Below are 144,179 nucleotides of genomic sequence, written 5' to 3'. Positions count from 1 at the left end.
CGAAGTTAGGGCTCGAGGCCCTCTCTTACACTTAACCACAACATTTAATATAAATAACATACACATATTTTTTAAATACAACAAATACTTTTTAAATGATATAGTACTAATAGAAAATATGGAGATGGTAATAAAATAAATACTTATAGAATGTACAACATGACAATATTAATGAACATGATAATAATTTTAAAACTAACACTAGTAATAATAAAATAAGGAAACATAGTAAAAAACCTATAACTAGCAAATACATTTCTAATTTTTATGAAAATAACATCATTCACGCACTCATTCAATTTACGCACATCGAACAAGTCGGCTAGAGGTATTCAGCAAGTGATTTCGGCAATCGACCTTACATCTCCTATGAGAACATAAATCCCTTATGATAGCAGGGAGGGTATTCCACAGCCTAGCGGCGGTGACTACAAATGAGTGGTTGTAAGTCCTGGAGTGACTGGGAGATATTGTTAAACAGGAGCCAGATCGTGTATCGTGGTTATGATAGGAGGAGTAGTAATTAAAGTTTAATGAAAGATAATTCGCACACCTGAGTTTAGAACTCCATGCAGGAGGGACAACATGTGGAGACTGCAACGCTCATGAACACGAAGCCATGACAACCCCCTATAATAAGGTGAAAAGGGAGAATCATATCGCAGCTTAAATATAAATCGAATAAAGGTGTTTAAACTCCGTTCGAGCATCTTGTTACTGTCTTGAGATATGTCCGTAAGTACAGTGTCGCAGTAGTCTAGAATTGGTAAGATTAGTGATTTTGCAATTTGTACTTTAAGATGTTTTGGAAATATGGAAGAGTAGCGTTTGAGAGGAAAAAGGGATTTCTGCATTTTACGGCATGTATTGGTCACTTGTTCAGTCCAATAGGGTGTCTCAGTCATTACAATGCCTAAGTTTCTTACTGACGTACAATAGGGCACGACAATATTATTTAAAATAATTGGGGGTACATGTCTACTTTTTAACAAGTTAAGCTTTCTTTTGGTACCAAATATAATAGTCTGAGTTTTGTTAGGATCTATTAACAAGCTGTTATTCTTCGCTTAGTCATTCAGTCGTCGTAAGTCAAAATTAACTCTGTCAATGGCTACATCTATGTCTTGTGGATATGAGTGATAATAAATCTGAAGATCATCTGCATAGATATGGTACTTGCTATATTTCAATGCGTCCCCTATGTCGTTCACAATAACAACAAATAAAAGTGGGCCCAAAACCGACCCCTGCGGGAAGCCTATTGGCTTGTTGTGCCATCCTGAGTACATTGTTCCCACTGATACTCGTTGCCGACGGTCAGTGAGGTAGGAGCTAAAAAATTTAAGAGATGTCTCATTAAAGTTGAGACTACGGAGTTTTAGCAGTAGTAAACCAGAGCTAACTGTGTCAAAGGCGCTGCTTAGGTCTAGTAGTTTTGCTACAGTCACATATCGTTGGTCTATCGCTTGTCTGATGTCGTCCGTAACTCGCAGTAATGCTGTCGTGGTACTATGCCCTTTTTTAAAGCCGGATTGAAAAGGGTCAAGGAGGGAAGTCTGTGTCATGTACAGAGTGATTTGTGAACCAATCTGACGTTCGAGTGCTTTTGCGACAGGTGGTAGGTTGGACACAGGGGGGTAATCTGCTGGAGAATCTAAGGTAGCGTTTTTCGGGATAGGCCTTATTAGTGCGTCTTTCCTAACATTAGGGAATACTCCATTTGTCAGGCAGTAGTTGAATATGTGAGTCAGTATTGGCAGTACAGACGCGATGATGTTTTTAATTAATTTTATCGAGATACCGTCATTACCTGTCGCATCAGAAGTGATGGAGTACAGCACACGTTTAACATCATTTACGCTAACGGTGTGGAAAGAGAACCGGTCGCGCTCGGAACGGCATGCTGAGTTTGTCGGATTAGCCGGTAATGGAACTGGTCCGACTTTAGGCTGAGAAAAGTAATCCTTTAACGTATCTAGAGATATGGTGGGAATGTGCTCTTCTACGGCTTTGCCTATGCCCAAAGATCGTAGCTTCTTCCATGCTTGGTTTAAATTATTATTTCCCGCTAACTGTTGAAAGTAGTGGCATTTGCTGTTTCTAATTGGTTGTTTTACTTTGTTTCTCAGTTTCCTGTATTGTTCAAAAGTCATCTCTGTCACGTGTTCGTTTGAATTGTTTTTACCAACGGTCACGGCTGGCCATAGCAGATCTTATCTCGGTCGTCAGCCAAGGAGAAGGGGGGCGGATAATCTTACCTGCCTCTCCGGAGCATGTTTGTCATACAAGTTCAGCACTAAAGAGTTGAATCTGTTAACTTTCGAGTCAATGTCATGTAGATTACGTATGTCATCCCACGGTAAGTTAAATGCGTCACTGCGCAGGTCATCTAATTCAATATGTTTTATGTCTCTTAAAATAACGTAGCGTGTTTTATACTTCGGTCCACGGATAGAGTAACATAAGTACAATAAGTTGTGAGTTGAAATCCCAGGAGCTGGGGTCTGTCTGTGCTTAATGACTTTCTGGGGTTGATTTGCAATTATAAGGTCAATTAATGTGTGAGCCAAGTGATCAGGGTGGTAGACGTGGTTCTAGCGTTAAGTGGTAGGTTTTTCATGTTCAGAGCATGGAATATATGACGCAACTTATCCGATTCACTGGTTTGTTTTAACAAGACAGTATTATAGTCGCCCATGACTATGACATCTTCGTAGACAATAATTACAGCGCGTATGTAGCGAGGATTCGTGTCTTCGGACGGTAATTTATTCTAGCAGTGATGAAATACTACCGCGGACAGCTGATAAGAAGGAAGGAAGGAAGGAAGGAAGGAAGGAAGAGTGCGTGTTCTGTATTTTGCGAGCGTAAATATTCATATACATGCACGGAGGTGGAGCAGCAGGCCTTTTTATAGAATTTTAGGTTCGGCAACGACCGGGGCCCCTTGACGTGCAGGGCGGGGGACTGCAGCCCCTTTAGCCCCCCCCCCCACATAATCCGGCCCTGCTACAGCTAAATACGGATGATAAACTATGAAAATATCCGTTAACGGCGTCTCTCAGCCACTCCACTGAACATGCCCTCCATTCTAATATTGATAACATAGCTTATCTGGCCTTCGGAGTCCAACTTGGTAGGTTCGATACTGGTTTGGTCCGGTGGTATTTGAGGTCATAATAATGGCGTATGGCCCCCGGACAGGCCTGGTGCAGGTCTTTTTCTAGTAGACGGGCTATTAGGCGACCTGCATGTCTGTGAAGCTGAGGGCCCTACCTAGGATGATTTCTAATGTGAATGCGCCACACACACCCAGCCCCCGAGCCATTGAAATCAACCAATTAAGGTTAAAATCCACGACTCGGCCGGGAATCGAACCCGGGACCCTCTAAACCGAAGGCCAGTACGCTGACCATTCAGCCAACGAGTCGGACGATATTTGAGGTGCTCAGATACGTCAGCCTCGTGTCGGTAGAATTACTGGCACGTAAAAGAACTGAGGGACTACTGTAAATTCCGGCACCTCAGCATCTCCGAAATCCACAAAAATGTACGTAGTTGGACGTAAAACTCATAACATTATTATTATTATTATTATTATTATTATTATTATTATTATTATTATTATTATTATTATTATTATTATTGTTGTTATTTAAAATCACTGTTACGGTACGTACCGGTATGTTATATTTAGTGTATTGCAAACACGTGTTACATATATACACGGTCTTTCTGCACACATTGTGTTGCTTCGCTACTGGAAAGTTAAATCTCAGGTAGCCACTATGCCATAGATATGCTAACATGATCTGTAGAATGACAGACTTACTGTAACCTTAGCCTATTAGTCTTGTTCTAGCTAAACAGCGGAAGGAATGCAATGAACAAAATACACCCTCCATTTTGACGTTTATCATTGCAACACATGACTGTGCAAAGGAACAAAACCGAGTGTATTGCAGTCTTTAGAAGTTGAGCGAAGGTCAAAGAATAAATGTGAGATTTAAGCTGTACTCTAAACATCAACAATGCCAAGTAGGAAGAGATCGGCTGTAAGCGACTTCTTTGATGTCTCTGAAAACGTTCCCAATAAAGCTGCATGCAACATAATGTAATAATACTTTAAGTTGCAACAGAAGTACAAACACCTTGCTAAAACATCTGAATCTTCTTTTTCTACCGCTTTTCCCACACCTGCTGGGTCGCGGGTGCAAACTATGTTGCACAGGTGTATATGGCCGTGTTTTACGGCCGGTTGTCCTTCCTGTCGCCAACCCTATAGGGAGGGATATAATCACTCTTTTTTTGCTAGCTGCTTTACGTCGCACCGACACAGATAGGTCTTATGGCGACGATGGGACAGGAAAGGGCTAGGAGTGGGAAGGAAGCGGCCGTGGCCTTAATTAAGGTACAGCCCCAGCATTTGCCTGGTGTGAAAATGGGAAACCACGGAAAACCATCTTCAGGGCTGCCGACAGGGGGGTTCGAACCTACTATCTCCCGAATACTGGATACTGGCCGCGCTTATATAATCACTCTTGCGTTTTTCTCTGGTGGTTGGTATTGTAGTGATTTATATTAATATCAAGAGGAAAGTGTTGGGACAAACTCAAACACCCAGTCCTCGGGCCAGAATAATTAATCAGAGGCGATTAAAATCCCGACCAGACCGGGAATCGAACCCGGAACCCTCTGAACCGAAGGCCTCAACGCCGACCATTCAGCCAATGAGTCGGACATTAAAACACCTGAATGCAGTACACGAAATCAGTGTGAGAATGCCTGAAGAGCAATTACGTTACCATCGTAGGATTGACAAGGATCATAGTAAATACTGTAAACATTGTAGGCTTTTGCACACCCTCTAGTTATTAGCACCGCCCCGAAGATGTAATATACGACAGTAGGGAGAGGAAACCCGATGCCAACACATAGGCTACTCCTGTCCAATAGCGCCAAAGGGCCTGCTCAATGCTTAACGTCCCCATCCGACAGATAAATCACCATCAACATCGTGTACCAGCAATCATTCTCGCTACTTCTATCATGTCTGTTACTTCTAACTTATAAATAACATATAGAGATAGCGGGTTTGAACCCCTACTGTCGGCAGCCCTGAAGATAGCAAATGCTAGGGGGTGGCTGGCCGCTCTTGCGCGATCGTCAGTCTTCCTGATAACGTGTAATTACAAGAAACATAAGGATCTAGCTGGATGCCCTTCTTGACGCTAGGACCGGGAATCGAATCGTAGTATCTATCATTTTATTTCTGTAAGTGTCTGACTTGCGTGTATGCAGGAACAAGGTCATGTGTATTTTTTGCTGAGATAACATGTCACTTCCGTTCACGTTTCCGCAAGCCGTAGCAGAAACTCACAGTACTGCTCCCATTTGGACTTACAACTTGGAGACAACATGCACACAAAAACTTATGATTTATTATTTTTCCTCCTCCCATTTTTTAACATGTAAGTATCTTAGGTATAGTTTCTCGCAACATTCTTTTCCGTGTGTTTCGAAAAATAGTGACGTGTATGCGTACATCAGTGTTCTGGTCATGTTCCAATGTATTTGTAATTACTAAGCGTGTTAGCTGTGTGACCGAGCGAGTTGGCTACGCGGTAAGGTTTTTATTTTCACATAATGTGTATGCGTATATTAGTGCTCTGGTCGATTACCCGTGTATTTGCAATTACTGAGCGTGTTAGCAGTGCGGTATGTGTAACCGAGCGAGTTGGCTACACGGTAAGGTTTTCTAGGAGTTTTTGATTTTCGTACTAGGCAAATCATTGAAGTTGTACTTTTGCTATATCGTTTAGTGGGCGACTTAGCTACGCAGTATGTGCACAGTGTGTTTCCGTAGTTTTTTATTTTCGCACTAGGCAAATCATTGAAGTTATACTTTTGCTATATCGTTTACTGAGCGAGTTGGCTACGCAGCATATGCACAGTGTGTTTCTATACTTTTGATTTTCGCACTAAGCAAATCATTGAAGTTGTACTTTTGCTATATCGTTTACTGAGCGAGTTGGCTACGCAGTATGTGCACAGTGTGTTTCCGTAGTTTTTGATTTTCGCACTAGGGAAATCATTGAAGTTATACTTTTTCTATATCGTTTACTGAGCGAGTTAGGTATGTGATATGTGCACAGTGTGTTTCTATAGTTTTTTGATTTTCGTACTAGGCAAATCATTGAATTTGTACTTTTGCTATATCGTTTACTGAGCGAATTGGCTACGTGATATGCGTACTGCCGTATGCATAAGATCGCGTTGTATGTTCGATAAAGCTATGCCTTGACAGAGCAGGAAGAGGAAAAGGAGGTTATAACAGTCGCTATCTTGCGCAAGCTGGACAGAATTCTAGTCTTATTATTTTTTTCTCTTAGAACAAAGGTATCCCCAGACATGTTGTATCTGTATCGTGTTCTGAACACATCAATCAATGTTGTTGTATCGAGTACAGTGTTCGATTCTAGTCTTGATATGTTCCAATCACTTATTTTGTAACCTGATCTTAGAAAAACGTATTCCCTGACATGTTCTGAACGCATGTTGTATCGTGTTCAATTCTAGTCTTAATCACTTATTAGTGTTCTGAACACATCAATCAATGTTCTGATCACATGTTAAAGTTAACGACATCGAGTACAGTGCTCGATTCTAGTCTTGTTATGTTTTGATCACTTATTTAATAATCTGATCTTCTTAGAACAAAGGTAACCCCTGACATGTTCTCAACACATGTTGTGTCGTGTTCAATTCTAGTCTTAATCACTTATTAGTGTTCTGAACACATCAATCAATGTTCTGATCACATGTTAAAGTTAACGGCATCGAGTACAGTGCTCGATTCTAGTCTTGTTATGTTTCAATCACTTATTTAATAATCTGATCTTCTTAGAACAAAGGTAACCCCTGACATGTTCTCAACACATGTTGTGTCGTGTTCAATTCTAGTCTTAATCACATATTAGTGTTCTGAACACATCAATCAATGTTCTGATCACATGTTAAAGTTAACGACATCGAGTACAGTGCTCGATTCTAGTCTTGTTATGTTTCAATCACTTCTTTTGTAATCTGATCTTCTTAGAACAAAGGTACCCCCTGACATGTTCTAAACACATGTTGTATCGAGTACAGTGTTCGATTCTAGTCTTGATCACTTATTTAGTAATCTGAACACACCAATCAATGTTCCAATCACATGTTGAAGATAACGACATCGAATACGATTCTAGTCTTGTTATGTTTCAATCACTTCTTTTGCGATCTGATCTTCTTAAAACAACGGTATCCCCTGGTATGTTGTAAACACATGTTGTATCGAGTACAGTGTTCGATTCTAGTCTTGATCACTTATTTAGTGTTCTCAACATGCCAATCAAAGTTCTAATCACATGTGAAAGTTAACAACATCGAGTACAATGTTAGATTTTAGTCTTGTTATGTTTCTTTTGTAATCCGCAAGTCTAAACATGCACAATGGTGTTATCGTTGCACACACATGCCTTGGCGATGCATGCTCGATAAAGCTATGCCTTGACAGAGGAGAAGTAGGTAGAGGAAGTAGAGGAGGGGGAGGAGGAGAGGGAGGCTGTAACAGTCGCCACCATCTTGTGTAGTAATCTCTAAGAGCTAATTAGCGTCGGGAAGGGCATCTTGTCGTAAACTAAGGATAATCTCCTTCAAGATGGTAGATAGGAGGTTAGGTTCGCGTATGCACTTAAGTTTTACTGTTTAATGATGATAGCTAACGGAATTTTTCAAATTACCCGTCACCACATTTCAAAGGTATGTAGCTAAAGATAGCAGCACGGTGCTCTGTTGATTAAAGATGGCAGCTTGTCAAAAAATCACATAGAATTTCAAATTGCCGCCACCACATACTAAAGGTATGTAGCTGAAGATAGCAGCACGATCCTTTGTTGATTAAAATGGTCGCAGCTGCACGTGGAATTTCTTTAACTTGCCCACTACTACGATAATGATAGCAGCACGGTGCTCTGTTGATTAAAGATGGCTGCTGTCAGCTGTCAAGAAGCACGTGGAAATTACCCACCACCACGATAAGGTTTAGTGTCGTAAAGAGGGCAGCGCTGATGTTTGCGATGCAAGATGGCGGATGGTAGCTGTCAAAAAAGTACGTGGATTTTAAATTACCCACCACCACGATAAGGTTTAGTGCCGTAAAGAGGGCAGCACTAAGGTTAGCGATGGAAGATGGCGGATGCCTGATGTCGAGAAAGCACGTGATTTAAATTACACACCACCACCACCACCACCACCACGGTAAGGTTTAGAACCGTCAAGATAGCAGCACTGAGGTTAACAATGCAAGATAGCTGCTTGACAGCTGTCAAAAGGCACGTGGCTATCAAAAAGCACGTGGCTTTGTTTACAAATTCAAATCTCGCGCTAGGATTGTCCGTGAGGCTTAGTGCCGTAAGGATGGCAGCACTGAGGTTTAGGCCCGTCAAGATGGCAGCACTGAGGTTAGCGATGCGTCGTTGTTTAAAGATTGGCGGATGACAGCTGTCAAAATGCACGTGGCTTTGTTTACAAATTCAAATCTCGCGCCAACATTTAAATCTCCCGCCAAAATTCAAATTTCCCGCGGGAGGAGGAGGCCTCTGCGGAGGGCCTGAAGCGGAAGCGGCCGCCGAACTGTCCACTTATACTACTGACAGCAACACAACACGTTTTTATCCAAGATAATCGGATCTTTAACATTGAAACACTGACGAGTAAGAACCACTACTTATGACGGTAAGGCTAACGTATGAAGTGTTGTTACCTGAGCAATGAACAGTTTACAATGTATTTACTCAAAATACATTTCTTTCACTGACTTTTTATTTAAAATTTGTCTTCTTCTATTTTCGCTATTTTTTACATCGCATCAACACAAATAGGTCTTATGACGCCGGTGGAATAGGAAAGGGCTAGGAGTGGGAAGGAACTGGCCGTTGCCTTAATTAAGGTACAGCATGATGTGAAAATGAGAAACCACGGAAAACCATCTTCATGGCTGCCGATTGTGGGGTTCGAACCCACTATCTCCCGGATGCAAGCTCACAGCTCACACTACACGCCTCTAGCCGCGCGGCCAACTTATTCTGCCCTACTGCATTTCAAGTAAAATTTATTGTCTGAATTTAGCACGGCCAACTTGCCCGGTGGGCCTATTTAATATTCTAGTGAAAGGTATGAATGAAATGTAATCTGAAACTATATATAATGAAATTAAAATTTGAACATGTTTGAGTCAAAATATTTATGTTATGCATACACCGAATATCGAAAAAAGTACGACTTTTATGTTTGGTCCACCCCCTTCCTGAAAGCAGCGCTTGAATAATTTTAAAACTCTAATTGAACAATGACTCTTAATCTCAAGATTAACATCAGAAGACAAAAGGATTTTGGTAAGTTCTGCTATGTATCTAAAGGGCATGGTATTAAAAACGGTCACTAGATTACTATTGTTCCTTACAACTAAGAAACGTCAGCTGGACTACTCCATCTCTCCGCAGTTTCATTTCACGACATCATTTTGGCAAATATCAACGAAATTAACCTTTAGGATTAATCATTTTAACAGTATTAACCTATGTAACATTCTCCATAACTCTAAATTACGATAAATCGCCTATCAAAGTCAGTATCTTTTCCACAAAGAAGAATGCATTTCTACTGCAAATAGGTAGGTCGCTAGTGCCACGTGTCGAGCTGTGTAACTACTCCGATTACAGTGCGGGACCCGACTGTCAAGCTAGAGCGACGCATCAAGTGGGCCGTGGTGAAAGGTTAGCGCACTCGAGGAGCACTGTGATCGCTGGTGATGGGTTGCCACTGCAGTCGCGAAGAATAGATTGGAATAGGGTACCTGATTACGGAATCGATTCCAAGGCGCTAGTAGCACCATCTATAATGCAGATGCGGAAACACGTGCAGCACGAATGTGTTCTGTAATGTGAGGTCGTTTTGTTTTATAACCAGGTTACTCTCCAAGCCATGCCTGATCTCATTACAGAGTTTTGGAGTTATATACTTTAATACGACTGTAATTTGATCACAATATATGATTCTCTGTTTGAAACTAATCACATTGTATGGATTATTGACATAAAGCAAAGAACCTTGTATGGGGATGACGATATAATATAATAGTACGACTATTTCAAGAAAATACACTTGTACTAACGATACAACCTTACCTACTGTTATGCAGTGATGAAGACAAAACTAATTCAAACACTTTCTCATAGTAATATTTTGAACTAGTATGAAATGGTTATGCCGGCCCCGCGGTGTAGGGGTAGCGTGCCTGCCTCTTACCCGGAGGCCCCGGGTTCGATATCCGGCCAGGTCATTGATTTTTATCTGGACCTGAGGGCTGGTTCAAGGTCCACTCAGCCTACGTGATTCGAATTGAGGAGCTATCTGACGGTGTGATGGCGACCCCGGTTTAGAAAGCCAAGAATAACGGCCGAGAGGATTCGTCGTGCTGACCACACGGCACCTCATAATCTGCAGGTTTTCGGGCTGAGCAGAGTCCGCTTGGTAGGCCAAGGAACTTCAAGGGCTGTAGTGCCATGGGTTTTGGTTTTTATGAAATGGTTATTGCACAGTAAATGTATCAGAAGACAGGTGCACTGCAAAGCAAAGTGTGCTCTGCACGCGGTCAATGTGATTCAGATTAGTGGGTGAAGAGGTAGACCAAATGGGAGCCGCGAATTCAATAATCGGTAGGATGCAAGATACATAGTAGGCTCGGAGGGCGTGGATATCTGTGATGTCAGAAAATGTATACAACAAACCGAGAAGTAACATTGCTCGTGAGGTTATCTTTTGTATATGGGGACAAATAACAATTTACTGTCAAACAACACAGAATAGGGGATTTACGAAGCGTGATCTTGGTAGGATTAGGCTTAAGACGTCTAACACGTTTATGCTATTGATATTGGAAAGGAATGAAATATTAGGGCTAAAATTAGTTTGTGATAATATGGAGGTGGGAATTATAGGAACATATAGGACTGGAAGAGAGGAAATAGACATGGAAATATTTGACAAAATAACAGATTATACTCATAAAAACAATAATAATGATATGGTTATAATTGGGGAGATCTAAACTTGCCTGAAGTTGAATGGAATGGAGCTGCGAGTGAAGGCTGTGAACAGAAACTGGCAAATAATTTAATTTGGGAGGGAGGATTTACACAAGTAGTACAAGAACCGTCTTGTCTCAATACCTTGCTAGATGTATTCTTGGTTAAACCATGGGAAATTGTTGATAAAACTGAGGTAATTGAAGGAATAGGAGACCATAAGGCTGTAATAATGGATGTAGGACGCATACCAAAAATGCTTAATAAGAGAGTTACACAAGACAAGAAATTATACAGAAAAACTAAAGTTGATGAATTTGGGACTTACCTTAAATCACAACTCAGTTGTTGGATAAGTGAAGGGAGTAAAGTGGATACACTTTGGGCTAAATTTAAAGGAATCATTAGGGAAGGAGAGAAGAGATTTGTACCTGTTAAGAAGTGTAAAATGAACTCATACCCTGTTTATTATACAAGGGAAATGAGAAAATTAAAAAGAAAATGTAGAAATAGTAAACAGGAAAATCAAAGAGGGTAGGGAGAATAGAGAAAGTAGAAAACAGCTAATGAGGGAACTGAATAGAGTGAAAAAGGAAGCAAAAGGGAATTATATGAATGGCATACTTCAAGAGGGTAATGACCACAAAGGGTAATTGAAAAGGCTGTATGCATATATCAGGAATCAAAAAGGAAAAGGAATCCAGATCCCTACAATGGTGGGAGAAGGGGGTGAACACTATTTAACAGATACTGAGGAAGCAAACCTCTTTAGTAGGGAATTCAGAGATTCAGTAGATGACTGCCAGGAGTTGGAAACTGTAATAGAAGATAGAGAGGGTGAGACACATAAGGAAACAAGAAGCTTTTCATTCACAAAGTAAGATATTTTCAGAGAAATCCAACTGCTTCAGCAAGGAAAAGCAGCATGAAGTGATCAAATTACTCGGGAGGTATTAAAGACAATGGGGTGGTGCATAGTGCCTTATTTAAATTTATCTTTACTATGTCATAAATAACAGTCTAATACCAAAGGAATGGAAGGAATCTATAATAATACTAATTTTTAAAGGAAGGGGTGATAAAAGTAAACCAGAGAACTACAGACCAATCAGCCTGACCAGTATAGTTTGTAAAATACTGGAGAGTTTAATAGTAAAGTACATCAGAGGGATATGTGATGATAAAAATTGGTTCATGAGGAGCCAGTATGGATTTAGAAAGAAATTTTCTTGTGAGGCACAACTGGTGGGAATTCAGCAGGACATATCAGATCAGTTGGATTCAGGAGGCCAGTTAGATTACACAGCCATAGATCTTTCCAAAGCCTTTTATAGAGTGAAACATGGAATATTATTAAAGATATTGGAGGGAATAGGATTGGACGTAAGTGTTATACATTGGATAAGAACACTTCTATATTCAAGGGTTCAGAAAGTTAAAGTAGGAAATAATATATCACAGGAAGAGAAAGTTTGGAAGGGAATTGCACAGGGTAGTATAATCGGTCTGTTACTTTTCCTAATATACGCAAATGTTTTAGGGAACAATATAACATCAAAAATAAGATTGTATGCAGATGACATAATTGTTTATAGGGAAATAAATAACATTGAGTGTTGCTCAGAATAACAAAGGGAAATTGAAAGTATCCAACAGTGGGTTGAAGAAAATAATATGAAGTTTAATGGAGGAAAATCAACTGTTACAACATTTACAAACAGAGCTTTAAAAAATAATTTGAATATACTTTGGATGAGGTAGTTATCCCAAAAGATGGCAAATGCAAATGCTTAGGTGTGAGATTTGAAAGTAATTTGCACTGGAAGGGTCATGAGGATGACATTGATGGGAAAGCATACAGATCATTACATGTCATAATGAGGCTACTTAAAGGATGCAATAAAGAATTAAAAGAAAAAAGTTACATAAGTATGGTTCATCCATAATTGGAATATGCAAACAGTGTTTGGGATCCTCACCAAGAATAGCTAATAAAAGAAATAGATAGTGTGCAGGGGAAAGCAGCAAGATTTGTAACAGGGGATTTCAGGAGAAAGAGTAGTGTATCAGAAATGTTAAAGGAACTAGGGTGGGAAAGTTTAAGTAAGAGAAGGGAGAAAACTAGACTTGTAGTATTATATAGAGCCTATACAGGAGAAGCAGCATGGGGAGATGTCCGTGAGAGGCTTCAGATGGAAAATAATTATATTGGCAGGACTGACCACAAATATAAAATTAGAAGGAATTTTAGCAGAAGCGATTGGGGTAAATTTTCATTCATTGGGAAGGGTGTGAAGGAGTGGAACAGTTTACGAGGGGTAGTGTTTGATCCTTTTCCAAAATCTGTAGAGATATTCAAGAAGAGAACAAACAGCAACAGAGGAAAATAAATGAAATGTTAGAGGGCAGGTTAGTGTAAATAAAAAATGTGTGTGAATAAATTAATTCCATCCCCTGGCGTATGGAGTTTTGACTGCCAAAGTAGGGGACTGCCTGTAGGGGTGAAGTACAGTGGGGACTTCTAGGGCCCTGGGACCACTACGGTAGTAGCGGCTGGTGGAATCTGAAGCTGGGTGTTGCACCAAAATTTTCAGTGTCATATTTGTATATCATACAAAAGTATTAAGAAACTGTATTATCGTTAACTAATGAACTACATTCCTATTAAAACTGAAATATATCTGGCAATTACAACCCAGGAAATAAGAGGCTAATTAGGCACTATAACTACACTTACTCATAATAATAATGTTACTGGCTTTACAACCCACTGTTCTGTCAGTCGACCGAACCACCGCCAGCACGGAGCCAGAGCTGTTGAAACCAGCAGAAATCTATGTAAATAACATATTTGTACAGGACGCATGGAACAACATGTTTGCTACAGCCAGGCAGCGATTGCTCATTAGAAGTAAATAGTGAAAGGGAAACCGAGTCAAACAAGGACCGGAAGCTATAGATAGATAACTTTGGGGCAATCTTGAGAAAGGCACCGCTATCGGGAATAACATATTAGTCAGCCGCACACAGAGTATAAAGAGGGTAGCTAGAGGAGATAAGAGGACTTCTCCAGTCTTCTCCATTAGGTCACGCACGGAGATTCTTCTCTACCGGCAAGTAGTGTCCGGAAGGTCATCTCCAGCAGAACTTCTCAGGCAAGTCATGTAAGTCTTGAGCAGAGAGACGGTCAGCTAAGAAGTAGTTAGCATACCGCCATGTAGTAAGAGAGATATTAAGATGTCAGGGTTTGAGTCGAGCTTGTACTCCACGGAACTTTAGAAACAGTAACCAGTTATTCAAGAGATAGAATACAGTCTCAGGGAGACTAGAAATATTGGCAGTATAGGGCCTGATAGAGAGAATTGAATCAGAATAAGCAACGTGTTTTCCATGCTACCTAAGAGATTATCATAACGTGTAAATATTGTAAATAATAAGAAGCCAATATACAGAGATATTAATTTTGGAGAAGGGATTCAGAAGCTGTCTTTCACTTAGTATTCTCCGAGACCACCCATCCAGCTCCCACACCAATTTGACAAGCGACACACCGCTTGGCCGCACGACATAAATGGTGTCAGCAGCGGGGTTCCCGGGTTCGAATACCTCAGAGAGCAGCACTGCAATCAACTGAGAGAAGACAAAGGCGCAGAGAAGTCCAGGGGTCCAGAACGAGCAGCACGGCAGGTAGCTGAAAGAAGACGAGGACGCAGAGAAGACCGAACAAGTAGTCCAGGACAAGCGGAGACAACAGCCGACAACCCATCGAAGAAGACGTCACTAAGGGGTAAGTCATACTCAGAGCCACAGTTTAAGTAATTGAGAGTAAGGTTAAATTTTAAAGATGTCACACCATTCTGAAAACGTTATGTCAAATGCTAGTGGAATTGAGGAAACTGAGGAACCTACTCAAAGTGGACCTAATATTTATATGCCAGTGAATTCCGCATGCAGATTAGTAGAATCAAATTTTGACGGAAGAAATAAAAGTCAATTAAGGGAATTTTGCGCAGACGTAGACGCAGCTTTTAGGCTAATTAAACCAGAAGAACATACATTCTTCTATCAATATGTATTGTCAAGAATTAAGGGAGAAGCTAGGCGCAAACTTATGGTTAGGCGCGACGTAAAGAATTGGCCGACTGCGAAAGCAGCATTAAATGAATACTACGCGGAGAAACAGACACTCGAACATTATGTTAGCGAAATGTCAGAAACTCGCCAAGGAAAAAGCGAGAATGTACAGGAGTGGGCAACGCGAATAGAGTCGCTATTCACAGCCTTTCGCGATGAAGCTCTAGAGATAGCTAGTCCAGGAGAAACCGACGGGATTAGAATGATAGCAGAGCACTTAGGACGTGCATATTTTATTAAAGGTCTAAGTAATCCCGGTGTTAAGTCGAATGTGCGTGGTCAGCACGCAAAAGACTTTCAGAGCGCAGTAACATATGCGATAGAAGAGGAAGCTTCTATCACAGCCGAATCTAAGCGACCAAGTATAATAAATACCAGAACATGTAATAACTGTGGTAAGATGGGACACAGTAGTCCGGATTGCTACTTAAAGAAAAAGATAAACACGAGAGGGCGTGTAGAAAATAATCAGCGCAAAATTCGCACCACTAACAAAGTCACTAACACACTGGAATGTTTTAAATGTCATAAAACAGGACACATGGCAAGGGATTGTAGGGTTGCGAAGTGTCAAAAATGTAAGAAAACAGGACACGATAGTAGAGATTGTAGGATTACCACAAGTAACTGTGAGGAACAGCGGCGAAACACGGGAAGTGCTCGAATTAGTATATTAAAGGGAGATATTAAATGCTTTCAATGTGGGAAAAGAGGACATAAGATAACCGAGTGTTGGAATCGAACAGCAGGACACCAGGCAAGGATGAAACGGTGTTATAATTGCGATAGGGCATCACATTTAATAAAAGATTGTTGGTTCTTGACACAAGGAAGAGAAAGGAAACCTGAAAGAAAAAGTAGAGATGAGCAAGGCAGAGTTAGGCCACAAATAAGAGGAAACACTAATGTAGTTTCGACAAACTAGAACGGCATTGTACAGCAGGGGTGAGTGCGAGCCATGAAAGTAGAAAGGCCCGTAATGCGGAAGAAAACGGAAGAAAACCAAGAGAGAACAACCGACCATTTACAGTCATAATTAAGATAGCAGAAGATGAGCCCTATATGAGATTTTTGATTGACACAGGCGCAGATGTAAGCATCATAAAGGAAACTAGTCTTCCCGAGAACTGCCGAATAAATAGAAGGAATACTATGGGAATTAAAGGAATTATGGAGGGAGCATCGAAAACAAAAGGGTCAACCAGTCTAAAGATAGGAGACAAGTTTTATAGATTTCATGTAGTAGGACATGAGTTCGACATCCCACAGGATGGAATTCTAGGACAGAATGTACTATGGAATTCCGTAATAAACTGTGAGCAAAAGATTTTGAATATAGGAGACTACGTATATCCGTTTGGAGCAGCAGCTACAGTAGGAATGAAATTGAAACCCAGATCAGAAACAGTGGTATGTGTAGAGGTAGATAAAGAATATGGGGATGGTATAATTTCTAAACAGGAACTAGGTCCAGGGATAAGAATATCCAGCTGTATTACCACAGCAAAGAAATATCAGGCGATAATTAGTGTATTAAACACTACTGAGGATGAGGTCTATGTAAACAGTCCAATATTCCACTTAGAGGAAACAGTAGGGGAGAATGGTCCACCCTTTGAAGAACAAGGTGAAGAGAATACGGGTAGCATAAAACAGTGTTGTACAGTGAGCCCAGAAAATCAAGAATTAATAGAGTTATTGAACAGATTAGGACAAGTCATATGGTAGCAAAAGACAGGGAAGAAATCCTTAAAATTTGTGCAAGGTATAATGATATATTCTACCTAGAGGGAGATAAGTTAACATGTACATACACACTTAAGCATTCTATTACACTTCAGCAGGATATGGCACCAATAAATGTCCGCCCCTATAGACTGCCAGAAGCACAACGGGAAGAAGTGCAAAAACAGATAGAGAAATTATTGGCAGATGATATTATTGAAAGTTCAACCTCACCATGGAACGCACCAATATTATTGATAGAGAAAAAGATGGACGCATCAGGCAAGCGAAAATTTCGCCTCGTAGTGGATTTTAGACGTGTAAATGACGTCACAATAGGTGATGCTCATCCCTTACCTAACATCACCGATATACTTGACCAGTTAGGAAAAGCTAAGTACTCTACTACTATTGACTTAGCAAGTGGATACTATCAAGTCCCTTTAGACGAAAAAGACCGAGAAAAGACGGCCTTTAGTGCGTTAGATCGACATTATCAGTTCAAGAGGATGCCAATGGGGATGAAAAATTCGCCAGCGACTTTCATGAGATTATTATTAGTATTAAGCGGATTAAATGGATTAAAATGTTGGGTTTATTTAGACGATATCGTAATTCATGGAGACTCATTCGAGACACATAATCAAAGATTAGTTGAAGTATTTGAAAGATTAAGGGAACATAACTTGAAAATTCACCCAGATAAGTGTGAATTCCTAAGAGCAGAAACTCAGTTTTTGGGACATGTAATCTCAAATAAAGGAATTGAACCTGATCCGAAGAAGGTGGAAGCGGTCAAGAATTTCCCGCAACCACAAACGACTAAGCAACTGAAAAGCTTTTTGGGACTTTCAGGATACTATAGAAGGTTTATAGAGAACTATAGTAAAATTGGCAAGCCTTTGTATGCATTATTAAAGAAAGGAGTAAAGTATGAATGGGGTTATGAACAAGAAAAGGCATTCAATGTATTAAAAGAGAAATTAACGACAGCTCCGATACTACAGTATCCAGATTTCTCAAAACCATTCAATATTACGACAGATGCAAGTGACTATGCGATAGGATGTGTTTTATCTCAGGGACCCGTGGGTAGAGATCTACCAATCGCATATGCGTCACGCACTCTAAACAAAGCCGAAAAGAACTATAGTGTAATTGAAAAGGAATTATGTGCAATCATTTTTGCAGTCAAGTATTTCAGACCTTATGTGTACGGTCGAAAATTTGTGATAGTAACAGATCACAAACCCTTGAAATGGATCTTTTCTGTACGAGATCCAAGTTCGCGACTCTTGAGATGGCGATTAAAATTAGAGGAATACGATTACGAGATTCAATACAAGAAGGGAAAGCTTAACAGTAATGCAGATGCCTTAAGTAGAATAGAAAGGAATGCCGAGGTATTCCCTGTTATGTGTGAAACAGAAATTAATAATGAAGATACAGAACAAAACACAGAGGTGAACACGCACGAAAGCGAAGCTAGGGAACAAGAAAAGGTAGAATACATACTATAAGTAGTAGCTCTACGCGAATACAAGAGCTAAAAGAAGATTAATCATTTCAGAGTTCGAAGATGAAGCTGACAACCTTAGTGGTGGAGATCGTCTTCATCCACGTGACGGCTTATATAGGAGGAATTGCAACAATTGATTACCAGATAAGGCAGTACCAGGAGACACCAGGAATTTATTACGATCATGTAGGAGCAGCACAATTTTATAGTACGACGTGGAAGCTCATACCGTACGTAAACATTAGTAAATTAAACGATGTACTTCGAGTAATTCAGAACTCAGCTCAGAAAACGGAGCAAATGTGTAAGGAATTAGAGGAAAGTGAAAACCATATCTGTATAAGAGATATTAGAATGATTAAAAATAGGTTAGAAACTATACAGGAAACTAAGTCACTTTTAAATCAGATAGTAAAATGAAATGTCGTATGGCTTTTAGTGCCGGGATATCCCAGACGGGTTCGGCTCGCCAGGTGCAGGTCTTTCTATTTGACACCCGTAGGTGACCTGCGCGTCGTGATGAGGATGAAATGATGATGAAGACAGCACACACACCCAGCCCCCGTGCCATTGGAATTAACCAATTAAGGTTAAAATCCCCGACCCGGCCGGGAATCGAACCCGGGACCCTCTGAACCGAAGGCTAGTACGCCGACCGTTAGTTAGAACCGATAACGAAGAGAGACCGCGAAGCAAGCGAGGCATATTTAATTTTATTGGAGTTATCTCTAAAACGTTATTTGGTACCCTTGATGAAGCCGACGCTGAGTTTTATCGAAGTAAGATAAATAAATTAGAGGAAGAGCAGTTAAGAATGTTGAAAGTAGCGAAAAATCAAATGACGGTAGTAAGATCTACCTTGCAGACAATTAATTCAACATTATATCAGGTAACGCTAAATGAACAGAGACTCAAGGCAAATCTTAAAGAAATCCAAGAGCACATGAATAATGAGACAACTCAAATACAGAGTCTGTTTAAGCAAAATTCACTGAGGATAATAATTAAAAGGCACTTTATTGAGTTAGAAGATTGTATAAGTCAAGTAAAAGACCAATATGAAATATTGCTAAGAGCAGTTATAAACGCACAAAATGGTGTGATTGAACCCAGAATTATTAGCCCATCAGGCTTGGTGAGATCTTTTCAGAGATCACAGAGCAGTTTTTCTAAGGATGTTTTTCTACCAGTGGCTCTTAGCATGGCTAACACAGATAAAATCTTAAAAGTGTCAGAAATAAGTATTTTTATTTCCAGGAATGTGTTAAGTTACGTAATTCAGACACCTTTGGTGAATAATGTAATGTTTAATGTATATAGGTTAATACCATTTCCTACAGTAATTGATAAGAGTAAGACAGAGTATATCTTTATTGAGACACGTAAAGAATATCTAATAATAGATAGTGTTAAGCAAATGTATCAGTTAATGAATGAGAATGAAATAAGAGAATGTAAGGTACTATCAGAGGAACTAAGAATATGTAAGCAAGTTCTTCCATTAATGTTCACACACGCTAGTCAGGAATGCATAGTTAGAATAATGGATGCTAACGTTATTCCAAGTGATTGTGTAAAGAGAATTGTACATATAGAGGAATTTATGTGGATTCCACTAGAGGATCAAACCCAGTGGATATATGTAGCACCTCGACAGGAAAAGATAACGATAATATGTAGCAGTACAGATCCTAGTGACAAAATTGTACAAGGAGTAGGAATAATATCATTCTTTGAACCTTGTAGATGCTTTAGTGCAAATGCTAAGATTGTAAGTCACGCAGTGATACAGAGTAACACAAGTAAGGATGTCTTACCCGACATCGCGATTCAATATGATTGTTGTGAATATTTGGGATCAAGCATTTCATTAGACAAACTTCATCTTGAAAATAAGTTACCTTTAGTAAATGTACTAACTCATGTATCAGACCTTAAATACGCAAATCATAGATTGGACGAGTTAGAGAAGTTAATTGAGGAAGAAGAAGAAGAAGAAATAAGGAAAAATACCAAAGAGTATCGCATAAACTTTTTACAGTATCTAGGTGTAGGTATATTAATACCATTAATGTGTTGTGTTTGTGTTAAATGTTGCAAAGTATATAAATTTTACAGGAAATGTCAAGGAATTGATGAGTGTTGTGCAAAAATATGCTTTAAACAAACAATTGTAAACAAGAGTTCTCACGCTGGATTACTTCATAAACGTAGTATGCCAAGTAAGGGACATGAGAGTGAAGTGACATACACAGCAGGACGTGTAAATATAACGAAAGAAGAAAGTGAGAGTGACATTGTAGTGCCATTGACTCAGCCTACGGGTGAGCAAGATGACATTGTAGATATCGTATGGACAAGTCCATCACCTACAAGTAGACGGAGTATTAAGACACAGAGAACAAAACCATATTAAAGAGACATTATATGTACTATAATTGTAATTAGATGTAATTGTATGTATTATGAAAATAAAGAAGTTAAAAAACTGTGTATTTTATTAGGTAAGTATCATGACGTAAATGAAATGTAACATGTATGAATCATGTAAAATGTGTCATAATGGGTAACATGCAAAATGTATAAGAAATATGAAAATGTGTCATAATATGATGGAAACGTTAAAACAGGTAACATGCAAAATGAGTAACGATATAAGAAATGTAAAAGATATATGTCATAATGTGATAGGTGAAAAGTATGTCAAGATTTAAAAAGAGTAAGAGGTATATAAGCATAGAAAAGGAAATGTATCACATGTATAAAATAACTGTTTAAATCTAGGTGGCAAAACGTTTGCATTGCCATGCCAACGTTTTCCCCAAGGGGGGAGGTGTTCTGTCAGTCGACCGAACCACCGCCAGCACGGAGCCAGAGATGTTGAAACCAGCAGAAATCTATGTAAATAACATATTTGTACAGGACGCATGGAACAACATGTTTGCTACAGCCAGGCAGCGATTGCTCATTAGAAGTAAATAGTGAAAGGGAAACCGAGTCAAACAAGGACCGGAAGCTATAGATAGATAACTTTGCGGCAATCTTGAGAAAGGCACCGCTATCGGGAATAACAAATTAGTCAGCCGCACACAGAGTATAAAGAGGGTAGCTAGAGGAGATAAGAGGTCTTCTCCAGTCTTCTCCACTAGGTCACGCACGGAGATTCTTCTCTACCGGCAAGTAGTGTCCGGAAGGTCATCTCCAGCAGAACTTCTCAGGCAAGTCATGTAAGTCTTGAGCAGAGAGACGGTCAGCTAAGAAGTAGTTAGCATACCGCCATGTAGTAAGAGAGATATTAAGACGTCAGGGTTTGAGTCGAGCTTGTACTCCACGGAACTTTAGAAACAGTAACCAGTTATTCAAGAGATAGAATACAGTCTCAGGGAGACTAGAAATATTGGCAGTATAGAGCCTGATAGAGAGAATTGAATCAGAATAAGCAACGTGTTTTCCATGCTACCTAAGAGATTATCATAACGGGTAAATATTGTAAATAAGAAGAAGCCAATATACAGAGATATTAATTTTGGAGAAGGGATTCAGAAGCTGTCTTTCACTTAGTATTCTCCGAGACCACCCATCCAGCTCCCACACCAATTTGACAAGCGACACACCGCTTGGCCGCACGACACCACTAACGATTTTTTACGGTTTTCGGAGACGCCAAGTTGCCGGAATTTATTCACGCAGGAGTTCTTTTACATGCCAGTAAATCTACTGACATGAGGCTGACGTATTTGAGAACCTTCAAATACCACCGGACTGAGCCAGGATCGAACCTGTCACGTTGGGGTTAGAAGGCCAGCGCTTCAATGGTGTGAGCTACTCAGCCTGGCACAGTTACTTTTGCTGCACTTGAATTGAAAATTTGCCCTCCTGTTTTTCATTGAAGCAAGATGTTGGTGATATTGTGGGTGGTCTGGTATTGCATGGGGAAGAAATTACCCAGCAAGTTGGCCGCACGGTTAGAGTCGCGTAGCTGTGAGCTCCAATCGGGGGATAGTGGGTTTTATAAAATAAGTTAATTCATATTTCATTGTTCATAATACGAATAGAATTCAGAATAAGGATATGAAATTAAAGCAACGTACAAAAAGAAAGCCCTCTTAAATTTACAATTATATAAGGTTCATTTATTTTTGGTCCAAATGTTGTCTGCGTTGAAATGGAATTCATTCCAACTACATGTGGCCTATAAATAGAATATTAACGATTTTAACCAAGATTCCGTTTTTTTTTTATTCTTACGACTCAGGCGACCATAACAGCTGATGAAACCCCAACTCACGCAGTGATAAATTCTAGTCAATACAATTTGAGAAACCCCAATTCACGCTGTGATCAATCCAATCCACAATTGGAAGTCTAGTCATTATAAAATAAGTTAATACATTGTTCATAAATTCTGGCAAAGTTAATGCACATATTATACATACTGTACATATTGTAAACTATGTAAATAGCATAAGACAATTGTATTTAGTATTAAGTTAGTTTACTATAAGTTCCAATGTTTATAGTTTTAATTCTTGACCTTAAGATTAATATAGGCTGAGGATGCCCATAACTAGGGCGAAACATGTCCCTAACTGGTGTGTTTCATTCATGTAGAATTTAACCACTAAAAATATATATTTGTATTGAAAAGGTGGATACAATAATTTTAATCTTGATAGAGTTTACTTATTGTATCTTCAATACGGAACAAAATGAGATTAGTTATTTGTAACTTGAACACCACTGTCGGAAGCTCTGAAGATGGTTTTCTGCTGATCCCCATTTTCATACTAGGCAAATGCTTTGGCTGTGCCCTTTCCTATCTCATCGCCACCGTAAATCTATCTGCGTCGGTGCAACGTAAATAACAAATTGTAAATTTAAAAAAGTGGAAATGAAATTACCTTTGTGAGAGGAGAGAAAGTAGGAATGAAGAAATCTCCGCAGACTGGCGCGATCTGACGGGGACATTTGGAACTGTTTCTCGGTAGGGGATTTGCTAGTCTCGTGCAACTCCCTGAGAGTGATACTGGCGAGCATGCTCCCTCATGCTATACAGGCTTAGGCTCGTCCCTGCTGAGGTACATTGCGCCGCGCTGTCTGCTAGGGAGTTGCCGTAGGAAAACAAACCCCCTGAGTTTGATTCGAAGCCAGCAGCGTTTATTCGTCCGTTACGAAGCATTAGTGCAGCGAACGACCGAAGATGGTTGATTTGAACATGTTTTCGAACATATGTTAGCTTTATAAAACTAAAACATTAGAAGAAAAGAAGACAAATGAAGTGCAAAATTATTGGGAGTTGTGCACAACTGCAAAAATACCACGCACCGCCCTTGTGCTATGGTAGCTGCGAAGGCTCTTCACGAACTCTGAAAAGTGGTGGCAAAAGGGGCTCTGGTTAAGACGCAGCAGGTCGTTATGCTACTTAGATTCCAAAATGGGTAAAAAATAATTAAATAATGCAATGTAAATTTTAATCTTATACCATTTGTATAGTATTATTTGAAGTAATTTCACATACTGTATATGAGTTGACTATGTTTGTAAGTACGGGAGATATATAAGTAGAATTTTGTAAACAATATACATTTATAGCATAAATTTTATAATATTGTATTCTAGGAAAATTTTCTTTTTTTTCTTGTTAATTTAAAATTTAGTGTTTGACAATAATGTATTTTAGTGTACCATTTGCCACCGAGGTAGACACCTCATTTGCAAATAAGGAGATTTTGATTTGATTTGAACTCACATTAGAAGGAGAATATAGTGTAAGCATATATAACAATGTCGATTTGTAATGCTATTTCCAGACAACAATGTTACATCGTTATTTCATTATTTCGTGGCATAATTCATTCATAACAACTAATAAGACATGTAATAATGATGGGTATTATATCATAACATACGGACAATACTACCAGTTTAACGAAATACATTATACTGCTAACTGTCGTAGACTAGTTTTTTCCCCACAGATTTGGACACACCTACTAATCAATGATTACAGAGGAAATAGTAAATATAACAGTAACATAATAATATTAACTTATTACTAATATGAACTGTTCATTGCAAATTAAATCTTACGACAAATAGGTACAGAACAAAATGTGTGTTTGTAACAAATATGCTTTATGTCGTCAGACATATTATGGTGGCACTAGTGAGTATGAAAACCACTTTAGGACACAGAGTATATGTTTAACATAATTATATTTTCAGACTATCGGGTTCAATTATTGTTTTATTGTTATATGGAATAATTCATCCATAAATAAACAATAACACATTTAATGTTTATGTGAGTCAGTCGTCCCTAATGTACAATATAGCATTGTCCTCGTACCTGAATGCCTCCGTTCCAGTACCTAACTGTTACTCCAATTTTTATTTAAAAATATTATCATATTGACGATTTCACCATTCAAACGACTTCTTTTCTTTGATATCAGACTTCCAGATTTTGAAAAAAGTCGTTCACACGGAACAGATGTGGCCGGTGAACAAAGGTATTTTCTGGCAAGTATCGGAAACGTGGGAAACCTTGTCACATTTTGTCTCCAGTAATCCAATGGATTTTACGAGCGCGTTCTTTCAATAGCGTTGCACTTCTACCTTGGCGTCTGCTCGGACGTTGTGCGTTTGCTTTTCTGCTGCGACCTGTGCATCAAAAGAAGCCCAAAGCGAATCACTACAGGTGGTAGAGCTTGATGATTCATTGGTGTCTGACGTTGGAATGGACGGACTCTTAGATAGTAACTTGGACGCACAGTTAATGAGCATATTTACAGCTTCATCGCGTTTTACACTGCTAGTGAAGGGTAAGATTTTGAAGCGAGGATCCATAATCGTTGCCAATGCCAACGGAAGTACACTTTCCACGTTTGAGAATTTCCTTTCTAATGCATCTGGCAGGTCAGTCAATACTTGCTTTGCCATACCATCTTGTTCTTCATCAATGTTTTGCTTTATCAACAAGTGTAGTTGCCTGCTGAACCCAATTAATTTTGAGACAGAAACGTGACTGTCAGATGATATTTCTGTAGTTACCTCATAAAAAGGCTGTAGTTTGGGAAGCAAGTGATGTATTGAAACCCATTCTGATGGCGTTAAGTTTTCGGGTGCAGATTCTATAAGAGTAAGTGTAGCACCTATACACTCCTCTTGCTCACTCAGCCGTGATAACATGGCGAAGGAACTGTTCCACCTGGTATCAACTTCTTGCATTAACTTTTGTTCAGGCTTTTCCCAGTGAGATCTGCATTGATCTTAGCCTTTCTTTCGCTGTACACGATGATTTAAAATACCCAACTATTTTGCGACATTTGCCTCTTAAAATAGATGCTCTGTCGAAACCTCGCTTAACAATTAAGTTAAGGGTGTGCGCTAAACAGGGAATATATGTAATTTTTGGGCATATGGCAGCTTTCATGTTAGCAGCACTGTCGGCTGCAAGGCATACAACTTTACCCTTTTAGCCCCATTCAAGTATGATGTGCTGAAATTCTGATGCAACGTTGACAGCTGTATGCGTTTCATAAAACCTAGCTGTCTGCAATGCAAATGACTGGAGCTGAACATCTTGCGTAACAAAGTGACATGTAACTGCCATGTACGATTCTGTCGAAATGGATGTCCACAAGTCGGTTGTTAGGCCTACATGCTCTGCTTCCGATAGTTTCTGCTTTACGACATCAACTACCATATTGAATTTGTTTTCAATAATTTGCCGTACTCGCTTTCGTGCTGGAATAACATATCTGGGATCTAACTTCTCCACGAAACTCCGAAAACCTCCGTCTTCAACTATAGATAATGGCAGAAAGTCCTTGATTATCATTTCGACTAATGCCTCATCTAGGACTTTCTTTCGAGGGCTCCAATCTGCAACATTAATATGTTAACAGGTGTTAGTATTGTGAAACTGAGCGGAGCTTGTATGTGTATCAAGGGCTAAGAACTTCATGTTGTTGGTCCGTGTTGAACCGAGATAACATATAAATTATGCACAGTATAGTTTCCCATGTAATGTAATTATTGTAAATACAACTTTGTAGTGAATAGGTGGAAAACTATACTGTGCATAATTTATATGCTTGCATGTGTATGTATGAAAAACTGAAAAACTATTAGCACCTGGATACGAGTCCCGACTGCTTTCACCTTCACCATCATCGTCATTTTCACGACGAGATGGTTAAATATTGTCAGGAGGACTTATGTGATGTCATGTTTTCAAATATTCAACATCATGGACGTACTTTTGTTATATGTTAATTCGGACTTACACACGTTGCATACTACTTTATTAGTAACATTTCTACTATTTCAAAGTGATCCCACACTTTTGACCTCTTCCGTGATGAAATCCTGCTTGGAACAGCACACTTGCACGTTCGAATTTGCCTCGCTTACGGAAGACTCTAGTCAAGTTCTGTCTAGGGAGGTCTGGTCACGCTACCACAATCCTTTGCGGTCGCGGCCATATTGGGTCTTAAATATCGTTGTTATGTGGGCGTGCCCGATGTAATGATGTGAGTTATTACTTGTATTTTGAAGATAAATGGGATACTGTACCGCACCTTATTTTCAAAATAAGACAACTGACGGAATTAGAGTGTTTCGCTTCCCGAGAGATAAGCAAAGCAGAGCTCAGTGGGTACAAAACTGTAGGCATGACAAATGGCAACCTACAGATAATTCCGACTTGTGCGAGGTTAGTGAAGTTATACATTCGTATTATTCCTGAATGATAATATGTTTATATGAACGATGTTTTATATTTATAGGCCTTATTACGTATTTTCTTCTGGCATAATTTTGAAGAATCGCAATTTGAACTAAAGAGGGCAGATGGACGGAAACTACTCAAGTAGAATTCCATCCCAACAATTTTCAACGTCTCTAATGCACCCAAGTCTTTGACATATAATAGGAAACCTCCCAAAGAAAGAGAATTGTCTTTCAAAACAAGCAAGAAAAGAAACAGAAAATGTGTAATAGTAGTATTGATGTTTATGAAAATATCCTTTTAATGTGTCTGGCTCCATGGCTAAATGGTTAGCGTGCTGGCCTTTGGTGACAGGGGTCCCGGGTTCGATTCCCGGCAGGGTCAGGAATTTTAACCATAATTGGTTAATTTCGCTGGCACGGGGCTGGGTGTATGTGTCGTGTTCATCATCATTTCAGGTCGCCTATGAGCATCAAGACCTGCACCTGGTGAGCCGAACTAAAAGCCATTTTATTCCATTCCTTTTCATGTAAACTAACCTTTCAAATGCTTGTTCCTGTTCCTTACAATCACTTCAAACCAACAATGTGTGTCCAACAATTGTTAATAGCAACCTTATACGGCACTGTAGTTATTATTTACAGCTAAATTTAATTCATCTCTAGAGTACATTATGTGTATGTTGGGTATTCAGCCCGAAGGTTGGTTTGATCCTCTACAGCTCCATCAACAGCTGTCATAGAAGCCTAGGTGTCACTGAAGATGCATACTAGGGAAATGAGGAGTGAGGCAGCCAGAAGTTGCTATTACATATCAGTCTGCCAAGCCCACAGAAATGCATGCACAAACCGACCCTATGAGCGATATTTTCACACCATTCATAACAGGGACTGGCTGAATAAGGAATGACATTACTAGCATCGCTCATACCTAGGTCACTTTCATATTGTCAAAGCCAAGGATGAGACTGAGACAGGTCAATGAAAGTAAAACATTTATTCTAGCCCATACCAGAGGACACTACATCCTGTCAGCAAAGGCATAGAGTACATTATATGGCTGGACAAATACTTGAAGATCACAACACTCGCTTCAGTCGCACTAACTGTAATTTAAGGTACCGTAGTCTAACATAATATCCTAATGTAATCCCTAAAATAGCATAACCTAGTGACTGAATTTCTGTTCGTTTATGGAATCTTGTCTACCAATGGCTTTAATTTTCTTAACCAGTGTTATTATTATTATTATTATTATTATTATTATTATTATTATTATTATTGTTATTATTATTGTTGTTGTTGTTGTTCCGTAAATTATCTCTGGTTAACCATAAGAAGGTGCGGCCCTCATAGGATCTGGACTATGTAAGGATGGAACCTACCCAGAGGACAAACAGTGATACCGGCAGGATAACAGTATAACAAATTTATTAAGCAAGAAAAACAACCATCGAAAAGTAAAGGAAAAATGTTAAATGTTTCAAAAACTGACATCCCTGAGGTTTACATTGACACGTGTTTCATACAATTCACAGGGGACCAGCCCTGTTCACCATTTAACATACAGTGGATTCGAAAACAATAAATAACTTTGTTTATATACTGTATATCATCAATAAAACGCCACTTCAAATGAATCAAGAAGGGGGAGCGCAAGGTAGCCTTAGCGACCATTCAATGGTTTCAAATGTTTCTTAAAAGTGCAAATGCTCTGCCCCACATCATTTCTTACACTTACCAAGGAGGTACAATCTTTCGAAAACATGCTCTAAGCTGCAGGAATCAGAACGCATGGTTCACCGAGAACTTGCTAATATACACTTGCTAGGTTTTAAACAACTTGGCGTTTAAAAAGCCTTAAACCAATCTTTAGCGCCCATCAAGGGGCTTAGAAGAAAAGAAATGTCCTCCCATCATCCACAATTCAATAATGAGTCAAATGCTTACCTCCCATACCCCAAGCGGTCCTGGGTTCGACGGAGCCGTGCGGTGCTCGAGATAGAAAGAGAGCCAGGCACGAAGTGAACAGCTGCTCACAGCGAGTCCGCCCGACCTCGCCAAGCGAGGCGACTCGCGCAGGCGGCGAGAAGAGAGCACGGCGCATCCGCAGGGGTAAGGGAGGGAAGCAAGGGGAGAAAGCATAGGGCAGATCGCTCCTAGGGCGGAAAGCTCCTTTACCCTAGGGCCATAGTTTAGGAACATAATTTCATTTTGCCCGAGGGCATTACACAAGGGAACAAAATACCATAGTTATGCATAAAATAATCAGTAAACATTAAAGTAGACATAATAAATAGAATAAATTGAGATGCGAAATCAAATCCATGGCACAATTATTATTATTTTCATGAATGTTACGACTCAGCTAAGAGCCCCGTGGTCGCCAACCAACGCTCCCTAGTTAATAGCTCCTGCCGCCCCTTTCAGGCGCCTCTTATGACAGGCAAGGGATACCGTGTGTGTTATTCTATTGGCCCCAACCACCATGGAAATCTATTTTGGGTTGTGACTACGAGGCCCTTAGCTGAGTCTTGACATTGCTTTCACTTACTTGTGTCAGGCTCTCGCCTATTGTAGCCCATCCGACCTCCTCTGGTCAGCACTTGTTTTCTTCCGACCGCGACGGCATTAAAGCATTCGAGGCCTGCGAAGTTTTTCATTCCCACGCACTTTGTGGCCTTCATCTTTCTTTGGCCGATACCTTCATTTTTCGAAGTCTTGGACCCCTTCCATTAGTTTTCTTCTGATTAGTGTTTATAGAGGATGGTTGCCCAGTTGTACTTCCTCTCAAAACAAAAATCACCACCACCACTTTGTACTATATAGTTGCATGGGTTATCAATAAACTAGTTAAGAGTAGCTAAGAACATCACTCTTGTTGTATACGTGCAGACTATTTTTGCCTCAGAACACAAAGAAATACCACATGAATGGATAACAACAGTTACCATACATAATTTAATGCACTCAATAAGCATTCAGTGTTTGTCAACATACTGGGGTAACCTCTTAGAAACGCAGTGTCGGTAATTACTTTCTTAATAAAGAAAACGCTGGAGGTAATTTATTACAACTGTCTTTTAGTACTTTAATTACAGTACTTCAAGTTCAGTGTTTCATGTACCGGTACCGGTAATCATAATATGACAGAGTTGCTATACAGATTTCCATGTTTCAGTCAATAAGATTACGTATTTGACAGATGATATTAATAAAAAAAAACCAGTAAGACCAAGTTGTAAGGAAGTAAAAGAGTAGGACATGAGCTTTTCAGTTGATTCTTGTATCTCAAAAAAAAAAAAAAAAACATCAGGCTCTGTTAATTATCTTCATATTCAAATAGCTGTGAATGTCTTCATATCATTTCTGTGTTATACAGTATATATACATGAACAGTAGATGCCCAGTTAAATTCTTAATGAAAAATAGTTGGTATTTTGTTCTTATTTCGATGTACGATACCGAAATCCTCTAAATTCGAATACACTTGACTTTGGTTACGCACGCTTAAAGACCCAATATGGCGGCTCAATAAGTAGCATTCGTGACTTGACCTCCCTAGATAGTCCTTGACTCTAGTGCATTCGCCCAGCACACTCTGGTGACGTTATCGCGGAATCGATTCCTCGCATGCGACATTGAGTACGATCGCAGAGTCGTCGGAACCGATTCTCGCGATTCCAAGAGACATTCGCGCACATCACTTTGTAGTAATCGCATTCCATCTAGCGCTCTTAACGGAGCGGTTGTTTACGGAGCGAAGGCTCCGGGCGCTTTCAATCGGTGCCTCCGGAGAACCTCCGATTGAATTACAAGCGCGTAGTTTAAACTTGGTACGGGAGAAATGAAAGAGCATTTGTACAGGAATTTATAACTTGTCCTTATTAATGTGAGAAACTGCGCTCCTCCGTTAATACTACAGTTATTTGGCGATATTACAGATAACATTCTTACGTACATACATAATTATGTAACAGAACCTCCGATTGAATTACAAGTGCGTAGTGTGAACTTCATACGGGAGGAATGAACGAGCATTTTCACAGGAATTTATAACTTGTAGCTATTATTGCGTGAAACTACACTCCTTTAACTTTTTTCATGTTATTTGTTCGGGGCGTCGGCATATGAAGATATTTTGCCCCTACTTGCACCATATGTGAGGAAACCTGCGTGTATTATGAAAATGACAGTAGTGTAAAGTGTTGAATGTGAGGAAAGGAACGTTAAGGATGACACAGTCCGCCTCTGTGGTGTAGTGGTAAGCGTGATTAGCTGCCACCCCCGGGTTCGATCCCCGGCTCTGCCACGAAATTTGAAAAGTGGTACGAGGGCTGGAACGGGGTCCACTCAGCCTCGGGAGGTCAACTGAGTAGAGATGGGTTCGATTCCCACCTCAGCCATCCTGGAAGTGGTTTTCCGTGGTTTCTCACTTCTCCTCCAGGCAAATGCCGGGATGGTACCTAACTTAAGGCCACGGCCGCTTCCTTCCCTCTTCCTTGCCTGTCCCATCCAATCTTCCCATCCCTCCACAAGGCCCCTGTTCAGCATAGCAGGTGAGGCCGCCTGGGCGAGTAACTGGTTATTCTCCCCAATTGTATCCCCCGACCCAAAGTCTGAAGCTCCAGGACACTGCCCTTGTGGCGGTAGAGGTGGGATCCCTCGCTGAGTCTGAGGGAAAAACCGAACCTGGAGGGTAAACAGATTAAGAAGGATGACACAAACACCCAGTCTCCAGGCCAGGGATATTAATAATTTACAATTAAAAGAACCCTGACCCGATCGGGAATCGAACCCGGGACCGCCAGGTGACAGGCGGAGCCGTAGTTCAGGAGTCATTTGTGCCATATTTTACAGCGCAGCACTTACAGACTTTAAGCTCTTGAACTCCTCCGTCCGCTCGTAAATTATCCCATACTTCTGCACGTCTTTTGCGTTTTTTACATATGTCCAGAAATTAAAAGCAAATTCAAATTTTACTTGAAACTACTGTATTCTAGCGCCAATATAATGGGAATATTTCCATAATAATGATGATAATAATAATGAAACAACTGAACCTATTTAGATATATTGTTCGTTGTATCTACAGAGGATTTATACCTACAGGTATATGGGATATGTATTATATGTCGATATTATTATATTTTGTTGATAACACATGAGAGGAGGATGCATTAATTACTCTGAATGACTATACGTTCTTTTTTAAGGGGCATTGTATGGAATATCGGTGATATAGATGAATTTTTGTGTATGTACGTAACGATTTTTATAGGGCGCCTACATTCATGGACGTACGTTTGAAATTATAGCCCACTACGTCCTTACACTCGGAGCTACTGTTGCGAATAGGAGGCGGCCCTCCGGTTAACCTCCGGAGCTCCGTAACTGCTTTGCCTCCGTCGGTAGTACCGGAGATCACCGGAGGAGCGCTGTAATCGTATTATCCGATTCAATCAACAGTAGGTCCGCGTCCTCTTCACAGCGTTAATTCCATCAAGAGGAGGGCCGCTACTACATAGTGACCGTGTTCTTGGCAGCAAAACGTATCGGTACTGCCTCCTCATAGTGTTTGGACGTTTTGAACAAGGTTGGCCGTGTCATGATTATAAGAGGCGTTGTTACTATTAAAAAATCAGCGTGTTTCTCGCCAAACTAACGGCATAGTTCCTCATATATGAAGTGATATTGCATGCATTAATTTCAGGCCGTTTATCAACAATCAACAATCTGGGTATCACTGTGTATAACATTTCAAGACATAACGAAAGTAAAATCTTTTCTACCTGGAATATAAATTTAAACACTATTTTTAGTAAAAGTAAGCTTAATTTTTTAAATTAATTTGCGAATACATTCCTTTTCGGGAAGCCGGGTTGACAGTATATTTTATGTTAAAATATCAGCAGTTCTCTTAAGGAAATAGGTATATAATTTTAGATTTGTTAATGCCACTTGTAGACCATTGATTAAAACAATACTACAGATCTCTTTTGAAATGTGCGATTTGTGAGAACAGACGACGTTTCTTGTTGTTGTGACTCTCCGTAGCTAGGGATGAGCTTAGCAGTTATTGTTGGTTAAAGATTACAACGGTAACGTTTATACTAAAATACTCATTAACATTAACGATTAAAAGTATCACTAGTACACTGGGGGTTCCTTGTAAATGGCATCAAATATTCTATGTACTAGGGAAATGTGGTGTAGGGGAAGCGTGCTGCCTCCTACGTGCAGGCGCCGGGTTCGATTCCGGGCCAGGTCAGGAATTTTCACGTGGATCTGAAGCCTAGTTCGAGGGTCCACATGATATCAATCATGTTACCCGCCCTGCTAACTTTCACGGTTTTCGGAGAGGTTAAGGTGCCGGAGTTTTGTCGTGCAGGAGTTCTTTAATGTACAAGTAAATCTACTGACACGACGCTGACGTATAAGAGCACCGGACTGATCCCGCTAACTTAGCTCAGAAGGCAGTGCTCTACAACCTGAGCTACTGAGCCTGGGCCACGTGATATCTGATGATGACATGTCGGCCTTGGTCAAGAAAGCCAAGAGTACTTCAAGCTCGCCCACTGCGCCTTCCCATACCCTCACTCAAGGTCTTTCACCACACAGTAGACAGCAGGCAATATGACTCTAATGTAGTGTTAAGATAATCTGCACGAACCAGAGCAAGTAAGTACATTAATTAAGACACCATGCATAGTCCAGTTTCTTTTATAAGTTGTCTCTTTTTACAGACATCCAGTACATCTAAGCTGGACATACACAACTGACCTCCAGTCTTGAATTTCAACAACACTACGTGCTGCATTTAACCAATTCGGTATACCTTTACATTACACATTATAATTCTCATATTTTAGTCCTATTGAATTGTACATTAAAGTCAAAGAGATATTAATGTTTATTTAATTCCACGTATTCAATACATAGAGAGTGATTTTAATTAAGAATTAAATCTTATAAAGTAAATTATTAAATAAACATTAATATTTCTTTGGCTTTAATAACTTTGCACCCTGCAGCCCAATGTTTATAACATTATAAGGAAGTGAAAATAATGCATACCCTACTTGGAATTCCTTTTAGAGGAGAGATGTGTTCATTGCGATGTCTAGGAACCCACCACGCCGCCCCCAAAAGTATGTTTACTTTTATAACCTAATAAAGAGCAGCAGCTGCTAAAGTGGCTTCTTGCATTTTCATTGGTCAATGTGAATGGAATGTGACGTCATTGCCATCAATACTGATAAATACATTGCGTTACCAACCCGGGCTGAATAAAAGCACAAACAAGAAACACCATCTAAAATAACAATGCCACTTGTAACCGTCCAGACCAGTGGTCTTGTCCAGATCCTATCCTAACCTTCCGCATGGCAAGAACCAGTCCAGACCAGTGGTCTTGTCCAGGTCTTATCCTAACCGTTCGCACAGCAAGAACCAGTCCAGACCTATTGTGTTTTCACACGAAACTAGGGGCCTAGGGTCGCTTCACGGCTTCTAAAAGTCCAGACTAATGGTCTTGCCCACGGCAAGAATCCTAACCGTCCAGATCAATCGTCTTGTCCATGGCAAGAATCCTAATCGTCCAGACCAATCGTCTTGTCCACGGCAAGAATCCTAACCGTCCAGACCAATTGTGTTTCCACATTAAACTGGGGGCTTAGGGCAGCTTCGTGGCTTGTAACCATCCAGACCAATGGTCTTGTCCACGACAAGAATCCTAACCGTCCAGACCAATCGTCTTGTCCACGGCAAGAATCCTAATCGTCCTGACCAATCGTCTTGTCCACGCCAAGAATCCTAACCGTCCAGACCAGTCGTGTTTCCTCACGAAACGAGGGGCCTGGGGCCGCTTCAGGGCTTCTAACCGTCCAGACCAATGGTCTTGTCCAGATCCTATCCTAACCATCCGCACGGCAAGAACCAGTCCAGACCAATTGTGTAACGATAATCACCACCACCAGCTGTCAAAGCACCTCACTCATTAGTTCCTCTTTACCGAGCTCGATAGCTGCAGTCGCTTAAGTGTGGCCAGTATCCAGTAATCGGGAGATAGTGGGTTCGAGCCCCACTGTCGGCAGCCCTGAAGATGGTTTTCTGTGGTTTCCCATTTTCACAGCAGGCAAATGCCAGGGCTGTACCTTAATTAAGGCCACGGCTGCTTCCTTCCACTTCATAGGCCTCTCCTATCCCATTGTCGCCATAAGACCTATCTGTGTCAGTGTGACGTAAAGCAAATAGCATTAGTTCCTCAGTACAGAGATTGGCAGCTCTGAGCACGGCTTCACAACGTCCTTCCTGAGAAGGCCGCGAGTGAGTAAACAAACAACAGTCGTTACCTAAATAAGTAGGCTACTTCTACCACATCATGAATTTGTATCTTTTTAACATGGGCATAACACGGACTACAAGTTGCCAACATCAGGCAAGCTCAATACCACAAGTAACATACTCTGCAAGAGATAAATGTGTACAAAACTATTTTAAACATCATCAGCATAAGCACAGACCAATTTCATCAGGCTCTGATTCAACAAACTGACAAGATTTTTTAAGGACTTACATTGAGAAACATTTTTTGCTTACGCTGATTAATTTTCTAAGATATTCAAGGATATATGACTGAGGATGGCCCCACGCAGGGCCAAAACTGGTACCATTATACTGTATAACAAAATAACTTGTATTGATTAGGAGGAGCATCCACCAAACTTTGATTTATTTATATACACCATCAATACGGAACATGAAGCTTACAAATTACGGAGAAATTTGTATTCACAATGGAATGCCACTCCTGTACTGTACTGTACTGGATATATCTCTTGTTTGACTGATGTACGCTTGGTATGTAAGCTGCCCACATTTCAACAAGCGAGCCCACCTGATTTGGGCTAGCCTCATTGGGTACCAAAGGTACAATAATACTGTCCTGTGGGGACCCCCCCCCCACTTAATCATTACAGGATCAGATAATGCTTCACTTACTCTAATTCTCTGGGTTCTAATCTCTCTCAGTAATCTCTCATGATTTACCCTATCAAAAGTGTTGGATTGGGCAATACTGATACTATCCATTAACTTCCTGAATATAATATATCTACTAATACCTTGCTGGACCCTTCAAGTTGCGCTTCCCTGGAATAACCTTTCCTAAACCCAAACTGTTTTCTATCAAACCAGTAGGTAATTTTGCAAAGGGGTCTATTATAATCAGAAAGAATACTTTCCTAGAGCTTACAAACAACACCTGTCACTGGCCTGTAAGTATCGACTTTATGTTTGTCACTCTTTCCCATGTACACTGGAGCTAATATTGCAACTCTCCAGTCATTTGGTATCGCTCCTTCATGCAAACTGTAATCAAATAAGTATTGCAGATATGGCACTATATCCCAACCCATAGCCATTAATATATCCCCAGAAATATTATCAAATCTTATCAAATTTTGTATAAATTTATAAATGTCTTTATTATCATAGGTAAATTTCTTTTTTTTGCAAGTATTATTCACCTCCTCTCTCTGGATATATTTCTTATATTCTGCTACATGGATACTACTGCTTTCTGTAAGTCCTCACATATTCACTCCCCTTGTTCATTAATTGTCACCAAGCTTAATGCCTGTAGTCGCTTAAGTGCAGCCAGTGTCCAGTATTCAGGAGATAGGGGCTTCCAATCTCACTGTTGGCAGCTCTGAAAATGGTTTTCTGTGATTTCCCATTTTCACACCAGGCAAATGCTGGACCTGTACCTTAATTAAGTCCATGGCTGCTTCCTTCCCACTCCTAGCCCCTTCCTTTCCCATCGTCACCACAAGACCTAACTGTGTCGGTGTGACGTAAAGCATCTTGTAAAAAAAATCATTGATGATACCTGGAATGTCCTGTCTGGAACCTCTTTATGCCCTAAATTTTCTACACATATACTTCCATTGCTTCCTAAATTTCATATAGCTGCCAGTGATATTTGCCATCATGTTTATCCTTAGCTGAATTTTTTACTGTATTCAGTTTCTTGGTGAGCTCCTTCCATCTCTCCTTACTCCTGCAACATTTCCTAACTCTATTTCTTTCTAATCTGGACGTCCTTCTTAACCTCTTTATTTTCCTGTTATGATATAATGGGTTCTCACTCTTCCACACCATTTTTAAAGGTTCATACCTGTTTTGACACTCCTGAACAATTGCTTTAAACACATCCCAAGGGCTGTTTACATTTATATTCACCATTTTCCATTGATCATAATGGATTTTTAAAAATGTCCCCATTCCCCTCTTATGAACCTCATGGTTCTACTTTTACGATTTTTCCTTTCTAACACATTAATTTTTAACTATGACAAAGACAGCTTCATGATCACTTACCTCATCTATCACTTCAGATCCCTACAGAGCTCATCTGGTTTTATTAGCACCACTTCTAGAATATTTTTCTCTCCATCATTTTCTGATTCAGCTGTCCTTCCCATAATAACTTATTCAGCCTTTGTTGGCCATGCTTGTCTCATTTCAGATTCCCTTCCCAGTTAACATTTTGCAAGTTCAGATCACCCACTACAATAACGTACTTTTCTCTGTTCCCCACATAACAGATTATTGTATTAACTGTTGTGCCTAGGTTCTGTTTCAACAAATAGTACACCTCTTTGCCATCCACCAGTGGAGCTGCTAACTAGTGTATACATAAGTTCCAATGTCTCTATTCCTGTTTCATTGCTATACATGCCCTCGTAGCCACTTTCTCCATGTTGAGATCCTTAAAGTGATCCTCCTTGCATTCAAATAAACTGGTTTGCCTTCACAACAATGCTTGCACACTGTTCAAATACAACTTACCTTTCATGGAGCTGACTAATAATAGTTGAATAATAATAAGAGTTGACTAATAATAACAAAAGTAGAAAAACAGTAATGCCACAAGTTTAGATGCTTTCCATATGAAATTAAGATATTGGAGTTTTTTTTTTTTTGTGAAAGCCTTAGTGTAGTGCATGGATTGTGTGTAACTGAGACATGGATAACTGACTCTTGGCCATGCGGTTAGGGGCATGCAGCTGTGAGCTTGCATCCGGGACATAGTGGGTTCGAACCTGCACTGTCGGCAACCCACAAGGTGTTTTTCTGTAGTGTCCCATTTTCACATCAAGCAAATGTTGGGGCTGTAAGTTATCTTGATTCTTAATTAAGGCCACAGCTGCTTCCTTCTCAGTCCTAGGCCTTGCCTATCCCATCGTTGCCATAAGATCTATGTGTGATAGTGCGGCGTAAAGCAAAATTTAAAAAAAAAATTATGTGACACTTAAAGCAAGAGAATAAAAATTATTGAAATGTGTTGGTTCAAATAGATGTTAAAGTTGGGTTAAAAATAAAAGGATTGATGTTTGATTATAGGGGAGCAATTCAGCTGATTTTGCGAGAGTGTAAATGGGGTATGAATTCTATAGGGAGATGATAGAAATTGGAATAAATGTAGGATGAAATAGTTAATATTTGTAAAGCTCAGGATAGAGTAAAGTGGATATCTGCATCAAACCAGCCTGTGGATACGGAGGTTAGCACATGATAAGGTGACATGGAGAACTGCATCAAGTAAGTGTGTTATGATAGACTCATCCAACAATTTCTACTACTGCGGAAGCTATATTATGTTCATCTCAATGTGTTCTTTATTACTATCTGCATTCTATGCTATACCATCCTGCAACTATGCTGTATGGCATGATTAATTTCTCATTTCACCTATTGAACATTCTGGATTTATCTCCCACCTGTTCTAAGTTCCTGGTCACCTGATACCTTCTCTGTATGTTTGTGATGTCACTGCCAGAACTGATTGGTTTCCCATTTGTCACGCCTTCTCCTTGCGTGCTGACATGGTAATGTCATTGTTTTTCCTTCCCCTCCTCTCTACGTTTTGGATGTGGCCTAAAGACGGCCTAGAGATTGTGTCAAACTTACCATATCTTGGTGGTACCTTCGTCTATTCTGTTCCTTTGTACTTTAAAGTTTTATTTTTCACTGCTTCTCTAAGTCTGCGCTCTAATCTAGGGGCTGAAAGTAGGCTCCTTGTATGCACTGCCATCTGCGCAACGTGTTCGAACTTCATAGCTCAGCCTCTTGACCAATAGGAGCTTGCTCCGAGAAAGTAAGCTAATCGCCGATTATTACGCTGGGCGAGAGCGGCAGTACCGAGTGGCAAGTAGACTGAGATGGACCCACGCTTGTCGTTCCTCTGCTGCGAGTGCATCTTACTAGGCAACATGGACATAACTTGAAGAAAAGTGTAAGGCGGCTTTCTCCCTCGCCCCCGTAATAATTTTAAAGCTATAATCAACGTGGGAACTGCTTTAGGTTGTATGTTTACTATAATTGATGACTTGGCTTCTTCAACCAGCATGTGAGTACTGAATTTAATATGGCGTTTTTAGCGTCACGTCAAGCCAGCGAAGATTTCGGCATTTCTTTTAAGAAACTTATCCTCTTCTGGTTCGACTTGGTTGAGTATCCGTTATGTGTTTGAGAACTCTAAATTTCTGACAAAACTACATCTCGGCTTTTTAAAAGGTTTATTAAAAACATTATTATTATTATTATAGACATTTTATATTGTAACTTTCATGTTGTTAAAAGAAACTGATAATATTTAATAATGTATTGGGGTGAAGTTTGAATGTTTTATGCTTTGTGGAAATTTTGTTAGTGCCCCTTGTAATGTTAAATTGTTCTAGCTTATCTGAACACCCCATGTGAGTCAATTTTAAGCAGCCCTGAAAATGGTTTTCCGTGGTTTCCCATTTTCACACCAGGCAAATGCTGGGGCTGTACCTTAATTAAGGCCACGGCCGCTTCCTTCCAACTCCTAGGCCTTTCCTATCCCATCGTCGCCATAAGACCTATCTGTGTCGGTGCGACGTAAAGCCCCTAGCAAAAAAAAAAAAAAAAAAAAAAAAGTCAATTTTAAATCACTTGAGTTCGAACCAAGGGGATAGTTACTTTTTTATCTTTCGCTGTATTGTTTTAATTTTCCTTCCTTTGTTTTTTGTCCTCGGGTTATATTTTCGTTTCCCTTTTTGGACGGGGCTTGCTTCCGTGGTTTCATGCTGCCATGCTTGATACATGGCGTCTGTGTGTCACCATGACAACGTTTTGTTTTGGTGATTGTTAATGTGTTGATTTTCGTCTCCCGACCGTGAATATTGTTTGTTGATTTGTGGACTGCTTCCGTCCCTTGGGATGAATTTAATTTCTAATTGATTTTTCTTAATTTTTGGAAAACCTTGCTCTCCTGTTTGGAGATATTAAATTTTTTAAATTTTCCTGTTATTTTTCCCCTTGTGCCTGGGCATGTCGTTCGTTGTGCTTCTTGTATCTCGACTGCCCATCATCTAATCCCTTGGTGAGAACTCGGTGATTCGGAATAATAATAATACTTGAGACAAGGCTCTTAGATGCGTTCATGGCGAACTGAAATTAGTTTTAATCTTCATTTTCATTGGTGTGTTGAAGCCTAAGTTGGTTATGAAATTTAATTTTAATTTTTCCTCTGGTCGACCAGTATAAATTTTAATTTTCGTTTTACTTAATATGTTTATCCAAGTTAATTTTATCTTGTTAAGTTTCCCTACGTTGTTGATTTCTTCCCTAATATTTTAAAGATTTTCATTATTATTAGTTACTGAATAAACCTAATTAATTTAAATTTCCCTCTGAATTTGTTGTTCTTTCTTAAATTAATTGATACCAGGTAAATTTATTCTTGTTGGGATTTCCTGACACTCTTCCACATTTCTGGTAAGTCTTTTCCTTATCCTTATTTGATGTTTGGTGAATGTATGTTACGCTTCCTATTTGTGTTGCTTTATCTGGCTCATTTGAGTATCTGCTAATTTTACCTTTTCCTTGCCTAATTACTGCCGTAAACGTAGAGAATTGTGTATGATCTACATCGCGGGACAGTGCTATATAATTTGAAGCTCACATCATGCACATGGTTCATCTGAGAGTGTGCCATAGATGGAGATATCAACTAATTTTGAAGTAGGGCTTTGTCCTGAACTTTAAAAATTACTTTTATTGGTGACTTAATCACTGCAAGTCACTATGGACTCTAATTTAAAGTTCTCTCTATTCTTCAATTTTAACATACTCTATTTATTTATTTCCTGGTAGTGCTTTCTACCTGAATTCAACTTTCTCAATGGTGAATTTCTTTTCGCAGCCAATGGGATAGCACAATATTGCTGGGAGTGCTATTATCAGCAAATCACATCAATAGAAATGGCACTGTACTCAAAGGAACTTCAGCATATCTTGTTTAAAACTGCATTCTCAGGTCACTGAGTTGTTGGACAGATGTTTCTGCACTTTTCCTCTGTGTATTCAGCAGGTGTGTTTATCTGTTTTTTATGTATTTTACTCATTAGCTGGATCCTTATGATCAGTAAAAAAGTGTAATCACTATCATTGTTTAGGTTAATGACCAGTTCATATAAAATCTTGGTCTTAAGCACACTTCCATATTCACTTTAAATACTGTCTTGTATTGCCAACTGTGGAATGGCTTTCTCTCTTTTCCACGACATATAATTTTAAATTATTTTGTGATCATTACTCACATTTAGTGTTAACTGTATTTGTGTTTGAGCAGAATCCAAGCTGGACCTTCGGTCTGCTATATTTCAAACAATTGATATATGGGCCTTCAGTGCACCCCCTTCATTTTCTAGTGAGAATTATCTATGACTGAAAGACTGTCGTTTCAGAATTGCTGAATGATTTTTCCTTTTGCGTGAAGCTTGAGTATGTCAGCTCATTTGGGAATTTCTTGTAATTATAGTACATTTGTGGTTTTTCATAGCCTACCTTGCAAAGTTGCACTAATTGATCTTTGTTCTTCAACATTCTGTTTATTCATTCTTGTAAGATTTTGTGATGCCTTTGCTGGCAAGATGTGTTTTCAGTGCACTATGTTTTCTGGTATGGGCTAGAATAAATTTGTTACTTTCATTGACCTGTCTCATTCTCATCCTTGGCTTTGACAATATGAAAGTGTATCTATTGGATTGACCATAATGGCCACCAGTGGTCTGTATTGACTCAATTACTACAGTTAATTATGTCTAGGTCCACTTTGTCAATACAATTCAAAAATGGTATTGTATATCTAAACCATCAAATACATATGTAGATGCAAGTACATGTTTTGAGAAAATAAAAATTCTCTTCTTCAGCTTATGGATAAAATCACATGCATTTGAAGACCTTATTTAACATTATTTTATGTCCTAACAGACTGGATAAAACGACAATACCACAACATTTATTAAAAGTTCAAACATGAAAAACTTTAATGTTATGTCCAAATTCTATAAGACATATGTATGTGGTATGTTAAAATTGAACTGGTTGACTGTTGATCTAATGTATTTGGGTGTGGCATTATTTATGGTCTTTCGTAGTCCCACAGCCCTTCTTGTGTCTCAAGTTTTTATTGTTAGTGTTGACACCATCTGCTTATCCAACACAAGATCTTAACAGATAAATAATTCTATTGTTTGTTGATCAAGCCAGCCAGATTAAAGTGGACTTTTTCACTTGTCTCTAAGGAAAAGAAAAATTTAATGTAATGGTTCTAAAGGCAACTTGACAAAATGAGAAGCCAGTGTTGAAATTAAAAGTGACTTACTTTAGATGCAAAGGCCTTGCAAGTATGTGGGCACTATCAGCTCAATCAGCAGACTGTTTAGCTGGTGGGTTGAGGAGTGGAGTGGGAGGAGTCTGCGGTATAGGAGGGGAGTTGACCTTTACTGCACACTTGTGCTTTTCCTAACTGTCCCCCTTCTTGTTGCCCTTTCCCTTTCTTCCTCTTTCTAGAATATTGGATTGCTAGTTTAAATAACTGATTGTCATCTGCCATGTGTTCATTATATTATTTTCCCTGTCAAGCGTTGCAGTTTATAACTTTCCAACTTCTCGAGAACATTTTTTTTTTTTGCTAGGGGTTTTATGTCGCACCGACACAGATAGGTCTTATGGCGACGATGGGATAGGAAAGGCCTAGGAGTTGGAAGGAAGCGGCCGTGGCCTTAATTAAGGTGCCTGGTGTGAAAATGGGAAACCATGGAAAACCATTTTCAGGGCTGCCAATAGTGGGATTCGAACCTATTATCTCCCGGATGCAAGTTCACAGCCGTGCGCCTCTACGCGCACGGCCAACTCGCCCGGTCTCGAGAACATTAATCCGTTTACCTTTATTTAAAGGTTGTAGCAGAACAGGTGATTGTTATCATGCATATGTTCACACATGGCAGAGTATCTAGCATATTTCTATACACTCCCAATTTACTATAAGTACTGCTTGTGTTCACGCTGTTAGAATTGAACAGGATTTTATTATTATTGTTATTAGTCCTAAAAGACACATTAATATGTTTCACAAACAGTTTGGCCAGACTATATGACTGCCTGTTGATATAGGTGAAAGTCATGAATATCTTCTTTTCTCTCTTGTTTACGAGGAAGGATGTAGGTTTATTTATGATCTATTACTATTAAGCAGAACATGGCTACTGTTGTTTGATTCTTATAAATTTGTGTGAATATTATTTAAAGACCTTTTTTTCAGGAGCTTGCCTGATTGTAAATTTGCCTTTTGGGATTAGGATGTCTCCATACTCCTTGTTTTGACCAAGTCACTACCTTTCATCCCTAGCCACGTTTTTGCATCCTGGACCTTGCTTCTCCCTGCCTGTCTTTTGATGCACTCTCCTTCAAAAAGAAAGACAATTATGAACCAAAATTGATGTCTACTAGGGTGGAACTACATATACGACTGTACAGTCTCTATACTAAATAAGAGCCATCAGTACCATCTTCCTAGCTGAATGAGTTAAAACCTAGTACAGCATGGTAACTGAGCTCTAGTATTTAATTATTGTGTGATAGCACCCTCCTTATAATGTGTACCTCGAGAAAGGCTGATAGTCAAGCAGCATTGTTGCTGACATCTCATCAAGTTGACTACAGCTCAATCCCAGCCAATGAATGTGGATCTTTGAAATAACAGTCATGTCCCTGTGTTCTGCTTTCCCTTTAAAACATCAGTTTCAGAGTCTATAATCACAAAATTAACAGTTGGATTAAATTACACCGAGGCTGTAAACTTGTGGCCCTAACAAGAACAACAATATATTTTTTGTTTCATATTTCAGTGACAAGTCATTGGATGTAAGTCACAGTCTAAATACATCATATAAAATGGACCTGGAAATAGATATCAAAGAGGAACCAGGGTGGCTTGAAGAAACTGTAAGTATATCACTTTTGTCTTTCCAGATAACTGTATAGTGATTAGAGTATAACTTGTATTCAACAACTTCTGGCTTGCTTTTCTTATGGAGTTATTTTTGCATCCTACCATGAATATTAAATTGATTCAGGGTTGTGGTAGTGTCAAGATTGTTTTTCTTGGGTTGGTCAGAATTCCTGATAATGACTGGTTATGTCCTGTTCGCTTTAAGCGGTCATGAAACACGCTGGTTATGACTACTATGAGAATATTAGTTGATTAGTCTTATATTCTTTGTCACGAACAGAATTACTGCTGCGGCTGTAAATCTTACAGAAGTCATAATTTTGTATATTGCTGTCATTTACTTCATAAACCATGAGGATCTGTGCTGCGTAACAGCCCTTGGCAAAGTCCATTTATCAGTTTTCCTAGAAAACATTTGGTCTACAAAGGAAAAAAATTTACTTTAGAACAACTAGTCTAGACAGTAGTGCATATATCAGAAAATTGCGTACGAGGATTAGGAACTTGGTGAGTTAAGGAAAACTCTTCTTCAAGTCATTTGATTTATTTCTGAAAGTGAGTGACTCGGCTAAAAATTATTATGTATTGGTTTGAAATTTGTAAGGATAGTCTTACAGGTTTATGTGTGGGAAATGAGGAGCCTCTTGTGTTCAAGAATGCAATGAGCGGAAATGTTTTAAGAACCTGAAAATTAATGATCTTCCCGCGTTGTGGCAAGGCAATCACAATGCTTGGATATCTGCCAGTTTAATGTATTGGTGGTTAATTTTGTTCAATGCAGAAACAAGAAGTAAAATCAGAATGTTTTTTTCCTTGACAATGCCATTTGCCTCCCAGAGATTGAGTTCTGAAATATGAAACTGGCCTAGTTCCCACCTTGTGAATGGAACCAATTATTTTGGAACATGAATTCTAAGGGAAGAAAACCAATCATTCTGTTAACAATTTAATTTTAACAATAGTAAAATTCATTAAGAAATGCATAAATATTTAGTATAGTTAACAAATTGAAAACAGATAAAAGACAAGGTGGGAGATAAATAAATAATGCAAAGGACAATTTAATTGACAGAGTAAATCTTCAAAACTAAATTAATTCACAAATTTAACTCGCCCAAGGGGTTGAAAAACAAAAGAAGTTGAAATGGCAAAATGTGCAATGTACTCACCAAACCTTGAGTTTGCATGAAGTTTATCTTAAATATGATCTTTGCAGACAACACAATTAGGCAAATAAAATTTGATGCTGGTAGTTCAGCCACACTGACTTACAAGAGTCTTGAAGATGTTTAAAAAATTTAGTTCATCCGAAGTTGCAAGCTTGTTAGAAACTTAGTTCTGGTTAAACCAATAGTACTTACGTTCTTGATGTTCAACACCTTCATGATGAATCAACAATTCTTGAGTATGGGTGGGACGTGAAAGTCCATGACCTTGAAGATTAATTGTGAGCTGGAATGAGAAAGGCTCTGTCCTCTGGCAGAGATTTGAGAAGGTTCTATAAAATGGAATAGCCACTGCAAGTGGACTAATAGGATTGTACTGTAGGTAGATCCAGCAGCCATCCTGAAATACTGAATTGTGGTTTCGTGTCTCCACAAGTCATGGCATTAAGGCCACTTGACATAGCGTGCAGTCAGCTGACCAACTGGTGGAGTTTAAGATGTTGTGTTGATGTGCAGACCACAAGTGAAGTGATGAAGGAGCCTTGGAATTTGTGTTTAAATATCGGAACCGATAGGCATGGCTGGGATTGGGATGGAAGCTAACATGGCCTTGATTAACATACAGCCCCAGCATTTGCCTGGTGTGAAAATGGGGAATCACAGAAAACAAACTGCAGGGCTGCCAACAGTCGGGTTTGAACCCTTTATTACACGTAATAAATGTTTGCAAATGTGAAAATTATTAGTGTTGCATTATGAAATTGAATAATATAAAATCCTGGTAAGAATAAAAGGATATTGAAGTACAGTATTGATAGTTATAATTACTGAAATACTCATTTATAAATTCATTTATGAAATCAAAGTATTACTTACATAGGAGTGACTCCAAGCACAGCCGATTAACTTACGTAGACTAATTTTGCATTATACAGCAATTTGTCTAATATGGAAAAATATCTGTCACTTACACTTCCACATTGAACAAATTTTTACTCTCCTTAAGTCACTGGAGGGAATGGTTACTTGTAATTTATATCTGTACAGGTGAGTTTGCTTATTTATTGATATTTCTTCTGGTCATATTATCTAATAGGTCTTGTGCTCTGAACAGCTAATTTTGACAGTGAGTTTTTTTAATGGTTATTAACATGTGTGCTGTTTTTTATAAATCTCATGTACTGCTTTCAGTTCACCTAAATTTATTCCTTCATTTCTCTCTTTTTTTTTTTTTTGAGAATTTATTTCCTTATTTGATTTACTTCTTGGTACACAAATTATATCCTTGTTGGGGAGAGGTATATTCACCAGAGTATATGCTATTGTGGTGTGTTTGTACAACCTAATATTTCTCAAATACATACCGGTCTCCAGAACATTGAAGAGTTTTGTGAATTATTGAAAACTGTATAATGTGGGACCAATTGGAGAGGAACCTATGGCTCACACAGGGAGCTGGCCATCTGTTGGCAGTCCTAGTGGTGTTTCTGGATGACGGAATTGGGGCAGCATGTGACAAAGTTCTCACTGCAGAATTACTCAGTAGTGGTAGGTAAACAGTGGGTTTTGTATTTCCCTACGTGGAACATTATACTTTGTAGGTCGACTTAGAAGGAAACCTCAACAACACCCTGTTTGATCCTGTGTTCTGCGAGATCCATATGCCGGTTAGTAATACACTTACGTATATTAGTAAATTAGAGTACCATGTTGTTGGAATATGAAATTGGCAGAAACCTCCTTCAGTTTTGGAAATAGCTACAGCTGAAGCATATCAAGGTATAACACGCCTGTCACAGCGCTCCTTTGTTTTGAGAAAGCAAAAAGCACATTAAGCCTGGGAAGTCCCATTCTGCATTAGCATGAGGATTTTCCATGTCCTGTGTCTGGACAGTGTGATAGTTAAGTACTCTTATTTAAATGAAATGCCACCTTACCTCTGAAAAACAAGCAGGTGGCAAAATACTGGCCTCCATTGTTTCCACAATGATATTACAACACCAGATTGCCTGACTTGATTGCGTAGCTGTAAAATACTGCAGCAGGTTTATTGGTGTTCCTTAACATCTTCAACAATAGAAGAAATGTTAAAGGAACAACACTGTTGACATGTCATGAGACATGCAAAGTTCTTTGATTGATTTTGGGAAGAACTCTATGGGTAAGAGTGATAAGGTTAACATATTAACACATTCGCTGCTATTGTTACACTGTTGACATTAACCGTGAGTGCATTACGAGTCACCGATGTCTCGTAATGAAGTGAGCTGTTCGTGGATGGGAAAATTATATTACTTCGAAGTAATTAGATTGACAGCTGCAAGTCATGTCAAGTTCTCACATTCCTCAGCAGGATGATCCACTGGCGCTCGGTTTAGCTGCAGTAATTATTAAGGTCCACGAGTCACCCGTGCCTTGCGTAGTACAGGACAGTGTGATAACATCCCTTTCTACATGCTGGTAAAAGTTTATTTACATGAGTGTAAATGCATTTTTACACAAACAATAAATGTTCAGGCATTCCTCACAGTACGTTGTCACCTGCTTTGTTTTCTTATCAGTGTCTTTTGATGTGCCACATTCTCGCTGAACTTTATAGCAAACCACGCATCGTCTTCGAACTTTTCTGGCTGGTCCTTCCATCTTTGAGATAGTGTGTGCACGTCTCCTCCCAGGACTGATGACAGGTTCTGTCTGTGGTCCAACCAGACTTCTTGCGATCTTCCACAGACGTCATGGCGTGAAGTATCAAAGCATTAACCAATGATAACTTCTAGGGCTACTTTCCTGTATCATTGTAAACCTTTCTGTAGACCTGAATAATAGGAAGACATCTGATTGGTGAAATCGACCCCGCCTTTTTAGCTCCATTGTAATCAAGAACAGAGAGAGGCTTCCTGACAGGTTCACTGTCTCTGTTTTTCTTTCTGGAGTCTACCAGACAGTCACTATGGTTCGGCAGTGTTGAAAGCATTAGAACAGGTTGCTTGTCAACCCACTTGATAACTCGAGTACCGTGCTGACACATCCTACCCACCACATCACCTTTCATTTCCTGTTTCACTATCATCGGTAGTGCACATCTATTGCTATAAAGGGTCGCACACACAAATGTTTCGTTCCTCAGAAGTTCTTCTGCCAGAGGCACACTGGTGTATAAATTATCTGCATAGAGGATCGTCCTTCATTTAGGAATCCACGTAGAAGCTCCATTACAACAGAATGAGCATGACCAACTCTGCTTTCACTCTCACTGGATTTTCCTGCATAGATCTTTGTTCTAACAGTGTAGCCTTCCCTCATACAGAGTTTATACACCTCAATTCCATATTTGTGAGTTTTGTTAGGAATATACATTCTGAAAACCAAATGGCCTCTCCAAGGAACCATAGTTTCATCTATAACCATTTCCTTTCCCATTGTCAAGACATTCTCAAAATTTTGGTGTAATTTATCAAGGAGGGGTTGAATTCGATAAAGTCGATCACCTGGTTGTTGTTTAGCTTCCTTGTCTGCAAAGTGCCAGAATCTCAAGAGAAGAAGGAAACGATCCCGTGACATTGCCCATCTAATAAGTCGAACATCATATAAGTTATTCTTAGACCAGTATGTGTTAATAGTTGGGTGAGGAACGAGACACATAGACATGATACTTCCTAGAAACTGTTTCGTTTCCTCAGCATGTTTCCTTCCGTTTCAAACATCTGGACTTGCTTTTCTTAGTATGACTTTGTTTAAATTGATTGGCATACCTGTTGGTTTCCTGAACCATCATTTCTAATAGCCTGTCATCCACGAAGTGAGAGTATATATCAATGGGCTGTCCCTCTTCTAAATGCAACTGAACCTTTGCTTCCCCAGGAAAAACTGTGAAGCCTAAATCATTCCTGGTTATATCACACCAACTGCAGTCTGATTTAACTGATTGTGTTTTAAGTTGTTCACTGTCATTTTCACTGTGGCTATCATGTACATCTGTGTCGGTTCCAGAGGACACTGGTAAAGATGATGAAATTGACAATGAAAAATTGGGATCCTCCATTTCAGTACATTGGATATCTTCATCTCCTAAAAGATCCTCAATATCCGACTCCTCTAATAGTTTCTCTAATCAAGATCTCCTGGCTCATTGCAAAGAGTCCGAACTGAAACACTCTTTGGGCAGCTGGAAGTCTGCTAATCTACGTTTCATCTGAAACAATTCACGCACATTCCTTAGCTTTCTATGCTTATAGTTGAGAATAAGATAATGAAATCTGTATATAAGTACCGTGGTGCTGCATAGAAAAGATGCCCAAATGTATATCCTGTAGTTACTTCACACAATGACAAGGGTATTCACACGCTGTCACAACAGATGATGGCTACAGCATGTTAATACTCGATCAACAGTCTGTAGCTCCTGATGTCCACCGCAGTTGAGTGGGATGTCTAGTAAAAATGTGAGGCACTTGTGACTGTATAGCAAATATTAAAAGCTGTATTACATCCGTGTGTCATGAGTCACCCATGCCTCATAGTGTACAATGTGCGTTCCGTAAGTAATGCGAACAAATTTTTTTCTGACGCAACTGTATACCGCAGCGTGTTCTGACCTGCTGGGCTAGGTGGAGGGGGGTGTTAGCTTCAAACACTCTTTGTCTCATTCAGCAGCGAGCTACCGGAGAGTCAGGACATGCATTTCCATCAAACCCGTTTTGAGTTCATGTAACACGGCACAATGGATTGTTCTGTAGAGCAACGGTACGCTATCAAATTTTGCGTTAAACTTGGGAAGTTCGCCACCGAAACGTTTCCATTACTTCAGCAGGCCTTTGGGACCGATTGCTTGTCCGAATCACAAGTTTTTCGATGGCACAAGTCGTTCATGCAGGGCCGAGAAGAGATCACCGTCGAACCTTGCAATGGACGGCCATCAACCTCACGAGTCGACGAAAATGTGACGCGTGTACGCAATTGTTTGAACTCTGACAGATGGCTGAGCCTTCAATTGATAGCACAAACTCTAAACATGGCAGAAACAACTGTTTTACGCATTGTGACCGGAGATTTGAACATGAGAAAGGTGTGTGCCAAACTGGTCCCGAAAGTGGTGACCGACGAACAAAAGGACATGCGAGTGCTTCGGTGCCGAGAAATGTTGGAAATGTGTGAAAATGATCCTAATTTTTTTAACTCGGTTATCACTGGTGATGAGACATGGGTTTTTGAGTACGACCCTGAGACAAGAAGGCAGAGTTCAGAGTGGCACACCCCATCGTCGCCCCGTCCCAAGAAGGCACGCATGAGCAAGTCCAGGATCAAAACCATGCTCATTGTCTTTGACATCAGAGGCATTGTCGACCATGAATTCGTACCTACTGGGACTACAGTGAACTCAGCTTTCTACTTGGAAGAGCTAAAAAGACTGAAAAGGAGGGTCTCGCGCTGCCGAAGCGACATCAAGAACATGTGGAAAGTTCATCACGACAATGCGTCGAGTCACAGTGCCTTCATTGTCAACGACTTCCTGGCCAGGACCAACACCACAGTGGTTCCCAAGCCTCCCTACAGTCCTGACCTGGCTCCCGCTGACTTTTTTTTTTTGGTTTCCTTGGTTAAAAGGAGTCATGAAAGGAAAACATTGGCACACGATTGAAAGAATCCAGGCGCATGTTACATCGGCTCTAAAGGACATTCCGGAAAAGGCCTTCCAGGATACCTTCCAGGCATGGAAACACCGCCTCCAGAAGTGTATCGATGCAAGAGGGTGCTATTTTGAAGATTTTTAATTATTTATAGGAATATCTTCAATAAATTATGTTTTATGAATTTAGTCGCATTATTTTTGGAACACACCTTGTAAGTTAGTTGTTAAACATAAACCTGTGCCACGGAACAACATAGATACCATTTGTGACTCGCTGCCATACTGTTATGCAAAGTTATCACCGTAGCAGCATAGGAATAAAATTTGTATTTTGTCCAGCACCACGGTTTAGTGCTGTATGAGTCACATGTGACTCGCAAAGGAGGGAATATGTTAAATGACATGTAATGTATAGTAGTTAGCAAGAAAAGAACAGGGTATATGGATAGCAGCATTGTACCAGTTTATGGATTGGTAACACTACTACAGTATGGTAGTGAGGATGGTAATGATAGACATTAGAATCATTACCTTTGTAGCATAGTTGCAGCAGAAGGCTATGCCAGTGCCTGGAAGCTGCTGCTTCAGATTGTGAAATGTGACAACCAGATTCATGGCTCACAACTACAATATGTAGCTCCTTGATCATTAATGGAATTGGTTATGTCTTTTTGGGAAACTAAAAAGAAATGTTTTATTCCACCGATAATTGTTTTCAACATCTTAAATAATGGACATGTTAAAATGGACATTTGTCAAACATAATAGTTGAACATTTGGAAGATATAGGTCATCTTTGAATAAAGAAAAGAAAGTAATATTTGCACATGTTTTTCCGCATAAAACAACATTTTCAGAAACTGAAGTACACTTTAAAATTTTTTATACTCATGAATATGATAAATAGGCACAAATATATCACTCACTACTAGTCTGTTAGAGTAACATGAAAATCAGAAGAGTTCTGTAACAATATTCTGGTCTACTTCGTCTTCCACATCTGAGGTAATGGCACGAACCAGTTCTTTGTCAGTTGGCCAATTGAAAATCTGACTATAAAACCATTGATAGCCACGAGTACACTTCCAGCTTCTTCAAGTCCTCCATCTTGTTTTTATTAATGTAGACTTTTCCTTCAGGGTATGCTTTCCTGTGGAAGAAAAGGAGCACTAGCTGTTTTGGAAAACCTGAAGGTATTTTGACACAGTCCATTAATGAATGTGTTGGTAACTACCTTCCCTTTCTTCTGGCAACTGTAAGAAAAATCCTTTAATGGAGATATCTTGAAAGGTAATCTATTTTCCTTGGGCTCTCCTCATCTAGACTACTCATCTAAGGTTGAATACTTGTTATAGAAAGCCTGCCACCAGTCTTTGAATGACAGAATATCATTGGTCACTACTTCACAAATACTTAACCTCTTACTAACACTTGCTCATTGAATGAGTTCACCATACTGTTCGGGAGTGTAGATCCTATCTACCCTTCGAATAACTCGTTTGATGCTGCCAAAGTCACGATCGCAGGGTAGAAAGGAGTGTCCCCGTACAGGGAAAAAGTGCTTGATGGATTCAAACATACCATTGTCACATAAACATGGTAAAAATCGTACAACTGTGTTGTTTTTTGTTTGGCCTGCAGCCCCATCACTAAAAAGACAGAGTTTCTTCACTGTAGGTGGTAGTTCATTTTCTAGGTAGTCCAGTAAGAATGTCCACACTTCATCAGAAGATGTATGAGCCTGTCCCTGATAGTATGCATAAAATTTTGCTGTATTATTTTTCAAGTTGTGGATACAGAATATGTTGATCCACAGTTGGCAGAGGTAAATCACTTCTTGTACAGGGATTAGTGGAAGAGTTTGAGATTTTGCATATAATCGAAGGCTGGGGCCACAGTATCATCCTCATCATTTTGAGGGGCTGCTTTCAATGTAGTGTAGAACTTCTTGGCACGACTACGATGAATAATCATTTCTGGAGTCACATTCCTTTTGGCATTGTCACTTAGAGTAGGATCTAACATCTTTACTTTAAAAATTTATTATTTGCTGCAGACTTGTGGTTTGCCAAACATTTACAGTTAAAACTGGTTAGGCTGTTTTTGCGGGAACTGGAAAAATGTCATAAAGAGAGAACATGCTAAAAAATGAAAAGCAGTTTCGCTGTTTAATTTAAGGTTAGGTTTGAACATAAAAATAATTATGATGAAAACAAAGAATCAAGTGTTTAAAATTGTAATTAATAAAATTAATAAAGAAATAGTACATTTTAAGAACACCAACACAGTAAAACATCAATGAAAAATGTTCTTAGAAACACGAACTATACACGTCGCTTATGTTTGTAAATTTTGTTTTCTATTTGCTTTACTTCGCACCAACACAGATAGGTCTTGTAGCGACTTCGGAAAAGAAAAGGTCTAGGAGTTGGAAGGAAGCGGTTATGGCCTTAATTAAGGCACAGCCCCAGCATTTGCCTGGCGTGAAAATGGGAAACCAGAGAAAACCATCTTCAGGGCTGCCGACAATGGGATTAGAACTTACTATCTCCCGGATGCAAGCTTACAGCTGCACGACTCTAACTGCATGGCCAACTCGCCCGGTAAAACGTAAAATTAAGCACCAGCATGTCAGCTGTATAAGTACAGTCGGCCTAATTTACGTGCAATATTAGACAAGTCACTCGGGCCTCTTTCAGATGGCGTGGAAGTAAAACTCGCCCATCTGCATGTGCGGGTGCGCTCGCTTCCGCTGACTCTTACACACACGGCGGGTTGAGTGGTGCAAAATTCCCTGCGCTTTCCAACTGATCCTTTTCAACACTCTTTTCAGTGTAGGTAATAAGTATGGTCCATCATCGTCGTCGTTTGCCTTCTACACTTACGAAAATACAAAAATAGTTCAAGCATGCTGTGTCTTTCACATTTCGTTAGAGAAGAAGATGGGTACAATTTTGAGGATACTCTCTCCATAACGGCTCTAAATGATACCAAATTTTTTCAAACACAGTGAGACCACTGGTATTTCCGACATTAAAGTTACTAAGTTCTCAATGTCTATTTTGGATTTCATAACGACTTCTGTAAATCACACAGGAAAAGGAAAAGGCACACGAATAACTTTTAAATTGAAAATGAGAAATAAATATGTCAAATGGGTTAGAGTGGGCCTACATATTTTATCGTCTAAATCTATTTCTACTCTCTTATAGTACACTACTGGGTTGTGATATAGGTGACAGTGCAGTACTGATGATGCGAGCACGGTTGATCCGCTGTGTATGCATGCATACAAACAAATGTCCAGTAGCAAGTAACTGTGGGTGCGGGACCGCGACTCACTAAGGACTGTCCGCTCAAACATTTCTCCCACGCGCAGTTACTCTCTGCCTCGGCATCTTCTGAAGGATTATATTTGAAAAATCAGTTCTTAGTTAAGGCCAGGGCGGTTAAGTGCGGAAGCAGGTCAAGCCCATGCTGTCTGAAAGAGATCTCATGAACGTAAAATTAAGCACCAAACATGTCAGACAATAAGACTGGTTTGGAACTGACGTTTCCTGCGGCTGTAGGCTGATATGCAACCACATTCCTGGGCCGTGAAATTAAGTTCTGTACCTAATCCTTAACCAGGCCTGTTCTCGTTGGTCCGTCCTGCATGCAATGTGGCTGGTAACACTAATTTAAATATCTTATGGTGGGAGTCGCTAACATACTAAAGAGTGATGTGAATGTGCTATCCAGATTTCATTAGCATTTATTTAATAGAACACATCCTGGAACATTGGAATAATGATGTAATAACCAGAGAAACTCGCTAGAGAGGGATGTCTTAACCAGTTTTGACTGTAATCAAAGTTTTTTAAGAAGTCTTTTCTGTAGAAACTCTCAACGGCCATAGCCGTGTTGATACACCGGATCCCCTGAGATCGAAATAATAACAATAAGTTAATTTATTAATTTGACCACCTGATCAATACAATAAGTCTTGTCTTTGTTGATTTACTTTGACATGTTAATTAAAATGGTACACGTTTCGCCTTGTATATAGGCATCATCAACCATTGCCTTAACCTTCAAATAAAATCAGGCACCTGATTTACATATAAATAAAATAAAAGTAATTTATAAAAAGCCTTGAAGAGACTTGATCGAAAATTAACATATAGTAAAAGGCTAGTACAATGTTGGTTTTAAAGATATTGCAATGAGTGAGGAGTTTAGAATTGGTGAAAGTATTTGCAGTATTGACACTGGAAGGCTACTATTGTAAGTAAAATGAACAAAGCAACAGTCTGTTATAAACAAGTGGTAAGATTGCTGTAAAATGATGTTGCCCAACCAGCGGTTACAATTAGACAATGAGGAGAATGACGATCAAAATCGTATTTATTAAAAACCATAATGTTGAATAAAATAATGTCGAAGGATGGTCAAGTGACCTGTAATTATTTGTTTACATGAGATAAAAGTCGAAAGTCAATAGCATATGGTGAAGTTGTGGTTCACTTTGATGAAAAATACAAAGTTGTAGTTGAAGGTTGATGAATGATGTTTAAATTAGACCTCTATGGACCATCTCAATTTGATATGATGCTAAAATGTTAAGAATATGGGTTTATTGACATGCTGTAAAAGGAAACCAGAAGCGTATTAAAAAAATTAAAAAATTGTATTAAAAATCATAATAAAATGTTTAGGTGGGAATCTTGTACACTTACCATTTGACGATGCTGAGAGTAACTTGTTATGTTATGAACTAAAAGTTATTGACGACTGTCAAGTTCTTACTACGATTGTTATAGCTGTAGGTTTGTGTTGGAGGGGGATCTGTTTGCGAAGGCATGACTATTGGCTTGTTTGTGGTATATGGAGGGGAGCTACTATTGGTGGGAGAGAAAGAAGAAAGTGTATTGCTGCACGTATTGTAACGGTGAGATGCCGTTGGAGAGAGCGTTATTAGAGTAGTGTGGCTATGGGTCTGTTGGATGCATTTGAATTAGAGGTACTGTCAGTGAGGGGAAGGGAATGGAGTGTATTAGTTATAGAGGAGGTGGGAGTGCTTATTAATTTGAGGTTGAACATTTTTAAGAATATATTGGTGAGGGGAATTGATTCTTGTAATAGAAATAAAATCTGTTCGTACAAGGGGCTTTTTTTATCAATAAGGTCGTTTAAGTTCTTATCTTTGTTAAAATGCTGGTCGAGGAAAATGAATACATTTTCGTATTCTGTCATGAGTTTACTTTTTTCGACTTTTGAGGATATGAAGGTCTTGTTCTATTATAGTGAATTTATGCTCTGTGTCCCTCATGTGGTTGGCCATTGCGGAGAATTTATTGTGTCTTTGTGCATTGTAATGCTCGGCGTATCTGGTAGAGAAGCTGTGGCCAGTTTGGCCAAGATAAGAACAATTACATGTAGAGCATTTTAATCTGTATATCCCTGATCCAGAGTAACTATTGTCTGTGATGTTAATAGAGTTATGATTAAAGAATAAATTACGATTAGTGTTTTTAGTTGTATAGGCTAGTTTTACATCGTGCTTCATTAATGAATTGGTTATTGGATGAATACTATGGTTGGTGAACGTGAATTTAGCGTATTTTTGGTTTGGCAGGTTTCAGTGGAGTTAAATTTGTAGCTAGTTTTAATTTGGTTTTGTTGATGATTTTATCAATTGCGAGGATGGTTTGAAAAGTTCTCAGAATCACCGCTAGATGTCAGTGCTAGAGCAACGAGGTTCTCGCGCAATAATCACTCATCCTTTGTGAGTGAACACATGGCACGTCAGTGCTCTAGCTGCAGGAGTGTGGTAGTTACGACTCTTTGTTGTTGTTCCTGCGTAGTGATTTGTGACAATGGAAAGAAAACAGATTCGAGCAGTGATTAAATACTTTCTAAAGAAAGGTATGAAAGCAAAGGAAATTCATGCCGACTTTCAGAACACACTGGGGGACTCTGCTCCTTCATTTTCATTTTCAAGTGGACCAGCGAGTTTAAATTTGGTCGGGAAAGCTTGGATGTTGATCTGCGTAGTGGACGGCCAAAAAGTGTTACAACCCCAGAATTTATCGCAAAAGTGCATAAAATGGTCGTGGAGGATCGTCGACTGAAAGTGCGGGAGATTGCTGAAGCTGTAGGGATGTCTTCTGAGTGGGTATATTATATTTTAACTGAAGAATTTGGTATGTAAAAATTATCCGCAAGATGGGTGCCGCGGCTCTTGACGTTGGACAATAAACGTACCAGATTGGAAATGTCAGAACAAATTCTGGCCCGTTTTCAGTGCAACCAACAAGATTTTTTGTGCCGGCTTGTGACTACAGAAGAAACTTGGGTCCACTACTATACCCCAGAGACAAAACAGCAGTCAAAGCAGTGGAAACATGCTGATTCACCACCACCAAAGAAAGCAAAGGCAGTGCGTTCGGCCAGAAAGGTCATGGCCTCAGTCTTCTGGGATGCAAAAGGCATTCTGCTGATAGATTATCTTCCTACTGGCCAAACAATTACGGGGCAATACTATGCAAACCTCCTAGACCAACTACAGGAAGAGATACACGAAACAAGGCCTGGTTTGGCAAGGAAAACGGTCATCTTTCATCAGGACAACACTCCGCCGCACACAGGTGTTATTGCCATGGCAAAACTTCATGAACTGGGGTACGAATTGTTGCCACATCCATCTTATTCACCTGATTTGGCACCATCAGACTTTCATCTATTCCCCAAGCTGAAAAGTTTACTCGGTGGACGGGGATTTTCTACAAGGGAAGAACTGACAGCCGAATTGGAGAGGTATTTTGCAGGCCTGGAGGAATCTCATTTTCGAGATGGGATCAAGGCATTGGAGCATCGCGGGACCAAATGCATTACCTGACAGGGAGACTATGTTGAAAAATAAAAGCAGTTCCACCGAGGTAAGATACTTAATTCTAGTACATTCCGAGAACTTTTCAAACCAGCTACGTATATCTGTATTAAATCCGTTGAGTTTGGCTATTTCTTTAATGAATTGTAATTCTTTCTTTAAATTACTAGAGGACATAGGGATTTTTAATGCCCTATATATTAGACTGTGATAAGGGGCTTTTTTATGTGAGTTGGGATGTAATGAATCTTTTTTTATGGTTGTTGGAGAAAAGGTGGGTTATCTGTATATTTGGAAGTTGAACTTGTTTGATACTCATGTGATTTTGATGACTAGGAAATTTAAAGAGCTATTGATCTCATCTTCTTTAGTGAATTTAATGTTATTATCCAAACTTTAATTTGAGAATATGTTATCACTGTTGTTGATATGGTTATCTATGATTGCTATGGTATCATCAACATAGCGATCCCAAAGGCAGAGTCCGTTGATGTTATTAATCATCTTGCTGTGTTCGAGATTATCTAAGTGTATATATCAGCTAATATTCCAGATAACGGGTCTCCCATCACCAGACCTTCCTGTTTGTAAATTTTCTTATTGAAGGTGAAGTAATTGTTGTTTAAAACGAAACTAAGTAGTTTTAACCATTCATCAATTTTGATTTTACTTAATGTGCTATGTTTTGACAGATTGTTCTTTATGATGTTAATAGTATTATTGATAGGGATATTTTTATACTTGTTGGTGATGTCAAAAGAACATAAAATGTGGTTTGGTTGCAGAGGAATTTATTTAGGGAATTGCAAAGTTTGATCAAGTTTTTTATGGGGTTGGAGTTGTGGAATTTGAAATGTTTTTTAAGAATTTGTGTAGGAATTGAGAAGTTTTATAGGTAGGACTATTTATACTATTAATTATAGGTCAAATGGGGACCTCTTTTTTTATGAATTTTGGGTAATGATCTTACTGTAGGTAATTTTGGGTTCATTATACTTAATTTCTGATAATCTTGATCATTTAAAATGAAAGTAGTTTTTTTACGAAGCTTCTTTAAGTTGGCTGTATTTTGTTTGTTAGATCTTTATTAATTATGGTATAGGTTTTGTTTGAAAAAGTTTCTGTTTTATCTATGTTGTCTTGTTTGTTCATTATTACTATGGTATTGCCCTTATCTGCTTTTGTTATTACTATGTTGCTATTATGGATTTTGGATTTCAGGTTTAGAATTTGTTTTGAGACGTTGTAGTTGTTGTTAGATGTTATCTCATTAATCAATGTTGGAAGTTTCTTTCTTACATCATAACGTATGTCATTTTGTTTGTCAATTGGAATTTGTTTATCGATATTAGTTTCGGTTTCAGCGATGGTAGTGATGATGTCTTCTGCCTTTTTGTGATTAGGCCAATTATGTTTAATACCTTTATCTAATTGATTCATCTCTTGATTAGAGAAGGTTGTACTGGATAGGTAGTGGTAGTGGAAATGTTAGTCATATGGGAAGGGGACACTTTGTTGGTTGTATTTTGGTCAGATGTTTTGCGTTTGTTTTCTTGTAAACAAATTAATTTATGTTTTAGGGTTTTCTGTTTCCTATCTAATATTTATGACAGTTTAGGTCAGTGTACCTTAGAAATGAACTCCATTCAAGTGGAGATAATTTTTGAGAGATGGTCAAATGTGTCCTATATAATTGTAAATTTAGTAGAGATTTCTTCTTGTATAATAGCTTGAATTTATTTTTTAACCATATGCCATTTACTTTATTTTGAGTGACAGTAGATTTTGAATGGGGAAGGCCTTTTCTTTGTAAAGATTTGAGAAACTTAGGTACCAACTCTAATTTCAAGCAATCTTTAAGAAAATATCTCTAGAAATCTTGCCTAATTCTCAGATCTCCGAAGTTAAGCAACATTGGGCATGGTCAAGATTTGGATGGGTTGCCACAAGCTATTAGTGGGGGTAAGGGAATGGAGGAGCGGAAAGGAACTGGCTACCCTACCATGCACAAACACCGGCTCGGGCACACCTCAGACCTGCCTTCGGGCAGAATACACTCTTAGGCATACTGTCTGTAGAAACTGTATTTAACCTTATTTACATATTCAGGGTGATCAGTCAGGAACATCTCATGCATAATCTTCACATCTAAATAATATTTCGGTCTCCCATCATCGTGACTCTCTTTAACTTCAAATTTGGAAACATTATTATGAATCATTACAGAAATCTCACCAGAAATAGCATTACCACTTTGGTTCATCCCTCTTGTATCTTTAGAACTGTTCCCAGCAACAGTAGATTACAAAGTCTGCAAACTCTATTTGCAGTAATGCCATGTAATTTTATAAAGGTAGTTACACGTACCTCTTGGATTTTCCCATCTATCTTCATATGGTAAGTAGAGAAGTGGTTCTTCACCTTATGTTCAGAATCTGGAATAGCTTTGCTAGGACCTGCTTCACCTTCCTCATCTGTTTATCGAGGTTTTGTCATCTTACACCTCCATTTACATTCTCTCTTCTCAATCAACCTTTGTAAATATGTATCTTGTATACTTTTACTTTCCATTGAATAAAAGTAAGGCCATAAATCACTCTTAGTTTCCTCCGTGACTCTGAAATAACATTTGCTGGCACATTTGCACACATATGAATCTTGAACCCTTCCAGGAATATCTTTGCCTTTATACAACTTGTAAGCAATACCTTTCACCCTTGCATTTCAAATGATATTTATCCTCATTTACTACACCCTTTCATATTTTCACTACCGCTTCTGAATCAGAATCACTAAAGGAAGACAACATCCATTTTAACACTCCCTACAAGTAAACACAAGTAATTTTAATGAACTACTCAACTTAATAATGAAACATACTAATACTGCATGCTGTTAAATTTAACAATGTATTATGAAGTCAGGAAAGCAACTCTTGGTCACAGAGCAGGGTAGCCAATGATGACAAACAATTCCCTTTTACTGCAGAAATAATATATGTGCTACACGTGTGTTGTTGCTCCTATAACCAGAAAATTCAAAACTCATAAAATTATGTTGAGAGATTGAACACATGCATGATTTCTGTACGAAATAATGCATTCTGGTGTACTCTATGTGGATACCAGTTTAACTCAGAACTGCCAAAATGTCACATGTGGTTTCTGAAATAACCAATTCAGCTGGCATCATATGTTTGTGGGACATCTGTAAATCTTCCAGCACATATCCTAATTTTCCACTTTTTGCTCTTTCTGGTGCTGTATGGTAGAAGGATGCAATATGTCCATCAATTTTAATCTTGTTTAGTTGGGTTGCAAAATCACTGCACTACCTCACTGATGAATTGCTCCCTCTGTGCATGCTCCTAGGTCTGAATGTGTGCTCAAACCTTGCTGAGGTTTTTACAGGACAGACAAAAATGTGTATTTGATGCGCAATATCATATGATGCTGGCATGTAAGTTATCCCTGGTGACACATTTGGTGTTTACCTGACCGTATTAATTAAAACTTAGCCATATGTAACCCAACAGATATCTAGTTTACTCCAGCTTTGGGTAAGATAAAACCATACATTGAAATTGACATACACACAACCTATATGACATAAGATCTAAATACCTGTGTGTAACGTATGAGGCCATGTAACATAGAACACCCTCCCTTGATGTAATATCTTTTGAGAAGTACAGATAGCCAAGAGGATGATGTTTCGTCTCAGTTTCTAATGATTTAAACAGAAGATGTATGGAACTAAACAGGTCTGGACAGCTACTTATGAATAGATGGTTGCGTAGGCATTTATTAAAAAACAGGAACTGACAGACTGAATACTTGAAGGCATACCTGTCTATAATGAGGATTTAATACCCCATTTTACCCGAGCTCAGACACAAGTATCCCAGCGTGGACAGTTTGTGCGTGAGACCATTGCAAATGTTTAGGGGCGGGGCATTTGGCAAATGATGCATGCATTAACAATGGGCTTGACAATAACAATGCAAAAATGTAGACATCACAAATACAACTAAAACTCCTTGATGATATCAGCAATCCTCTTTTTGAATCTCAGACACTTGCTTAATTAGATCTCTCTGCCAATAGTGAGCTTAAATCATTGTCAATGTCCTCTTTCTGTGGTACACTAATTTATACACAATATTAATGATAAACTGAAATTAGAGATAAATTAGATTGTAAATTCTTTATCCAGAATAGTGAAACAACTAAATGTAACCTCCCTAGTCTGACATTCCAAGTCACACTCCAAATTGTGTTTAATCAACTTAATGGCTATTCACATGAATCATTCATCTAAATTATCTCTGAACCTGTTTAATAATAAAGATTAAATATTTACAACTTAGATGTCATCGGTTGTTATGACCATACACGAATGACATTTATAATTAAACACGAACACCTTGCTTACACAAACACTGTATTGAAAAGTGTCTTGTGATACACTGACATAAAGCAACCTCTACAAAGAATAACACAGTTTCTATATAAATGCTGTGGTCGACATGCGCACATTCTACTGGGATATAACAGTCTCCCATGCTTAATTTTTGAAGAAGAGAATTTGGTGATCATTTAAGTAACATAGTCCTTAAGGTACCTATCTGGTCGGCAGGTTAGGTTTGGGGGTTGAGGTCCGTTTTCTTCTGCTTCAAGTCTTCGATTCTGCATGTCTTCTTCTGCCTCGAGTCCTTGATTACTCCCAGGGATTGGCTCATTCATCCAGTCAGTGAAGATGAAAGGTTGTTTATATTCAGGATGTTGTTCTTGTTGACTTGGGCCTAATTGCTGATCAGTGATTGTACCCGTCTTCTTTGGAACCTCCGTTCTAAGTATTTGGTCAATATGTCTTTTGAGTCTATAACCATCGTCTAGCTGAATCTGGTAATGTAAATGACCGAACTTTCCAATGACTACTCCATACTTCCATGACATTTTATTCCCTTCATAGAATTTCACTTGGACTCTGTCTCCCACACTTAGATTGCGATGTCCATGAGTCTCCTCTTGATTTCCTTCCTGTTTGATTGGGTGAATAACGTCTCGTTTGATCCATAATGGTCTGTTCAGGTACAGTTCAGCTGGTGATTTTCCACACTCTAGAGGGGTGGCATGATACCTCAGAAGGATCTCTTGCACTTTTCTGGATATAGACAAGGGCTCATTCGACATAGCTTTTAGTCGACGTTTTAGCGTCTGGATGTTTCGTTCAGCCATACCATTAGTTGCAGGATGTCCAGGAGCTGTGAATTTTTGGAATATACCATGTTCCCTACAGAACGATTTGAATAGGTCACTTACAAATATTGTAGCGTTATCAGAGACTATCACTATTGGGAATCCATGAAATGAGAATATTTCTCTTAATAGCTCAATTGTCTTCACAGATGTCGGAGCTTCTATAATTACTTTGATTTCTGCCCACCTGGATTTTGCATCAACAATTAGAAGGAAGTAGAAACCTTGAAATGGACCCGCATAATCCATGTGGACGCAGCTCCAGTTGTCTGTAGGGACGTCCCAATGGTGAATCGGGGCTTTCGCTGGAGAGGATCGAATGTCGGCGCAGGACTGACAAGATTTTACCATTTTATCAATATTCTTCCAGTAGCAATAATGCCTTGCTAATTGTTTCATTTTTGTAATCCCTGTGTGTGTGCTATGTAATTCCTTCAGGACTAATGGCTGGAGTTTTGACGGAATGACGACTCTTTGACCCTTGAATAAGATTCCATCATCTAGCGTGAATTCATTGTCTATGGATTCAGATGACATGAGCTCTGCTTTGATTTTTGATAACACATCATCGTTTTCTGTTGAAATTCGAATACTGTCAGGATTTAATTCCGTGGTTGCTATTTCAGCGATGGTTGAATAACAGAGTTTATAAACTTCGTCACTGAACACTATATCCTTTGAAATGTGTGATTGAATGATCGCTGCTCTTGACAAGCAGTCAACGTTGGTATGTTCTGAACCTTTTTTATATTCAACTTCATAGTCAAATCCCGAAAGAAATGAAGCATATCTTAATAATCTAGCAGAAGTCATAGCTGGTAATCTTGAATTCTGATGGAAGATTCTGGTAAGTGGGCTATTGTCTGTTATCAACTTAAACTTGCGTCCAAATAGATACATATAAAAATAGTTGACAGTGAACATAATTGCTAGAGCCTCACAATCCAGTTGGCTGTAGTTACTTTCAGCTGAAGGCAAGGACCTTGAAGCAAATGCGATAGGCTTTCCAACATCATCAACAATGTGTGACAGGACTCCAGCAATACCTGTTGGACTGGCGTCACAAGCTAGAACCAGTGGTAGATCTGCATTATAAGGTATCAGCACTCGATCACTTGCAATCTCGTCCTCTAGTCTGGCAAATGCTGATTCACAAGAACTAGTCCAATGAAACTTCTTATTCTTGAGGAGAAGCTGCCTCAAGGGGTAGGTCATAGTTGAGGTATTTGGAATGAATCTTGAATAATATGTTATCATTCCAAGAAATCTTCGAACATCGTCTGTATTGACCGGACGAGGCATTTCAAGTATTGCTTTAACTTTGGCTGGTGACTTCATGATTTTATTATATTCAATAACATGGCCCAGATATTCGATGCTGGTTTCAAAGAAAGCACATTTCCTTTGATTTAGATGTAAGTCGAATTCTTTGAGCCTTTGAAGGCAGGCAAATAGATTTTGTTAACATTCTGTATTTGTAAAACTATGAATAATAATGTCATCAAAATATGAATGAGTTTTTGATAGTCCAGATAAAACTTGATCCATGATTCTATTAAATTCAGACGGAGCTGTTTTTATACCAAAGGAAAGACGATGCATGCGATATGTACCTCGATGTGTTGATATGGTTTGGATCTTGCTGCTCTCATCATCAACCTGGAGATGAAGATATCCTTTATATATGTCCAGGCGGCAAAAGTACCTCGAGTTTCTCAAGCTATTTAGGATGTCATCCCACTTTCCGAATTGGGAAGTTTGCTGCTACTAATTTGTCATTGATGCCTATCTTGTAATCAACGCAAAGTCGAACTCTGCCATCGGACTTTGGAATCACTACTAGTGGCGAACCCCAATCACTGTAATTGACTTTTGAGATTATCCCACCTGCTTCTAAATCGTCTAATTCTTTTTCTACTTTCTCCCGTAAGGCATATGGAACATCACGTTCTTTATGAAAGACTGGCTTGGCATCCTTTCGGAGCTGAAGAGACACTTTCAAATTTGGCACACACCCTATCTTTTCTTCGAAAATTTCTGGAAATCTCTTGATTATCTCCCTTATACTACCGACTGACTGTATATCGATATGACTAGTATTTGATTCCGCTTCACGGTCAATTTCTTGAAGATTAATACCAAGGTGATGGATCCAGACACGCCCCACAAGCGTTCGAAGTTGTTCGGTACTACATATAACTCTTCAGATGAAGTTCTATTCTGATAGGAAACAGTAACATTAACCTTGCAATCAGGTAAAACACATTCTTAGTATAAGAACGAAATGCAACATCTGCTTTCTGGAGTTGTACACGTAAGTCAAGCGCTTTGAAACTAGAACGTGATAGCAAGGTAAAACCGGCTCCAGAATCTACTTAAAATCTCGGGGGAATTCCCTCCATAAAAACTGTAGCATAAAATTTCTTCGCATGTGGATATTCGTGATATTGAAAAATGTCTATTATATGGCTAACACTGAATGTCTGAGTAATATCTTCTTCCTGAAGAAAATGAGAGTCGATTTTGGAATTCCTTCTCGTTGCTAACAAAGTACGTATGCACACTTTCTTAATGTGGCCGAGTTTCCCACATGAACTGTATTTCAGATTGTTAAAATCAGTCCTACAGTCCTTCGCTAGATGATTGTCTCTACCGCAACGTAAACACATATTTTGAATTCCCAATTCCTTGTAGTCAATTTTTGATCTGGCCTTGTTTACCGGTGTTGCTTGGCTTTGATCATCATGAGATACGTCCTGCCTTGATTTGTGATTGATTTTTTGAACAGAATCATTATAAGTACCCTTGTAAACAGCTGATGGTGATAGTTCCTTGCTGTCTAACTTACATGTTTCAAGAGCGATAGCTTTTGTTACAATTTTGTTAAATTCTTGAACATTTGCCTGCAGTAATTGTTCACGAATTGAACTGCCATAAATTCCCCGTATGAACTGTGCTCTTAGAAATACATCTGCAATGCTTACCTTACATTCACATGTAGAATTGAAGTCGCAGTCAATTGTAGCATGCCTTAATGTAGCAACATAGTCAGCAATAGGGTGATTTTCAAGCTGGTAAGTGGATAAAAACCTATGTTGGGCTACCAAACATTCTTCTTAGGACAAAGATGCTTTTCTAGGGTTTCAATTAAATTGTCATAATCGTAATCACTCGGTGTTTTTGGTGCCACTAATGCAGATAATGTGTTATAACTCGTAGATCCAATCGAATTAAGTAGCATTTGAGCGGCGTATTTCTTGTTGGTGAACACATTTTTCAATTGTAGAGAGTTTTCAAAACGTTGCCAGTAATTTCGAAAGTTCTCTGCTTGTGGGTTGAAACATTTGAAGGGCGGAATTAGAAATGTGTTGGAATTAATAATAGATTGAGTAGATTGAACTGGTGCTTGAGTTCTCAGTGCCTGTTGATTGACATGCATTGCTGCCAAAAATTGCTTAAACTGGTCTGCATCCATGGAGAAATGTTTGAGTTACGTCTGCCACAAATATAATAGAAGGTTAGGAATATGACATTTACGTAGTTGAGGTTATACACGTAACACGACAGTCGTATTCCCGTTCAGTCACTAATCGCAGAACATATTTGTATTCAGACACAATATTATCATTTTCCTCTGACGTTTTGAAAGTTTTCCTCGTCGCCAATTGTTATGACCATACACGAATGACATTTATAATTAAACACGAACATCTTGCTTACACAAACACTGTATTGAAAAGTGCCTCGTGATACACTGACATAAAGCAACCTCTACAAAGAATAACACAGTTTCTATATAAATGCTGTGGTCGACATGCGTGCATTCTACTGGGATGTAACATCGGTCATTTACTCTTTAGTTTCTTTCAGAATTATCTAAGGATTGAAACTAATTTCTCATATCATTCCTCTGTTAAACTCATTTTTAGGCTATTATACAATTACACTGATGTAATATTTACTTATTACACTTAATTCTGCCTTATCAGCTTCATTTGGTCAATTATCATCACTTCTGAGATTCTACTCATATTCAGCAATTCATCCATCCCCTATCTGGTATTTAATAATTTTATTAAGTATCTTTTTTTAAATTTTCAACCTTGTTAATTATAAGTATTTTGTTAATTATTATCCTTCATTTTATTGGTTTTTACATTTTAATGACTAATCCTTCATTTTGTTGGTTTGACTATCTTCTGAGAACATATGACAATCACTGCATAAATGTTCTACCTTTGACTTATTAAAAATAATTTCTTCTTTTGAATTCATCAGTTCTAAAGATTCCTTTCCACAACATCACAAATTCTAATTTTCAGTGATAAAATAATCCTTCCATCGTGGCAACACAAGAAGAACAGAATAAACATAATCGAAATATCACATCATGCAACAAAACATTGAAATATGCAGCAGCAATAGGCACATATACCACACGTACAAATACAAGGCAAACAATCTTTATAACCTGATTTATGCATTCACTAGCCCCATTTACCTTTAATACTGATATTTGTTTAGTGTGTACCCTATTTGACTGTTGAACCTTAGCAAGACCAATTCCTCTTGAAAATTCACATCCTCAAATTAATAGGCTTATGATCAATTGATATGACAATCACTTCAAAGCACTAACATATAATGTCACCATCATCTAATGTAAATGTTATTGAAGAACATCAGCTCATAACTTCCACACAAAATCTCATTAAAGGGTTAATCCTGGGCTTACACATTGCTTAAGGTTTTCCAAATTCATGTTGATAGTACTCTAGAATGGTGATTATATTTCTCAGAACTGGTTGCATTCACGTGCTCATTGAACATCATTCTATTAATTCATATAATCACATTCACTTCTCTAAAGTCATAAGGCTATCATCCCATACCATCAATGCCACCAGCTACATCATATTAAACTTAGCATTAAATGTCATCTCTTAACAAAATCTTCACATACTTTATGTTATATCAACACTCAGCATTGTTTATTGGCATTGTTTAACCCTGTGCAGTATTAAGGTTAACATAAAAGAATATTATGCTCTTATAATTGGCTCAGTAACATCATGAAACAATAGGATTATGAAGAGGTGTAATGTTACCTCATAAGAATCCAGTGACAAGATTAAGTTCTACTCCACATGTTAATCTGTGAACATTCCAGTATCATTTATGACATAATGTGATAAATTCATTAAATATCAGAGATGTCATTTGTTTTTAGTTACATTATTTTTAATCCACAACATTGCATATGAATTCATGGAAATAGATGATATCAACTATGACACTATTCAATTGAAGACTATCACAGTCATACACAAATCTGCCATCACCTAAGTAAAGTTTGAAGTGGAAAGAAAACCATAAATACCTCTTAATAATAGAAAGTATTACTAGTAGAAGAGAGCCTATAATATATGGAAAGGAAAGGTAAAATTTACAAATGTATATTTAAATTTAGCAGATGTACATCTGAAGGCCGTGTTTTTCTCCTGATGAGAAATTTTCAGCCATCCCTCTCATTTTCACATGCTTAGGCAAAAAGGAAGAAAGCAATTGTCACCATGTGTTGGCCAATGTGCACCTGTCTGCACACTACTCGCATAAAGCTACACTCATAATGTTCCTACCAGCTGATGTATTCCACTGCCAGAATAAAATGTGAGTTTCATACACTGAAGTCTTCTTCCTGTAATTATGTTTTATTGACAGGGACAATTTGTATGTATGTCTTCCTTTAATATGCATTAATTGTTATATGTGAGGTTAAGTTATTATTTGTTATTTTAATTTAGATATTGGTGTAATAATGAACACATATAGCATATATATTTCTAGTTCTGATGAACAATAGATGGCTGATTATATATGAGCTATTAAAGTAATGTAACTAAACAAGTCAAGTTAAATTATTAACAAAATACTTAACGCTGGCCCCATGTACCAAAGGCCAGCATGCTAATGCAAATATTTTTGTGAAAGAAACTGTTGGGAAATAGATGCAGGGTAAGAACATGATGAGAGCAGGGACCACAATGAAATTGAAGAGGAGAGAGTAGAATGTACTTTAACTTTGGTATATGACAGTGCTTGCCTTGAGTCACGTGGGAGTATTAAATCATTTAGGAAAAGGCTGGGAAAACAACAGATAGGGAATCTGCCACATGGGTGACTGCCCTAAATGCAGATCAGTATTGATTGATTGATTGATTGATTGATTGTTTGATTGATTGATTGATTGATTGATATTTTGTAATGTAATTTAGCTGAAATCCTCCATTAACTTTTCTTTTCTTTTCTAGGATTCACATGTAAATAACATGGTTGATAATGACAGCAGAGTCAAGTTTGAGCTTCAGAATTCCATTTTTCCAAAGGTGGAGAATGACTCATTAGACTCTAGAACTGAAGATGACATGAATATGGTAAGCTCAGTTAGAAGAAAGAATATTCTTCAGTTTTTGTTTGATATTCAAATTTTTTTCTGTGTGCAATTTTTCTTTCTTTTGCATAACTATTTTCAACTGGAATTAACATGTGTACATTTCTTTTTAATACAAGTTCAGAATAGTATAAGGAAGTTTTATAGGTTTGTGTTTGTCAGTAATATGTCTACTGTTAGGGGAACTAGAATTTTATTTTAAATTACATGGCTAACAAGGAACTTACACTTCTGGGTAATTGGCATAACACATTACCAGCTGAGTAAAAGTGTGTAAGAGAAATTTCTATAACATTCGCTACCTATTCAAAAAAATGTATGTCAATGAAGGTGTGTTTTTTTTTTTTTTTTTTTTTTTTTTTTTTTTTTTTTTTTTTTGCTAGTTGCTTTACGTCGCACCGACACAGATAGGTCTTCTGGCGATGATGGGACAGGAAAAGCTAGGAGTGGGAAGGAAGCGGCCGTGGCCTTAATTAAGGTACAGCCCCAGCATTTGCCTGGCGTGAAAATGGGAAACCACGGAAAACCATTTTCAGGGCTGCCGACAGTGGGGTTCGAACCTACTATCTCCCGAATACTGGATACTGGCTGCACTTAAGCGACTGCAGCTATCGAGCTCGGTAAATGAAGGTGTAAAACTACACAGTAACAACTTCAGCATATCTTAATGTTTGGAATTCTTGTATTTACCCATTTTTACATGATTACCTCATAGCATTTAATCTTGTTTAGTTCGGTTGTGTTGTCATACCTCACTGATGCTTGGCTCCCTCTGAGGTAGTCTGATTTGTACTGGGCAGAAGAAAACTTTTGTTTGACATGCTGTGTTGTATGGTGCTGGCAACGTAAATGATCTCTGGTGATATTTACTAAAACTCAGCCTTAACAGACATGTAGTTTATTCCACTGTTTGCATTGAAATTGATGTCCGACTCGTTGGCTAAATGGCCAGCATACTGGCCTTCGGTTCAGAGGGTCCCGGGTTCGATTCCCGGTCAGGTCGGGGATTTTAACCTTCATTGGTTAATTCCAGTGGCCCGGGGGCTGGGTGTTTGTGCTCTCCCCAACATCCCTGCAACTCACACACCACACATAACACACAATTACCTACACATGGCAGATGCCGCTCACCCTCACCGGAGGGTCTGCCTTACAAAGGCTGCACTCGGCTAGAAATAGCCCCACAAAATTAAATTGAAGTTGATGCTGAGGCAGCCCTCATGGCACAATGCCTGCTAATGTCATGTGACATGTGGATAACTTCCCTTTAGTAATAATACGTGAGTATGCTTTTAATTTGTTTATTTATAGATTAGTACAATAAGGAACACAGACAGCGTATATTACCAGTTTTGATGAATAGCGTTTGAGCATTATGTTGTACTGATGATTATTTCCAAGGTTCGTAAATGTCTATTCTAATTCTTAGTGGGCTAGTTGGCCGTGCGGTTAGTGGTGTGCAGCTGTGAGTTTGCATCCGGGAGATAGTGGGTTCCAATCCCACTGTCAGCAGCCCTGAAGATGGTTTTCTTTGGTTTCCCATATTCACACCAGGCAAATACTGGGGCTGTACCTGAATTAAAGCCATGGCCAATTCCAACTCCTAGGCCTTTCCTATACCATCATTGCAATAAGACTAACTGTGTTGGTGTGACGTAAAGCCACTGGCAAAAAAAAAAAATATGATTCTTGCTCTGCTGTTAAAATGATGTAACTAAGCAAGTCAAATTTAATAATCAACAGAATATAAATGAACTATTTAAAATAGGAAATTCCTGGGGAGCTGATAGAGAACACCATGTAAACAAACAGCTTTATAAAAATAAATGTCTGGTGGATGAACAGACTCTGACGGTAACTGATACCTGGTTGCCAGCAATTAAAGATCTTGGTCTTCACTGGCTCTTTTCTTTTTGGTATATAAAATATGTACTCTTGTCATTACTAGACTGTTCACTCAGTGTGTTGTTTAATCATTATATTTGTTGTTCCTGCACTTATTCCTTTCACCCAGCCTACACCAAAAATTAGTACCAGGTTAATTCCTGGAGGCAAAGGCAGCTGGGCATAGAACTAACCACTGTACCCCATCACGCGCCGCAGTTAACAATGGTGGAAGCCTTTACCTTCCACTCCTCCAAGGGCCTTCATGGCCTGTACGGAGGTGACCTTGTCTTTTTTGAAGAATATATAAAAATGGATGCCACGCATATCAAAGTAGTGTTTTTGATGTACAGAAAAGTCTTTAAACACTTCAAACTTACCGTGTACTATCATCCTTCTCCTTTCTTTGACAGTTAATATACTCCAGGTATGGGTATTCTTTTGTAACATTTGTTCAGTGATATATAGGTGATTGATATGTGTTGTTCGCTCCGCAGTATGAATGGACTGCAGGTTTTTTCTTGTGGTTATTGAGATTATGATATGTTTGATGGTACGGTCTCATATTACTACTGCGTATGTGCACTGCATTTTTATGTAATTCGCCATCTGATGACTGTTTGCCCTTTGTGTCGGCACGAGCTTCCACTCGTGTTGTACAAAGTGCGAATCTTGATGGGTTTGTGCATGACTGCGGGATTTCTCTGATCCCAGAGCTGAATTAGTTTGACCTGTGCACGCAACTTCTGGAATAAATGAGACCTCGTTTGTGGCCTGGGGGTATGTTATATTAATTTTTGAGTTTGTCATTTAACTGACACTGCTGTTCGTATTGCTTGCCGATCCCTGCTGTGTCTGAATGTGTGCATGAGTGTTAGTATGAGAGGGGAGTGTAACAAAGACATATCAATCAGTTGAATTTGTATTTTGATCTTGTTTCAGTATTTTATTCATGCATTTTCGTATGGTGCTATTTCTTTGCCTTCGCACCTGTCTTGGCCGCTCATTTACCTATAGGGCCGCCATGTTTTATGTTTCGTTCATTTAGGCTATGCACATGCCTGGAATTGTCCCCTTTGTTAAATATCATCTCCTTGTCCAGAGTCATTTCTCTTTTATCCCATACTGAAATCCTACGTATTTTTTTTCTTTTTTTTAACTCTGGTTTTTCCTCCTTGATGTGCGGGAGTTGTAAGATCTGGGGTGATTGTTATTAACGAGAGTGATGTATGAACGTTGTTGAGTGGAAATGATAGGGAATATACTCGTTGGAAAGAACGATCTCTCTTTTGATCTGTTGCGCCATTTCATATATATATATATATACTGGCAGCTTTTGAAAGGTATCTTACTTAACCAAGTGAGCCCAGCAAATGTTTAAATATTTTTTCTGTGACTTGATGCTCACGGAATAATGTCGTGCCAACAACTCGGCCTGGACTGATTATGTATGTACCCATTCTTTATCCGTTTTATTTGATTAATTTCTTTTCCCTCTACCTTCATTTCATGATTTGAATAAACACTTATTTCATGTATTTTGAATTTTATTACTTATAGATTTAGTCTCTTACTATTATTTATCCGGAGGCTCATTTCCAGTTCAAGGCTGTTTGCATTTGGGCCTTTCCTAGTCATGATCTATGCCTCAAACTTCGTTTGTATTTATTGGTACTGGGATTGTTTCCGCGATGCATAGGGGGTGTGGCATGTAATGCATGCCCATATACCACTGGTTTAACCCAATGTGCTCTACAGAGTGCCTTGGCCTGCTCGATTTTCCGATCTGTCCCCAGTCAAGCACGTATGGGATATCATTGCATGACAACTCCAGCATCGTCCACAACTGGCATTAACTGTCCCTGTATTGACCAAGCAAGTGTAACAGGTATAGAACTACATCCCACAAGCTGACATCTGGCACCTGTATGACACAATACATGCCTGCATTCAACTGTCAGGCGATTACACCTGTTATTGATGGACCTGCACGGCATATTTGCAATGGCATTTCTCACATGGATATTAACCTGTAGTCTTGTATCTGTAATCAATTAAACATGTTACCTCAACTAATATATTTCCAAAATTTCCATATTCTACATTCCTTATTTTGGATATTTTTTCCACCAGTGTAACAAAATCTGTAACACATGTACACATTCCAGAGGAGAGATATATTTCATGTTGAGCTACACTTTCAGGTGTTGCATAAATCATATCATTAATAAATGCCAAAGTTCTGAATTCTTCAGAATAGGTTGGTTGAGGATGATTAGAATACTTATTAGAGTTTCTGTAAATTTTCCTGCTGTTGCGGTGTTATTTTACGTTTGTTGTTCAATGTAATTGCTCCACAGTACACAAATATCCCTGAGCATTCAAACAGGACACTTTTCTCCTCCTAAATGACTCAATACTTAAATATTTTAAAATGATCCCAGAAATATTCTTAAGTTTTAATAATATTATTGATTTTATATCCTACTACCTGGTTTGCAGGTTTGTTAGCTGCCTGATGAAATTATAAAACTACCTCTAATTCTGGAATGTTATCAATTGCAATGCTCATTTGTTGGTGACTAGATTGCCGGAAGTGTCAGAAGAGTGCACCTAATATATTACCTTTTCCACAGGAAAATTATGGACTTGTATCAGCAATGACAGATTTGAAAGAATAATTCAAATCAGAGTTGATAGAGATAGGACTAATGCAAGTGAACACTTTTGAGGAAGTTTAATAATTTGATAAGATGTTTTCTGATGATGGAAATTGTAATAATTATAACAGCTGATCAGATTCCAGTGAATGACACAGTGTGAAAGTACTTGGAAAAATGGGATAAATTTTTTGAGATTGCCCCTTTCTTGAAAACTAATTTTCATCTTTTTGAGATAACTTAAAAGGTCTTTTGCTGGGTACTGTATGGCAGCCCCTCCACTATGTAGCATGTGATAGATGGTCTCATCCTTATTTTAACAGCTTGGATTATCTTTTCTGTTGCTATTGTCAATATCCAGGCCTGTCAAATACACATGTTAAATATAAATATCATAATAAGTGCAACATACCTCTAAAAAAACCTTTAAATTATTTAATAGAATTTAATAATGTTAGTACATCTGCAGCTGATCCTGTTTTGTAGTAAGAGGAAACATGATTGCGGAGGAGGTGGTGCTAATTCAAGTAGTGATGAATCTGAAACTATCAGTGTCATGACAAAATTGAGTGGAACTGAAACATAAAAATTCATATAAAATGAATAGTGCAAAACACGTAATATCTAGGTGCCACTCCACCTGAAAATTCAGCGGTAAATCTACATTAATCACACTGTGCCGTTATCCAGGTGGCAGATTCCCCATGAGTTATTTATCTAATCTTCTCATAAATGATTTCAAAAAGGTCAAAATGTTATCGAACATCTCCCTTGGTAAATTATTTCACTACCTAATTCCTCCTCCTGTAATTGCATACTGGTACTTGTCCACATTTATCCTCCTCTCTTCCAGTTTGATCTTCATATTATAATCATTTCTAGTTTTAAGAACACCGTTTGAGCTTGCATGTCTCCTAATATCACAGCTTGGATTGTATGACTTAGTCAAGCAGCTCCAGTTCTTTCTCTCAAATCTTCTGAGCGGAGGGTTAACAACATTTTCGTAATGTTGGAGAGATCTCTTTGGGATGAGGTCCAATGCTTAATAATCAGAATCATCTGTAGGAATGCAATTAATTGAATCCCTGTGGGTGCGGGATGGAAATAAAGAATACACCCATGGTATCCCCTGCACGTTGTAAGAGGTGACTAAAAGGGCCCCAGGGGCTCTAAACTTAGGAGTGTGGGTTGGCAACCATGAGGCCCTTAGCTGAGTCCTGACATTGCTTCCACTTATTTGTGCCATACTCCTCACTTTCATCTATCCTGTCTGACCTGTCTTGGTCAACTCTTGTTCTTTTCTGACCTGATGGTATTAGAGCATTCGTGGTCTAGGAAGTCTTTCATTTTTACGCTCTTCATGGCCCATGCCTTGCTTTGTCCATTACTTCTTTTTTCAAAGTGACGTATCCCTTTTTCTTTTTTCTCTGTCCCTTATGGATGGGACACGCAGACAAAGAATACACCTACGGTCTCCCCTGCCTGTCATAAGAGGTGACTAAAAGGGACAACCAAGGGATGATTGAATTAGAACCTTGTAACTAATTGTTATTAGTACCATCATGCAGGGAAAGCCATGGGTCACCTTTACTTGCGAGTAGTACCACTATGTTAGGTACACAATAGGTTTGTGATTATTAGCACTAGCAGGTGGGTCACTATCGGTTTACAGTACCCTTGATTATTACCAATGTATGTGGAAGACCAAGGGCTTACATTGCCTGTGATTTGCAGCACTATTAGAGTGACACTGTGGGTCTGCGTTGCCTGTGATTAACATCCACTATGTGGGGAACACCATGGGATAGTACGAGTCCCTGTGGTTAGTACACTTATGTGAGGGACACCTTGGGTTTGCATTCCCTACGAGTGGTGCCATTATGCAAGAAATACCATAGGTCTGTGTTACCTGTGTGACGTACTTTTCGTACCCAGGAGTAACAACCCTCTATTACGGTGCCTCCATTCCTGATTAAACATCCGACTAACTCAGGTTTGGGCAGAGAAGTGGTTTGATTGTCGAAGGGTAAGTCTAAATGTCGATGTTTATCACTTAACTATAAGTATATGACAGGTATAATGCAGGTTTAACTCGAATGACAAACACTAATATGGGGTAGGATGAGTTTATTCCATAAAATAACCCTGAATCATACAATCACAAAAGAAATTCAAATAGTAAAATGAATATAAAGTCATCACAAAGATAAAATTGGAAAGAAAATGGACAACAACAAAAATTAATTATTCAAACAATTAAATGCAAGAAAATGGAAGATCCAACACAACATTAGATATTTGCAAACTTTAAATGATTTCACATGATTGTCCAATGTTTATGTTCATATTTGTATCCGTATTCATATGGAGTAGCACGATTTTAAGTATCACCATAATATAGATTGAAATTCTGGGAAGTTGTCGCAAAGATTAACATTAAACGGAAATTAAGATGCAATGGGACATGATATGAACTACAAAAAATACTAGTGGCATTTACCTATGCTATATCTACAATAATTACAATATAATTAAAATATCTCACATATTTACATTGGATTCGGGAAGGAAAAACTTCTGTACAACACTGACTCGATGTGAAATGCGGTTCACCAAAAGGATCTAGTAAGAACTAGTTTGACCACAAACATTCACTCAGCACTCGAGCTGTTCCCCGTTAAACAACAAGACAACATATCAAAACAACATGAAATTGCACAAAACACCATCCTGTAAGAGAAAACAAATAATATACTTTAATAAGCATGTGTAAAGCAATGGGCAACATTGCGTTCCTCTGCTGAATTTGCGCACTGGAAAGTGCCTTTATCTGTCACATACTTCCTGCTTTGTTGTGGGCTGAAAAAAATTGTTAAAAACTCAATACTACTCTGAGGACTGGGTCACTGTTCGACAAGATTGTATTACAGAAACGACATCTCATTTCACACTGTCTGTATATACATGGCTGATGAGTAAACTTGTAAGGTGAGCTCGTATTTCTTCAACAGCTTGGAAATTCACATACAATCGTACTTCTTGCTAGCATGCTATTATAATTCAATACACACATCAGATTCACTGGCCTGACATTAATTTCCCATCAATTCTGATTCTCAATAATCTTTCAGAATACATTCGCAGGACTATTCTCGCTGCACACAATTCTTATCACATCATCAGGCATGCAATCGGCCTGCATAATCAACTTCATAAATCAGCATGCATTAAATTCTCTTGTATATCTTATGATCTCATCAGCCTTTCTCATTATAAAACAGGGTTCGATTCCCACTCAAATCATTGTACGAAACAGTTTCCGACCCACACTGGAAGAATCCTTTTCTAGTCAACATTGCATATACAGCTCTACACATGTCACACCTCCTGATATAACATGCGTCATGCAACCTATCTGTTACTAATCTTTCTAAATGGAAAAATGTAATTTACCCTCAACGCTGCAAGTGTTTAACTTGGAAATTGGATGATCTTGGCAATCTAATCCTCCTATCTCTAACATTCAAGAATATCTGAACAATCCTAAGCAAAGTAACATGCATAATGACACAAAAACAAAATAAATCCTATCATTTCACTCAATATCCCATCTAACTAATCGTAAAGTAAAAGAAAAATAGAGAAATCATGCAATCCTCTCCTATCTCTACTTACAGCATCACAAATGTAAAATAAACACATACAGTCTGGCAAAAATTACATTAAAGAAAATCCCTTCACTAAGCCTCACTGGTATTATTCATAAGTCATATAACATGCCAAACCAAACCAAACCAAACCCCATGGCACTACAGCCCTTGAAGGGCCTTGGCCGACCAAGCGACCGCTGCTCAGCCCGCAGGCCTGCAGATTACGAAGTGTCGTGTGGTCAGCACGACGAATCCTCTCGGCCGTTATTCTTGGCTTTCTAGACCGGGGCCGCCATCTCACCGTCAGATAGCTCCTCAATTCTAATCACGTAGGCTGAGTGGACCTCGAACCAGCCCTCAGGTCCAGGTAAAAATCCCTGACCTGGCCGGGAATCGAACCCGGGGCCTCCGGGTAAGAGGCAGGCACGCTACCCCTACACCACGGGGCCGGCTCATATAACATGCCATTTAATTTAAAAACATGCGTCTTATCTTTGGGAACTCCCTGGACATCGGCAGTGGCTCATATCCCCGCTCTGGTATTGTGTTACTTCATTTTAAGCACATGTTTAACACATGGGAACAATCTTCTTTCTTCTAAGGGCGGTGCCATCTTCGAGATGAAAATTCCTGTATACTGCAACACAGAAGTTTTCAGGTAAATACCTCTTCACCACTCTATTTTCATGTGCTGAATAAACCCTTGTCAGCTATGAATTAAGCCAACATTAATCTGACAGAACAAACACACGTAAAATTCAGAACACAAGTGTTTAGGGTTTTGCAAAGTTAATTAGAGCGGCTCGCGGTTCGGTCCGAAAGTCTTTCGCGATACATGACCGAATACAAAGTATGTTACAAGTGTTATTTTTTCTAATGTCCACCTATTCAATACAAAGAGATATTTTTTAGAATTTAAATATTATTATAAAATGTTAAGGGACACGTATCGACCATAGTAAGGGCATCATCTATTTGAACCGCACCATATCATTTTATGGTACGTTTGCCTTTTCTGATGTCTTCACGTTCCAAGGAAACTCTTGTATCTATGAACTATTACTCTTTCCATCATGTGTTGTTACCACTATGCAATCTTTCCTTATTCCGATAGATGGCATCTCATACATTAGCATAGGTCAAAGCATTTCTTTTCTGCTCCGTCTTGTTGGGTTATCTTTCTGGGTGGGTAGTGTAGAGTTTTTGACTTGAGAAGATGGAAGGATTGGATTTCCAAGTCACCTTTGTGGCATATAAAAGATATTTTAATAGATTCAAGATGTCTTTGTACATATATCGGCCTTTCGAGAATGTGAATTGCTTATATAATTGAGGTATCTATTTTTCTTTAATCTTCTTTTGGTTTTATTACTGCTCCGTTCTGTGCTCACCATGGTTTGGTTAGAAAGGCTTCCCTCATTACATGTGTTTCTAATTTATTTGTGTATTAACTTTACTTTTACACGCTTCTTTCGGTATTTTCATTTACCGATCCACTATGTTTATTTTGAGAAAACGAAGGTGACACGGATTCATGTGTGTGTATGAGATTGTTTGCTGTGTGTGGCCGAGACCTTTTACTCATGTCGCTTCATTAACATTCTGCTTAAGCTCACGTTGTGTTATTTTATCGCGTGTTCTGTATAATTCATGTGCACTTGATAGACCTGGTATGAATTCAAGCTAACTACGCCATTTGCCTGCTTCCGTGTGTTTTGGTGTTGGAGACACTCCGTCTCTTTAAGATGGACCACTTTCTGGTTCATACTGTCTGAGCTCGTGAGCGGTTGTTTATTTTGTTATGTGTTGTGTGTTGACGTGCTTATACTTCCCTCTATTCGGCGACCTAACCTCTCAGAGTATGTGTGAGCGTGGGTGGTTCTGACGTTTGAGTCCGTGAAACCTTTTGTGTCTGCTTTACTTATTTATTGTTCGTTTCACATTGCCGTCATTGGCTTTCTTTACCTGTTTTCTACTTTAATTTGTTTTATTCTTTGCTGGGCGCCTTCTGTGTTATTTTAGTTGTTTTGTGCGAAACCATGGTAACCGCCCCCCCCCCCCCTTCCCCTTTTCTCTTTGCATTTATTTTATGAGTATAAATGAGCTCGGTGCACCCTTCCCTCTTCTCCTGTTTTAAGCTCTTTTACTTAATGATATTGTATTCTCGGAGGACATAATTGTTATTGTTGAGAGTTTTGTGTTATATCTGAGGAACTGAAAGGGAGAATGTTATGATAAGGTGCTGTTACTCTCTAAACTTATCACTGTTTAGACCCGATGTGCTACAAAGAAATGTTTTGTTCCCACCTGAATTCATATTCTTCAGTTAATTAATATAGATGCCAAGTCCTTATTCCAAAACTTTTCGTCACGTCTTTTATGAAGGTAAGCGTGTGTGAAGGTGCTGTAATCAATGAGTCTGCTGTATTTTGATTATTAGCTATTTGATTTTTGGCCCCTTTGTTTTACCTATGCAACCTTTTCTTTCTTTGATTTCCTTTCCATAATAAATTTTTATTTCTTTGCGTCTCTTATATGTTTGTTGTCTGTAAGAGGCCCGGGTCCACTTCCTGGCAGTTTCTTGCTAGTTTTGACCAAATCCACCGCACTGGGTTGTCGTGTTCCTAGTGTCAGTTCAACGGCTCGTGGTTCGGTACGAAAGTCCTTTGCGATACATGACCGAATACAAAGTATGTTACAAGTGTAATTTTTTTAATATCCACCTATTCAATACAAAGAGATCTTTTTTAGAATTTAAATATTATTATAAAATGTTAAGGGACATGTTTCGACCGTATTAAGGGCATCATCAGCCTCAATAACACTTGTAACATACTTTGTATTTACGTACATTTCAGTACGGACCTAACATGAGAATTATAACGTGTAATACATGACCGATCTGAAAATACAATGCAGCTGAGCGTCTCTCCTTCACTCACCAGTCTGCGGCTGATATTACCGTCTATTACTTTAGAGTAAATCTTTGTGACATAATGCAATCGGCAATTTATCACTGCACCAGTTTACTTAACACTTTTCACAATTAAATGCACTGTTTGTTGGTCAAAAAGACCTTACACTGTTAGATGTCTGCCCACGTGGCAACATTCACGCACAGATATCAAATCAGTATAGAACGACGTTCACTTCACGGCGACTCACACAATCAGAATGACGCTCCCAATGATTGGGACGCTTAAGAAGCTTAGCTAACTCCCTTGTAGCTATGGAATTCCCGTATGTTCAAATGATCAACCAATCAGCATGCTTGTTACCCACAATGACTTTTATCTTAAATAAAAGTAATATTAAACACATTCCTGATGACTTAATAATGTCTCAGATAGTAGCTATAACGTATTCCTTATTATTTCTCACTTTCAGACCTGTGGAAATCCATCAACTAACAGAACTGACTTCTCTATATCGGTGTACTCTTCCCACAGATATCCTTGTTGGCCAACCTGGGATTTTAATTCTGCGCGATCCAGAATTCATATTGACCACACCCACGCTTCCTAATTGGCTGAATACTCCTCTTGGCCAACGACTTCTACACGTGCTGAGATGTGCTGACTTCTGGTCGTGCTGAACATTTCCCATGGTCACAAGCAAGCATCGCGCCACATAAGGGACTTCATGTCTTCAAGGACTTCCAGTCTTAACTGTTCGCAGATCTACTACTTTTACAATGCCTGACTGAAATTCATCTCGATATAATTATTTAGTATGGCAAATATATATCTGATTGTCTCTTATGGGCCGTCAGGATACGGCTCAGTACAATACTTGTGATTAGTACCACAACTTGAGAAATACCATTGTTCCACTTTACTAGTGATAAATGCCATTCTGAAGGGCCGTTGACCTGGATTTTGGATAACTTTGGACAACAAGAATCATCAATTCAGAATTGTGCTTTGTAAGCAGTCCCTTGCTTAGTAAAACTAATTTTTCAGTATAATTTCTGGGAAGGTGAGGCATTGCAGGTCGGATCCACTGATTGTTTTAAGTACGTAATTATTGTTCATCATCATCCTTTTGAATTCTAGCCAGTGGATCAATTTTGGAATTACTTTTAACTTTCAGTATTGTGAGTTGGCTCTGCTGATTATTTTTAATTCATATTTATTGGTTCATTCTTCATTATCACGTTTTAAATTCTGGTCAGTGGATGAATTTTTGACTTTTAAATTGTCATTGTATTTCATCTTATTTCGTTCCATTAGGGGCTGATGACCTGGATGTTAGGCCCCTTTCAACTTCAAGCATCATCATCAGCAATTAACGGAAAGTAACACACAAGTGACCAGTTGAGTAATATATACTACAATGGCAGTAAGTTACAGGCAGAGAAGACTGGAGCATTGTGTGTAAATATGGAGGTTTCCTACTGCTCCTCTATTGCTCTCTTTTCTAGTGCTGTGCTCTGATTATGGGTTCCTATTCATGCTCTGGTCATGATACTTGTTAGTACATTTCCATTCTTGACATTGGGACAATAAATTGTGCTTGTTTTATAGTTCATGTATGAGGTCATCTCTCTCTTGTTTATATATTTTTATTCCTGTTACCTGTTTACTTCTTAATTTACTTTCCATATTTGTTCCTTACAGCTTTCTAGCAATGTTAAGGAGGAAATAATTGTAGAAGAACATGCAGTTGGTGAACTGGTCTCATGTGTCAAAGAAGAAAATATGTAAGTACAACTCAGCTTACTTAGAGTTTTATCCCTAAGCCTTGGACATTTTTGTTTACCTCTTCAGTTGCTTTTTCTGTGGACAAGCTTTTTGATCTCAGCAAGTGAATATATCTGATGTTTAGCCAATGAAAATCATCAAAACTCAGCTGTCGATGCACAAGAGAGAGATAGTTTACTCTGCCACCTTCAGGACCAGAGAAAAATGGAACATCTAAATTGAGAAGCAGGGAGCCAGACGCATTAGACACGAAAACCACTTATCATACAAAATATACCAAAAACCCACACATACTTTGAACACTATCAAAATAGATTCCACCGGGCGAGTTGGCCGTGCGTGTAGAGGCGCGCGGCTGTGAGCTTGCATCCGGGAGATAGTAGGTTCGAATCCCACTATCGGCAGCCCTGAAAATGGTTTTCCGTGGTTTTGCATTTTCACACCAGGCAAATGCTGGGGCTGTACCTTAATTAAGGCCACGGCCGCTTTCTTCCAACTCCTAGGCCTTTCCTATCCCATCGTCGCCATAAGACCTATCTGTGTCGGTGCGACGTAAAGCCTCTAGCAGCAGAAAATAGATTCCATCCATCCCAATACACATAAAAAAGCAGCTTAATACAGCATGATCTATAGAGCCTTTAATATACCATTAACACAAGATTACATACAAGAGGAAATACAACTAATCAAAGAAATTGCTAAAACTAATGGATACAAGAAAGAAATGGTCAATACAATTATTCACAAAATCAAATCTCAACCCAAAACCAGATTGACAAAAATAGACAAACCTAAAGAGGATTACGTATTATTTACTTTCAACAACACACACATATGTCCTATAACTAATATCTTCAAAAAACATAACTTAAAAATAGCATTCAAAACCACGCACAATAGCACTAACATCTTACACAATACCAAGAGTATACCGCATCAGATGTAACAATTGTGAGACCAGCTATATAGGACGTACCGGTAGAAACTTCACAATCTGATATAATGAACACTTAAACGCTGTAAAACATAATCATTTTCCAGCAATAGGCCAGCACATCGAAGAATATAAACACAGCTTCACGAATATCACAAATTACTTGAAAATATTAAATATAAATCCTAAGGGCCCCTTGCTCAATATAACAGAAGAGTTTTACATATCGTTACATCAATACGCCAATCCCAATGACAACATAAATGAAATTACAGAAAAAACTAACATCATTTTCAATAAAGCCATCCCCACCTTAAAAAATTACTACCTCAAAATAATAAACAGAACATAACACACGCCATAGTACCGTTGAACGACACACCCAGCTCCACCCCTACCCCCACAACTTCAACACTCCCTACCCCTCTATCCACTCCCCTCGCAGCAGCAGACACAAAACTAAGGAGAATGCGAAACAGTACACGCCAAGCTCTCAGATCAAATGCAACTCAGCCAAGACAGCAATAGTAAGTACACTTTCACATTAACACACACACACACACACACACACACACACACACACACACACACACACACACACACACACACACACACACACAGAGGCATTCCTTCAGCTTATAACTCTCTACTCACACCTTATTTTCGTCTTCCACAGATAATATATCAGCACACAATTATAGATGAGGAAGGAGCCACCACTACAGCTCTGCATCAAGAAATACTTACATATGACCAAGACCACATCTGCCTCGAGTATTTAAAGAATAAGATCACAGCTGCACATACTTACCTCTGTCTAAACAATCAGATTTTGTTAACAATAGAAGCTTTTCACCACACATACAGACTTCTTAAGAGAACTATAGCATTGCCCATGAATGCAAGTACTGAATTATTTACAACATCGGACTCAAAAACACGAATGAAGATATGCACACACTTTCAATTCCATGAAATGTTTTATACTCATTATTTTAATGGATTTTAAGATGTACTGTGTATTTTAATGTGTTTAATGTATTTGTAACATAGATTTAAGCTTAGGTTAGGTTTCATAGACAAATTCTAATCCTGAAGAAGATAGCTTTATACCCAAGTACCTGATTGCCAAAATTATAATATATAATCATTTTACACTTAATACGCCCAGTTTGGACACTCAGACATGATGCTTTCCTACAGCATCTCCCTTTAGAAAGGTCAATACCTATTAATGCTTAAGACATATGTAAAGGTATCCATGTTCAGCTGATGATGACTGTTTCAAGTCGAAACTGGTCCTGTAAGCTAATTCTTACAATAAAAACTGTAGTGATAAGGTGGAACCCTCTCTTATCTGTACATATGTAAACTATCAATACAGAAATGAAACTAGTAAATCAAGCGTTAAAGTAAGGTGCTTGCACGTGATTGCTGAGGCCATATATTATTATTATTATTATTATTATTATTATTATTATTACCTGTGTATTGCCTTGCTTTCTGACAGGTGTTTGATCTCTGTGAACTAGCTATTTTAGACAATTTAATAATTTTTTCTTTTACGAGGTTATACTCCATCTCGGATTTCTTATGAAATTAGTGGGGTAGAGTTGGGTGAAATGTTGAAGAATTCAAAGAATAGGTTGTAACTTTTTCTGGATAAGCTTTTATTGAATATATGTTTGTGAAATTTAACTGTGGTAGATGAATTCAACGAGGCAAGCTGCTGTGTGGTTAGAGGCATGCAACTGTGAGCTTGCATCCAGGAGATGGTGGGTTCGAACCCCACTGTTGGCATCCCTGAAGGTGGTTTTCTGTTGTTTCCCATTTTCACACCAGGCTGTACATTAAATGATGCCACAGCTTTCCTCTCACTCATAGGCCTTTCCTATCCCTTTGTCGCCATCAGACTCATCTGTATCGGTGTGACATAAAACAAATTGTAAATAAAAGTTATTTAGGTTTCAAAAGAGATTAGTTTATTATGCCTATAGGCAGCCATAAATATTTATTCTTCTTACTTTCAGTGCATCATTTGGCATCATACTGGGTGTATCAGAACTGTACAGGCAAAAGAATCTGGGATGCTGATCGTGTTATGTTAAGAATGATGGTGCAGTCCGATTGGGGGAGAACATTTTTCTATTAGAGATTACATTGTTACTTCTGGGCATGCTATTCAAATTGACAAACTAACCGGATTTTCTATGCCAGATCACATACCACTGCCCTGCTACAGGGAAAATAAGGGGAGAAAGGGAAATGCTCTGCACATATGCACAAGTTCAACTAAAACAGGATTGTGCTTGTTTCATGCATAGATTATGCACAGTTTGTTTATTAAACAGCCATAACTGCACATACAGTACAAGAAAACACTGTAATTATGACAATTGTCAGTCAAGGAATGCACCAGATCATTTCTTTGGCATTTGATGGAGATCGTAGAGTAGTGTTTTCAAAGAGAAAAGTAGGACAAATAGTAAAAAATGAAAGAAATATCAAAGGTGGAATTGAAAGTATGGAAATTAAAAGCAAGTTGAAGAGAAATAGTGAATTTAATTGAAACAACACATGCCGAGAACTGAGCTAGAGAACGTGAAAGTTGATGGCATTTGTAAACTGTACAGAATGTCTGGAAGAATAGCTGATACAGAGAAGGATAGAGTGAATGGTGGAATAAGGGGGTAAAGGAAGCAGTAAAGAGTAAGAAGGTATGGCAATTATGGAATAGATATAAAACAGAAGGAAGTACCAGGAAATGAAAAGGTGGTGCCAGAAAGTAGTACCTGAATAATAGAAGAAAATGGGAAGAATTTACTCAGCTATGTGTCTTGTAATAAGGAACAGTCTATACAAAGCAAGTGATAGGGAAAGAAGGAAATGCAACAAGAAGAGATCCAAAAGTTAGAAGAATTATATTGATGAACTCATGAATATTAGAAGTAGTGTGGAGGAGATGATAGAAGCAGATTGAAATGAGACAGAATTCTAGAGTGAAAGTGCAATGGAGGAAGTGGAAACTGCTGTCAAACAAATGAAAGTGGGAAAGGCAGCAGGATTGGATGAATTTCATGTGGAAATGATAATAGCAGTAGAATCGACATCATAGCATCCTATTCCACTGACTAGTGGGTGAATCTTATTACCCCACGATTTCTTGTACATTCAGAGTGTTTGTTTTTGTATGTGTTGCCTTATCGAGCTGACTTTTGCAATTTTGCGTAGGTGGCATATTTGTGTGTCAAACGGGAGTCTGGCCACTTCTCGGATGTATTTATTTTGTATTAATTCCAGCTTATCCAGGTTCATCATAGCAGTGTGGCCCCAAGCGGGGGCTGCGTATGTTATTATTGGCCTAATTAAGGCCTTGTACATGTTAATTCCTCTCTCTCTTGTTAATACTGGATCTTTTATTCAGTATATGATAGAGCTGTGTCGGTCAAGCATGTGTTTTCCGCTGGATGTCTTTAATGTGATGTAGCATGGTTAGTTTCCTATCTAGGACTACTACTAGATATTTGACCTTGTCGTGCCATGCTATATCTTGATTGAATAGTTTGATCGGTTTGGTTTTGGCTGACCTATGTGTGCATCTGTTCTTCCTCGTGAACAACACAGCTTGGCATTTGTCAACATTGACCTTGATGTGCCATTTGGTTAGCCAGAACTCGAGAGTTCGCAGTGCTAATTGTAGTCTCTTTTGGGTGCAGTGTCATCCGTGTAGAGGTGCATGGTAGCGATTTCCGCTGTCGGCATATCATTCGTATATAAGTTGTTATCTCATCAAGAAGCGGAGATAGAAAGCTTCTAGATCAGTCCTTCTGGTGTGCAGGCCACATGTTCTGTGACGTCGCAGATCTTGTAGTCATTAGCTTCTCTGTTACCAAGTTTTAAGTTTTTAAGATGCCTGAAATTGCCTAATTAATTCATGTCTCTTTTCACTATTATAACTTAATTTATTTATATATACAGTATACTGTATATAGATTGCTCCAAACCAACGTCCATTTATTAAAATAGATTATATTTCATGCCCTTCCCTAGGTGTTCTAGTGGTGTCTTGCCCATACAGTATTTCTTCTAGATAGTATAATATTTGTATGCTCCCCACACCAAAGGGGAAAAACTTGTACTTAAAAAATATCCAGAATGTCACTATTCATCTTGGCAATCCTGGAAACTATAGATTCGACGCTACTTTAGATTATTTTTTATCTCGCCCCCTCACCACTGAGATAAAAATCTGGAGTGTTGCTATTCATCTCGGCAACCCTGAAAACTATGGATTCAACACTATTTTTGATTATGTTTATATATTACATGCCCCTTGCCCCCCAAAGGGGCTGAACTTGGACTTTTAAAATATCCAGAGTTTCACTATTCATCTCAGTGACCCAGAAATTATAGATTCGACATTATTTTCAAATATTTTTATGTCTCAACCCCCTGGCCCTCCACATCGCTAAGAGAAAAAAAAAGTCTGGAGTGTCACTATTCATCTCAGCAACCCTGAAAACTATGGATTTGATACTATTTTTGATTATTTTTATACCTTCCCCCCTGGCCCCGCGTCTGTAAGGGTGGTAGGGTTGACTTACCCTATGTGGATTATCTCCTGATACTAATTCAGTTTAGGAGGAGATGTGAAACACACATACATACATGCAATGACATTTAGATATTGAAATAGGAACCATCCAGTTATGCCTACAATTGCCCGTGATCGAGCTGGAGACCACACGGCCTGTTTCATAAATTTAAATTGTGTGAGTTGTAGTCTGTGATGCAACGCATGCTGCTAGTAAGCTCGGCTGCAGCTTGCTAAGGCACAATTCAAGGCCTTCGTGCCACACTTTATTGAATGCCTTCTGGATATCAAGGAATACCGTGCCTGTGTCTCTCCACTTGTTGAGTCCGATGGAATAATATATATGATTTAAATTACGTTACTTCCTTGTTGTTGACCCCGATATGGTGAACAAGACTCACCTCTGCTGAGGTGTGTGTCTGTCTGAATTCAAGCAAATGGTAGGTACATTGTGCGGGGGGGTGTGGAGGGCAAGTGGGAAGGCGTGTTCTGGGCGGAGGAACGACCTGAGTGTCACAGACTGAGAATCGAACGTGGGACCCTCTTCCTGAGAAGATTAACATCTTTTAAGAGGAATTGATTAAAGTGAAAGTTAGAAAGAAATGTCAAACTTTAATGCAGACAGATGTTGGTTTGGCAACCTTCACTTGGTAGTAGCGGGATTTATGAGGGATGTGCTCTCATGGAATCATGCGTTAAAGATTCTATAAATGTACCTGGAACAGTATGAGCACACTTGAGATGCGAAGAGTGTGATTCATTGTGCGTGGGGAGAAACAAATAGCTACTCCTCTCTCTCCCTGTCCTTCATGATAGTCAGCATTCAGTTTCCTTGTTCCTTGGAGTCGTAGAAATTAATTTCAAGCACAAACTATCTATGACCCTCCACAGTATCTGCTAATGAGTAGTTCAGTGCAGTTTCAAGAAGCCTAAAGTAAAGTATTCTGATATTACGAGGTTGTGAAGTTTTGTTTTAAAATTTCAGTGAAAGGTGTTTTAGTACTGGTTGATATATTTTACTTTGTAAACTGTGTGATGTGAAAATAATTGCTGAGAAACATTTTACATTGCAACAATATTGCAGTATTGCTAAATTCAAAAGCTGTGTAAAGAGAGAATTAGCAGTGGAAAACAGGCAGTGAAACCACTCAGCAGTTCATATACATCGGGCAGTGCATCTTCTAAGTTTTCTAAGAATCTTTGTGAAAAGGTTGTTTCATCAAACATGTAAAGTAGAGGTAGCTAGTTTGCAAAACTTCTTACTATCTAAATTCCTTTGTGTCAAAGTTACGACTTCCTGTCATGATGATACAATAAACAAAATAAGAAATAGTGTGAGCAGTAACAAAATATTGGTCTCAAGAAATGAAACCACCAACGCAGAGTGAATATGCGGTAAGTGGTATTGTAGGCACCCTTAAACGTGACCAGCTGTGAGAAACGTGTATGAGGTATTAGATAAGATGAACAACTCCTCCATCGCTGTTGTTTTTGACACTGCAATGAATTTGTTTTGGCTGAGTAAAGTGCAGCAAGAGAATGTGCTCATCTTCCTAACAGACACTGCTCCATACATGGTGAAAGCAGCGAAAGGTCTTCAAATTATGTTTGCGGTTTTCAGAGATGCCACGGTGCTAGAATTTAGTGCCGCAGGAGTTCTTTTACATTCCAGTAATTCTACCAACATGAGGCTGACGTATTTGAGCACCTTCAAATATCGCGGAACTGAGGCAGGATTGAACCTGCCAAGTTGGGGTCGGAAGGCCAGCGCCTCAACCATCTAAGCCACTCGGCCTGGCAGTTCACCGAGCTCAGTAGCTGCAGTCACATATGTGCGGCCAGTGTACAGTATTCGGGATATAGTGGGTTCGAACCCCACTGTCGGCAGCTCCGAACATGGTTTTCCTTGGTTTCCCATTTTCACACCAGGCAAATGCCGGGGCTGTACCTTAATTAAGGCCACGGCCGCTTCCTTCCAAATCCTAGGCCTTTCCTATCCCATCATCGCCATAAGACTTGTCTATGTTGGTGCCACGTAAAGCCACTAGCAAAATAATACACCCTCAGCCCTTTTTAACACATTGGGGACTTGGCTTGATGCTGTCAACTACTATTGCACAAACTACAGTTATATTAAGAAATCTTCAATGACCTTGACAGAAGTGATTCATCTGCAGTTGAAAATGTACAAAAGTTGTTTTCATTCACCATGTCAAGAAACTTAGGCTACATATTTTCAAATTGCTCTGTGATAACAAAATCCATCACTCGCCTTAAACTGTCGGCACACAATTGTGTGATGCACTAAGAACCTGAGAGTGAGTTTACCGAAAGCAAGGGGTGCAGTAGCTCAAAAGGTCAAGGTAAAATTTTGACAAGTGCATGAACGAAATCCTGTATGCACAACATTGAGTAATGTTGCTGACATTCCTCGTGTAAAAGAAGCAAAATTCATCAGAAATGAACCGGAAATTTCTGCTAATGATTTCCCTTTTTCCAACTATGCCCTCGTTACATCGTGCGATGTAGAAAAAAGTCTCTCCATGTACAAAGTTATATTTGCTAACAACCAAAGGTCTCTCAAGTTGCATGTTGTCTACTGAAAATGAAGGCTAAGCGAGATATGCATTATTTCATCTCTAACTGCTAAAAGTAAATATATTTTTAATTTACTGTTTTGATTTTAGGTCATATTTTCAGGTTATTATATCATATTTTGGTACTTTTTAGGCCACAAATTCATGCATATTTCAAGAGTTTTTAGGTCATAGAAATCTGAGCCTTACTAATGACAGTATAGGAAGTATGATGTAAAGTAAGGACAACATGAAATTGTTAGTATTAAACTGCAGAAGTATTGTAAAGAAAGGGATAGTATTAAGTAATTTGATAAATATATACTATAAGTGGCTATAAATCATGGGAAGGGATGTCCCATTTGAAAATGTGGTATGTATGAACCCTGAACGTTGTGCAATGTAGCTGAGCAGACTGTCACAGACACCAGTGTTGAGCAGATGGCAACACGTTATGCGGTAACTGTCTTTGAATGCAGGATGATCATTGGCTCATGGTACATGCAGAGGTGCCAACTTTGAAGTGGATTATCAGTAATTGCCCTCCGCCCCCAAGAAAAATTTCGAGTCAAGTCCAAAGCATACGCCTTCCTTCTTGATAATGACACACCCCTTTTGCCCTTCCCTCTAGCAATCTATCGAAAAGTATATCATATTACACAATAACATTTGCACGCAACCTGTTGGTTCTGTGATAAAACATTCCTTATAGCTTGTTTCTCACGCAGCAGCTGCTTTTCAGTGTAGTTTTTCTTGAAGCATCCTTCCAACTGTGATGACATTTTCGTTTTCTGAACCATAAGCGATACCAGTGCAGTGCAGATCTTTCTGTCAACTGTCAGGTACACTTAACACAGCAGATACATTACTGAAGGATTTGTAGTTGAGAAGAGCAGCGCCTGAGCTCCTTCATTCACAATTCATTTTACAACGCTTATGGGCAGCGAAAGGAAGTCATGATCAAATAAGTATCGTTGCCAACTCACAAGCATTGAAATAAAGTCGATTTAGGAGAAAGCCTCGAAAGGACTCAACAGTTTTCCTTTTCTTTTGTTTCCGTCAAAAAGTATTTTTTTCGTGATAATGTTAGCTTTTCCGTAATTATTTCCCCTTTGACCGTAACTCCATAATCGTGAGGTGAAATCCGTAATAATTACGGACAATCCGTAATAGTTGGCACCTCTGTACATGGGTCATAGCATTGCAGTGATTAGATGCGAATCTGGGTTGCAATGTCAATAGTGTCGAGGGTGGATCTTCAACATCGCAGAGAGAATGTTACCATCCACTTAAACTGCTGCACCGGAAGACCACAGGTATTTAATAAAGGATATTGCATTACCTCCGCGGAACCATACTGCGCACTTGTTGGGCTACTGTGAGTCAGATCACTGCCCAGTTGAATGTTGGGAGTCAGAAACCCATTTCTATCAGGACTGTAAGGAGGCAGCTGCATCGCATAGGCTTCACCAGTCAACGACCAGCTCATGTCCCTTTGCTGACACTTCACCACAGAGCTCAGTGTTGAGCATGGATCCGTGAATATCGGAAATGGACCATGGAACAGTGGCAGCATGTGGTATGGTCTGATGAATCCCAGTTCCAGTTGTCACGTGAGAGTGTGGTGTATGCCGCATGAAGCTATGGATCCTTCATGTCAAAAAGGTTGTGTCCAGGCAGGAGCTGTTTCAGTTCTGGTCTTGGCGGCTTTCTCATGGTCACAATTAGGCCCCATCGTCCGGTTACAGGGAGCAGTGACAGGTGCACGTTATGTGGACATTCTTTCAGACCATCTGCATCCTTTTCTGGTCCTAGAGTACCCTGATGGAGATGCTAAGTTTCAGCAGGACAGTACTCCATGTCACCTCCCTAGTGGCACGCAGATGGTTGGAGGAGCACTCCAGTGAAGTTATGACCAGGGATTGATCCTCCAGATTCCCCGATTTTAATGCAATCGAGCATTTATGGGATGCTGCTGATGCTGGGTGTACGCTCTATGAACCCCGCACCAACTATACAAGATGAATTGTAGGTAGCAGTGCAAGATGCATGGATCCAGATTCCTTCAACCATATTGCTGCCCTTTTCAGGGTTCGCAGAGGAGCAACTTGTTATGAACATCACATTCAATGTCTTCCCATGACTTCTGGCCACTGAATATATATTTAGCTGATGTTCTAATAGGAACTGAATCATGGTTTAGAGGTGACATTATGGTCGCAGCAATTTTCTCATGGAATGCGAATATATATTATAGAGACAGGTTAGGAATGATAGGAGGAGGTGTGTTTATACTGGTGAAAAAGAATTTGTAAGCTACGAAATATTTAATGATCAGGATCATGAAATTCTACATGTAAGACTCATCTCTAAAGACAATGAGTAACTTAATGATTTTTTGGTGTACAGACTTGGCAAGGCTGGCGCTGATGCAGAAGCAGAATTATTTGATGAGATAATCAGCCGTGTGGGGAACAACACAGAAAGGAACGTTATTGTAGCGGGTGATCTGAACTTGCCAAATGTTAACTGGGAAGGGAAAATAATTGACAGAAATCATGACCAACAAATGATGAATAAGTTATTATGGGAAGATCGGCTGAATCAGAGAGTGATGGAACCAATTGAAGGGAAGTAAAAATATATATCTTAAAAAGGAATGTCATAAATGGCCGATAAGAAGGAAGTGGAGAAATTTTTAAAAAAGCAGTTATGGTCAATGGAAAGTGGTAGATTAAAATGTAAACCAGCTTATGGAATGGGCTTAAAGTAATTTTGAGAAGTGTAAAAACAGATATTATCTTTAAAAGTGGCAAAGAATAGTAAGGACCCAATATAACACGGAAATAAAGTGGTTAAGAAAGAAATGTTATTTTAGAAAGAAATAGTTAGAAATGACTGTGGGAGTAAGGAGATATTCAAGCTCACCGGGAAATTGCATTCAGCAAGAATATAAGCCAAGGATAACATGATGGGAAGCATATTTTCTAGCCATGTGCATTTTAAGGCAGATACAAGGGGAGTGTACATGGTCTTCCAAATAAACTGAGACTGAATGCATGGTGTTTGGACTCTGAGCTACGGCAGTTACCTCAGCCAAACTTATGTTGCACGCAGCTGTGTACACTCTTATATGAAATGTTACCTTATAAATGATTCTGGAAGTGTTGGCCTTCCTGGGTTTTGCAGGCATTGTATCTGGTAACCATATTCTGGCTGACTTGAGAGAGTTCTGGCACTGTACTGTTTCTGATTTTGTTCATAATATTTTCTTCAATTTTCTCCAATGTGTGGGTATTTGTTTGATACACATTTTCTTTTAGTTTACCCCACAAGTAAGAATCACATCCTGCTAGATGGTGGTGGTGGTGATTATTGTTTTAAGATGAAGTACAACTAGGCAACCATCCTCTATATAACACTAATCAGAGGGAAAATGTGAAAGGGATCCGACACTTCGAAAAATGAAGATATCAGCCAAAGGAAGAGAAGGGCCATGAAGGGTGTGAAATGAAAGACTCCCTAGCCCTCACAAACCTAATTGTGTCGGGGTCGGAAAAGAACAAGGGTTGACCAAGTGAGGTCGGATAGGATAGATGAAAGTGAGGAGCCTGACGCAAGTAAATGGAAGCAATGCCAGGACTCAGCTGAGGGCCCCATGGTCGCCAACCCACGCTCCAAAGTTCAGAGCCCCTGGGGCCATCCTGCTAGATGTGGAGAACAAGGGGTAAATAGACCAGCACTGATTAGTCTGTCTACAAACATTTCTGAGATTGTATGAAGGGAAACTTGTGCTGTATCAGCAGGGTCTGAATCTTGTTGGAACCACCCGTGCGATTTTTCTTCTTCCTTTAACGGATGGAGAATGTCATCTTGGTGCCACTCTGCATTTATTGTTGTCTTGAAAAAATAGGCCCAATTTTATTTGTCTTGCACTAACAGCACTCCAAAGTCCAACTCGTTGGCTGAATGGTCAGCGTACTGGCCTTCGGTTCAGAGGGTCCCGGGTTCGATTCCCGGCCGAGTCAGAGATTTTAACCTTCATTGGGTTGGCTCGGGGGCTGGATGTTTGTGCAGTCCCCAACATTCCTGCAACTCTCACACCACACATAACACTTTCCTCCACCACAATAACACGCAGTTAGCTACACTTGGCAGATGCCGCCCACCCTCATCGGAGGGTCTGCCTTACAAGGGTTGCACCCGGCTAGAAATAGTCACACGAAATTATTAGCACTCCAAACACCAATTTTCCTATCATAATGAGGGACTTCATGAACAGCATTAGGATTTTCTGCAAACCAGTAGCAAGAGTTATGACTGTTTACACGACCATTAATATAAAACCAGGCCTCATCTGAAAAGAACAAAAGGTGAGATTCAAATAAGCAATTGTTCAATGATGCAAGTTGCCTCTCATAATATCTCGCTCTTATGGCTGCATCATCAGGTGCATGTAAACCTGTTCCTGTATAAGTGAGGACTTACCAAAGGCAGAAGTATTCACTCAGTAATATGTAGAGGTAGTTGGATATATGGATAATGTCTTGATAGAGGATGTGGCTTGTACTGGCAAATTACTGTACTTATGATAATAAAGATATACAGTAGAGTCTTGTTAATCCGAACTAATTGGGACCGGAGTCTGTTCGGATTATCAAATTTTCGGATTAACTGGAAAATATTTTCTGATAATAATGTTAATGTTTTTATGTCTCGCTAACTATTTTTTCGGTTTCCGGAGATGCCGAGGTGCTGGGATTTTCTCCCTCATGAGTTCTTTTACAGAGCTGACGTCGAGCTCCTTCAAATACCACCGGACTAAGCCAGGATCGAACCTGCAAAGTTCAGGTCAGAAGGCCAGCGTGTCAACCGTCTGAGGAAAATAGTTTCTACAGTACAGTACATACTATAATTTGAAATGTCCACTCTTTAGCAGTTACATTAATAAAATACTGTATTAGTTAAGAACCTGTAGAGGAGAAAACTACTAAAACCAGGTTAAAACTTGTCTCCTAAAACTGCGGAAAGACTTTTGCATTGTGAATTGTGCTTGCGATGTTCATTTAATAACACTGCATCTTCGAGTAGGTTCCAAACACTATGGCAAAAGAAACTAACAGAGTCTGTAAAGATAAATGACCAGTGATTGATGGTTTATGATGTGTAATTATGTTTACATTAAGTTATTCTAGTAAAATATGACTAATGAAATCCAAGTAAATCTATACTCTATAAAATTTTCTTTCATTTCAATATGAAGAATTTTTTAAAAATTGAATATTTCAGTTTGGACTAAGCATACTTTTGGATTAACGGCATTCAGATTAACAGGACTCTAGTGTATATTTATATAAAGGTACAAAAGTTGAAAGTTAGAATTTATAAGATTTCTGGGAATATATTCAAGGTTGAGATATAGTGCCATACCTGAAATTCTTATTTGATAACTGTTTGCATGAAAGAACAATGCCAATAGCAACTCCAGTGTACAAGGAAAGGGGTGACACATGAATCAGATATTTACAGGCCAGTTTGTTGTTTGAAAGCTCAGGGAAGGCATTCTTTTTGATTATATTAGATGTGTTTGCAAAATTACTGAACAGTTTGATAGAGTGTAGTTTATAAATGATACGAGTAAAAAACTGGAATCACAGATAAGGCTATACTGTACATAGTAGTAAATGTGTTGCAGGATTGCGAGGTTGTGAGATGGACAGCAGACAATGATATGAATGTAAATTGGATGAAAAGTCAAGTTGTATGTTTCACCTCTTTGTTTGGTGTTTATGGGATGATAGTACCTGATGGGAAACACCGTAAGTACCCAGGTGTTAACATAAGAAATGATCTTCCTCCATTGGAGTAATGGTCTTTGTTAGGACTGCAGTTACTGGTGTATGGGACCCTCACCAGGACTGTTTGATACGAGAACTGGAGAGCAGCACTATTGGTTCTGGGTGATTTCCAACAAAGGAGCACTGTTATGAAAATATTGTGAACTTTGGGCTGACTTGGGAATAATGTATGGTATGTTACAAGTAACTCTCATTATTGTTCCGTATTGAAGATGACGTTAGACATAGATATCAAGGATAATTTAATATAAAACCACCTATTTAGTACTTTTCACGTTTAATTGCAGATAGTATTTTGCAAGAAAAATCAAGAGTGGCTCATAAATGAAACTTTCCTCAGTTGGTAGTCAAAAGTCTGATAATGCACAAAGCTAAAACACCAAGACAAACACAGACCTAGTAAAGAAAAAACAATCCAACTAAAGAAGACAAGATAATTTGGAACAAAGTTAGTTAAAGAAATAATACGCTAGCAAATTTAAAATTACAATTTTTAAAAAATTAAGGAAAAATACTTACATTTGCACCAGTTACGACCAGTACACGCCGTATTTTTTACTATTAATTGTACTTCATCATCACGGAAGACATTCAGAGCGAACTTGGCTTCTTTACGTTAGGAGAAGCGAGCAGGCGAACCGACGCCAGCTGTGTGTGTGACGTAGCTGCAGGGACAAGATAAGACTATCCGCTTGACGCCACGTGTAGTCTGCATTACCTGGTATGTTGTTGATATGAACGTGACCCCTTCGCGAACATTCGATTTGAAAAAAATTAAAATTGTACAATAATAATAGCAGTGACTTGAGCGATATGTCATTTTGAAGAGGATAACATAAATGTATCAAATTGTGAATCTCAAGAAAATCCGTTGAGGGATTCGCGAGATAATCAACTTCAAAGAGATCATGTTATCTGATGACGTAGGAGCCCCAAACTGAATATAAGCTGAACTCACTAGACCCGATCAGACAATCATAGGTGGGTGTCCAGCCTGACTCTCCACGCTGCAGCGTTCGTCGAAGTACTGACAGAGTCTAACTTTGAATGATTCAAAGTCTTCGTGTGGGACTTAAACTCTGACGGTCGTGTTAAACTTATAAATCGTGCGCGTGTGAACTCTAATGTATAACAAAGTCTTTAAAACAGACACTGAGTCTATCAATCAAGTTGAACTTATAATCTGTGCATGTATTGGAACTCTGATTATGACAAGTCAAAAATGTGGAACGCTTCTCGATTTTGCGTGTCATCGTTGCACAGGGGCCATGCCAATCTTCTCTGTATCGTTCCAATTTTAGTATATGTACCGCCGAAGCGAGTACATACTGTATTGGCTCCTTAACATACTTCAGTCAATGTGTTGAGTGCGAGATAAATTTATTTCCCTCTGAATCAACATTTTTCATTTGGAATGGGCCCATTGTCTTCGGGAGGGTTGAGAAATCTGGGAAATATTTTCTTTCCATAACAAACACATGGAACAGATAGTTGCCTTTGTATGACCTCATTAACTTTTACCAGTCATTCAGGTAGTTGATCTTCATCCCAGTTTTCTTCCTTTCCTTCTCAATTATTACATCATCTGCATCACATTTCTTGTGGGTATGTCCACTTACCAGGATTTTGTGTTGTATTTCTTGTATGTGGTCATTAGTCTGCATCACATATGCGAGCATTACGGCTACAACGCAGTTTCTATTTTGCCCACCAGAACAGTTTGAATAAAATACCACAAATTGAATATGGTCAGGCAATTGGAATAAGAATGTGTATATACAGGAGGCAATTTGATTTCCACCCCTTCCAGAAACATATTCATCCCATGTGAAAATGCTGCTATGTTTGTTTTCAAGTCATGTATGATTAAGTTAAATGCCCGTAATTGCCGTTTGTAGTATGATACTGACATATTTAGAAATAGCGTGGGAAGGCATTGCTGACGTTTGGAGGTAAAAATTCGTTTCTTTTCATCCAATAGGGCTGCCCCTTTGTACTGGCGTTTTGCATTATAAGCTGCTTCTGCAGCCCTGTTGTTGGCATCACGTTCTTTGATAAGCTCTTCTTAGGCATCCTCAGACAATGAGCTCATTTTCGTGTTAATTAAATCACACTTGTGACACGTGTCTTGTTTAGGCTTCTTAAAATCAGATCCAACTCATGGAAGCATTTAGTATACATGCTCAAGGACACTAGATTATCTGTACACTGTTAATACAAATCGTACATACGAGGGTTGGGGGAAAAGTAATGGCAACTATTTTTTTTCTTGAAGATACCAGTCTGGTTGGAAAATGGGACATATACAGACAAAAGGACAAGGTGTTAACTATACGTGTGGACAATGAATAGCACTGAAATATCGTAACACACTAATTTATTACTGTAGTATACAGGGCAATATGGCCTTCCCGGTGCAAAAGAATGACAACACAGTACACATAAATTTGACATGACAAGCCTGGGCCTAGAGACACTCAAAGTAGTCCCCTGCTACTGACACCACACGCTGCCAACAATGTGGGAGGCATTGAATACCATCTGCCTCAGCATTTGCCGCACCATGTGTGAATCGGGTCGCCTGTTGGCGCAGAGCATTAGCAATGTCCTTCCATGTTGCAAACCACCTACCACGTAATGCTTCCTTAATCTTTCTAATGAGATCAAATTCACACGGCGAAATTTCGGGAGAGTGCTGTCAGTGCTCCAATTCTTCCCATCCCCAACGTCGCAGTAGCTGCCCTACACGTCATTCGTGTCGCACTAGGAAGTCCCTGTAGGACTGTGTGGTCACTGTTTTGCCATATGGAACAAAGTGGCAAACAATGACACCCCTGATGTCATACGCAACGATCACCATCAATTTGACTGCGTGTAAGGTGGTCGGAGCATATTCCATAGCGCACTCACCTTTGAACTTCCGTCAGTACTTGCGGTACCCACCGCGATGTGATTTTGCGCAGTTGCAGCTCATTACGCAATATCCTGTGGACGGTGCGTTTCTCGATGCCACTTGCCCTCTCTAACTCCAGTAGCAACCACAGTCTGTCTTCATCCAGGAGCTGCTCGATGACGGCACTTGCCACGTCGGTCCGCACACTGACAGGTCATCCCGAACGTTGCTCATCACTGGTTGACACACGTACATGCTGAAACTTTCCCACCCACCGTGCTGCTGTAGGTATGGTAGGGCATTATTCCCAAGTGCTTCCACTAATTCACTGTGACATTCCATCGCATTTCTCCCTTGTAGAACAGCCATTTTGATGTAAGCGCGCTGCTCAACACATGTTACTTCCATCTCACACGACACTCACCAACTGACTGATTTCATAGCCCTCGCTGTGCTACTACCAGCTATCACAGAGCCATCTGTTGTTCTGCATACACACTATGCCTGCAGAACTTTCACACGATACATATACGTTTTTGATCTGTTCACATACCTACAAGAAAAAGTTGCCATGACTTTTGCTCCAATCCGCGTATTACTAATGCTCCAGTACTGGGATAGAAACATTTTGTTGTTCTCTGTCGACAGTAATGACTGTCACAGCTTACAAAAGTCATATATACTTCAAGTTATTTAGTAATTACCTGGAGTAAAGAGTAATCTTGAAACAGTGAAGGTAAAGTCAGTAATAAAATGTTCATATCAGAGTGATCATGACATTAATATTTCTATAGCATTTGGTAAAAAGCGGGTAAGTCCACTTTTGGTCCAGAATGAGTTAAGTGCATGAAGCGATCACTTATGATAAGTGATCTTGTGGAAAATGGCGCCATTATCACCCATGTAATTTTTGAGGTAAGTCACAATTTTCAGTTCATTGTCTGATCTTGTAAAATATTGCATTAATAATAACAATTGTACTTAACTAAAAGCCACCAGGGATTTCAAGAGAGGCCAAAGTTGAAGGCGGGAATGACCTGGACAGAAGAATGAAAAATGCAACACCGGAAACAAATGAAGGACCAATGGGCGAAGATCAAAGCCTGGATTTATAAAGTGCCTGAACAGATTTAACATGAATATTAAACTGTCTATTCCCTCTACTGTTCAGTTACAATATTAGTATATTTTGATTTCCGTTTGTTATTAGTCATTACTTAATGCTGTGTAGCTTAATGGACCATACAAGTAATCTTATCCGGTTCTAACAGCCACTACAATAATGATTTGCAAGGGATAAAACAATGTAACCAGACTTATACCTTTGCCTTGCCAACATCAAGTAAGTTGAATTACCCGTAGAAATGCATAACTGACTTACCTCAAAAATTAAATGGGTGATAATGGCGCCATTCACAAGATCACTTATCATAAGTGATCGCTTGGTGCACTTATCTCATTTTGGACCAAAAGTGGACCTATCCGGTTTTTACCAAATGCTGTAGAAATATTAATGTCATGATCTCTCTGATATGAACATTTTATGACTGATTTTGGCTTCACTGTTTCAAGATTACTCTTTCCTCCAGGTAATTACTAAATAATTTGAAGTATGTATATATCAGCTATCTTCCTAAAATGTTATTTTGCAAGCTGCCACAAGGATGAAGAGTGACAACTAATATGTTACTTCAGTAAGGGATTTTTAAATATAAAACAGGGTTAGTTCATTGTGGTGGTTAATGTCTATTGGTGTGGTTTCTGAAGAGATGGCTATTGACCCCTTTCATCCAGGTGTCACAATTGAGTGGAGAAAATCAGTGCAAAGTGCAAATCTCTTTAAGAAGTCCATGAGCGGCTGATTATGAGGCCAGTGAATCTTATAGACTAAGGCTTGTATTTTTGTAGTAAGGAACTAAGATTTCATAAATTAATCTTTTATTAGATCAACTTCTTCAAACTTGTCTTCATTTGTCTTGAAACAGTTAGTCTGGTTAATTATGTATCCTACTGATAAATGAGAGTCAGTGGCTATGATGTCCATTCATCTGTTGTGCCCATCACTGAGAGATGTATAACCTGTTAGTCTTAAACTGTTGGCAGTCAGGAGCCCCATGTCATGAGTGCGAGGATAGCACAGCAGTTCACCATTTGGGCCGGAATCAAGGATATGTGCAAGCGTTTTTACCTCTCTGTGACTGCACCAACAGAGGCTACTGTCCTGAGATCTGCCCAGTAAGGAACCTACGGTTTACAAATTAGCAGTGGTCTTCATTGCCCTTCTCCACTCACAAAATGTCAAGCCTGTTTGGTCCATAATCCATTTGCTGGCTACTGTGTTACTTAAGGATTACTCCCTTTCCTTTAAGAGACTTGTTACTGCAGTTCTCAAATGCCTTAAATGATGGCTCTTGTCGTATTCTCTCTGGGTCAACCTAATCATGCTGCTTTGCCCAAATTATTTTATAAACTGTAATACCTAATGATGTAAGACTCAGAGTTCTCTTAGGGCAAATTCGTAGTTGTATAGAGAAAGTGATTACCTGTGGGCTGAAGACTCTTCAGTGTATTGGTATGTCACAATAGGAATTCCATTCTGTACCAAACATACCGAGCTATTCAATTTTGTGCAGCATTTATCACTGGGAACGTCAGCAATCAGTTGTAGCTGTTTTCTTTAGTATCCCTAATTCCAATTCAATATGCCTTGAAGCAGGAATTTCTTAATTAATGCTACGGTTTATCTACACATTAAGAGTAAATGCACAAATGTGTTTACACAAAAGGATTAAATTCTCAGTTATTAAGGATTTTGCATTTAAACAATTATATTGTAATATGTAAAGAAACATGTTGGTAACTGTGGTGATTTTTCTTCAGGATTCTAGACTATACTATCTTGAGATTCGCATGAATGGTTTTTTTGTGTTTCAGAGTGGGAAACGAAACAGTATTCATCAAGGGTATACTCCATTCCTGCGATCGGTGTTGCAAGTCCTTCAAAACAAAACTTATGCTGAAACGCCATGTGTTATATCACACTGAAGAAAGACCGTACCAATGTACTGTATGCAATGCTACGTTCACCAGGAAAGACATTCTAAAGCAACATGAAGTAACTCATTCTGTGGAACGTCCGTTTAGTTGTACTATTTGCAATATGTCTTTCTCTCTGAAGAATGCACTTCATAGTCATTTGCGAATTCACTCTGGCGCAAAACCTTTTTCTTGTAATGCATGCAATAGCAGGTTTACCAGGAGATCACATCTTCGTATACATTCTGTGATACACTCTGGGGTTCGGCCTTATCGCTGTAAGATTTGCAAAAGTGCATTCTCGCAAAATTCTTCTCTACAGATGCACATGCTTACTCACTCTAACGTACGTCCATTTACGTGTGATATATGCAACACTGCATTTGCTCGTAAATCTTACCTTCGTTCGCACTTGTTAATTCACTCTGGTGTACGTCCTCATGCCTGTCCTGTTTGCAATAGTACATTTGCTGTGAAATCAACTCTTCGATCACACATGTTTGTTCATTCTGAAAATCGTCGCTATAGTTGCAATTACTGCAACAGAACTTTTAGTAAGAGGTCTGCGCGTGAAAAACACAACTTGAGTCACTCTTGAGAACTTTCGTATTATGAAAACTCTTGATAACATCCCTCCGATTGTTACCTGCGTTAGCAGTCTTATCTTAAATAGAACCTACTGCTTGTCTATTAGATTGGTGCTTCTTTTGTACGGTATGTAACGATACGCGTACCCTTGAACAAAAATTTTCCATTTGTGGAAATATCTTCTAAAGCCATGTCAGACACTTGTAATACTTACGATTAAAATGAGTCAAATTTTTTGCGCGATGGTGGACCGGGATGAAAGTGTATTGAATTTCCACTCCCCAGCCCATACCAGTAACGTCTCCTAGAGGGCGTTTACCACACGTTATCGGTCCTGAGGAATGAAACGTTTATCATACAGGGATGGAAAACCTCTAATATACCTTTTGGGAGAGATCAATTGCATTTTCCCCGCAGGATCTACCTTCCTTCTCATCTATTAATTCACTTTTGAATCCCATGAGGTAAAAACAATATATAGGTCAGTGAAAGAAATCCAGGAGCTACTTAGGTCCCCCAGAGACAAATGCCAACTTCCCTCCACAGCAGGTGTCTACAAGATCCTGTGGAGCTGCGACCAGGTATATATCGTCATTACAAAATGCAGTAATGCCACACGATTGAAAGAGCAAAACAGACATAGCCAGCTGGGACAAGCATATAGATCATCAGTCGCTGAACACTCACTACTAGTGGGCCATTACATACAGTACAGCACCACTCAGTACTATCAACTGCTGTATCTTATCACGCCTGGCTACAGAGGGAAGCCAATCAAATTCTGAAGTTCAGCAACAGCTTCAACCATACGGGCGAATTTGATCGGGTAAACAAAGACTGGTTTTCAGTCCTGAATACCATAACCTCTTGAGTAGTTCGCGAAATATCCCGTACAATAATGCCGGCCGCATCCGAGTACGTATTTGACCGGTAAACAGCCTCTGGGGAGTGAGAAATTAAAAAATACAATAAATTGATTTATTACTACATTAGAAGACTTTGTGACACTTCAAAACACATTTTGAATGAGGAAAACACTGTCATTTAAAAATTTGTTAATATATAGCCTTCACCAAAATCTCTATTTAGTTCATCTATAATATCATCACTTGTGTCCAGAAACTCCATAGCGTCACTTGTAATTTACAAAACAAGAAACATGCACAGTTATATTTACGAAATCCAAAAATATGTATAGCCACGAAGAGCACAAACTACTATCCACATCGGTGCCAGTCGTAACACTGCTGTAGCCTTTAGGCTAACGGCATGCCAAATCCTTACACTACACGGAGTATACACCTTCCTGTCAGAGACCACCACCATACAGAACTAGGATTTGTACAGCGACACTACTCAAATAACTGAAAAAGTTCCAAAAAGCGCATCCAGACTTCATATTACACCAGTAAGAAATAAAGTTCTTAGTGCTAGTCTAAAACATCAAATGCCGTGTTTCCTCGTGTGGGGCCAAATGGCAAATGCTGAGCGCATGCTATTGACTGTCCTTACGTTCAATCGTCAACAGGTTAAATCTTGAAGGACATGATGGCCAAGGCAGAAGAGAAAAAGCAATGGATGAACAGTTGCGTGTTTCTGCTATGGCAGATCAATGTATATCCGGCTCCTTAATGCTTGAACCTTTGGCCGAAGGACAGTCAATCAACAATCGCCCCCTCCCCCCCCCCAGCAAGGCGGACCAATAGACACGCAGCGCACCATAGCTTGCACTACATAATGAGGTGGATTTACAACACCACTTCATTCCATTGATTACTTCGCAGCTATGAAAGTCAGTCAGAACACTTGACAATGACAAATGCAATCTTCAGCGAAACGTTGGAACCATCACACGCTCCTGACAATGGCCTAAGAGCCCGGAAAACACTGACATAATTTGTAGCACCAGCCGTGAAAACCTCAGTTACTATGTAACTCAGTTGAGGCGTAACAATTGTTATCCTCAACGATTTTCAATCATGTAACTTTTACTTGATATTTGTGTCAACTTCCTTCTACAATTACCATGATTATCTTATAAAAAGTGAACCTTATTAATCCCTACCTTCGTCTGATATCTTGAATTGCTAACATACTATCTAAGAGTTCCTATTGTGTATTTGACACCCACCTGGTGGCTTGCTTCTGAAGGCCATGGACTGGCAACGTGCATAGGCTCACGGTGTACTTGGGTCTATTCGTTACCTCGTAGACAGTTGATCATACGAGTCCGTATACATGACACAGTTTCAGCTCTGCTCCGCTACTTGGACTGGATCATCATAGACTACGCCGTGGGTTGGTTAAATACAGTGAGTGGCCAGAAGTCATGGGAAGACACTGAATGTGATATCAATAACGAGTTGCACCTCTGCGAGCCTTCAAAACAGCAGATCTCTCTCTATAGAAGGTATTGGAATCGTTTTGGAGGGATCTGGACCCACACATCTTGCACTGCTACCCACAAGTGGTTTTGTGTAGTTGGTGTGGGGTTCATAGAGTGTACACCATCATCGACAACATCCCATAAATGCTCAGTTGGATTAAGACCTGGGGATGTGGAGGCCAATCCATGGTCATACTTCACTGCAAAAGCTTTTCTAACCACCTATATAGCACCAGAGGTTGGTGATATGGCACATTGTCCTGCTGAAACATGGCGTCTCCATCAGGGTACTGTAGGGCCAGATAAGGATGCAGATGGTCTCAAGGAATGTCCACATAATGCGCACCTGTCAGTACTCTGTGCAGCCCAACATTGGGGCCTAATTGCGACCATGAGAACTGTGCCCATAGCAGAACTGAACCACCTCACGCCTAGACAAAACTTTGTTGACACGGAAGATCTATAGCTTCATGGGTCACACACCAAACTCTCATGCACCCATCAACTCCATGTAACCGGAACCAGTATTCATCAGACCATACCACACCCCACCACTCCTCCATGGTCCATTGCAGATGTTCGCGGGTCCATGCACGTCGTTGAACTCTGTGTTGAGTTATCAGCAAAGGGACACGAGTTGCTCATCTGCTGGTAAAGCTTATGCGGTGCAGTTGCCTCCTTACAGTCCTGGTAGAAAAGGGTTCCCGACTCCCAGTATTCAACTAGGCAGTGAGGTGACTATCAGTAGCCTGTCGAGCGCCCGGTATAGTTCTGCGGAGGCGTCGTGATGTCCGTCCATGAAACACCTCTGGTCTTCCTGTGCGGCGGTTAATGCGGATGGTAACATTATCTCTATGGTACTGAAGATTCACCCTGAACACTGTAATATGTCCAAATAGATTAACTCGTGAAGTGTAGCCATCATCACGACTCTGGTGTCTGTGATGGAATTCTCAGCTTCCCCGCAGCCAGTTGTAACATTCCGGCGTCATACACGGCACATATTCTAATGGGACACCCCTCCCCTTGACTTTTGGTCACTCAGTACATGATTCTTTGTTTCAGTATTATGACATGTTCAGATAAATTCTTCCATTAACTTTTAGCGCTGGATATTCTTCTCGCCAGCCGCACCCTGCCTCCTGGCCCTCTCTGGCCTCCATCGAGTCGCAGTCTCGGTAGTCCGAGAAATTCAGATGAGATGGCCCTAAAGTGTCCTCTGTAAATATTTCCATATGGGAAAGTTTCGAACTAAATTAAAGTACAGAGCACAGACAGGCTAAAATTCCATTCACACACCAGAGTTTGATTGGCTAGAGAACATAGTTATTGGCGTGAGAGGGGCAGATTACTGTAGGAGAGAAATCAGGTGAAGTGTTGACAGCTTCAGTACATAAAGGAAAAATCATCAGAAAATAAGGTTTACTAACTACAACAACAAAATATATTCAGAAATTAGTTTCTGTTTAGCCATTAGAGGTCACAAGAAAATGGATGGCGGAGCCAGTTAACCGTCGGTGAAGAAAGGTCCTGTTCACTGACATGAAGACGTGCCGGGGAAGGTCTACCCCTGTGCTGCTCCACAGCATTTGCTATAAATAGCTCATACCCCTGTCATAGCATATTGTTTTGCCTGCCCTTTCTAATAATTTTATGAACATTTAATACCGGTAGATAATAACTGAATTATTTGTAATGTAGTTTATAACTTTTCCGTCCATATAATATTCACTGTGCTTTGACGATTCGGGGGTATCTGGATCCTAACATTTATTTATTTATTTGTGACAACATTTCCCTTGAGACTCTACCTCGTGTTAGGAACTGTATGGTACATAATTTGCTTAAGGCGACATAATAATTACATTTCATATACTACAGCTTTTTCAGTATTATTATTATTATTATTATTATTATTATTATTATTATTATTATTATTATTATTGAATATCCAAAGCAGTTTGGAACCCTAATTTATATAATATACTAGGGTTGTAGTCAAATACATATTCAGTTTTACAATGGGAAAGAATTCATGTATCTAATCCACAGAAAATGAAGTGGATGAAGTTAATAACCTCTTGAGTCCAGAAGTGTACATATGTACACCTTCAATTTTTATTTTATTTCGACACATTGAGGTTAGATTTTTATGTTTGTGCCGTATGCCACACGTATGTTTACCTTATTAGTTCCAAATAAAACCACTAGGAGCACTATATTCCGGTTCAGCTGTGAGCCAGACCACATGGAATTTTACATTTGACCAATATGGCTGCTAGAGAGCACAGCAAGAGAAGTAAGTACCGGTAAAAATTATATTTAACGGCATATAAATGAAATAACTATTGGAATACGTTCAGTTATATTTAAGAATTGAAAACACATAGTATTTAATGTGTTGAAGTTATTATTTTGGTATGTTTTTATCCGGTAAAAATGAGGTGTACATTTGTGCACCTCAGGTCCCTACAACAATATTCTCCCTCTTTGAGGTTATAATTTTTTCCTATGTTTTCTGCATCATTAACCAGTGTTTTACATTTACAGGCATTAGTAGATTTACTGAATAACAGTGATGCCGAACTGTCGGACACAGATGATGAGTTATTTGAGACAGCAATTATAGAAAACTCATCCACTGACTCTGAATCAGAAAATGAAGATAATGTACATTTAACAGCTGCTACTACACCACTGCAAGTAAACACCCGTTTGATGAAGTGGAAAACATCAATGTATGTTCAAAATATTCTATATTTTTATATTGAAGGAACTCTTCCCATTATGTAAAGCATGCGCATGTACTTGTAAATACAAAATGAGTGTAGGCCTAATTTACGTTTCATAAATGGATGTTAATTCACACTAATTTGGAATGTTTTTCAGAATGGAGAGAAAGGGGCCTGAATTTGAAGAGGAACTGGAGGTCCATGAAAATGGTCCTAAAGGAGTACAAGAGGCCTTTCATGAATATCTGCCAACTGCTTTTTGGGAATTGTTGGCTGAGCAAACAAACCTGTATTCAGTGCAAAAACGTGACTTGCGTTCTGTTCAGACCACAGCTGTAGAATTACTACAGTTTACAGGGATTCAGATTTTGATGGGTACTCTGAAGCTACCACAGGGAAAACTATACTGGAGCAGGGAATTAAAAGTGCCTTTAATTTCAGAATGTATGCCTCGAGATAGGTATTTTGAACTCAGGAATTACCTGCATTTCACAGACAACCTAGCTGAGCATGACCTGTCTGATAAACTGTGGAAAATTAGGCCAATGATAAATATTGTTAGGGATAAGTGTCTGACGTTACCAAGGCCTGCACATCTGTCGATTGATGAACAGGAAGGTGTAGTTTTCGCCAGTTTGTCCCCTCAAAACCTAACCCAGTTGGACTTAAAAATTTTGTCTTGGCAGCTAGAGATGGATTAGTATTAGACTTTTGTATATATCAGGGGAGAGGAACTGTTTGTGAAAATGACATGAAAGAGCTTGGTTTGGGTGGCAGCATTGTGAAACTGTTAAGTGTGAAAGTGCCAAAGGATGGACATCATGTCATTTACACTGATCGTTTCTTTACCAGTATGAAGTGTGCAGAGTTCTTGATGAGTAATGGCATTCATCAAACAGGAACTGTCTTGAAAAACAGAATTGGGCCTGTGGTTAGTAAGCTGAAAGGTGACAAACAGTTTCAAAGAGGGGAGTGGGATGAGAAAGTTAGGGAAGATGGAAAAGTTTGTGTTCTGAAATGGAAAGACAACAAATGTGTTACATTTTTGTCAACTTGTGTTGGAAGTGAGCCACAGGCCACATGCATGCGTTGGTCCAAACAGGAAAAAAAGAAAATTGAGGTACCACAGCCAGCAGTAACAAGGAGTTATAACCCAAACATGAGGGGAACTGACCTCTGCGACAGATTATTGGCATACTATAGATGTACTGTACGAACAAAAAGATGGACAGTACGAGTCTTCAACCATTTTGTAGACTTTGTCCTTGTCAACGGCTGGTTAATGTACAGAAGGGCCTGCTGGAAATCAGATATCCCTAAGAGAAAACAAATGAGCCTCCTACAATACCGTCTCCATGCAGCTAATGCCCTGATTAGATCTGAAACAATTTCACAGTCAGTCAGACACTCACCGAGAGGACTGCACACTGTTGGCATTGAGGATGATGCACAAAGGGAACAGGAAGAACAAGAACCAGCCTCTAAATACCGTAAAGTGATATCGCAGCCTATTCCGGAAGTCAGATTTGATATGTACGGACATTTTCCCAAGTATTCAAATGACAGCTTTCCATCCAAGTGTAGGTTCCCAGGATGCAAGTCCAAATCAAGAATCATGTGTGTGAAATGCAATATGTACTTGTGTGTCCTCAAGAACAACTGTTTCATGAAATACCATGTTAAGTAATGATTGGGCATGTAATTACAATGTAATATGTACAGTATGCTTGCATTTTTCAAGTATTTTTAGAGTTATAGGTTGGTTTGGACACTGACATCATGGTTATTGAGGAACATCTTGCTTATTATTACATAAAGTTCTCATGTCAGATTTATACCTTCTATTTTTAGTTTAAGGCATTTATGTAATTTTGTGATTTAATCTGGGTGTAAATGTACCATACTTTTCAACATTAATAAGGTATATGTATAATTTTGTTAAATTTTTTTTATGTAATAAAAACCTGAGGTGTACATATGTACACCATCAATTTTGGACACCCTATCAGTAGAATATTTTTTCTGGAATTTTTCTCAACATCTCTGATTCCCTGTTATCCACTCTAGTGAATATCACTGTCAAAATCCAAATTTTTGTCTCCTGGGACTGAAGAGGATAAAACATATGTAACAGCATGGCTTCCTAAACAAATGATACAGGGGTTTTGATAATGCGACGTTGCAATAATTCAAATGAGAGTTCAAGTCGTGCCCTCTTCTTTCAAGTGCAGCACATTCAAACAATAGGTGATACACCGTTTGTAAGGATCCACAAACGAACACGTAGCCATCAGGACGATTAATTCTGAATCGATGAAAACAGTAAACAAATTTGCCATGACCAGTCAAAAATTGAGTAATTTCAAAGCTTGGCACCAACATGTTAATTTGTAGGCGGTTGCAAACCTCAGGGAAGAATATTTCTCTGGTAACTTGGCCTCTAGTGGAAGAAGTAAAGTGACAAGTACATTTTTGGATAATTAAGACATAGGTGTTGTTTTTCACCATGTTAACATCATAGTGTTTCAGAGGTATATTCAGATATTGCATGGCTATAAAATATTAAATATGGACAATAAATTAATGTATTAATGAAAATAAGTTATATAAAGGTTATACACTGACTGACAGAGCAAATGCAACACCAAGAAGGAGTGGTCAGAACGTTATGCCAATTGCAGGGTAGACTGACGTCACTGAGGTATGCTCATGATGTGAAATGCGCCGCTGTGCTGCGCACGTAGCGAACGATAAATGGGACACAGCGTTGGCTAATGGCCCACTTCGTACCGTGATTTCTCAGCCGACAGTCATTGTAGAACGTGTTGTCGTGTGCCACAGGACACGTGTATAGCTAAGAATGCCAGGCCGCCGTCAACGGAGGCATTTCCAGCAGACAGACGACTTTACGAGGGGTATGGTTATCGGGCTGAGAAGGGCAGGTTGGTCGCTTCGTCAAATCGCAGCCGATACCCATAGGGATGTGTCCACGGTGCAGCGCCTGTGGTGAAGATGGTTGGCGCAGGGACATATGGCACGTGTGAGGGGTCCAGGCGCAGCCCGAGTGACGTCAGCACGCGAGGATCGGCGCATCCGCCACCAAGCGGTGGCAGCCCCGCACGCCACGTCATCCGCCATTCTTCAGCATGTGCAAGACACCCTGACTGTTCCAATATCGACCAGAACAATTTCCCGTCGATTGGTTGAAGGAGGCCTGCACGCCTGGCATGGTGCCGGGCTAGAGCGACTTGGATGAGGGAATGGCGGAACGTCGTGTTCTCCGATGAGTCACGCTTCTGTTCTGTCAGTGATAGTCACCGCAGACGAGTGTGGCATCAGCGTGGAGAAAGGTCAAATCCGGCAGTAACTGTGTAGCGCCCTACCACTAGAGAACGCGGCATCATGGTTTGGGGCGCTATTGCGTATGATTCCACGTCACCTCTAGTGCGTTTTCAAGGCACGTTAAATGCCCATCGCTACGTGCAGCATGTGCTGCGGCCAGTGGCACTCCCGTACCTTCAGGGGTTGCCCAATGCTCTGTTTCAGCAGGATAATGCCCGCCCACACACTGCTCGCATCTCCCAACAGGCTCTACGAGGTGTACAGATGCTTCCATGGCCAGCGTACTCTCTGGATCTCTCACCAATCGAACACGTGTGGGATCTCATTGGACGCCATTTGCAAACTCTGCCCCAGCCTCGTACGGATGACCAACTGTGGCAAATGGTTGACAGAGAATGGAGAACCATCCCTCAGGACACCATCCGCACTTTTATTGACTCTGTACCTCGACGTGTTTCTGCGTGCATCACTGATCGCGGTGGTCCTACATCCTACTGAGTCGATGCCGTGCGCATTGTGTAACCTGCATATCAGTTTGAAATAAACATCAATTATTCATCCGTGCCGTCTCTGTTTTTTCCCCAACTTTTATCCGTTTCGAACCACTCCTCCGTGGTGTTGTATTGTCACAGTCAGTGTATTAAGATATCTGTATGAGAGTAATATTCCTCCAGTTTTTTCTTAAACATTTAACTGATTTAGAATTTTTTAATAACAGGAGGTACTACATTATATTCCCTAATCATTGATGATTCTATGCCTTTCACTCCAAACTTTTCTGGCTTGGAGTGAGAGGGATATATTCTTAATGATCCTCTAGTTTCATATCTGTGAATTTTACTAAAATGGGAGAAGATAACAACAGAGTGAGTTAATTTCCTGTCTAGTTTACAAGTAAAGACTAAAGACTGATGATGAAAATGCAATTTGTTTATGGAATGGCAGGATATTTGACACTGGTAAAACTTAATGTGACAGTTTGAGAAAGGGGAATCATACATGATTTTGATGGCCCTTTTTGTAGGATTTCCAAATTATTAACGTAATGTTTCCTACATCTTTTCCAAATAAAGCTTATGTATGTTGGATTGCATAATATATACACTTGGTTGGTGAGAGAAATTACTGTATCTTAATCAGTGAATTATTCCTATCAAAGGGGTAACATTGCTGATTACATAATCAGTTTGGTTTTTCCAGGAAAGTGGTGAGTCTAATAATATACCAACGTACATAGCTGAGTTGATTCTCTCTATTACTTGGTCCTTTAAAGTAACAGTGTTAGCTGCTGTGATCTTATGGGCTGTTTTATGAAAGGATAAGTATTTTGTTTTAGTCACATTTATGATCATTAATTGAGATATAGCCCAATCCAATAACGTATTCAAGTCACAATTTACATCTTCCATAATTCACAGTCTTGCCTAAGCCACGGACAAGTGAGGTCGCATTGAGTGGAGGGTCCCGGGAGTGGGAGGTGAGGGTGAAAGTGCCGAGTGCAGGAAGGTTGTGGAGAAGTGTGCCGACAATGATTAGTGTAGAGCAGTACAGGGCGACGGTAGGAAGATGGCAGGGGGGGTCGAGCTGAACCCAGGCCCGACCTCTAGTAGAAATGAGGAATGGGAAAATATGGACGCATTCAAAAGAGCCGTAAAAGAGGTGGTGGAAGAAGTTGGCCCTTTTGAGCAAATTAAAAATATGATTAAAGAACAAACCAGGGAGTTGGGAAAAATGAAGGTATGGTTAAGAGAAAAAACGGAAGATATAAGAGCACAAGTGAGACATAACACCGAAGAAGTTGTAACATTAAGGTAAAAAATAAGACGATTAGAAGAGGAGAACTTGAAGCTGAAAGTAGAAGTGGAAGCCAATACTTTATATCGAAGAAAGAAGTGCTTATTTATATATGGTTTGACTGAGGAGTTGAGAGAAGACAAAGTACTTACAACTTATAAAGTAGTGGACTTAATACAGGGGAAATTGAAACTTAATTTTAGTGAAGTAGATATAGACGATGTGCAGAGGGTGGGAAAAATTAGGGGCAACAGGCCTATCAAACTAGAACTGTTTTCTACGTTGATGGCTGATGCTGTGATAAGAAATGCGAGTAATGTGCAGAGAGAGAAAATATGGATCAAGAGAGACGTGGGATGGGAGGCGATTAGGAATGAGAAAATACTCAGAAAACACAAGATTTGTGCAATAAATCAAGGGTTGAGAGTGACTATTAAAGGGCAAGAACTAGTGGTAGCAGGCAGAAATTGGAAGAAAATCTGGTTTGTGAATAGATTGATTAACTTAGACAGGAGGATAAAAGAAGACGAAGAAAAAGTGAGTAGTGTAGCGAAAGGTGAGGAAGTGAGGCGAGATATCAGTAACAGTGTGCAGAGGGCCAGGGAGAGGTGCCAAGTGAAAATGTGATCATAAACAGTGAAGAAGCCCAAGTTCAGGAAGAGATGACAAGTGAGAAGGTGACCATAAGAAGTGAAGAAGAAAGGCAGGGGAGTGATAGCAGTGAAGTAAGGGCAGGGTAAAAAGGTGACGTCAGAGGCAACCGTGGGGTATCTCGATCTGAGTTGGGAAAGAGGCAAGGGCAGAAAATTTACGGAGATGATGAGAGCTGAAGTTGGAGGCAAAGGTACACAACAGAGTGAAGATAGTGAGGAGTTGACGGCTAAGAGAGGTGGTAGAAAAGCATGAAGGTATAGAAATCTGACTGACATGTGGGGTACAGGTAGAAATGAGAGGGGTGTAGTCACTAGAAGTAAAAAACAATAGTGAGTTGTGAAGATAGAGATTGTTAGATGTAAGAATGTAGTGTTGAGTAGAGGTGTTATTTGGTGAATATGTGGAGGCAATAGTATTTGTGTGTGGTATGAGATTGAGAGGTGGTATATGAAGCGAGGTGTTGGTATAGAATGGTAGTTGTAATAGCTTTTGTGTTTGGTATGATGTTTATTTATTGCTAAATAAGTGAGTGTTGAGAGGGAGCAGAGTTTTGGATGGTGGAGGTTGAAGAAGTAAGAGATGGAAGTGGTGTTTGTGGAGTTGGAAGTTATGATGGTATTTATTTGTGAAGGCTGAAATGTGGTGATGGAGAAGTGGTATGTAAGTTACGATGTGTTATAGGGCTGAAATGTGGTGTTGGAAGTTATTGAGGGCTTGGTATTTATGATTATGTGTTATGATTAAGTTAGGAGGTGTTATATTGTTGAAATGTGGTATTGAAGAAGTGGTGGTGTATTCATCAGTAAGTTGTAAGTGAAGACGGTTTGGTATTTAATCTGATTATTTGTTCCTGAAATTTTTTTTTTTGATGGAGAGGTGGTATATGAGGTGGGCTGGTGCTATATTGCTGAAATGTGGTCTTGGAAAGGGCGGAGATGGATAAGTTATTGAGGGCTACTGCTGAAATGTGGTATTGGAGAAGTGGTGGTATAAGATAGTTGAAATGTGGTGATGGAGAACTGATATGTAGAGATATTGAGGGCTTGGTATTTATGATCATGTGGTATGATTAAGTTATGATGTGTCATATTACTGAAATGAGGTGTTGGAGAGGTGGCAGTATATAATGGTGGAAGTTACTGAGGACCATTGTTGAAATGGGGTGAGAAGTGGTGTTATTTTGTAAATTTTAGATTTTGTGAATTTTGATTTGGTGGTGTTTTGTGGAAGGTATATGAGGTGGATCTGAGATGGAAATTGTGGGTAAGAGGTGGTATCTGAATCTGGGAGTTGGTATGTAGATGGTTTATTTATTGCTGAATTATTTTAGAGTTGGGAAGTGGTATTATTGTATTTGTGTTTGGTATTAGTAAGTTGATGTAATCGGATCATTGATTACTGAATTAGGGAGAGTGAGAGGTGGTATAGGAGGTAATGTGTTGGTATTAAATGGTAGTGTATTGATGAATGTTTGGAGTTGTAGAGGTGATTTTATTATCTATTGAAATGAAATGTGGTGTTGGTATATGAGTGTTGGGTTTTTGTAGACGAAGATGGTTTGGTATTGAGATGGTTTTATTTATTGCTGAAATTTTTGGAGTTGGGAGGTGGTATTATTGCCTTTGTGTTTAGTATGAGTGCTGAAATTTTTGGAGTTGGAGGGGGAATTGTATTAAGTGGTGTCATTTTGTAAATTTTGGTTTGGTGGCGTGTGTTGTATTATTTCTCTTTACCTTTTTGGTATAGTAGGTGGATTTTGTAAGAGTAAATGCGGGTTGGTAAATGTAGTGTATGGTGGATTGGAATGCAATTGCGGAATGTTGGTTATTATGGTTTGGACAGTGAGTAAGCTAGAGAACAATGAAGATGACGTATGTGCTGAATGCACAAGGACACGTAATGAGTGATGGTTGCGATAGCAAATTTAATGCTGAGTGTGGCTTGGGTTTTAAATGAGATCAAGCATCAGTAAATAAGGATAAGTTGCAATACGAGCAGTATTAATGTGTTGAAAGAAAAGTGGTATTTAAGTTAAGTGGGAGGGAGACCAGGGTTGAGACTTGATTGTATGATTTTTCTTTTCCCTTTCTATGTAGGGTAGTATGGGACCAGCAATGAGGAATTGGGTCAAGAAAAGTGGTATTTTATATTTTTATGTGATAAGGCTAACGGTTCCTTGAGGGAATCAACCGTAGGCCAGTTGGTTTTTAAGTTATTATTATTTTCTTTTGTGTTATGATTATTTTATTTATTGTTGTGAATGTGGGGCTTAGGTTGGATTATTTTATTGTGAACATGTATTTGGGTCTGAACGCCTGTTATGTTCATGAATAAATACAATACAATACAATCTTCCATAATTTGTGTTTCTCTTAGTCTTTTGTAAGGTATTAGGATATCGTCAGCAAATAATTTGCATTTTCTCTTTAGTGTTAAAGATTGTATGTCATTAATATAAATCAAGTATAGAATAAGACCTAGTACCGAGCCCTGTAGTACTCCTGTTTCTGTTTGTTACTTAGAAATTTTAGTGTCATAACTCATAACGTATCGTGTTCGGTTTGATAAATCATTTTGTTACTATTTGTGTGCCAAATCCCTCATTCCTGCTATTTTTAACCTGTCCAGAAATATTTTGTGGACAACCAGGTCAAATGCTTTTTTAAGATCTATGAGTAGCTCTGGTGCTAATTTATTTTCATCTAACATCTCTTGAAGATATATTACTATATCAAATATGGCATTATTGGTTCCTCTGTTTGGGAGAAATCCATATTGATTATTGGCAATGTAATCACTTTTACATACAAAAATTTACTAATTTAGTGTTTCCTATTGTTTCTATGAGTTTTCCAACTGCATATAATATACTAATTGGCCTGTAACTGGATGGATCTGTATTATCTCCTGATTTAAAGATAAGTACAATTCTGGCACGGGTCATTTCCTCACTGAGAATTGAATGGTTAATAATTTCTACAATTTATGGCACTAAACATTCAACACAGGTTTTTAAAATAACATTGGTTATTTTACCTTCTGTCAAGCAATTTTTATTTCTTAGAAAAGTAATAATTTTGAGCACTTCAAATCCATCAGTTGGAGACATGAGAATACTATTAGTTTGACTTTCAGCTGTTGTGCTGCTATGAACTTGCTCATCTTCAGGAAGGCATTTTCTTATGTTCTCAGTTACATTAACATATAGTTCATTTAGATTATTGCATATGCCCTCCGTGTTTGTAATGCTGACATTTACCGCCAGATGGCTGATTTTATGTTTATGTCCAGGCTTTCTATTTAACACTTCATTGAATCATACCATGTTGCTTTTAGGTTCATAAAATTCTGTAATCTGTGTTTGTAATACCTTTTTTGTAACTCTCCTTTTAATACGGTTATTTTTAGTACTTATTCTTTTGTATTCTTCAGTTATTTCTGCAAAGCGGATTTTTACTTTAGTTTTCAAAAATAGTGAGTCTTTGATATGAATAAGTGCTAGTAATTCTAGGAGACTGCCTTTGGGGTTATTTCTTTTTATTGAAATTAAGCACAATTCCTTTGCTAATATACTCGATAAATTTATTGTAGTAGATGTTTATGCCCATTTCCTCACAGTTAACTTATTTTGTAGGATATACTGATTTAATTGGTTGTAATTTACAAGTTCCTTGCCTCTATCTTTGATTATTGGTACTTGTGGAACATACTTTTCACTAGAAACTTCACATGCCAGTAGGTGGTGATCACTTAAGTTATTTGTTATATTGAATACATTACATTGTTTCTACTGTTTGTGACCAGTATGTGATCAATTAATGTGGAAGTTGTTTTCCGTACTTGAGTGGGGTATTTTTCATTACAGGTTATGCAGCCATAAGTTATTAAATTGTCATACAAAGTTCTGTTTCTGGAGGTCTATATTTGTATCGCCAAGTATTATTGAAGAATGCCCTAAACTACAATTTAGGATATTTTCTAGATCGAACATAAAATTTGGCGAGTTACTTTCCTGTGGGTTATAGATGGTAATGATTTTGTATCATAGATTTCCTTTCGTAATTGTCTGCCAAGTGATTTACTTACTTCCTTTATGCATTGCTTTTCCATTTGTGTGAAACATAAAGCAAAACACCTCCACCTGAATGCTCTCTTTCCACATGATGAGAAATGTAGTGTTTTATTTCAAAAGCCAGGGAAGTTTGTTAGTTAACCAATTTTCGGAGATTGCAAGAATCTGATCTAAAATAATTTGGATATCGTCCGATTTCTTTTTCGTGCTTTGTGCATTTATGTGTAAGCCTTTCCATTCGCATGATCTACGTACTGAAACTCTATCTTTTATAGAATTATTTAGAGTTTCAACTTTAAATTACTCTACTTTAAGAAATCCGTTTTCAGAATTCATCTTTAGTTATGTATGGACAAATATTTAAATTAAAACAAGAAAGTTTAGAATTGAAGTCGGTAGGACACAAAGAAAGATTAGCTCGTTGTTTCCTGATCAGCTGAATTGAGCAAGTTCATGCAGGACTTCAGCGTTTGCCATTAACATCGAAAAACCGTCCTTGAACGTACGGATATAGACCTTGTAGTCCCTGACACATGTACCAAATGGTTTCCCCTGTTGCCGTAGCTCGCGGCATTTTTGGTGAGGATGGCACTAAGTGCTCGTTGAGATAGATGTTATTTATCGAACTATATCTTATTTCAATCGCTTTTAGTGTTTTTCTTTTGTCGTCTACTACTTAGGATTTCTTCTTTACTCCATCGGTTGTGGTCCAGGTTTCGTGGATGGAAGTCTATGCGCAGCGTCAATATCATCGGGCTATATATCGACTCCCACAGCCTTGTCAACTTCAGTTACTTTCTGGAACACTTTTTCATCCTTTCAGCAGGAACTTCATAGACTAGTAAGTTTTTGCTCGTTCACGGCTGCCGTTGTCGCGATTTTCTCACTTTTCTTATCTTCCATCAAAGTGTGTAGTTCATTCTTAAGGTAATCATATTTTCCAGAAAGAAAGGTTGTTAATTTCCGTAATCCTTTCTTTCCTTCCATTAGTTCATTGAAGGACTCTGCAAGTTTTTTGGAAAAGTTCCCCATAACCTCATGTATGTTAGGTTGAGAAATGGACCCTTCACATTTACACGACCATTGGAATTGTTCTTCCTTACGGAAATTTTGGAGAGTTCCTTTGTTCATTTTTGAGCATGTTACTTGGAACAAACGTTCGCATTTACCATCACAGCCTACAGCCTCTTGATTTTTTTCTTGCCACTCGGAGAGCACACGAACGCTATGATGCTATTTACGTTATTTATTTCTAGTTCGAGTTCTGATTAGATTTGATTGTAATGGTTTCCTGAGTTATTAATGTTACTGACTTCCAGTATATTCCAGAAGAATTGTGGAAATTACTCACATAAATGTGCTTGCTTTCGTCACTTCATTTAATGTACCACTCAGAAACTGCCGCTGTGTTACCGTTTCAATCTAGCTTGCCCGAGATAGTACAACATACAATTGGCCGTGACTGAATACTGGTTCGGGAAAGTAGACACCAATCTTTTCAACAGTTTGCCCTTATGCTTATTAATGGCAATACAGAAGGCTAGTCAACTTGATACTTTCCCGTCTGTACGTACGTCGACTGTTTTCTTTTTTTCTGATAATTTCTTTACGTTGCACCGACACAGATAGGTCTTATGGCGCGATTTTTTCTTTTAGCAGCATGCAAATTATCAGGAACCTTCTGCCATCTGTTGAATGAATTTGGAAGCTAGGGAAGTTTAGAGAATTGAAGAGTATCTAGAAGGGAATACTATTCTCAAAGTTCAGAGGAAGTGTATACTCTCTGGCTTGATAGGTAGTAGTCAAACATGGCTGCATGCAATGACGTTACTGAGAGTGGAAGTGTTAGTCGCTTAGCAACCTGCTAAGTACAGAGCGTATTGCCTTCGATTGCAATTATTGGAGGGATCATTTAATGATTTTATTTTACGATTACTCAAAGTTGGCTGAACTTAAACACCTTTCAATGTCTCATGGGCAGGTAATTTCGGAAAGAACACTGCGGTTCATATCCTACCCATGTAAGTCAAACATCTGTTGACAGACTGAAACCCACTCTCTGGCTACGGCCACCTCCACCGTGGTACAGAAGGATTCCTGATAGCAATTCAGGATGGAACTAAAAACATCCGTAACTACTGCAAATGTATCTTAAAGGAAGATGTGAACGATAGAGGCACGAGTTGCATAGAAACAGCTGAGAAGGTGAATCGTATTATCGATGCATGTTAAACCATGGCAGGTAAAGAATTTACTCATCGGCATGATGAGGTAGCGAAAATTGTGCTCCACGACCTGTGAATGAAGTCGGGACTTACAGATAAGAGAATCCTATATAATAAGTACTGACTGTCTGATGTGCTCGAAAATGAAAGATTCAAGGATTTGCAGACAGACAGTACCTTAAGATCAAACAGGCTGGGTACTGTCCTTGACAGACAGCCCAGGAGGACTGATCAAGTGGATGTGGCGGCCCCTTAGATCACAATGTCCACCAGGCCTATACCCAGAAGATTGAAAAATACTGATCTCGCAGAAGAAGCTCAAAGCTGTGGAAAATCAAGTTGGCAACAGTGATGCGTGTATTCTTTTCTGTCACAGGTTTTGTGGACAATAATCTGTAGGAACTGGACATCGCCCATACACTGTCATTCTGAACACCTCCCGCATGACAAGAACTTTTCTATCACAGCAGCGGAAGTCGGGAGAACTTGACAACAGTCCGTGAACCACCACGGTGAGTGACATGTGAATCAGACTACACCAAATCCGATCATTTAAAGTGATCGGCTTTTAGAATGCCGTCTGTTATACGAACAGTGAAACTTATTTTAGAAGAAGTTCCGAACTTTGTCTTCATATTTCTCTAGACTTATGTGCTTCCTCTGGTGGGAAGATAAGATGATCAATAAAGGAATTTTTAGTTTTTAAATTTGCAAAACTGTACTTTTTGTAGATTATTTTCTGTGTTCCTAAGTTTCTAGCATTGTTATCCCTTCTTTTTCAAAATTTTACACCAATCAGGAATTTTTAATATTTATTAAATTAAGTAATGGAAATTGTGGCTGTGTACAGGGCTTCGGCCCAGAGAGTTCTGTAACCTTCCTCTCCGTTAAAAAAGCTGGGACCTTTTGGGCCATGTTGTCTTTTCCATCACTTCAGTCAAGGGGTTTAGAAAGTGTCGGTGGCAGGGCGTAAGCCTCGCCCATCGTTAGAAGGCCCACCAGCTCAAGGTAATTGCAGTCATCTTTTAAATCATTTGTCAGTCTCAGAAAGCTGACTTGAGGGGAAGGCTTCAAAATTATTTCGTAATGCAAATTTCAATCTTTCAATGTAAACATGCTGTGAGGGGACAAGTTTGTCGAGGATTTCCAGTGGTCTTTCCAAACTTTCACAGCGTTAAAGTTGTTGCGAGCCATGCCAGCAGCATCATGACTTCAGCATTTGAAGATTGAGGGCAGGGATGTCTTCTTGTACCAGTAGTTGTTTCTTTCACATTTTACGGTACTCTCTTAAGAGGGCGTTCGGTCTGCGCAGATCAGGTGGCATAATTCCCGTGAGCAGCGGGAGCCAATAGACTGATCGTGCCCCAAATAAGGCGCATGCTGTTGTTCAATTGCGAGTCTATGGGCCGTACAGGAGAACAATACTCTGTACTGGAATAAAGCAGACCTCCAGGTTGTGCCGCACAGTTTCTGGCGAATAAGTTTCGAGTTGTCAGTTTCTTAGATGACATGTTGCTTGCGGTCCAAGATTACGCCCAGATATTCAGGAAAGCAGTTATGACGAAGAACTCGATTACAGAAGTTTATGTTAATTTTTTGTTAGCCAGGCCTAGTGTAACATTTGTTTTCTCAATACGCGGACATTTGTACATGGAGGGCGATAAAGATATGAGCCTTGTTAACAAAAATTCCAACACTGAGACACCAGATGTCTGGAGGGATGTGCTTAGAAACAATAGAACGAAACCTTCGCCTTTCAATGTAGAAAACCGTGGTACTGAACATGGCTGGACCGGGTTTCTGTGACAGTTGTACAAACCACAATGCAAGGCGATGTTTACGATAAGAGTGTTATGGTTTCAAAGAAAAACACAAACACAAAGCTAACTGCGGGCCTCACAAAACTAAAAACTGCAAATTTGAAGAACTTATTACACCTAAAACAGTTTTTTCGTCAATCCCAATGCACAGGCATGCTACCAAGCGTTATTTTCAGACAGACGATCCTCCCGCAGAGTACGGCGCCTGTTTCTTGCCTCTATAAAGATTGTGTTTTTCATTTCACTGTATATTGTAACCGTAAAAGTTTATTTTGATGGCTACCTCGAACATAAGACTCGGCCCAGGTGGTGACCGGTCACTATCTGAATGGTTACAGAGGAGAGGGAAGTCAGATAAGTATAATGGAGCACTGATTGTTTAAAAAAATATTCATAAAAATACAGTCAGATTCCCACATCACCTCAATGTAGTAGTTATGAGTACTTCTAGTTGTGGAACGGAGACCCAACCATGGAAACACGATCCTTCGTGTTCAGCAACCGAACCATGGAACACGATCCGTTATAAGCTGGTCGTCGTCGATTCTAGAAGGTCTTGGTTCGAGGTAACCACTCGCTGATTGTGTTACACGAGTGTCCACATTTAACAGTCCGAGTAATGGAATGGTTTCGCGTAAATCACAGCACTTCGTAATCGTGACGTCTTGATTATGCTCTGACTTAGAACAGAAATGTTAGTTTAGAAAAATAGCATGTACTTCTGTGAAAAGATTGTAGTTGTTTGCTCACACACAAAAAATCAAGTTTGAATCCCTACACTTGCGTGGTGTCTTCCCACAAAACTGGAAATTAACACTGTTTCTTTACACTAATAAATACACAGTTTATTCTTAATCACATCAGAAAATATAGCGCCTGATGGAATTACTTCATTTGAAGATAATTCCTGAATATTCTAGAATGAAATTAAATGTCTGCAGCGACCGACCAAAAGCACTTGTGAGATGACGTGTCAATTAGCACATCATAGTTCAAAATGGAAATATCACTCGTAATTACTGTATTCTGCACGAATATCTAAAGCGATTTAAGACTGCATTCGTGTCATGGAATGTCTATTCGCGAAGTACAGTTCACACGAAGCACTTATTATTATTAATAATAATAATATCTCCTGTCAGCAGAGTTCAATTCACTAAAACATGTCACTTATAAGTACTGGATTCTTCACAGTGTCTGAAGTGAACTACTAGAACACTTGCAATATGTAAAGTCCATCACAAAGTACCCGGATATTCTATCACTCAAGTCGTAACGTCAAAGTTCAATTAAATTCACTTTGAAACTGTTCTGACATATGTGACATACATAAGTGTTAGTTATACTATGATTTACAAGTCCTGGAGCCGAACTCGAATCTTTACAAGTTTCTTTAATAAAGTTCTACTCACTGCAAATGTACAAGTTCCGTAACAACGTAAGTATTCTATGTCCAAAGTTCTCGCTTCACTCGGACAGAGTCCTGTCTTGAAAATACGATGCAGTGAAGCAACATCGTCGAGGTGTAGGCTGTAGTTGAACTGTTGACGAACTGGCGGCTAACATCACCAACAGCCGACCGACCAGCCTCGACTGTGGCTCAAGGTAGACTGATCTGACAAGCGAAATGCTTGCCTATTTATTCAGTATTCCCTGGGAACCATAATTGTTAACATCTTTCGTACATTTCAACGGATCTCCATGAAATTTAGGGATTATGGCTATAAAAATTCAGGTTACGCAGTGATGATGTTCGTTTTTTCATATCATTAATCCATCTGAAAGAAATTAACGATGGAAAAAATGGAACATTCCATCTGACGTTACTCAGTCGTGACGTTACATTTCCCCGCTACTCGCAGCTGACATGGTCACAGGGGAGCGTGTTCGGCGGGTAGCATAACTCCGCATACAGCGGGACTTTGATTGAGAACCGTGTTACGGGTATAATATGTACCATATATCATGTGTAATAAAATACGTTGCTCTATGTAATGAGGTACCGTAATTATAAACTTTGTCTCACTAATTTGAAGTGAGACAATCGACTTGAAACCTAAAAATTGAAATTTCCGGGCTGAGTGGCTCAGACGGTTGTGACCCCAACTTGGCAGGTTCGATCCTGGCTCAGTCCGATGGTATTTGAACGTGCACCAATACGTCAGCCTCGTGCTGGTGTATTTACTGGCACGTATAAGAGATCCTGCGGGACTAAATTCTGGCACCTCGGCCTCTCCAAAAACCGTAAAAGTAGTTAGTGGGACTAAAGCAAATAACATAAAAATTGAAATTCTAGACAATTAGCAAAATGTGACTCTGATCGTTATTGTAAAGTGAACAACTTACTAGAAATAGATGCGAGGTATAGTGTCTATGACCAAGAGAGTTGGCACGCAACTGGAACCGCGCTGAAGATGGTTTTATGGGGTTTCCGATTTTCACACCAGGGAAATGCAGGGGCTTAATTGAGGCCACTGCTGCTTCCTTCCCTTTCCTATGCCTTTCCTATCCCATCGTCGCCATAAGAACCTGTCTGTGCCGGCGCGACATCAAACTAATTTTAAAATTAAACAGTCTCAATGCTGTTTGTTCAACTGAGCCACCCCGTCAAATATGTTTTCGTTTTTAGGCAGTTTATAAATATATTTATTCATAAATTAGATTCTTTACATAAGAGCCTGACAGTTCACGGCTCATACGTTACATGTTCAAATTATAAGATCCACGTCACCATCATAGCACTCACGAAAACAACTGTCTAGTCGTCAGTCGCTCATGATCCGAGACGGCTCGGGTGAGGTGAATTCTGAATTTGGCACACGTTTACCATCGGCATGTCTTTCCTCTCGCTATCAGGGGAGTTGAGGAGACTGAAATAAACGGTGAAACACACACAAGCACCCAGCCCCCACCACTCGAGGTAAAACCCCCTTGACCTTGGCGAGAATGGAATCAAGGACCGTTATATTTCAAGGCCAGCACGGTAAGCACTTGGACCTTCCATATCAGGCTGGCACTAACTTGGGTCTAGTTGAAGAAAGAAAAGATTTTTGAGGCCGAGTTTGGGTAGGAGGTGGCGGCGGGCATTAATTTGGAGGTAAAATGGAAAAGTTACAGAAAACCATTTCAGGAACGGTGGACTCTGGAATTCGAATCCACGGCATCACCGGAGCTCGCAGCCCTACCGATTAGCTAATCCGGTCCGTTGCTGAAAATAATTATTTCCTCTCATAAAGAATGTTATCATAGTTCGTCTATTAATGATATGATACTTCGTATTTAATAGGACTACTTTTATAAATGCGTGCATTCTAATGTTTTATAAGCTGTCTTCACAGCGGTGTTAAGAAAAAGTTGGTATTATTGTATTTAATTGCAATATCATTTGAAAGCTGATTTCACTGAACTCGCTGTTAGCTTTAATATATAATACCTCCCAAACCTCGTGCGCCACTCTACTCAGTTACAGAAGCTGCATTTGCCCGGTGTAAAAGTGGAAAAGCACAGAAAGGCTTCCCAACAGTGGAGCTCGAACTCACAGCTCCCTGACCCAAACCAGGCAGCCATTTCACTTTCTGTAGAGGATGATGGTTAAATGTTAAGGAGAATGATGACGAAATCATTGTTTCCTTGAAATCTGCATGTAACTACCATTTACTTAAATTTCAGGTCTTGAATCCGTTACAGTGGAACAAGTATCGATTACGTATGTCGGAGATTTTGTATTAGGCCTACAGCAAGTGCAAAACAGTGTGAATTTTCCTTGGGAAAAGTGAAACGATCATAAATACACTGACTGACAGAGCAAATGCAACACCAAGAAGGAGTGGTCAGAACTTTATGCCAATTGCAGGGTAGACTGACGTCACTGAGGTATGCTCATGATGTGAAATGCGCCGCTGTGCTGCGCACGTAGCGAACGATAAATGGGACACGGCGTTGGCGAATGGCCCACTTCGTACCGTGATTTCTCAGCCGACAGTCATTGTAGAACGTGTTGTCGTGTGCCACAGGACACGTGTTTGGCTAAGAATGCCAGGCCGCCGTCAACGGAGGTATTTCCAGCAGACAGACGACTTTACGAGGGGTATGGTGATCGGGCTAAGAAGGGCAGGTTGGTCGCTTCGTCAAATCGCAGCCGATACCCATAGGGATGTGTCCACGGTGCAGCGCCTGTGGCGAAGATGGTTGGCGCAGGGACATGTGGCACGTGCGAGGGGTCCAGGCGCAGCCCGAGTGACGTCAGCACGCGAGGATCGGCGCATCCGCCGCCAAGCGGTGGCAGCCCCGCACGCCACGTCAACCGCCATTCTTCAGCATGTGCAAGACACCCTGGCTGTTCCAATATCGACCAGAACAATTTCCCGTCGATTGGTTGAAGGAGGCCTGCACTCCCGGCGTCCGCTCAGAAGACTACCATTGACTCCACAGCATAGACGTGCACGCCTGGCATCGTGCCGGGCTAGAGCGACTTGGATGAGGGAATGGCGGAACGTCGTGTTCTCCGATGAGTCACGCTTCTGTTCTGTCAGTGATAGTCACCGCAGACGAGTGTGGCGTCGGCGTGGAGAAAGGTCAAATCCGGCAGTAACTGTGGAGCGCCCTACCGCTAGACAACGCGGCATCATGGTTTGGGGCGCTATTGCGTATGATTCCACGGCACCTCTAGTGCGTATTCAAGGCACGTTAAATGCCCACCGCTACGTGCAGCATGTGCTGCGGCCGGTGGCATTCCCGTACCTTCAGGGGCTGCCCAATGCTCTGTTTCAGCAGGATAATGCCCGCCCACACACTGCTCGCATCTCCCAACAGGCTCTACGAGGTGTACAGATGCTTCCGTGGCCAGCGTACTCTCCGGATCTCTCACCAATCGAACACGTGTGGGATCTCATTGGACGCCGTTTGCAAACTCTGCCCCAGCCTCGTACGGACGACCAACTGTGGCAAATGGTTGACAGAGAATGGAGAACCATCCCTCAGGACACCATCCGCACTCTTATTGACTCTGTACCTCGACGTGTTTCTGCGTGCATCGCCGCTCGCGGTGGTCCTACATCCTACTGAGTCAATGCCGTGCGCATTGTGTAACCTGCATATCGGTTTGAAATAAACATCAATTATTCGTCCGTGCCGTCTCTGTTTTTTCCCCAACTTTCATCCCTTTCGAACCACTCCTTCTTGGTGTTGCATTGTCACTGTCAGTCAGTGTATAACTGCTGTGTCTCTCAGTGAGGACGGCTGCTAGGTACCGCATGATCCCGTGCCGTAAGAGTGGAAGGGAAACTCCGTGTAAATAAGCAAAGTGAAAATAGTTCCCGCTAACAGAGACGCTACGGGAAGTTTGTGGATGTCTGCCTCGAATTCTGAAATGATCTTCGTATTAATAGGGAACTTTGACATGTACTGCCTTGGCCTCCTTAAAATTACTACCCAATGTTGTTATTATTGTTACCATTATAACGTAAGATACGACTCTATTCATTTATAACGTGCTACTTTCAGGATTGAAAACAAGCAAGTGTTCTCTTTCCAGAGCTGCACAACAGCCTGGCGTAATTTTCCTCAAAACCTAGGCCTCAGAAATAAGTAAATTCAACACATTTCATAACTAATAATAGCAAATAACCCCCCTGTTGAGTAAAGATAATATTTTCGGTACTATTAAAGTTGAAACAGGAACCTACAATTCACTAGATAGTTTAAACAAGCTGACAGAATGTTTGGCTAAATGGTGGCGAAGCCAATCAGAATGAAACACTCCCTGGCAACGCTGTGCTTATAGAGTGTAGCAAGTAGGTCGTGCTTGAGCCGTAGTGTGCTATAATCCTCCGGCACTCATCTCAGAGCGATGTAAGGATGTGCTCCGCTGTCTTCGCATCTCCTGCGGGCAGCTTAACTCAATATATACTACAACCTAAAGTTTTCCGTTTAGCAACTAAAAATCTCCAAATCGTTCTTTTTTTGCATGTGACTTTGTCAAGGAAGCCTGGAATTAAATATCCAATTAATTATTATCAGCATTATTATTATTATTATTATTATTATTATTATTATTATTATTATTATTATTATTTGGACGTGTTTTTAATTATTTAAATTATTATCTTATATTCCCGTTTCGGCTACTATTTTACGTTAATGCATCGAGATAGTGTAGTGATGTAAGACGGTGGGGGCCGCACTCTTCCGGCTTCAAAATCCTACTGCTCTTTGCCAGCCTAAATCTATATGTCTATGCAGTGCTTTTTCTCTGAAAAATTTTAACTTAAGTCGACAAACATCATGATCTTACAATTTTCGGCAATTATGTATAGTCCGGTTATGACTTTTCGGGCTGCTTACTGTGTTTTATTTGTGGTCAATAGGTCAAGGAGGTAATTGCACTCAGTATTTCTAATCATTTTAGTGAACACATAAATATAAGCACTGTGGTAGTGACCAGCTGATCACTGCCATCTTCACGCTTCCTCTCGGTCGCCTGATGTCAACATACATACATTATCATTATAGACTGTTATGCCTTTCAGCGTTCAGTCTGCAAGCATCTGTGAATTTACTAAACGTCGCCACAATCCTCCATTTGCAACTAGTGTTGTGGCCTCATTTAGTTCTATATCTCTTATCTTTAATCGTTAGAAACGGAGTCTAACCATCGTCGTCTTTGTCTACCTGTACTTCTCTTACCCTCCATAACGGAGTCCGTTATTCTCCTAGGTAACCTATCCTCCTCCATTCGCCTTATATGACCCCACCACCGAAGCGGGTTTATGCACACAGCTTCATCCATCGAGTTCATTCCTAAATTAGCCTTTGTATCCTCATTCCGAGTACCATCCTGCCATTGTTCCCACCTGTTTGTACCAGCAATCATTCTTGCTACTTTCATGTCTGTTACTTCTAACTTATGAGTAAGATATCGTGAGTCCACCCAGCTTTCGCTCCCGTAAAGCAAAGTTGGTCTGAAAACAGACCCATGTAAAGATAGTTTCGTCAGGGAGCTGACTTCCTTCTTACAGAATACTGTTGATCGCAACTGCGAGCTCACTGCATTGGCTTTACGACACCTTGATTCAATCTCACTTACTATGGTACCATCCTGGGAGAACAAATAACCTAAATACTTGAAATTATCGACCTGTTCTAGCTTTGTATCACCAATCTGACATTCAATTCTGTTGAATTTCTTACCTCCTGACATCAATTTAGTCTTCGAGAGGCTAATTTTCATACCATACTCATTGCCCTTATTTTTATGTTCCAAGATATTAGACTGCAGGCTTTCGGCACAATCTGCCATTTAGACCAAGTCGTCAGCATAGGCCAGACTGCTTACTACATTTCCACCTGACTCCCTCCCTGCCATTTTATACCTTTCAGCAGAGGATCCTTGTAAACTACGAACAGCAAAGGTGAAAGATTACAGCCTTGTCTAACCCCCGTAAGTACCCTGAACCAAGAACTCATTCAACCATCAATTCTCACTGAAGCCCAATTTCAACATAAATGTCTTTGATTTTTTAATAATCTACCTTTAATTCCATACTCCCCCAGTATAGCAAACATATTTTCCCTCGGTACCCTGTCATATGCTTTCTCTAGGTCTACGAAACATAAACACAACTGCATATTCCTCTCGTAGCATTTTTCACTTACCTGGCGCATACTGAAAATCTGATCATGACAGCCTCTCTGTGGTCTGAAACCACACTGGTTTCCATCCAGCTTCCTCTCAACGACTGATCGTACACTTCCTCCCAAGATTCCAGTGGATACTTTGCCTTTTATACTAATCAATGAGATGCCTCGATAGTTGTTGCAATCCCTCCCGTTCCCTTGCTTATAGATAGGTGCAATTACTGCTTTTGTCCAATCTGAAGGTACCTTACCAACACTCCATGCTAATCTTACTACTCTATGAAGCCATTTCATCCCTGCCTTCCCACTAGACTTCGCCATTTCAGATCTAATTTTATATATTCCTGCTGCTTTATGACAATGGAGTTTATTTACCACCCTTTCCACTTCCTGAAGCGTAATTTCACCACCATCATTTTCCTCGTCTCCATGAACTTGGCTGTTCGCAACACCACCAGGATGATTTCCTGTTACATTGAGAAGACGTTCAAAATATTCCCTCCACCTCTCCAGTGATTCCCTGGGATCTATTATGAGTTCACCTGAATTACTCAAAGCACTGTTCATTTCCTTCTTCCCTCCCTTCCCAAGATTCTTTATTACTGTCCAGAAAGGTTTCCCTGCTGCTTGGCCTAGCCGTCCCAGGTTATTACAAAAATCCTGCCACGACTTCTTTTCGGATTCAACAACTATTTGTTTCGCTCTGTTTCTTTCATCTACGTACAAATCCCTGTCTGCCTCGGCCCTTGTTTGGAGCCATTTCTGATAAGCCTTCTTTTACGTTTACAAGCTGCTCTCACTTCATCATTCCACCAAGATGTTCGCCTTTTCCCATCTTTACACGCAGTTGTTCCTAGGCATTCCCTTGCTGTTTCTACTACAGCGTTACTGTATGCCACCCATTCACCTTCTATATCCTGGACCTGCTTACTGTCTACTGTTCGAAACTTCTCACTAATCATATTCATGTACTTCTGTCTAACTTCTTCGTCCTGGAGATTCTTTACACTTATTAGTTTGAAGGCAGATTTCACTTCCTTTACCCTAGGCCTAGAGATAGTCCACTACAGATCAGATAGTGGTCTGAATCATCGAAAATTCCCGGAAATCTCGTATATTCCTAACAGATTTCCTGAATTCGAAGTCGGTTAACATATAGTCTATTATGGATCTGGTACCCCTAGCCTCCCATGTGTAGCGGTGAATAGCCTTGTGCTCGAGGAATGTTTTCATAACTGCTAAACCCACACTAGCACAGAAGTCCAGCAAACGCTTCCCATTCCCATTATTTTCCATATCTTCCCCACATTTACCAATCACCCTTTCGTATCCTTCAGTTCTATTCCCAACTCTCGCATTGAAATCGCCCATTAGTACTGTTCCATTCTTGCTGTTGACCCTGACAACGATGTCACTCAATGCTTCATAAAACTTTTGAACTTCATCATCTGCACCCTCGCATGGTGAATACACGGAGACAATTCTCGCCCTAATTCCTCCAACTGACAAATCTACCCACATCATTCGCTCATTTACGTGCCTAACAGAAACTATGTTGCGTGCAGTGGTATTCTTGTTAAAGAGCCCTATCCCAGACTCTGCCCCTCCCTTTATAACACCCGTCAAGTACACTTTATAATCTCCTATCACTTCCTCGTTATCTCCCCTTACCGGAATATCACTTACTCCTAGCACATCCAGATGCATGCTCTTTGCTGACTCAGCCAGTTCTACTTTCTTTCTTCCATGAACCCCTTTAATATTGATAGCTCCCCATCGAAATCCATTTTGTTCGCCAAGTTGTTTCCAAGGAGTCCCTCGCCTGTCAAATGGGAGTGGGACTCCGTTACTCCCACAGATCCGAAGCTCGCTTAAATTGTTCTGAGGTCGGTAAATTCATGAAGCAGGATGCTACCCTACTTGCACATAGTCCAAGTGAGGATCTCTCCTCTAACGGGTTATGGACCACCGGTGAGTTGTATAGTCCTAGCCGCCCGAGCACAAGGAGGGCCCACTCCCATTCCACAGCAACTGGTATCCCGACTCTCAGGACCACTTGCTAGGCCACATGGTTCACGAACTAGGATGCTGCTCATTCTTCTCAGTAAGATATTCACGGAATCCTCTCAAGGTTTGTCTTTCATGGAGCTTACACAAGTTTCTGCTTCTCAATAAGTTCCGGCCAAGTAGTAGTGTCCAAAACTCAAGCCATTTCTGTCTTGTTGTTAACAGGTGGTTATCCATACGTCTGCCCAGTCACTCATAAAAATTTACAGCATCAATAGGATTCCCTTTATTTCTTGAACCTTTTTGGAGATTAACGCCTTTAAACATTAACAATGCTTCTGCTTCCAAGGCTTTAGTGTATTATGGGCCATGTTTTTTCTTTCTTTCAGAAAACGCCTTAAATTGTGGAATATCTTCTTATGGGCCGAATAAATTGTAATATCACGTGCTTGTAATTCAACACTAAGTTCTCTCAACTCCTGAAGAGCTTCACACATCAATGCAAGGTCTAATATAAAGTTGACACTGGTTATGCCTTTAAGGAGTCCTCCATACATGGCTTGCACAGTTTTGTCTCTTTTGAGATTCTCGTTGGCACATTTGAAATGTGCCACTAAAATCTCAAATTGTTCCACACAGATGAGACTGCTCTAAAGCTGGAAGTACTCATCGTGTATCTAGAATCCTTGCAATTTTTGGGAGTACGGTTTCAAGTTCCTTTGCATGAGCTTTCAATTCTCTGACATTTTTAGGTGACTGGTGGAAAAATGTATACAGTTTATCAAGCAAAAATTTGAAGTAGTTTATATGTGAGGGCAAATCATGACTCACATCACCTACAGCAAGCTCTAGTCTGTGATAGGCACATTGCCATAACATAACATTGGGAAACTTTTGCTTTATTAAAGTAATTACACCCTTCTTCTTTCCCACCATTACTGCTGCCCCGTTAGTTGGGACTGCAACAAGATTCTGTCTCAGAAACTAATCAGTGAACCGCAGTTCTCGCAAATAAGTCATCAATGCACTAAATGTACTTTCAGCAGTGACATATAGCAATTCAATAATACCCAAACGAAAAATGTTGGTTGACTGATCCATGGAATTGTTGCCCTCAGGTACACTATGATGATAGCTGACTAAATGTGATACTTTCATCTATAAGGAGGGCAATTTGACTGTTTTCTTGCACTATCTTGTTTGCTACCTTATTTTTCATTTCTGTTGTGATATGAGAAACAATATTAATGCACGCATTAATTGAAGAAGAATGCGGCCCGTATTAACGCCTTTTAACTTCTGCACGTCTATTTAAGTTTCGAAATCGTAGAAAGCTTGATTTTTAAGTACTTTATATGCTGTTCGAAAAATATACGAGGACGTCAATAAGATTAGGGAAGAATTGATGCAGAGTAGGAGCTATATACGGAGTCTGAAAGAAGATGAAATCGAAACATTACCGGTAACAGACAATATAGAATCAATGAGAATAGACTCACAAGAGAAATGGAACCAATATGAAGAGAGAATAGAGAAAATAAATGAAAGCGTACAGATAACGAATAGGACCTTGGAAGTGCACTTTATAATTGCAAGAGACCAGACTGGAGACAAAATGGACGTCATGAAAGAAGAGATGGAAAGAAACAAGAATGAAACGGAAGGAAGAATCAACAAAACAGAGGAAGGATTGAAACTTATCCAGAAAGAGATTCAAAACATTCGAAATGAAGCCCAAGTGATGAAATCGGCGATATCAGGATACAATGATAGACAAAAGGCAATAGAGTTGCAAATCCAGGAACCCACGATATCGGGCGAAATCAACCAAATTAGTAGAGATATGGTCATAGCAAACAAAAATAATGGAAATACAGCCATCATTAATATAATTCAAATATATGATGATCGCCCTAATAATTTCAATAACACAGCAAATATATCACCAAAAAGAATCTTACGAGAAATGGAGGAATACTTTCGATAGGATAAAATACCAGACGAGAAAAAGCTATGAATAATTGAGAAACACCTGGATTCCAACCCAAATTTATGGTACCAGTCACATAAATATACGTTCCACGATAATGATGAATTCAAGGTAGCATTCCAGAAACGTTTCTGGAATTCAGAAATGCAACAGAATCTCAGATTGGAACTATACGCCAAGAGATAGTCGTCGATAGGACAGACACAATATAGCGTCTATTTTGCCTACCAGTTCCATCGATTTCAAGATCTGGATTCAGTACCGAGCCACTTAGATGCTATAAAAACAATCCAAAAACAGTTTCCACCCGACATACAAAGATTGCTTGAAGCGGCTAAGGTCGAATCGCCGGTTGACATGGAAAATAGCCTTAGACAGTTGGACATGGCATCAGTACACGCGACGATCAGAATGTCAAGGAATATGAATAGCGAAGGAGTAGTAAACGTGTTAAAGAGAAGAAGTTAACAGGAGCTTACCAGCAGAACGAAGAGAAAATATTAGGGATGCCAGAAGGAGAGAGTAGAGCAGAGGAAAAGACTAAATGTCAATGCCGAGATAACTGTCAAATATATGGAAAATACAATGGCAATAGCAGATTTGTGCCATACTCTCGGCCAAATAACCAGTTCGTAAATAATAAAAACAGGATGAACTATAGAAGACCAGGATATCAAGGAAAACACATTGACAATTACAAATGAAGAGAATACAGGAATAGACAATACATTCAAGACCTCAGAGAGGCCAATCACGAGGAGGTGAAGTGGAAAAAGGCCATAAAGGACCCGGACATAAACTGAGACATTGCGGGAGCACAGAGTCTAGAATTACAAGAATATAAGCGAAAGGAAAGGGAGGAGCAGAGATTGAGCCCAATTGCCCAACCTTTCAATACAGAAGTGGAAACTCATAAAAACTTCCATATTAGAATAAGTAATGAAATATGCAATATGATGGATAAACATAATATCAAAATTCAAAGTTGGATTTTGGCACAAATTGAGTCAAGGGAAGTAGATCCAGACGAATTGATTGAAGATGTACTTAATGATGCCAAGAAGAAACAAGCGAATTTACCTACCGTTGTAATAAGAGTGAACGGACTAAAAGCACATTGCCTAATCGATTCAGGGGCAAGTATAAGTGTGATATTCCAGTCGTTATTAAACGAAGTAAATCGAAAAACCAAATTACCAACGATTCTTATATCAACAACGAAAATGTGTGGTAAAATTCCAGATAAGTCGGTTGAGTGCAAAATACAAATTTACCTTAAGGTAAAAATCAGTAAGGATACATTTGAACACCCTTTTAGCTGCCTCTCTGGATCAGTGGTAGAGTATAGGCCTCCGGACCCCAAGATAGCGGGTTCAAACTGGCAGAGGTAGTAGGATTTTTGAAGGGCGAAAAAGGCCATTCGACATTCTATATCGTACGATGTCGACACGGAAAAGATCTCCGGTGACACATTTCGTGTTTACCCAGTTACCTGGAGCCTTTAACACACTACTGATAAAGTTGTAGTCTGTTGTTGCCAGTCTTCTACATCTCAACAAAGACTACAACATCTTACGGTGCCTGAAAAAATCAGGTAAGCTTTATTGTCCATTGAATATATCTAGTAGGATTTGATGGCACTTACAAGTGAATTTGAAATGGTCGGCTTGTGTACCGCGACCTATTTAGGCATTTAATAGGGTACATCGTGGCAGATTACTGGCAAAAATGAGTGCAGTTGGTTAGACGAAAGGGTGACTAAATGGGTGGCTGCATTTCTAGAAAATAGAACTCAGAGAATTATAGTAGGCGAAGCTTTATTTGACCATGTAATAGTTAAGAGGGGTATTTCTCAAGGCACTATTATTGGACTTGCAGGTTTTCTTATACATAAATGATATGAGTAAAGGACTGAAATCAGAGATAAAGCATTTTGCAATTGTGATATTCTGTATACGATAAGCTGGTAGAAATTTCAAGTGCACTCCGCATGGATTATTACTTAATATGTTAGTTTCAGTGCTGCTATTCTTACCTATAAACTATACCTGAAATAGTTATTTGATTATTGTTTGCATGAAGGAGCTATACCAAATGAATGGAGAGTTGCTGTAGGAAGCCCTGTGTATAAAGGAACGGGTGAGAGACATAAAGCTGAAAATTACAGGCCAGTCAGTTGACATGCATTGTATGTAAGCTTTGGGAAAGCATTCTTTCTGATTATAGTAGACATGTTTGCGAAATTAATAACTGGTTTGACAGAAGGCAGTTTGAGATTAGAAAAGGTTATTCCACTAAAGCTCAGCCTGTAGGATTTCGGCAAGATATAGCAGATATCCTGGAATCAGGAGGCCAAATGGACTGCATTGCGATTGACCTATCTAAGGCATTTGATAGGGTAGATCATGGAAGACTACTGGCCAAAATGAGTGCTATTGGACTAGAAGAAAGAGTGACTGAATGGGTGGCTATATTTCTAGAAAATAGAACTCAGAGATTTAGAGTAGGCGAAGCTTTATCTGACCCTGTACTAATTAAGAGGGGAATTCCTCAAGGCAGTATTCTTGGACCTTTATATTTTCTTATATATATATCGATGATACGTGTAAGGAAGTGGAATCAGAGATAAGGCTGCTTGCAGATGATGTTATTCTGTACAGAGTAATAAATAAGTTACAAGATTGTGGGCGGCTGCAGGATGACCTCGATAGTGTTGTCAGATGGACGGTGGGCAATGGTATGATGATAAACGGGGTAAAAGACAGGTTGTGAGTTTCACAAATAGGAAAAGTCCTCGCAGTTTTAATTACTGCGTTGATGGGGTGAAACTTCCTGTTGGGGATCATTCTAAGTACCTAGGTGTTAATATAAGGGAAGACCTTCATTGGGGTAATCACATAAATATGATTGTAATAAAGGGTACAGATCTCTGCACATGGTTATGAGGGTATTTAGGGGTTGTAGTAAGGATGTAAGGGAGAGGGCTTATAAGTCTCTGGTAAGACCCCAACTAGAGTATGGTTCCAGTGTATAGGAACCTCACCAGGATTACTTGATTCAAGAACCGGAAAAAGCAAAAAAGGAGCTCGATTTGTTCAGGGTGATTTCCGACAAAAGAGTAGCGTTACAAAAATGTTGCAAAGTTTGGGCTGGGAAGAATTGGAAGAAAGGAGACGAGCTGCTCGATTAAGTGGTATGTTCTGACCTGTCAGTGGAGAGAATGCGTGGGAGGACATCAGTAGACGAATGAGTTTGAGTATTGTCCTTTACAGTAGGAAAGTTGGAATTGAAGAAGACAAATTGGGGCAATATTCATTTATAGGAAGGGGAGTTAGGGTTTGGAATATCTTATCAATAATCCTATAATTTTCCAATTTCTTTGCGATCGTTTAGGTAAAGGCTGAGAAACCAACAAATGCAGATCAGTAGCGATTGGCTGATACCCGTCAAAATTCATTTAATTTCAGCCATAGACGCCCATGGGAGATTCGGTTTAGTCGGTGTGCCATCTGGTGGACGTAGAGTAAAACGGAACGTCGTTGACGAGCAGACAACCAGATGGCGTCAAATTCATGTGTTTGCACACGGTAGCTGAGGCAATACGATTATTATTATTGTTATTATTATTATTATTATTATTATTATTATGGTAAAGAACAAGATTAAATATAACATTATCCTAGGAATGGATTTTATGGTAACCACAGAAATGACCATCGACTTAAAGGAGCAAGAAATATGATTTACCATTATCAAGGACAACGGAATCTAGGAAGAGGAAAAAGTAAACTTAAACGAAAACACATGGGATGATGAACATATGAAAACTGAAGGTCAGGAAGTACAGAATAATGCAGGAGATGAACATAAATTATGTGCTTTGCTCAGTAAGATATCCATCAGCAAATTTAGTTGAAAGATACATGAAAGAGATCTCAAAATTCTGTAGAATTTATTGCTCAGGATGCCACTGGAAGTGGTTAGATATCATCAGTACAATACAAGAAAGTATCAATATTATCATCGAAGAATCAACTGGACAGATCCCTAGTGTAGTAGAATTAAATCAATATCCGAAAAGCCATGGAATAAGATTTTATGAAATATGAACGAATCAAAGCCTAGCACTGAAGAAATCTATCAATTGGAAAATGAGAAGATGGAGAAGTAGTCCAGAAGAAGGCTAAAAAGGGTCCAAAATAGAAAATTCCATCCACCAGTAAAGAATAATGACCTGGTAATGTTAAGAAAATAAAATCATATTTGACCACCCCAATGAAGAACTTTCCTTATACGAAGGCCATCCGGAAAGTGGGACCAGTTGGCGCAATAAAGACACAGGAGTAAATATTAACAAATATACACATTTATTGGAAAGAGCATACTTAACACTACTTCCCCACATAAGCTCTAAGCAAATTTAGGCATTTGTCATAACGTGGGGCGAGCTTTTGTATTCCAGTGTCATAGTCCTCCGCCGCCGGCGTATTGAGATACATAGTCACAGCTCGTTTAAGTTCTTCATCGCTGTCAAATCTTTTTCCAGCCAGAAAGTCTTTAAGCGTCGCTAAGAGATGAAAATCCGAAGGGGGTCCGAGCTGTACGGGGGATGGTCGAAGGTTTCCCACTTGAATTACTACAAAAGTTGTTGTGTTATCGCAGCTGCGTGAGGCCTGGCATTGTCATGAAGGAGAATGACGCCTGTAGACAATAGACCTCGCCGTCGATTTTGTATTGCCCGCCGTAATTTCTTTAATGTTTCATAATACGCATTAGCATTAATTGTGGCTCCACGGGCCATAAAATCAATAAGCAGTACACTTCGGCGATCCCATGAGTTTCCTGATGGACAGAACTGTCTTGAATTTTGTTGGTATGGTTGGTGAATGAGCATGATGCCACTCCATTGACTGTCGTTTATTCTCAGGTGATGCATAACAAACCCATGTTTCGTCCCCAGTAATGATGCGAGTCAGGAAAGGGTCTCCTTCATCGGAACAACGTCCCAGAAACGTCAGTGCTGCATCCGTACGCTTGGTTTGTACTCCTCTGTAAGCATGCGAGGGACCCACGTTGCGCAGATTTTAGAATCATGCAGATGGTCTTTGACAATTTCATGAACAATTGTTCGAGACACATTAGGAAAATGTTCAGAGTTCATCAATTGTGACGCGCCGATCGTTCCTCACGCATTCGTCTACTGCGCTCAGCAGTTGGTCTGTAATGACAGATGGTCTCCCTGAACGCTCCTCGTCGTGTGTATTCCCCCTCCCCAAGTTGAAGTTGCGACACCAGCGCCGAGCAGACGACTCGTCCATCACATTGTCTCCATACACCTCCGTTAATTAGCGATGAATATCACAAGGTCGAACGTTTCCTGCATTAAGAAATTTAACCACGGCCCTGACTTCCCAACTGGTGTGGTTCTCAATTTGTTTAAACTATTCAAACGATCACAGACACAACACAGGCAATGCTAGCGTCACGCAACCTAGCACAGAGCAGGCAAACAAGCCACTGACGCGGTCTGACCTTGCCCTGCGGCTACCCGAGTCGTCAGTGCTTCATGCGGCGCTAACGGGTACTAATTTCCTGATGGCCCTCTTATTGACACCTAGGTACTTACAATGATTCCCAAAAGGATCTCTCACCCATCAACGCAGTAATTATAACTGAAAGGGCTTCTCCTATTTGTGAAACTCACAACCTGACTTTAAACCCCGTTTATCGTCATACCATTGCCTGCTGTCCATCTCACAACGTTATCGAGGTCATTTTGCAGTTGCTCACAATCTCGTAACTTATTTATTACTCTGTAGAGAATAACATTCTTTGCAAACAGCCTTATCTCTGATTCCACTTCTTTACACATATCATGGAATTCATTGGAATACTATCAATTGGAGCTCATGGAAGTTAAAATGTCAATAAAGAGGATGCATACGAATGTGTTAAAAGTTAATACTGTTTTATCAGAGGAGATAATCAGATGAGATATGGGGTTCTTAACAACTGTTAAAAGGGAAACAGTGGAGTGTTAAGACAGACGGTTTATTATGAAAATCGCAAAATGTGAAACATGCTGCTCCAGCATGGTTTCCAAAATGTCTGACCAATGTTTCACTGAATAGGTATCAAACTGTTACTATATGTGTTTCCGGCTTTTATCGATAGAGCGTAGTCCCCTCTGTCAAGAGCATTGGTGATCTTGTCTCGACTAGGTCTTTTAACTATCTTCTCCTTGATATTTGTTTTGTTCTGATGATGGGGAATAATAATAATATGGAGCTCTCACAAACAGGAGCAATGTTATTACCTTTCAAATGGGTGTATTTTAGATTTAAAAACCGTGCTAAATCACTGCACGATTAACGTATTCTGAAGATTGATATTGAGGGTAACGTACCATTTTGGATTTGTATCTCTTGTGTATGATCTGTCTTCCTTTTCCTTTCTCTTTATTTTGCTGACCGAAAACCCGTCTTAATACTTGGGGAGAGGATGGTATGTGTTTGTGTGCGTTGTTGATATAAATGTAGTGCAACTAAATCTGAGCCTCTGTCAATTATAATGGGCTTCTCAATGAAAAGTCTTTGCCCTCGGTTGGAATTATGGTTTGTGTGTCGACCGGAAGATTTATTCTGGCCGTACACAGCGATGTTTGTGGATGATCTACGCGTGGCCATGAGGCCACGACATGTGCCACTGACATCTGCGGTGAGTGGAACTGTTTGGACGCTATTGACGTTTGTCCTTATTGATTTTTTGTTATATTGCGCTCTACGAGTTGGCCGGATTTACCTATTAGCACCAGTGGTCACTGTTATCTGCCTTTAAGGCGATTTGTTCGTATAGCTGAATGAATGAACACATGAATGAGCCGAGTACTTAGATGAAGTGTCAGTCTATTGAATTTATGTTTAACATTTCGTTGTCGCCCCTTTTCTCTCGGTTGTATCTCTTCGCCTTATTTAGTGCGCGTGCCGATCTTTTTCGACCTGGACGTCGCCATGTTGATTTATTTCTTTCTTGGCCGCACGCTGGCCCGTGTTTATCTGATTGATTCATTTTCCGTTCTTTACCCGATGTATCTTTTTCTCTTTGCCCGCTGGGGTTATCTTTTTCCTGGGTCGAGCCCTTTTTGTGTGCTCCTTGGTGTGTGGGAACCTAATGAAAGGAGATGGTATTGTTTAAAAAAATGAAAGAAAAAAGGAATGTTATTAAAAAAAGAGAAAAAGTAAGGGTGAAATGGATAAGGTACTCCCGACTTGTAATTAAGTATTGACCCTCAATAAATGGGAGCAATCGATTTAAGGCCTAGCTTAAAACTAATCTCTTCGCAAATGTTGTATGCGAAGTCGTCATGAGCAAAAATGCTAAGATCTCTCGCGTAATTATGCAACTGTTCATGCGTGTATTGATGAGTTCAGGATATCATGATTGATTGTCATTCCGGCTAACACATATACGTATGTAATACTCAATTATGATCTTATAATTTCCTTTTCCAATTAATTCTCTAATTAACGTTGAGTTTTAATAAACTATCATTTATCACTTACTTGGATTTTGACTCAATTTAGTGTTAGTTTAAGCTTGTACTGATTTAGGTGAATAACATTTCCAGTTCAGGGCAGAGTTATTCGCTCTTCCTGGTCGCGGTTCACGTGTACTTTCCCCTTCTATCCTCGTCCTTGTCTATGTATTTATGCCAGATTGAGTGTGGGTGTGGCTCACATGTAATGTAATGTGTTGTTGTTTGAGTCATCAGTCCATAGACTGGTTTGATGCAGCTCTCCATGCCACCCTATCCTGTGCTAACCTTTTCATTTCTACGTAACTATTGCATCCTACATCTGCTCTAATTTATTTGTCATATTCATACCTTGGTCTACCCCTACCGTTCTTGCCACCTATACTTCCTTCAAAAACCAACTGAACAAGTCCTGGGTGTCTTAAGATGTGTCCTATCATTCTATCTCTTCTTCTCGTTAAATTTAGCCAAATCGATCTCCTCTCACCAATTCGATTCAGTATCTCTTCATTCGTGATTCGATCTATCCATCTCACCTTCAGCATTCTTCTGTAACACCACATTTCAAAAGCTTCTATTCTCTTTCTTTCTGAGCTAGTTATTGTCCATGTTTCACTTCCATACAATGCCACGCTCCACACAAAAGTCTTCAAAAATATCTTTCTAATTCCGATATCAATGTTTGAAGTGAGCAAATTTCTTTTCTTAAGAAAGCTCTTCCTTGCTTGTGCTAGTCTGCATTTTATGTCCTCCTTACTTCTACCATCGTTGGTTATTTTACTACCCAAGTAACAATATTCATGTAATGTAAGAAAATATATAGCTCCAGTAATACTGTCGTGAGGAATTCCCCTATTAATTATTACAGGGTCAGATAAAGCTTTGCCCTTTCTAATTCTCTGAGTTCTATTTAATAGAAATATAGCCACCAATTCAGTCACTCTTTTTCTAGTCCAATTGAACTCATTTTTGCCAGTAGTTTCCCATGATCCACCCTATCAAATGCCTTTGATAGGTCAATTGCGATACCGTACAGTCCATTTGACCTCTGAACGAACTACCGTGTGAATGTACTGTAGCGGCATTTTTGAACACGTTATTGGTATGACAACGTAAAGGTACGAACATATTTTACCCGCCAATTCAATGCGTTTTCTCACAACGTATCTGTTTTGCTGAATACAGCAATGTTGTTTTCTGCTGGAGAAGCCGACTTGCTCAATTCATCCTTGTGATGCTTCTTGGTATAATACCGCAAATTTGATACGCCACCACCCGTCGCGTAAATGTAGCCGCAAAATTTGCATTATGCTAAATTTTATCATCAGTAATTTCAAAGAACTCCCATGCACCAGACGGTCTTCGTGGCATTTATGGTACAAATTTCTGCACAAATGTATTTAAATTCCTTTAAATGTTCTAAAAACACGAATACCATCTTAAAAAAGATTAAATATCAATATACAAACATAGACGCAAATTTGATAAGCACTGGAACAATACTCTTACCATTAAAGATGTGTCTTGGCTGCACGGTGCTCTGATCCTCCGCACTTGTAAGCGGGGTGGTTCGGTGGTGCTCTCTATCGCTGCAAGCAGATTACTCGCTCCGCTCCCAGCCAGGGATGGGTCCAGTTAGTTTATTTGCTTGAACTAGTTCACTAGGTACCGTTCATACCACTGAGTCGTTCAAATGAACGAGGTAGTTCATGAGGTGATGTCATAGAAACAGCCCTCGCGGCACTTCGTCCAAGTGAACGAGTTTATTATGAGCATGAACAGAAAACAGCTACACAAAGCCGCCACCAGTCTAAGTGAAGGAATGGTATCTACGAGAGAAGGGGAGACAGATTAACTTTCTACTTTTGTATAACTCCTTCTGCCCCAGTTGAGAAATGAGAGATATATTCTGTCACGTGACTATTAACACGGCATGCCATTGGCCATTCGTGTGCAAGCTTATTTGTCGTTCAAATGAACGAGGTAGGTTATTTGTGCTGTCTTCATGGAAACATCTCTCGTGGCACTTCGTGCAATGAACGAGGTAGTTTATTATGAGCATCTTAGCAACAGCATAGCGGTGCGAGCTAGTACGTATATTTTACGATACGTGGTGCTTGCTTAAGTCTTCGTCCTCCTTTAATATAAACGACAAACCATAATCAAATACAGTAGAGACAATACGCGACAGTTCCGGATTTAGCCTTGTTAAAATGGGAGACAAGTCGCAAGCGGCGCTCCTAGTGGCTTGACCTGAAAATTCGCGCTAAATTCAAATATCAATGGAAATATATATACTGAAATGGATAAATAAATTACGTCTGGAAAGGAAGTGTTACTAACATATTAACTTCACAGTTGCTAAAGCAATTCTGGATAAATAAATGAAGAATTATTTAACAGGTTATTATTTAAAGACCGAAATTATAATGAAGATGTGAAATGGACTGCTGTGAAAGGGCTTGATCTTTCATTTATGCATTACATTTTTAGCTTTAGAATTCCTGCCTGAACGTTCACGGCTAGATTTTTCTTTTCTCACTTAAAAGCATGGTACCATCATATTAAAACACTTGTCAACAAAAGTATCGGCACATTCCTTACACACATGATTCAATGAATTTACATTTAAGACCTGGACAATTTTCCTTTTATCTTGAAGCCT

At 39.4% G+C, this 144,179-nt stretch overlaps 1 non-coding gene and 1 pseudogene across 1 annotated transcript; one reads left to right on the top strand and one right to left on the bottom strand.

The window, feature by feature from the left end:
* The first annotated feature begins 41,506 nt into the window (after positions 1-41,506).
* LOC137498929 (uncharacterized) lies at positions 41,507-109,377 on the top strand (annotated as a pseudogene).
* Positions 98,025-98,131, bottom strand: LOC136867540 (U6 spliceosomal RNA). The gene has a single exon (XR_010859731.1). It is a non-coding gene; the product is annotated as a U6 spliceosomal RNA (small nuclear RNA).
* Positions 109,378-144,179: the final 34,802 nt, after the last annotated feature.

This window comes from Anabrus simplex, chromosome 3 (genome assembly GCF_040414725.1).
Source record: "Anabrus simplex isolate iqAnaSimp1 chromosome 3, ASM4041472v1, whole genome shotgun sequence".
Lineage (NCBI taxonomy): Eukaryota > Metazoa > Arthropoda > Insecta > Orthoptera > Tettigoniidae > Anabrus > Anabrus simplex.
The sequence above is the reverse complement of the archived record's forward strand: the minus strand, read 5'-3'. Positions and strand labels throughout refer to the sequence as shown.